The sequence below is a fragment of the Anomaloglossus baeobatrachus genome, chromosome 1, assembly GCF_048569485.1.
Source record: "Anomaloglossus baeobatrachus isolate aAnoBae1 chromosome 1, aAnoBae1.hap1, whole genome shotgun sequence".
Lineage (NCBI taxonomy): Eukaryota > Metazoa > Chordata > Amphibia > Anura > Aromobatidae > Anomaloglossus > Anomaloglossus baeobatrachus.
This window is the reverse complement of record NC_134353.1, coordinates 753,796,485-753,940,663: the sequence shown is the minus strand read 5'-3', so window position 1 is coordinate 753,940,663 and position 144,179 is coordinate 753,796,485.

Sequence of the window (144,179 nt, the reverse complement as noted above, 5' to 3'; positions counted from 1 at the left end):
AAAGCAAAAACACATAAATGGAGTATAGCTGTAAGTGTACTGACCTGAAACATAAAGCCATCTTATCAATTTGACCAAACTGGCATTAAAAAAATTGCTGTTTCTTTGTCGCTCCATTGGGAGACCCAGACAATTGGGTGTATAGCTTCTGCCTCTGGAGGCCACACAAAGTATTACACTTTAAAAAGTGTAACCCCTCCCCTCTGCCTATACACCCTCCCGTGGACCACGGGCTCCTCAGTTTTATGCTTTGTGTGGAAGGAGGCACACATCCACTCATGCATTCTCATACTTAGTTATGTCGGATGGAAGAAAAGAGGACCCCGATGGGGCCCCCGGCATGTTCCCTTCTCACACCACTACGTCGGCGGTGTTGTTAAGGTTGAGGTACCCATTGCGGGTACGGAGGCTGGAGCCACATGCCGTCTCCTTCACCATCCCTTATGCGGCTCTGGGAGAAGTGGGATCCTGAGCGGTCATCCATTTGCTGGGACCGTGCTCCATCCGCAGCCCCTGGTGGAACCTGCCGGACCGGAGCCTCTTCAACCCCAGGGACCGGGCCCTGCAACTTGAAGGTACTCTGTGTCCCCATGGGGGGACTGTACAGGGAGCGCACCTTCTTCCCAGAAGCCGCGGTAGTTGTAAAACTGAGGAGCCCAGCGGACTTCCGCGCCGACCGTGCCTGCTTGTCGGGCGCGGCCTCAAATTTAGTCCCCGGCTTCGCCGCGGCCTAGTCGCGAAAATCCTGCCCCCGGGCCTGCCTGTCAGGGGTAAGGGCGGGATTACCGACATGACGTCGGATGTGAGGGCTGGAGCATCCTGCATGTCTCCCTCCCCCCTCATTGACCACTGTGGGGACCCCAGATTCCCGCTCTTTGCTGGCGCCGCCCTCGGCCCCACTCCTCCCCTGAGAGCTCCGGCGGCCATTTTTTGGCATTCTGCCGGTGGATGCTTCTCAGTGACACAGCTCTGCAGCTCCGGGGGATCCACGACAGGGAATCTGGAGGACACACTCCGCTCGTTAGCGGTCGGTAAGCCACACCGGTCACCCGGTGCTGGTCCCCCTAGGGTGCCGGAATAGATACATATATATATATATATATAATAGATATATATATCTGTTCGGTCAGGCTGCATACCCTTTTCCCATATACCCTCAGTGGTCACTCTCCTAGGAGACAACAGCATGTCGTCCACAAGAAGCAAAGCTACTAAGGCACAGGTTTTTTTTGCGGCCTGTACCTCTTGTGGGGCTATGTTGCCTGCGGGATCCACCTACCCTCACTGTGAGCAATGCTCGACTCCTGCCACGCTTGCTCAGCCGGAGCCTCGGGCACTTGTGGGCCCCTCGGCTCATGTAGATCCCCCTGCTCCCCCTGAGCAGGCTGCAGGGACACAGTCACCGGTGTTGGCCTCTTTCGCTGAGAAACTCTGTCACTTTCTCAATCCATTGCACAGTCTATGGATAAATGGTCATCTAAGCTCCTTGAGGCATTGCAGTCCAGACCGGGCTCTTCACAGGCCCCGGCCCCTGTTAGTTTGTCTCCTCCAGGGCCTTCTCGGTCCGCGCCGCAGCGCGCTCCCAGGTTAGCCCCTAGGTCTCAGGCGGAGGACTCCTGCCCGGACCGCAGTCCCAGACCAGCTAAGCGGCCTCGCTGGGACTCTTCCCCGGCCTCCTCACGCTGCTCGGGATCCCAGCTTGAGGACTCTCAGGAAGACGAGGCGGACGTGGGAGCTCAGGGCTCTGACCCTGACTTCGCCCTTAACCTTGATACACCTGAGGGGGACGCCTTAGTAAATGATCTTATCTCGTCCATCAACCAGGTGTTGGATCTCTCTCCCCCGCCTCCTGTAGAAGTCGGCTTCTCAGCAGGAGAAACACCAATTTCGGTTCCCCAAACGTACGTGCAATACATTTTTTGATCATTCTAACTTCAGGGATGCTGTCCAGAAGCCCAGAGCGGTCCCGGACAAGCGCTTTGCTAAACGGCACACTGACACGCGTTATCCCTTTCCATCTGAAGTCGTTAAGGGCTGGGCACACTCTCCCAAGGTGGATCCTCCAGTCTCCAGATTGGCTGCTAGGTCCGTTGTGTCTGTTGCCGATGGCTCATCCCTGAAGGATGCCACTGACAGACAGATAGAGCTCTTGGTGAAGTCTATCTATGAGGCCACGGGCGTGTCTTTCGCCCCGGCCTTTGCGGCTGTGTGGGCTCTCCAAGCAATCTCGGCTTGTCTGACTGTGATTAATGCTGTCACACGGAATTCTGCTCCGCATGTTTCTTCTTTGACCTCTCAGGCATCAGCCTTTTCGTCCTACGCCATGAACGCCGTCCTGGACTCCACTAGCCGTACGGCTGTAGCATCTGCTAACTCCGTGGCAGTCCGCAGGGCCATGTGGCTGCGCGAATGGAAAGCAGACTCGGCTTCCAAAAGGTTCTTAACTGGTTTGCCTTTTTCTGGCGACCGTTTATTTGGCGAGCGATTGGATGAGATTATTAAGGAATCCTCGGGAAAGGACTCCTCCTTACCCCAGTCCAAACCTAAGAGACCTCAGCAGAGAAAAATCCAATCGAGGTTTCGGTCCTTTCGTCCCTCCGCCAAGCCCCAATCCTCTTCGTCCAACCGGCCGGAGAAAGGCCAGAGGAACTCCTATGCGTGGCGGTCCAAGTCACGCCCCCAAAAGGCCGCAGGAGGCACTGCCTCCAAGACGGCCTCCTCATGACTCTCGGCCTCCCCTAGCCACATCCTCGGTCGGTGGCAGGCTCTCCCGCTTTGGCGACGCCTGGTGGCCACATGTTCAAGACCGATGGGTGAGAGACATTCTGTCTCATGGTTACAGGATAGAGTTCAGCTCCCGACCTACGGCTCGTTTCTTCAGAACCTCTCCGCCCCCCGCACAGGCCGACGCACTTTTTCAGGCAGTGGACGCTCTAAAGATCGAAGGAGTTGTGATTCCAGTTCCCCTTCAGGAACGTGGTCGCGGATTTTACTCCAACTTGTTCGTGGTGCCAAAAAAGGACGGGTCATTCCGTCCCGTTCTGGACCTCAAGCTACTCAACAGACATGTGAGAACCAGACGGTTTCGGATGGAATCTCTCCGCTCGGTCATCGCCTCGATGTCACAAGGAGACTTCCTAGCATCGATCGACATCAAGGATGCTTATCTCCATGTGCCGATCGCACCCGAACATCAACGTTTCCTGCGTTTCGCCATCGGAGACGAACACCTCCAGTTCGTGGCATTGCCTTTCGGCCTGGCGACAGCCCCACGGGTTTTCACCAAAGTCATGGCATCCGTCGTGGCGCTCCTGCACTCTCAGGGCCACTCGGTGATCCCCTACTTAGACGATCTCCTAGTCAGGGCCCCTTCTCGGGTGGCGTGTCAACAAAGCCTTACCGTCGCTCTGGCGACTCTCCAGCAGTTCGGGTGGATCATCAATTTCCCGAAATCCAAGTTGACACCGACCCAATCACTGACTTACCTCGGGATGGAGTTTCATACCCAGCCAGCGTTAGTCAAGCTACCGCGGGACAAACAGCTTTCTCTGCAGGCGGGGGTGCAATCACTTCTTCGGAGTCAGTCACACCCCTTAAGGCGCCTCATGCACTTCCTGGGGAAGATGGTTGCAGCTATGGAGGCAGTGCCGTTCGCACAATTCCATCTACGGCCACTCCAATGGGACATTCTTCGCAAATGGGACAAGAGTGCGGCTTCCCTCGACAAGAACATCTCTCTTTCCCTTGCAACCAAAACATCACTTCAGTGGTGGCTCCTACCCACATCTCTGTCTCGGGGACAATCCTTCCTACCCCCAACCTGTGCCGTGGTCACCACGGACGCGAGCCTGTCAGGTTGGGGAGCGGTTTTTCTCCACCACAGGGCTCAAGGAACCTGGACTCCGATAGAATCGTCCTTTCAGATCAATATCCTGGAGATAAGGGCAGTATATCTAGCCCTATTGGCTTTCCATCGGTGGCTGGAGGGCAGGCAGATCCGAATACAGTCGGACAACGCCACTGCCGTCGCCTACATCAACCACCAAGGCGGCACTCGCAGTCGTCAAGCCTTCCAGGAAGTCCGGCGGATTCTGCAGTGGGTGGAAGCCACAGGCTCCACCATCTCTGCAGTTCACATCCTGGGCGTAGAAAACTGGGAAGCAGATTTTCTCAGTCGTCAGGGCATGGACGCGGGGGAATGGTCTCTGCACCCAGACGTGTTTCGAGAGATCTGTCGCCGCTGGGGAACGCCGGACGTCGATCTCATGGCGTCACGGCACAACAACAAGGTCCCGGCCTTCATGGCACGGTCTCAGGATCACAGAGCTCTGGCAGCGGACGCTTTAGTCCAGGATTGGTCGCAGTTTCGACTGCCTTATGTGTTTCCCCCTCTGGCGATGCTGCCCAGAGTACTACGCAAGATCAGGTCCGACTGCCGTCGCGCCATTCTCGTCGCTCCAGACTGGCCGAGGCGGTCGTGGTATCCGGATCTGTGGCATCTCACGGTGGGTCAACCGTGGGCACTTCCAGACCGCCCAGACTTGCTGTCACAAGGCCCATTTTTCCATCTGAATTCTGTGGCCCTCAACCTGACTGTGTGGCCATTGAGTCCTGGCTCCTATCGTCTTCAGGGTTATCTCAGGATGTCATTGCCACCATGAGACAAGCCAGGAAGCCAACGTCCGCCAAGATCTATTACAGGTCTTGGCAAATCTTCCTATCCTGGTGCGCTGATAACAGTTTTCCGCAATGGCCGTTTGCCTTACCCACTTTTCTTTCATTCCTACAATCTGGAATGGACAAGGGTTTGTCCCTCGGCTCTCTCAAGGGCCAAGTATCGGCGCTCTCCGTGTTTTTTCAAAAGCGTCTAGCCAGGCTTCCGCAGGTCCGCACGTTCCTGCAGGGGGTCTGCCACATGGTCCCACCTTACAAACGTCCGTTGGAACCCTGGGATCTTAACAGGGTCCTGACGGCTCTTCAAAAACCGCCTTTTGAGACGCTGCGGGATGTCTCTCTCTCTCATGTCTTTCGCAGAAGGTGACCTTCCTGGTGGCAGTCACATCACTTCGGAGAGTGTCTGAGCTTGCAGCACTGTCATGCAAAGCCCCCTTCCTGGTCTTTCACCAGGATAAGGTGGTTCTGCGTCCTGTCCCGGAATTTCTCCCTAAGGTGGTATCCCCTTTTCATCTAAATCAGGATATCTCCTTGCCTTCCTTTTGCCCTAATGCAATTCACCAGTGTGAAAAGGATTTGCACTCTTTGGATCTAGTGAGAGCACTCCGGTTCTACGTGTCTCGCACAGCGCCCCTGTGCCGTTCAGATGCGCTCTTTGTCCTTGTCGCTGGCCAGCGTAAGGGCTCTCAGGCCTCCAAGTCAACCTTGGCTCGGTGGATCAAGGAACCGATTCTCGAGGCCTACCGTTCTTCCGGGCTTCCGCTCCCTTCAGGGCTGAAAGCCCATTCGACCAGAGCCGTAGGTGCGTCCTGGGCATTGCGGCACCGGGCGACGGCTCAGCAGGTGTGTCAGGCAGCTATGTGGTCTAGTCTGCACACTTTCACGAAGCACTATCAAGTGCATACCTATGCTTCGGCAGACGCCAGTCTAGGTAGGCGAGTCCTTCAGGCGACGGTTGCCCACCTGTAAGAGGGGGCCGTTTTTCGGCTCTTTTTATTGAGGTATTGCTTTACCCACCCAGGGACTGCTCTTGGACATCCCAATTGTCTGGGTCTCCCAATGGAGCGACAAAGAAAAAGGGAATTTTGTTTACTTACCGTAAATTCCTTTTCTTCTAGCTCCTATTGGGAGACCCAGCACCCACCCCTGTGCCCTTTGGGCTGGTTGTTCTTTTGTATACACATGTTGTTCATGTTGAATTCTTCTTTTGGTTAATGGTCTTCAGTTCTCCGAGCATCCTTCGGATTGAATTTACCCTAGACCAATTTATAAGTTTTCTCCTTCCTGCTTTTGCACCAAAACTGAGGAGCCCGTGGTCCATGGGAGGGTGTATAGGCAGAAGGGAGGGGTTACACTTTTAAAGTGTAATACTTTGTGTGGCCTCCAGAGGCAGAAGCTATACACCCAATTGTCTGGGTCTCCCAATAGGAGCTAGAAGAAAAGGAATTTACGGTAAGTAAACAAAATTCCCTTTTTTCTGTTGATTCTGGTTCCCAAAAATTTGAATAGAAAGCAATAAAAAAAAGTGCCCAAAAATGGTACCCTAAAAAAAACTTCAACTCACCTGTCCCCCCGCCCCCCCAAAAAAAAATGGCAGTGCAAGAAAAATAAGCAAAATATATGTAAATACAGTGATTGTACTGAGCCAAAGAATAGACATTACGTATACCACATGAGGACTGGCATATTGAGAAATGAAAGCAATTATTGACCTGTTGATCTTAATTCTTCCTCCCAAAGATCACAGTAAGGCTCTGTTCACATTTATCCTGCGCTAATCACTTGCATCAGGTTCTCTGTGTAAATCTCTGACATACATGATTAAGACAGAATCCCCATCCCCGCACACACACAAATGTAAAATTCATTATGAGGCAGATGGAATCACCTGAAGCTCAATCTGTTCTCTGATCTGGCAATGTTCATCTTTTTAAGAGCACATAGAAGTGTGATTGACCACAGTTTTGAGCACCTGAAAAGGACGCTACTGAAGAGTGCCTAGACAGAATCCAGAGTAATTATGCTGCCTCATTTTTATAAATGCTCTTTATAGTGCATGGATGCCTTCAGGGGTTCATCTGAGTCACATTATTTAAAGAAGTTGTCCAGTTACCAAAACGGATTTTTTTTTTCCTCATAAATCTTGCTAATATGTGCCTCTCCACACATCTATTATGTTATTTCAGCAATATTTCCTTTTATCATGCTCTAGCAGCACATCCTCATTTCTGGCTCCAGCTCTGATGGGGTTAATCTCTCTCCTGACTTCCTGGGTTCAGTTACTACAACTCCCATAATTCTTTACGGCTCTAGGGCTGTATCCAACACACCCAGTCAGCTCTCCACCCAAAGACTCCTCCCTGCCTCTTCCCAGGGTGGATGCACTGAGAGCAATCACAACAGAGACAGCCGAAGCTCCCAGCTCTGCACAACCAGGGGAAGAAAGTGGCTATCTTCTGCTTGTTCTCATATAGTTCTTAATGTGTGTGTGTACAGAAATTATGATTAGGCTGCTTTCACACCACTTTTTGGCATCAGGCACAATCCGGTGTGAAAACTGATGCAATGGATCAGGCGAAAAATCGGATCAGTTACATTAGTTTTTTTTTTCCATCAGTTCCTTCAGTTTTTGGATCGATCCGTTGTGCTACTGAGCATGCTCAGTAGAGAAAACTGAATCAGTCGCTGTAATGCGTTGTATGCCACTTTATGACGGATCCAGCGCCCATAAGCTTCCACTGTACAGGACGCCGGATCCGGCACTGTCCCGTTTTTTTTTTTTGCCACTGCCAAAAAACATTGCATGCTGCTTCCTTTCTGGCAGCTGGACACACATTTCGCTGGATCCGTGCACAACTGATACAACGCAAGGGCATCAGGCACAATCCGGCGCTAATACAATTCAATGCAGAAAAAAACGGATCCGGCTTTATCAGTCTTTCGCCGGCTTGTGCCTGATGGCAAAAAACTGATGTATGAAAGCAGCCTTACGCCGGTTTCACACATCCGGCTTTTTGCCGTTTTACCGGATCCGGCGCTCTCCCGTACAGATAATACAGTACAATGACAGCGCTGTAACTTCCGGGTCACATGCGCCGGTCACATGACAGCATGTGACCGGCGCTTGTTGCTCTGTCATTGTACTGTATTAACTGTACGGGAGAGCGCCGGATCCGGCAAAACGGCAAAAAGCCGGATGTGTGAAACCGGCCTTAGCCGGTGCAACATGGGGGAAAAAAAAAATTATGGGGTTATGAGATTGCTTTTTTCCCCCTCTTGCCTAGTCTGTGTCGTCCGTATCATCTGTGTGGCATGCATTTTGCCCGTAGGCAAAAAAAACTTAAACCGCATATGACCGGATCCTGTGGATTAAACGTGCAACGCATGCAACCGCAATTATTTTACCTGATCCTTCTGCAGCGGGACACATAATTTATTGGCCGCCACTAGAGTCAGCTGACTCCTGATCTCACAGCTGGCACACTTTGCGATAGATACAGGTTAACAGCAGTCACTGCTTGCTGCCGATCATGTGTAACCGTGTGCGGGCTGTGTGGTCAGGAGTTCAGATCAGCAGACTCCAGTGTCGGCCGATTACTTGTTCTGTGTCCCGCTGCATCCATCGCAGCGTGTGTGGACTGGAGTTCAGCGAAGTTCACATCCCGCTGCGATGGATGCAGAGACGGGGACACAGAACAAGTAATCGGCCGACACTAAAGTCATCTGATTACTTGTTCTGCTGGCTGTGTGGTCAGGAGTAGGGATGAGTGAACAGCAAAATGCTGTGGCGTTTGATGTCGGTTTTTTTTTTTTTAAATTTAAAAAAAAAAAAACAAACACAAAATGCGTGGGCTCCCGCTGCATTTTCAATTGCTAAGGGTAACCCAAGCGGCTACTGGCTGCTAACCCCCACTGCTTGGTGTTACCTTCACTGGCAATGGAAAATCCAGGGAAGACTTTTTTTTTTTTTAAATTTTTGCCAAAAAAAAAAACCATATTTTTTCTATGCCAGCCAGGTACAGCAGGCAGGTACGGGCTGCCCCCAACCCCCATCTGCCTATTTGTACCTGGCTGGGAACAAAAAATATAGGGAAGCTCTTTTTTTAAAAATTATATCATGAATTTCATGAAATAATTAAAAAAAAAAAGACGTGGGCTTCACCCATATTTTGTGTCCAGCCAGGTACAACTAGGCAGCTGGGGATTGGAATCCGCAGCGCAGGGTAGCCCAAGCTTTTAGCACCCCCCCCCCACGCTGCGAATTGCAGTCCACAGTTGCTCCAAAAAATTGCGGTTTCATCGAAGCGCCATCTTTTAGTGCTGTATCCAACTCTTCCAGTGGCCCTGGTGCCAGATGGCACACTGGGTAATAAGGGGTTAATACCAGCTTTGTGTTGCCAGGTGGTATAAAGCCCAAGATTCTTAATGTAAGGCCAAGTTATTACTCCCTCTCACCCCTCCACGATAGAGATTTCTGTACTGACAGAGAAAGACTATATTACTTACCGGTAATGGGATTTTCCTGAGTCCACGACAGCACCCACGAGAAAGGGATTTGCCCCCTTCAGGACAGGAAACCTACAGATAAAAAGGGGCGGTCCCCCTCCCTCATCAGTTGGTTGCAGAGACCGGGAGAGGAACCGCCAAAGAATTAGTAAACAAAACAGACAAATCCCAGGACACCGAAGCGTGAAAAAACAAACAAAGGAAGGGCAGGGGTGTAAAGGGTGCTGTCGTGGACTCAGGAAAATCCCACTACCGGTAAGTAATATAGTCTTTTCCTTTCGTCACGACAGCACCCACGAGAGACTTAGAGAGAATACACACTGAGGGCAGGATAACCATGTGAAGGGCCAAGCTGCCAAATGGAAGGTCAGTGGAAGAACAAAGGGCCAGCCGGCAGAGCCCGGAAAAAGTGGAAGGAGAAGACCAGGTCGCAGCCTTACAAATACCGTCGATGAGACATCCGCCACAGCCACCAAAGAGGAGGGCACCGCCCAGGAGAACGATCCGTCACCGAGGAGGACAGAGGAACAGGCTGCACCACAGATGCGAGGGAAACAGTAGCCCACAGCCATCGGGGCAAGGGACGTCACGTCACCGGAGGACCACAGCCGGAACCCTGAAAGACAAGAAACAAAGACCTATCCAGCCGCCAAGGGGCCGACCGAGCGACCCAGGGGGGAACAGTGCCCCCCCAATCAAGGCCGCGAACCGAAGGAAGGGAGAAAGAGCACTCGACCGCGGGGAACAGGGATGCCACTTGGGGCAAGAAGCCGGGTCCGCCACAAGAAGAACCGATCCGGAAAACCCCAAGGAAGGGTGGACCAACGGACAGGGCCGGACGGTCGTGAACACGCCCGGCAGAAGCAAGGGCGACAAGAGGCGGGGGTCAGGGACAGCAACGTACCGGACGAGGAGGAGAGGGGCTCGAAGAGTGCAAGGGTCAGGGCGCCCAACCCTAGAGCAAGATCCCAGGGAGGAGAGCCGGTGATACGGACCGGCTGGCAGCGGTCACCAGCCGAAAGGAAGCGCACAACCCCCCCAGAACTCGCAAGACGGGATATGAACAGGGCGCCCAGGGCAGAAACAGGCACCCGGAGGGGACCGACCGAGAGACCCATAACCCTTCACGACTGGAGAACGGCAGAACAGAGGACATCGGGAACACAGCAGACGAGGAGACAGGAAGGGAGGCCAGGAAGAGCATCCACAGCCGACCACAAGGTTAGGCGCGGACTGGCGGCCAACTGCGCAGCAAGGACGGGAAGGCAGCAACGCCCTGACAAAAAACACACCGGCAAGGGGAGTCCTGTGATGCGGGGAGGAAGGAAGGGACTCCGTGACAGGAGGGCTGGCCGGGACGGAAGAACCCAGGGGCCCGGGACAGGCACGCCACTCAGGAGGGAGAACCAGGGACGGCAGGGCCCGAAGGGAGCAGTAAGGAACACAAGAGCCAGGTCCTCCCGCTGCCTCGAGAGAGGGAACCGCTCAGTGAGGACAGGAAACCAGGCCGAAACTCAGAAGCGAAGCATGAAGCCCGAGGCGCCAGGCCCTGCGCAAGGCCAGGGAGGCGCAAGGCGTTAGAGGCGGAAGGCGGAAGACCAGAACACAGGCCCCTGCGGCCAAAAGGCCACTGAGGCCCCGAGGCCAAGAGGCACAGAGGCCAAGAGGCCCCGAGACATAGAGGCCCAGAGGAACAGAGGCCCAGAGGCACACAGGCCCAGAGGCCAAGAGGCCCAGAGGCACAGAGGCCCAGAGGCCAAGAGGCACAGAGGCCCAGAGGCACATAAGCCCAGAGGCACATAAGCACAGAGGCACATAAGCCCAGAGGCCAAGAGGTCCAGAGGCCCAGAGGCCAAGAGGCCAAGAGGCCCATAGGCCCAGAGGCACAGAGGCCCAGAGGCACAGAGGCCAAGAGGCACAGAGGCCAAGAGGCACAGAGGGCAGGAGGCACAGAGGGCAGGAGGCCAGGAGACACAGAGGGCAGGAGGCACAGCGGCCCGAGGTCAGGAGGCTCAGAAGCACGAGGCCAGGAGGCACAGAGGCACGGGGCCAGGAGGCACAGAGGCACGGGGCCAGGAGGCCCAAGGTCGGGAGGCCCAGAGGCCAGGAAGCCACAGAGGCCACAGAGGTCAGGAGGCCCAGAGACCAGGAAGGCCAGAGGCCAGGAGGCAAGGAAGCACAGAGGCCAGGAAGCACAGAGGCCAGGAGGCCAGGAAGCACAAGATCTGGAAGCACAGAGGCAGGAGGCACGAGGCCAGGAGGCAACAGAGGCACGCGGCCAGGAAGCACAAGGCACAGAGGCAGGAGACACAGAGGCCCGAGGCCAGGAGGCACCGAGGCCAGGAGGCATAGAAGCCCGAGGCCAGGAGGCACAGAAGCCCGAGGCCAGGAGGCACAGAGGCCCGAGGCCAGGAGACACAGAGGCCCAAGGCCAGGAGGCACAGAGGCCCGAGGCCAGGAGGCACCAAGGCCAGGAGGCACCAAGGCCTGAGGCCAGGGGGCACAGAGGCCCGAGGCCAGGGAGGTACCGAGGCCCGAGGCCAGGAGGCACAGAGGCCCAAGGCCAGGAGGCACAGAGGCCCAAGGCCCAGAGGCACAGAGGGACAGAGGCACGAGGCCAGGAAGCACGAGGCCAGGAAGCACGAGGTCCGGAAGCACGAGGCCAGGAAGCATGAGGTCCGGAAGCACGAGGCCAGGAAGCACGAGGTCCGGAAGCACGAGGTCAGGGGGCACAGAGGACCGAGGCCCGGAGGCACAGAGGCCAAGAGGCACAGAGGCCAACAGGCACAGAGGCCAACAGGCACAGAGGCTAACAGGCACAGAGGCCAACAGGCACAGAGGCCAAGAGGCACAGAGGCCAAGAGGCACAAAGGCCACAGAAGCCAGGAGGCCCAGAGGCCACAGAAGCCAGGAGGCCCAGAGGCCACAGAAGCCAGGAGGCCCGGAGGCCACAGAAGCCAGGAGGCCCGGAGGCCACAGAAGCCAGGAGGCCCGGAGGCCACAGAAGCCAGGAGGCCCGGAGGCCACAGAAGCCAGGAGGCCCAGAGGCCACAGAAGCCAGGAGGCCACAGCAGCCAAGAGGCCCAGAGGCCACAGAAGCCAAGAGGCCCAGAGGCCACAGAAGCCAAGAGGCCCAGAGGCCACAGAAGCCAGGAGGCCCAGAGGCCACAGAAGCCAAGAGGCCCAGAGGCCACAGAAGCCAAGAGGCCCAGAGGCCACAGAAGCCAAGAGGCCCAGAGGCCACAGAAGCCAAGAGGCCCAGAGGCCACAGAAGCCAAGAGGCCCAAAGGCCACAGAAGCCAGGAGGCCCAGAGGCCACAGAAGCCAGAAGGCCCAGAGGCCACAGAAGCCAGGAGGCCCCAAGGCCACAGAAGCCAGGAGGCCCAGAGGCCTCAGAAGCCAAGAGGCCCAGAGGCCACAGAAGCCAAGAGGCCCAGAGGCCACAGAAGCCAAGAGGCCCGGAGGCCACAGAAGCCAAGAGGCCCGGAGGCCACAGAGGCCAAGAGGCCCGGAGGCCACAGAAGTCAAGAGGCCCTGAGGCCACAGAGGCCCGGAGGCCACAGAGGCCATGAGGCCACAGAGGCCAGGAGGCCACAGAGGCCAGGAGGCCACAGAGCCACAGGGGCCAGGAGGACACAGAGGCCAGGAGGACACAGAGGCCAGGAGTCCACAGAGGTCCAGGAGTCCACAGGGGCCAGGAGTCCACAGGGGCCAGGAGTCCACAGGGGCCACCGAGCACAGGCCAGGAGGGCACCCCAGCGCACACACCAGTGCAGACTCCACCCTGACGCCTTCCACTGGGAGCAGAGGCGGTCAGGAATACTACAGCATGTGGGACGCTGATGGCAGAGGGACCGCTACCCAGAGAGGCACCGACCCCGGACAGGAGGGCAGGGGGAAGGGCTGGCAGAGATCCTCATCCGAGCCCCCCGAGCCGCAGGAGCAGTAGCACTGCCGGGCTACCGCCGTGGAGACAGAGCGCGGACGCGGCAGGCTCGCCGTGCAGCCGGAAGTCGCAGGCACGCGACACAGGGAGAGGCACCGGCCCGACCGACAGACAGCAACTCACCATCACCCGCAGCGTCCGGCTCAGGATGGAGGGGTCCGCGGGCTTCACCAGGAACCTCCCCGGCCGCTCCCCCGGAAGGGCTCCTGTGCACTACCGGGTCACTGCAGCAGAGAGCGCGCGCCAACGCGGCAGGGCCCCCCCCCGCCGCGCACACGTGACGAGAAACCCGGAAGAAGCACGCTCTGTTGCAGGCGTCATTTCCCTGGAGGCAAAGCCGGACCAAGAGAAAGAGGACGAGGTGCACCGGAGGACGGAGTCCACGAGGGGAGCTCCACCGACCGTGTTTCCGGATCCTGAGCTCCGCCGTTCCCTCGGAGACCGCACGGACTCAACTGGACCCAGGTACTGTAGGTTCCGATCCCTGCAGGACAGGAAACCAACTGATGAGTGAGGGGGACCGCCCCTTTTTATCTGTAGGTTTCCTGTCCTGAAGGGGGCGGATCCCTCTCTCGTGGGTGCTGTCGTGACGAAAGGAAAAAAAAGAGCGAAAAAAAAGACAGGAGAGAAGAGAGACGGAAGGGAGGGAGAGAGAGAGGGAAGAGAGGTGCTCTGTTACATGCTGTGCTCCATGTCACCACCTTCCTCGACTCTGTGACTTGTAGTGCAGGTAACAGTGTGGAGAAAGTTGGTCCCATGCAGCAAAAGTCACAGTGTGCAGTAACTTGGTCCCATGTAGCATGACAGGTGGCAGAGCAAGCTGGTGACATGAAAAAGGAGGGGAACCAGCACTGCTTATGAATGGCATGCAACAATGAAGAAATAAAAAGTGTAATATTCACAAATTCATTCCTACTGTAACAATTCAATGAGATTTTTTGCAAATGATTGCTCAATGATTTGAGCCCCCCTGCCCAGTCACGGCAAATCTCTATAGGGGGTCCCTAACGCTATATTATAAATTATTATTGTACCATAAGGTCTCATATAATGAGCAGGACCATATGAAAACACCACTTAACCGAGACATGTCTGAACTGCTCCCATGCTGCCAGGACTGACAACTGCGAATAAAGGCAGCCCAGGTGCCAGTGTGTGTGGCAGAACCACACACACCAGCACAATGTCAGGACTGGCCCTCACAGTGCCAGACCAGCAAACATGGATGAGGGTGGAACAAGGTTCAGGCAGGTGGTGTTTAAATAATGATGCCTGTGGAGCAGGAGGCGGTGGCTGTGTGTGAACAAGCACCAAACTGAATTTTGATGGCAACAGAAGGAAAAAAAAAAAAGCGAAAAAAAAGAGAGGAGAGAAGAGAGAGGGGAGGGAGAGGGGGAAAGAGAGAGAGGGAAGAGGCCAGGAAGAGCATCCACAGCCGACCACAAGGTTAGGCGCGGACTGGCGGCCAACTGCGCAGCAAGGACGGGAAGGCAGCAACGCCCTGACAAAAAACACACCGGCAAGGGGAGTCCTGTGATGTGGGGAGGAAGGAAGGGACTCCGTGACAGGAGGGCTGGCCGGGACGGAAGAACCCAGGGGCCCGGGACAGGCAAGCCACTCAGGAGGGAGAACCAGAGACGGCAGGGCCCGAAGGGAGCAGTAAGGAACACCAGAGCCAGGTCCTCCCGCTGCCTCGAGAGAGGGACCCGCCCAGCGAGGACAGGAAACCAGGCCGAAACTCAGAAGCGAAGCATGAAGCCCGAGGCGCCAGGCCCTGCGCAAGGCCAGGGAGGCGCAAGGCGTCAGAGGCGGAAGGCGGAAGACCAGAACACAGGCCCCTGCGGCCAAAAGGCCACTGAGGCCCGGAGGCCCCGAGGCCAAGAGGCACAGAGGCCAAGAGGCCCCGAGACATAGAGGTCCAGAGAAACAGAGGCCCAGAGGCCAAGAGGCCCAGAGGCCAAGAGGCCCAGAGGCACAGAGGCCCAGAGGCCAAGAGGCCCAAAGGCACAGAGGCCCAGAGGCACATAAGCACAGAGGCACATAAGCCCAGAGGCCAAGAGGTCCAGAGGCCCAGAGTCCAAGAGGCCAAGAGGCCCATAGGCCCAGAGGCACAGAGGCCCAGATGCCCGGAGGCCCAGAGGCACAGAGGCCAAGAGGCACAGAGGCCAAGAGGCACAGAGGGCAGGAGGCACAGAGGGCAGGAGGCACAGTGGCCCGAGGTCAGGAGGCACAGAAGCACGAGGCCAGGAGGCACAGAGGCACGAGGCCAGGAGGCACAGAGGCACGGGGCCAGGAGGCCCAAGGTCGGGAGGCCAAGAGGCCAGGAAGCCACAGAGGCCAGGAAGCCACAGATGCCACAGAGGTCAGGAGGCCCAGAGACCAGGAAGGCCGGAGGCCAGGAGGCAAGGAAGCACAGAGGCCAGGAAGCACAGAGGCCAGGAGGCCAGGAAGCACAAGATCTGGAAGCACAGAGGAAGGAGGCACGAGGCCAGGAGGCAACAGAGGCACGCGGCCAGGAAGCACAAGGCACAGAGGCCCGAGGCCAGGAGGCACCGAGGCCAGGAGGCACCAAGGCCAGGAGGCATAGAAGCCCGAGGCCAGGAGGCACAGAAGCTCGAGGCCAGGAGGCACAGAAGCCCGAGGCCAGGAGGCACAGAAGCCCGAGGCCAGGAGGCACAGAGGCCCGAGGCCAGGAGACACAGAGGCCCGAGGCCAGGAGGCACCAAGGCCTGAGGCCAGGGGGCACAGAGGCCCGAGGCCAGGAGGTACCGAGGCCCGAGGCCAGGAGGCACAGAGGTCCGAAGCCAGGAGGCACAGAGGCCCGAGGCCAGGAGGCACAGAGGCCCAAGGCCCGGAGGCACAGAGGGACAGAGGCACGAGGCCAGGAAGCACGAGGCCAGGAAGCACGAGGTCCGGAAGCACGAGGTCAGGGGGCACAGAGGACCGAGGCCCGGAGGCAAAGAAACCCGGAGGCACAGAGGCCAAGAGGCAACAGAGGCCAACAGGCACAGAGGCCAACAGGCACAGAGGCTAACAGGCACAGAGGCCAACAGGCACAGAGGCCAAGAGGCACAGAGGCCAAGAGGCACAAAGGCCACAGAAGCCAGGAGGCCCAGAGGCCACAGAAGCCAGGAGGCCCAGAGGCCACAGAAGCCAGGAGGCCCGGAGGCCACAGAAGCCAGGAGGCGCGGAGGCCACAGAAGCCAGGAGGCCCGGAGGCCACAGAAGCCAGGAGGCCCGGAGGCCACAGAAGCCAGGAGGCCACAGCAGCCAACAGGCCCAGAGGCCACAGAAGCCAAGAGGCCCAGAGGCCACAGAAGCCAAGAGGCCCAGAGGCCACAGAAGCCAAGAGGCCCAGAGGCCACAGAAGCCAGGAGGCCCAGAGGCCACAGAAGCCAAGAGGCCCAGAGGCCACAGAAGCCAAGAGGCCCAGAGGCCACAGAAGCCAAGAGGCCCAGAGGCCACAGAAGCCAAGAGGCCCAGAGGCCACAGAAGCCAAGAGGCCCAAAGGCCACAGAAGCCAGGAGGCCCAGAGGCCACAGAAGCCAGGAGGCCCAGAGGCCACAGAAGCCAGGAGGCCCCAAGGCCACAGAAGCCAGGAGGCCCAGAGGCCTCAGAAGCCAAGAGGCCCAGAGGCCACAGAAGCCAAGAGGCCCAGAGGCCACAGAAGCCAAGAGGCCCGGAGGCCACAGAAGCCAAGAGGCCCGGAGGCCACAGAGGCCAAGAGGCCCGGAGGCCACAGAAGTCAAGAGGCCCTGAGGCCACAGAGGCCCGGAGGCCACAGAGGCCATGAGGCCACAGAGGCCAGGAGGCCACAGAGGCCAGGAGGCCACAGAGCCACAGGGGCCAGGAGGACACAGAGGCCAGGAGGACACAGAGGCCAGGAGTCCACAGAGGTCCAGGAGTCCACAGGGGCCAGGAGTCCACAGGGGCCAGGAGTCCACAGGGGCCACCGAGCACAGGCCAGGAGGGCACCCCAGCGCACACCCCAGTGCAGACTCCACCCTGACGCCTTCCACTGGGAGCAGAGGCGGTCAGGAATACTACAGCATGTGGGACGCTGATGGCAGAGGGACCGCTACCCAGAGAGGCACCGACCCCGGACAGGAGGGCAGGGGGAAGGGCTGGCAGAGATCCTCATCCGAGCCCCCCGAGCCGCAGGAGCAGTAGCACTGCCGGGCTACCGCTGTGGAGACAGAGCGCGGACGCGGCAGGCTCGCCGTGCAGCCGAAAGTCGCAGGCACGCGACACAGGGAGAGGCACCGGCCCGACTGACAGACAGCAACTCACCATCACCCGCAGCGTCCGGCTCAGGATGGAGGGGTCCGCGGGCTTCACCAGGAACCTCCCGGCCGCTCCCCAGGAAGGGCTCCTGTGGCCTACCGGGTCACTGCAGCAGAGAGCGCGCGCCGACGCGGCAGGGCCCCCCCCGCCGCGCACACGTGAAGAGAGACCCGGAAGAAGCACGCTCTGTTGCAGGCGTCATTTCCCTGGAGGCAAAGCCGGACCAAGAGAAAGAGGACGAGGTGCACCGGAGGACGGTAAATCTCTATAGGGGAGTCCCTAACGCTATATTATAAATTATTATTGTACCATAAGGTCTCATATAATGAGCAGGACCATATGAAAACACCACTTAACCGAGACATGTCTGAACTGCTCCCATGCTGCCAGGACTGACAACCGCGAATAAAGGCAGCCCAGGTGCCAGTGTGTGTGGCAGAACCACACACACCAGCACAATGTCAGGACTGGCCCTCACAGTGCCAGACCAGCAAACATGGATGAGGGTGGAACAAGGTTCAGGCAGGTGGTGTTTAAATAATGATGGCTGTGGAGCAGGAGGTGGTGGCTGTGTGTGAACAAGCACCAAACTGAATTTTGATGGCAACAGAAGGAAAAAAAAAAAAGCGAAAAAAAAGAGAGGAGAGAAGAGAGAGGGGAGGGGGAGGGGGAAAGAGAGAGAGGGAAGAGAGGTGCTCTGTTACATGCTGTGCTGCATGTCACCACCTTCCTCCACTCTGTGACTTGTTGTGCAGGTGACAGAGTGGAGAAAGTTGGTCCCATGCAGCAAAAGTCACAGTGTGCAGTAACTTGGTCCCATGCAGCACGACAGGTGGCAGAGCAGAGCAAGCTGGTGACATGCTCTGCTCTGACACATGCGGTGCTGCATGTCACCAGCCTGTCAGTCTCTTGCGTCCTGAAGTGCTGGTGGGAGTATATGATCACACTGCTCGACACCGCCCACTCTCCTGACATCGGAGCAGAGCGGGCGGGTGGATAGTGTGATCAGATACTTAAGTGACAGGGGGGTTTCAGCTTAAGAAACCCCCCTGTACTCCACACTGGCTCCCCGTGCCTCACCAATCTGCCGGACGCTCAGCCCTCTTCACCGCTCCACACTGGTGTCCCGTACCATCCTCCCCTCGATGCTGGGCTGTGACGTGCAGTAGTCAGCGCCCACAGCCCAGTCAATCAATGTGAGTGGCATAAATAGAAAAATCCGCTGTCGTGGAAACACATATGCGGCTATCATGTGGCCGCTCAAGCACGTCCTTGACATATATACTGAAAACCAAGGAGCAAAAGGACTAAGCGTGCATAGAAAAGTCATAATAAATCCAAATCACAACCTTAATTGATGCATATAAAAGACATTTTTATTGTAAGATATATAAAAACAGGTTGGATTTCTATAATGTATAAATATATTAAAGTATACAGTGTTTTAAAGAACACAGGGAAAATGAGGACAGAAAGATGTAGCACATTCACCCAAACATGTAAAGTATGACAGGCTGAAGGTGAAGTAAGGTGAAGTAAGGTGAAGTAACCCATGGAACTAAGGTAAATCATGGAGGTTCAGAAGTGAAAAACAAACACTCTCCAGATCTAAATAGCAGAAATCTCCTTATATCATATCATATATAAGTGGCTACATCAGTGCATGCCAACAGAGAATTTATCCGGAGCATTTCAGAGCTAATACATATTCAGCCAATTGCTGCTTACCCATATGTCAGACTATGCCAGTGAGATCATACAGCGTGTGCCCCTACGCGTCTCATAAGGGGGGAGTGAACAAGAGAGAATGCCAGTGAGGAGTGCCTAGATAGGTGGAGTTTTTGAATCAAGCCATGGGTGCTGATAGGTCAGGTAGACTGTCAGTCTTGTCCAGATCACGGCGCACGTGTCCACAGCCACACCCCCGGTCGCGTCACTTCCGGCTCTCCAGCGGTGACGCAAGGTGTCAGCGTTACGGAGGCCATCGGGAGAGCACACAGGGGGGAGGAGAGTGGAGGCACACGCCCTGAACAACACCATCAGATGTAAGTGACAGGAGCGCGAGTGCACGCATGCGCACTACGCAGCACCCGCAGCTCAAGCCATCAGTGAGGGCGGAAGGAGGGGCAGACGGAGGAAAGAGAGAGAAAAAGGAAAATAAGATAGAGAAGGGGAGAAACATGTAGTTAGTAAAGATTTACGAATATAGATCTCCCACAGCAGATCATTATAGCGTATACATATATATATATATATATATATATATATATAGAGAGAGAGAGAGAGAGAGAGAGAGAGAGAGAGATAGAGAGAGAGAGAGAGGTGCACACATGATAGAGATTCACGTGTTTAGCTCATTAAAATCAATACATACATGTATACACTCCTCCAAATGCATGTGCACAATAAAACCCTGCATCCATAGAAATAGTAAAGAGATCCCTATGTCCCCCAAACACACAAATGAAAAAATGTACATATGTTCACATCAATAAACCCAACATGAAGGTTGGTGTGTCCATACAGTGGAACACATATGTACATCTATACATTCCATTACATATGCACATATGCATATATTTCATAAAGATGGCTAAAAATGTGCCAGTAAAAAATGAGTCACTGTGTCCTAAGGTCAGAATACAGACTATATATTTCTTCCTCCATGCCATAGCGGCAATGGGGAGGCAACCAGTGCCAAACACACTCAGTATTACAAAAAGAATAGACGAAGGGGAGGGGGGAAAAGGAGGGAAGAGGGGGCCGCTGTTCAAGTCATATCCAGAAGGATCAATATTGTGCCATGCCAAAAGGGGAAGAAAGAAACCAAGCAAAATGGGACAAAAAGGAGGGGGAATGAAAATTACATGTATATGCATTGTATAACAAGAAACCACGCATAAAAAGAAAACATGTATGCAGAATATATGTATGCACGCATGTATACCTACATGCACTGATACCAGAGACAGGAAAGAATCATATAATTGTCATCCGGTTAAAGCAAGGTACAATAATTGTATACATGCATAAAACAGATTTACACAAGGAAATCCCACAACTTGTACGCCAATATCAACACTCCTGGCGCTTGATGATGATCGAACACCGTGTATGTTGAGAAAGGGCTTGGCTTGATTCGAAAGATAAACAAATAATGGATCGAGGGACCACTCACATGGCAAACTAAAGTGAAAAGGACCTATAAAAATCCAAAAGAAAAACAATTAAAAACAGTGCACACAGAAGAAGAAAACAAACATGAAGGGAAGAAATGAGATAAAAAACACCGATTACAGATAGGGACAGCGATTATCCGATTAATAGAAATATAAACACATACAGAAAGTTCATCCACCATATAATGGCCTAGGGACAGATGGAAGTGCCCTGATGCAAGGGATGCGAGTGGACAGTGGATCTCTATAAAAATGGTAAAAAGCTGAGCTTCTCGTTTAATCCCTTAGGTGAGACTGTATCCAGTCTCACGATCCACTCGCATTCACGTTTCGCCAGGGCGTTCTTATAATCACCACCTCGTATTCCTAAGTGTATGATGTCAATCCCCATAAACTTTAATTTGTCAGGATTACATCTATGGTGAGTTTTAAAGTGGCGGGGTATGGTCTTTAGAAGATGAATATTTGTTTCTTGACGGGCCGCCACAATGTCCCTGACATGCTCTCTAATACGCTTACGGAACTCACGTGATGTGAGTCCAACGTAAATGAGGTGACATGTGCATCTGGCATAGTATATGATGTTCGAGGTACGGCAAGAAATATAGTGTCTCACCTCGAATGTCTTACCCCCATCCGATGACATGAAGGTGTCAGCCCGTGTCATGTTACGACACGCCAGACATGACCCGCAGGGAAACGAACCCAAGTTAGTCCTTGGTATGTTGAAGAAAGGCTGAGTTTTAAGTGTGTAATGACTATGTACTAGGTGATCCTTTACATTTTTCCTCCTTCTTGCTGTCATTAGGGGTACATTTGAAAGTTTAGAACCCAGTACATTGTCCGTTTTTAGGATGGTCCAGTCTTTCATTAACACCTCTCTGATGTCATCCCATTGGTTATTGAAAGTTGAAATGAACCTAACCAGCCCTTCCTCTTTATCCTTCTTCTTTCCTCCAATTAGCAACTCAGGTCTCCTGGCATTTTTGGCCCGATTATATCCATTTTTTATGGTACGGTGTGAGTATCCTTGCTCCCGGAATCTAGCTCTAAGATCCGTGGCTTGTTCTTCAAAATATTGCTCTGTCGAGCAGATCCTTCGGGTGCGAAGATACTGTCCTACAGGTATTGCTCGTATCGTGGAGGCCTGGTGATTGGAGGTAGCGTGGAGCAATGCATTGGTCGAGGACTCCTTTATGAACATGTCAGCTTGTAGCGAACGGTCTGGATGCACAATCAATTTCACGTCCAGGAAAACAATCTCCGGAGCATGGCATTTATGAGTAAGTTTGATGCCGTACTGATTCTTATTGAGGGAGCAGATGTAATTCTCCAACTCAATTGAGGTACCCCCCCACAGAATCAGCACGTCATCGATATATCTTATCCATTGTTGGACGGGGGCATCGGTCTGCGCGTCACCTCCAAACACCTCCCTCTCCCAGTACCCCAGGAAGAGGTTAGTGTAGGAGGGCGCACAGGCCGCCCCCATCGCGGTACCCCGCCTCTGCAAGAAGAATTTATCCCTGAACGTGAATAAATTGTGTCAGAATAAATTCTAACAAATCATTAATCAACTGACACAACTGTGCATCCAGACTGCTCATGCTCAGAAAGTAATTAACTGCCCTCAAACCATGTTGATGGTTGATGCATGTGTATAAAGACTCCACGTCGATGGTAGTGAGAAGGGTCCCATCGCCCACAAAGAGACCATCAACCCGCCTCAGGACGTCAAGAGTGTCTCGGGCATAGGAGGGCAGCGTTTCCACCAGTGGATGCAAATAATGTTCGATAAACTTACAAACTGGGTCGCACATCCCTCCAATGCCCGAGACAATCAGACGCCCCGGGGGGCAGACAGGGTCCTTGTGGACTTTGGGAAGAAGATAGAAGGTCTGTACTACAGGGCATTTAATGGTAAGGCCATCCAGTACCTTCTTACTAATAATGCCCTGTCTGAAGGCCTTGTCAAGGATGTCATACAATTCTATCATAAAACCACCAAGTGGATTATGCGTCAGGGGAACATATGTATGACGGTCACGAAGTTGGACCTGATGATGTTGTTCAGGGCGCGCGCCTCCACTCTCCTCCCCCCTGTGTGCGCTCCCGATGGTCTCCATAACGCTGACACCTTGCGTCACCGCTGGAGAGCCGGAAGTGACGCGACCGGGGGTGTGGCTGTGGACACGTGCGCCATGATCTGGACAAGACTGACACTCTTCCTGACCTATCAGCACCCATGGCTTGATTCAAAAACTCTACCTATCTAGGCACTCCTCACTGGCATTCTCTCTTGTTCACTCCCCCCTTATGAAGCTTGAGGCGAGACGCGTAAGGGCACACGCTGTGTGATCTCACTGGCATAGTCTGACATATGGGTAAGCAGCAATTGGCTGAATATGTATTAGCTCTGAAATGCTCCGGATAAATTCTCTGTTGGCATGCACTGATGTAGCCACTTATATATGATATGATATAAGGAGATTTCTGCTATTTAGATCTGGAGAGTGTTTGTTTTTCACTTCTGAACCTCCATCTATCCAGCCAAACTGGCTTACCCTGCTATCCCCATGGCATGTCACTTTGATATATGATTTACCTTAGTTCCATGGGTTACTTCATCTTCAGCCTGTCATACTTTACATGTTTGAGGACAGAAAGATGTAGCACATTCACCCATTTTCCCTGTGTTCTTTAAAACACTGTATACTTTAATATATTTATACATTATGGAAATCCAACCTGTTTTTATATATCTTACCATAAAAATGTCTTTTATATGCATCAATTAAGGTTGTGATTTGGATTTATTATGACTTTTCTATGCACGCTTAGTCCTTTTGATCCTTGGTTTTCAGTATCAATGTGAATGGCGCCAGCATTGCCTGACGTAACGTCCAGTCTCAGAGCCCGGAACTTGAAGTGACATCAGAGGATACTAGCGGCCGTTGCACCAGGGGGTCATGTGACCGCCACTGAGCGTGCAGGATTGCGCCGCTCAGTTCCAGAACTGCAAATAGAGGCCAATGAAGAAAACACCTAAAATGGTAAGTTACACTCATAGAGAAAATAAAAAAAGGGTGAACAACCCCTTTAAAGATTTATAAACATTGTAAAATTCTGATTTTACAATGTATGCAAAATGTTGTTATTAAAATCTTAAACTCAATCCATAAAAAAAATAACCCAATCAGATCTGTCCTCTGTCAGTGGGAATATGTGGGGTTTTCACATCACTGCTGACACAAAGGCTTTGGAAAAGCGAAACACACACAAAATTCTAGCGAATTACAAGTGCATTTCAATAAATTAGAATATCCTCAAAAAGTTAATTTATTTCAGTAATTCAATACAAAAAGGAAACGCATACGAGGAGATGCTGATAAGTCTTTGGCTTTACCCAGAAAGAAACGAGCTAGGCTGATGAAATGTTACATTTATTTCACATACTCTCCACTGATGGCAACACACTTCCTACATCAGTATTCCAAGTTCAGTTAGCCTATCAAAAAGGATTTCGGTTGTGCCTCAAACCAGACATCCGTAGCAGCCATGGCATCAGAAATGGTGTGAAATTTGGCACCCTTGAGGTTTGGAAACTGATAGTTGTAGGGAGCTAGATCTGGTGAATAAGGTTCGTGGTCAACCAGCTGAAAGCCCAGCTCTGCCAGTTTTGCCGTGGTTGCTTGTGCAGAGTGAGCGGAGGCGTTGTCTTGCAGGAACAAGATTCCTGCAATTGTGTTACATTCAGCGTTGCTCCCACCTGACGGTCAGTCAGTAAACGACTGATCCGTCATGCGGTGGATGCAACGCAGGGCCATCAGTCGCAATCCGTTGCTAATAGAAGTCTATGGGGAAAAAACGGATTCCTGTTAAATATATTGCAGGATACCGTAATTCCTCAAGGCGATGGATTGTGACTGATGCAAAACAACGCAAGTGTGAAAGCAGCCTTAGTGGCTGATTTTTGCACCCTGAACTTCTTTGGATGAGGAGAACCACTGTGCCTCAACTCTTTTGACTGCTCCTTGTTTTCAGGGTCAAACAAATAAATCCAGGTCTCATCCATAGTGATGAGTCGATCCAGGAAGTTCTTATCATTCCGGAAACGCTGACAGCTGGAATGGGAAGTTTTCACTTGCATGCTTCTCTGATCTGTTGTCAAACATTTGGGGACTCACTTTGCAGATGGCTTCCTCATGTCCAAATGTTCATGCATGTTATGGCTTACAGACAATGAAAACCCAAAAGTCATTATCTCAAAAAATTAGAATATTATATAAGACCAACTGAAATTATTTTAATTGGCAATTGTGCAATTTTTTACCCATATATAAAAAATGTATATTTTTCTTTACCGCCCAATGGTATAAAGTTTTATGACTCACCTGTGGTGTCAATATGCTCACTGCACTCTTAGATTAATTCATTGAGGGGTGCAGTTTGAAAAATCAGGTGACCTATAGTAGGGTTCTGCTGTTTCATAACATCAGGGTTTCTGACAATGTGACATGACATCTGCAAACCATGACAGCATAATTTTCACTATAAGTAATGCTCCTTCCCTTCTGAGCTTTATACTGTGCCTCAAAAATAGTTTTTGACTCCATTGTGGGGTATTGGTGTATACAGGAGATATTGTGAAACAACTTGTACTGTTCGTTTTCTCCTAGTAGCCCTTTTGAAAATTAAAAAGTTGGGGCCAAAATAACATTTTAGAGAAAAGAAGTAGTGGATTTTTTTTTAATTTACTCGGCACAATGTTATACAAGTCTGTGAATCACCTCAGGGTAAAAATGCATACTATACCCCTCGATAAATTCCTTGAGAGATATTGTTTAAAAAATGGGTCCCTTGTGGGTTCTTCAGCAGTATTTGCATGTAACTGCACTGCCTCATTGAATTACATGGGTCCGAGTGCAATCCTTTTTTTACATTACACATTACACTTTTCCGAGTTATACTATAGTGTGAGTCCATAAGGCATAAAAGTAGAAAGTTTGAAAATTGCAAAAATTTTAATATAGTTTATCAAAGTTTAGATATTTTCATAAATCATATGTATCAAAATTTACCACTAACAAACTGCAATGTGTCACGATAAAACAGTCTCAGAATCACTGGGATGTACTGAAGCGTTCAAGTTACCACATAAAGTGAAGCTCAAAAATATAGGTCAGTATGTTGAAAATAGTCTTTGAGGTGAAAAGGTTAAAATTCAAAATATGTAAAAAAAAAAAATTAGAAAACAATTTTTTTTACAGCGTCTTAGTCCCTTTATGGTATGTGCACATATTGAGTACTTGGATGCAGTACTTTCTGCAACATTTTTGTTTCTCTTGCTAGGAAAAATGCAGGAGCAAAAACACTTTTTTTATGCTTTTTGTATACATTTTTCTACCATTTTTGGACAGCAATGAATGCTATAGAGATAGATAATAGATATAGATAGACAGACATATAGTCATATAATTGCACCCTGTACAGCTTATTGGCCAGCTTTTAATTACTAAATAAATGAAAAATATGACGTGAGGTCTCCCATAAATGAACTGCAGTCTGCTGTGAGCTGATATCAGGCTGGAAAGGCCTATGGTTATTGGGCCTTTCCCAGTCTAGAAATATCAGTCTTCATTCTCCTCATAAGTGGTGCATCAAATTATATGCGCCAATTCTGGCGCTTCGCTCGACCTTTCTGATTGCTCTGATGCACTGGCAATCAGGATAATGGTAGTTGGGGTTGATGTCAGCTGTCTATTGCTATCTTACATCTTTGCAGCCCGACATAGTCCAGCGCTTCCAACGACATTCTTCCATTACATAGTTCAAAGGCTATGGAGCCTCAGAATTACATTGTCTTATTATTTATCTCTTGTTATGTCTTTCAGGTTTCCAGCTGTGGTCAGTCACAGGTGGAGGGCTGTGGGAACCTCCAGCTGTGATCATAAAGAACCTGAGTGATGTTACCGCTGATTGCTGAGTCTCAGTCTCTGCCTGAAGTCCACAGCAGGCGGTCATGTTCCATGATTGCACGCTCTAACATCAGACACTGCAGACCTGGATTCGTCGTGGGACCTTGTGTGGAGTACGTCGGATCTGCAGATGTGTTTTTGGAGTTAATAAATGGATGAAAGAGGGAGGTGTTTGGTATTTTATTTTAAATGAAGGATTTTTTTGGTGTTTGTGTTTATTTACTTTAACTTACAGATTAGAAATGGAGGGTCTCATAGACCCTCCCCTTTATTAAACTAGAGCTTAGAGGCAGCTGTGAGCTGCAATTAACCCCTTATTACCCCAATTGCCACCGCACCAAGGCAAAAATTCTGGGCAGCTGCAGGCTGCTATTTTTAGCCCCCAGCTGTTAGGCTTTATCTTGGCTGTATATCAAAATTGGGGGGGCCGCACGCCGTTTTCTTAAATTATTTATTTAAATAATTGGGAGAAAAAGACGTATGCGGTCCCTCTTATTTTGATACACAGCCAAGATAAGCACATGGCTGGGGGCTGTAGCCATATACTTTATCTGTGCTGGGTATCATAATACGGGGGGACCTTACACTATTTTTTTAAATTTATTTTTACTGTACAATACAGAGTTGCAGACCGGGTCTGTGATTGGAACTATCAGACACACTGTCACTCAGCGTTGGAGCACATATGACTGCAACCAAGCACAGATGTCAATGGCCGGGGAAAGCAGTGTGTGATGGTGGAATATTGTGGATTGTGTACCATTTTGTGTGGGTTAATGTTTGGGCGTGGTTCACTGTCCATTCTGTGTCCCTTGTGTGTACATTGTGCCATTTGCAAGTTTAATTCCTCCCCTTCCAGGCTTTTGTTCCTAAGTAGGCTGAGGGGGCGTGAGATCCACCTAATCTCTCTGCTTACCTGAAGAATTGGGCAGTCTGTTTGAAGAACTTCAAGAGTGAAGCAGGAAGATTAAACCTCTGGGAGAAACTGGCTTCTGAGAGAGACCTGGATATTTATCGCTTACCGGACTATATTTGTGTTACTGGACTAATTTTACCCTCTGTTTTCTGGATTATTTTATGGACCATTTGATTTGCTTTGAATAAATGCTCTTTGGAATGTATAGCCATCTCTCGCTCTGTTGATTTTGTGATATGGGAGAAAGACCCCGTGACACAGTGCATATGCAATGAGTGGCCCCGGAAGTGAATGAGTGGCCAGAAAGCAGTTACAGCCGCACCGGGCACACGTGCTTTTATTATTCTTTTTCATTCTTTTTCCTTTTTTTTTTGTATTTCTCGAGTGCCAGATCATTAGCCCGAATTTCCTAGGAATTCCGGGCCCGGCACTCGGGTACATTCAAAACCGCACGCAGGATCCGGACTTTTACAATCCGGGTCCGCTCATCACTAGTCCTGTGTTGTGGAAGGAGCAGCTGCAACTCGTGCGTCACCCCCAGTGGCCTCATCTGAACCCATGCAGCTCAGCAGGATGTCTCACGCAAGGAGAGAGTTTCCTGCTCCTAAAGGGAGAGATGTATGTTTCTTTCTGTGGCAAAAAGGGACATTTTATCAGAGCTTGTCCCTTGGTGTCGAAAAAAGATCGTCTGTAGGAAAACTGTTAGACCCAGTGGGATTGGGGGATTCCCACCGGAGACTACAAATCTCCTCTATCATCGTATCCCAGTGCTTTTTACCTGCCAAGGTAAAAATAAGGGAGCAAGAGGTTTCTATTAAGGTATTTCTTGATAGTGGTTCTGGGGCAAATATAATCGGTAGACAGTTTGCTCGCTCCTCTGGGTGAAGGGTTGACGAGTTATCCAGTTCTATACGACTTTTTGCCATCGTCTCGTCACCCCTCTCCCAAGGGGTCTTCATGGAGTATGTACAGGGATTGGAACTCCGCATTGGGGTATTCCATTCTAAGTGTATTACTTGACATGTGCTCAAGGACCTACCTGCGCAAATAGTGTTAGGATTCCCATGGTTCACTTTACTTAACCAGGTAGTGTACTGGAAGATTCAGGACATTGATCAGTGAAGCTCTTAAGGTACTTTCACACTTGTGCGGCATCCGTTGCAATCCGCCGCCTTGAGGAATTACAGTAACCATTGCAGGAATCCATTTATTCCTCATAGGCTTCTATTAAGGGCGGATTGCAACGGATGGTCTTGCGTTGAATCCGCCCTGTGGCGCATCAGTTGTTTTATCAGTGACCGTCAGTGACCGTCGGGCGGAACGAACGCTGAATGTAGCGTTTTTTGTTGCTGTAGAAAAACGCACTCTCCAGGATTCCGTCGGGATCCGTTGAGGCATAATGAATGTCTATGATGCTGGATTTCGTCGCCATGCATTTGGCGACGGATTCCAGTGCAGGATTCCGTCACGTTCTAGTGAGCATGCTGAGCACGTCCAGCAGAACGTTCTAAATCATTTAACACTAGAAGTCCCAGAGAGGGGGTCATTTAACATTTCTACCTTTGGAGCCCAGAGACGGGTCGAATGACCTGAAGGATTTTAGCTAACATCCTATAATCACCATCTTTTGTTCTGTAATTAAGGCCATTACTGTCTCACCACAGGAGGTTGTTGTTTTCCATTGAGTTTAGCCATTTAGTTTCTAGTTAGTTCTATTCAGTTTGGACTAAGGGTCATTTGACCCTCTTTCGGGACTTCAGGGGGGAGCTCGAAATTTCTGGGTCTTCTAGTGTTAAAATCACTTCTCTCACTCTCTGTCGGTCTCTCTCTGTCTGTCGTCTCTCTCTCTGTCGGTCGGTCTGTTGGTTGGTCTCTCTCTCTGGGTCTCTATCTCTCTCTGTCTGTCTCTCCCTCTCCCCCCCTCTCTCATACTCACTGATCACTGACTGATCATGAGTGCGGCGCTGCACTGCTGTCACACTGCTCTGGCAGCTTCTCCTCTTTTGAAAATGCCGGCCGCTCATTATTCTATCTCGTATTCCCTGCTTCCCCCGCCCACCAGTGCCTATGATTGGTTGCAGTCAGGCATGCCCCCACGCTGAGTGACAGCTGTCGTACTGCAACCAATCACAGCTGCCGGTGGGCGGGTGTATATCGTGCAGTACAATAAATAAATAAATATTTTAAAAAAATGGCGTGCGGTTTCCCCCAATTTTGATACCAGCCAAGGTAAAGTCACAAGGCTGAAGGCTGGTATTCTCAGGATGGGGAGCCCCACATTATGGGGAGCCCCCCAGCCTAAAAATATCAGCCAGCAGCTGCCCGGAATTGCCGCATCTATTAGATGCGACAGTCCCCGGACTCTACCCGGCTCATCCTGACTTGCCCTGGTGTGGTGGCAATCGGGGTAATAAGGAGTTAATGGTAGCCCACAGCTGCCACTAAGTCCTAGGTTAATCATGGCAGGCATCTATGAGACACCCCCAATGATTAACCTGTAAGTGAAGGTAAATAAACACATACACCCGAAAAAATACTTTATTTGGAATAAAAGACAAAAAGTGGTGGGAGTGGAACAGTTGCGATCGATACACATATGGCTGCAGGTAAAAGTTCACTACTAAGGTGTCTGGGATGTATTGCTGGCATGTTATAGTTTAGATTATTTAGGCTTAACAGCTGCTCGGGTGTATGCTGCCAATGTAGATTATAAGGCGTATATACATGCTTAACTGTTGGCACTGTCCGGTATTTGGCTGTCAGCTCTAGCAGCATATGACCCTTTCAGGGCTATTAGTCCATATGCTCTACGTACAGGATGCCTGTGTACCCTACACATAACTATATCAGCCCTTATATATGTGGTTGTGGATCGCACTGATTTTCAGACGGCTACTCTGAGTAGTGCGACTTTTTTTCCCTATTCCTTACAGTTGTTGCCTATATATAAAGTATTTTTACTATATGTATGTGTTTTTGTGTGATAATAAATTTTCTATGATCAACTCAATATCTGTTTAGTGGACCTGAATTGTTTTATGTAGGATTTCAAAGTCACACGGCTGAAGGCTGGTATTCTCAGGATGGGGAGCCCCACATTATAGGGAGCCCCCCAGCCTAAAAATATCAGCCAGCAGCCGCCCGGCATTGCCGCATCCATTACATGCGACAGTCCCGGGACTCTACCCGGCTCATTCCGAATTGCCCTGGTGTGATGGCAATCGGGGTAATAAGGAGTTAATGGCAGCCCACAGCTGCCACTAAGTCCTAGATTAATCATGGCAGACATCTATGAGACACCCCCAATGATTAACCTGTAAGTGAAGGTAAATAAACACATACACCGGAAAAAATACGTTATTTGGAACAAAAGACAAAAATACACCCTCTTTCACCACTTTATTAAAATACCCAAATACCCCTTCAGGTCCGACGTAATCCACACGAAGACCCGCAACGCCTTCAGCTCTGCTATATGAAGCTGACAGGAGAGGCTGTAGAACACCATCGCTCCTGTCAGTTCCATGCAGCAACTGAAGTGAATCACGCTGTCAGCAGGGACATCACTGAGGTAGTGCTGGTGTGTGTGCGGTGTTGAGTGCGGTAGTGCCTGGATGTGTGCGGTGATGATGAGTGCGGTAGTGCCTGCATGTGTGAGGTGATGAGGGGTAAGGTAGTGCTGGTGTGTGTTCGGTGATGAAGGGGGCGGTAGTGCCAGGGTGTGTGCGGTGATGATGGGGGCGGTAGTGCTGGGGTGCATGCGGTGATGCTGGGTGCGGTAGTGCCGGGGTGTGTGCGGTGATGATGGGGGTGGTAGTGCCGTGGTGTGTGGGGTGATGATGGGGGCGGTAGTGCCGAGGAGTGTGCGGTGATGATGGGTGTTGTAGTAGCGGGAGTGTGTGCGGTGATGATGGGGGCGGTAGTGTCGGGGTGTGTGGGGTGATGATGGGGGCGGTAGTGCCGGGCTGTGTGGAGTGATGATGGGGGCGGTAGTGTCGGGGTGTGTGCGGTGATGATGTGTGCGGTAGTGCTAGAGAGTGTGCGGTGATGATGGGGGCTCTCTTTCTCTCGGCTAAAGGGGGCTTTACACGCTACGACATCGCTAATGCGAACTCGTTGGGGTCACGGAATTGGTGACGCACATCCGGCCGCATTAGCGATGCCGTTGCGTGTGACACCTATGAGCAATTTTGCATCGTTGCAAAAACGTGCAAAATCGCTCATCGGTTACATGGGGGTCCATTCTCAAAAATCGTTACTGCAGCAGTAACGAGGTTGTTCCTCGTTCCTGCGGCAGCACACATCACTCTGTGTGACACCGCAGGAACGAGGAACCTCTCCTTACCTGCCTCCCAGCCGCTATGCGGAAGGAAGGAGGTGGGCGGGATGTTACGTCCCGCTCATCTCCGCCCCTCCGCTTCTATTGGGCGGCGGTTCAGTGATGCAGCTGTGACGTCGCTGTTAGCCGGTCACAGCGACGTCGCCGGGCAGGTAAGTAGGGTGACGGGTCTTGGCGATGTTGTGCGGCACGGGCAGCGATTTGCCCGTATCGCACAACAGATGGGGGCGGGTACCCACGCTAGTGATATCGGTACCGATATCGCAGCATGTAAAGCGGCCTGTAGAAAACTAACGCAAAGCGTTATTTCACAGGAATCCATTGCTGTTATTTTCACACTATCTACAACACATCCGTCACATGCGTCACACAACGCATTGTGACGGATGCCAAACGATGCAAGTGTGAAAGTAGCCTTACTGTGAGAAACACTGAGCACCTGTGTCTCCACCATAACCTTTGTTTTACCTGAGCCCTTGTCAGAGTTTAAGTGATGTGTTCTCTAAAAAAGGGTAGTGAGGAACTGCTGCCTCACTGACTTTATGAATGCACCATAAGGTTGAAGCCTGGGACCAAGCTGCCTAAGTGAAGAATGTATAATCTGTCTGGTCCAGAGAGACAAGCTCTCAAGGATTATATAACTGAGAATTTGGCCAATGGTTACTGTTACGAGGGGGACCCGGGGAAGCGTGCCAAGATGGGAAATGGACTGCTTCCGCCGGTCAAGGTCCACTGTGCGGTGTAAGGGACTGCCGCTATGGTGGGTGAAGAGTGAGCGGGTTGCTGCTAGCGATCGTCTGGAATGTCACAGACGATCTATGTACACCGATCTGCCCTAACCCGTGAGGGTTGTATGGCACAGATCTCACGGCTCGGTGTACCTGTTGCACGGGGAAGCACAGAGGTGCCCACGCACGTGTGCCAGTGGAAGTCACGAGAATATGGCACGAGGGTAGCACAGAGGTGCCCACGCACGTGTGCTTTCAATAACCAGGTGAGTCCAATGGAGACTTGAGGAGCTCACCTGGGACAGGAACACGGCCTGTTGACGGGGGTACTGCCGGAGCAGCAAGGCAGGAACACGGCCTGCAAACGAGGTACTGCCGGAGCAGCAAGGGCCAAGCCCACAAGAGACAGTAATGCCTGAGCAGTGGCGTGGTAGCACGCTGCCAGACATCCAAACATAGAAGGACGGTCGCGCGCCGCCATGATGGCAGGGGGAGCTTTTAAGGAGGTGCAGCTCCACCCGAGGGCGGGCGCGAGGCGGAGATGACGGACTTGACCCAATCAGGGTCCACGACGTCCCAGCCTGGCCAGTCAGGATTCACCACGTCACCAGCATTGTCATCAAGCCGTGTGACGTCAGTGAGCGAATCAGGACCCACCACGCATTGCACATGCTCACCCTCCTGCCTCTGGGAAATAGAGGCGGGATCCTCGGTCTCACAATGTGCAGAGATAACGGGAATCTCACTGCTTCCCTGAGCAGTAAACCTCTGCACATTGCGCAGCCTCGCAGACCTTCGGGGCCGCTGAGCAGGAGAGTCTGCGGCAGGCCAGGAATGGGAGACCGCTTCACTCCTTGTAACAGGAGAACCACTAGGTGTCACCCTTCTGCTGCCTCTCTGAGAAGGTATCTCCTGCACACTGCGCAGTCTGGCAGACCTTCGGCGCTGCTGAGCAGGAGTGCTCGTGGCAGGCAAGGAATGGGAGACTGCCTCAGTCCTTGCCTCAGGAGAGCCACGAGATGTAACAGGTTACATTAGGCCATCTTCGTCCCCGGTAGCGGCAGTATTTTCCTTTGTAAAAAAAAAGATAATGGACTACATCCATGTCTGGATTACCAGGAGCTTAACCAGATTATGGTTCAGGATCCGTATCCTATGCTTCTGTTACCGGACCTATTTAATCAGATTTCAGATGCAAAGGGGTTCTTCAAACTCGCCCTAAGGGGTCATATAATTTTATCAGTGTCCGTCAGGGGGATGAGTGAAAAATGGCATTTAAACACCTGAGGGTCACTTTGAAAATCTGGTAATGCTGGTTGGTTTAACCAATGCGCCAGCGGTTTCTCAAAATTTCATAAATTATGTACTTGCTCACCTGTTGGGGAAGTTTGCTACATATCTGGATGACATTATCTTTTATTCTCTAGACCGCAGTTCACACATGGAACATGTTAAACAGGTGTTGGAGATACTCAGGCCAAACACGCTAGACTAGAAAAATGTGTATTCACTGTTCAGGAATTGCCATTTTTGGGTTATCTTATTTTTGCCTCTGGGTTTAGGATGGATCCCTCCAAGCTGCAGGCTATTCTTAAATGGGACCGGCCTGAAAATCCTAAGGCTCAACAACTATTTTGGGGTTTTGCTAATTATTACAGACAGTTTGTTAAGATTTTTTTATGCTATAGCGAGACCTTTGACCGACATGACGAAGAAAGGTACGGACTTTTCTGACTGGTCTGAGAGGGCTTTACACATATTTGACTATCTGAAAAAATTGTGTCCGCTTCGGTACTTATACAGCCCGATGTGTTACTTTTATTAACTGTGGAGGTTGATGAGTCTCAGGTAGGGGAGCGGGCGCGGTTTTGTCTTAGGTTCCGTCACTTGATAAACTTCGAAATTTGGTGTGAATATTTCGGTACCAAATGTGCACCTTTTTGCAGAAAACCGCACCGAAACAGCGTCAAAATCGTTTTTTGTGCATTTTTTGCAAAGAGATGCAGATTTGGTGCTGACATTTATACACCATATTCTTGCACTCAATCCACAACTCCTGGCAAATGATCGCATCACTATTGCATCAAAAATGCATCGTGTTTTGATGCGTCTTTTGCCAGAAGATGCAGATTCAGTGCAGGAATATGGTGTATGAATTATACCACCAAGTCTGCATCTCTTGGCAAAAAAACCCTCGGTTTTCTGCCAAGATATGCAGGTCTGTGAACTCAGTGACCTCACCTGAGGTGGAGTCACTGAGTTTAATGAGGTCACCTGAGATCAGGTTACCTGCTGTTGCAGGTGGAGGACTGTGGAAACCTCCAGCTGTGACTGCAAATAATTTGAGTGACGTTACCACTCACTGCTGCAGCTCACACATTCTCTGCCTGAATCCCACAGCATGCAGTCATGTTCTGTGTCCGCATGCTATCACTTCAGATGTAGCAGAGCTGGAATCATTGTGGGACCTCATGTGGATTATGCCAGAGATAGGTGTTTTAGAAATTAGTACAGGGGTGAAAGAGGGTGTGTTTTTTATTTTAAGTCAAATAAAGGATTTTTACAGTGTTTGTGTTTATGTCTTTTCACTTACAAATTAGTAATGGGAGGTCTTATAGACCCTCCCCATTACTAATCTAGGGTTTAGTGGCAGCTGTGAACTGTCATTAACCCCATATTACCCCAATTGCCACCATCCCAGGGCAATCTGGATGAGTCATCCCTTTAAGGATTTGAAGACAAATATTAGTGAACTAGAATCCATTGCCTATGAGGAAAGGGCAAAGATTCCTCAGGATTGCTGCCAGAAGCTGGAAATAATTCTGAGACTACAGTAGTCAGTAAAAGTGCCATTTGATGATGAATGTGGAGAAACCACTTTTTATATTAGTTGTGTTGAGCTATTAAAATTGTTCTTGTTTGATTAGTTTATTGCAAACAACAGAAAGTTTTACATTTTGATTATAAACTTAATCAGCAATGCAGGTTGAATGATTTTGATTGCAATTGTATATATAATAATGACTGAATAAAAGCATATAGATTTATTTTGTAAATATATTCTGATCAAGATGACGAAGATGAACATTTTTCAGACAAAAATGCTAATCAAATTGTTTAACCTCTTCACAACCATCAAACGCCTTTAAAATGTAAAGTATTAATCTTTTAAAAAAATACAAATATTTAGGATTTTTTATGAAACAATGTGGCATAGATGATTTTGTTACTGACAACTGTGTAGTTCAGACTGGAGCGCACCTTATTCCAAATCCACATATTTCAATGTATATCTACTCAAGTAGGAAATGTATCACTGCTCATGTAGAAATGTCTGCTGTGTACATCTAATATATCCACTGCTACTGCGATATACATCACATAGGATACACTGAGACTGCTTTATATATTACATAACATAAACTGAAACTGCTGTACATGCATCATCAGATATGAGACACTGAGACTCTGCTGTTACATATGATACACTGAGACTGCTGTGTATATCACAAAGGATACACTGAGACTGCTGTTTACACATCACACCGGATACGAGATTGCTGTATATATATGTTACCAGCAATGTGTAAAAACAGGCATTCTATAGAATACCTAGGCAATGTATACAATGCCGGAAATGGGTCGTCAAAGTATGAAATACATCAGATGTTCATACATTTCCTAGTCATTCTATAGAATACCTAAATGACAAACAGGCGGAGTGTAGAATACAAAAGTAGGTGGACAGACAGGCAGCGGCAGATCTGTGAAACTGGCTCAGTTGCCCTTAGCATTAGCAACCAATCAGATTCCACCTTTCATTTTCCAAAGAGTCTGTGAGGAATGAAAAGTGGAATCTGATTGGTTGCTAAGGGCTGAAAAGTGGACTCTGATTGGTTGCTAAGGGCAACTGAACCAGTTTCACACATCTTGCTGCCTGTCCAACACCTACTACTTTTGGACGGACCACCCTGTATGCTTTCTGGAATGAAGTAATGTGCTTGCTGTGCCATAGCAGCAGACTTCCATTTACTGTTTTGGGTGAATTGCTGTGCTGTAGCAGCAGACTTCCATTTACTGTTTTGGATGAACTAATAGTCAGGAATGACACTTCTGTTTCTTTGTGTTTTTCCCAATAAAGTTATCCTGTTGTTCATTTAGGATTTTTTCTTTCATTAGTTTTTTGGACTATTTGTTACTAAAGACTTTTCCAATCTGGGCATTATATCAGACTTTGCCTGAGCAGTTCTTGTCATTCTTTATAATACCTAGACATTTTATGTAATGGCTAACTTTTCCAATCTGGGCATTACATCAGACTTTGCCTGAGCACTTCTTCTTATTCTTTATAATACCTAGACATTTTATGTAATGCCTAGGAAAAGTATAGAACGCAGATATTTCATACCTTGCCTGAAAACGACAGGGATTGTATACATTGCCTAGGTATTCTACAGAATGCCGGGTTTTCATACATTGCCTGTAACATATACATCACATAGAATACATTGAGATAGCTGTATACATTAAATAGTATACATTGAGGATTTCATCAACCATATCAGTGGTCACAGGCACAAAAAGGCCACCTCAGACAGACTTGGTGCAAACCACTCCATCTGGCAGATTCCAAAGGAACCCCAGCCTTCACCCTTAAACCCCTTTAAAAGGATCTGGTCTTTCAAGGGGTCCATGGGATTGCTTCCACAGAAAAGATGCTGTCTGGAGACCTGAGGGTAAGGAATGGTCTGGTATTCTGGTCAGAACCAGGAGGTCAGTGTAGGGACAAAATCGTAAACAAGGAGAGTAGTCAAAAAAACGAACCAAGGTAAAAATCAGGAATGTCCATTGGAATATTATGCAAGGAACACAAGTTCACAGAAGCAAGCCAGATTATAACTGGCACGATTTGATGAGCTTATATAACTTGCAGCCCCTCCCATACCACACAGCAAAGAGCAAACTCTGACAGAAATTAATTCTATATCTCTCAGCCTGGACAGAAAGAGAAGTCACAGAGGACACAGAACTAGAATTGTCGTCCGCAACAAGATTGCGGTGCCGCCTCGCAACAGAAGCAGAGTCTGTAAGGACAAGCACTGATGCAGATGTCACATTGAGAGCGCAGTATACATCAGATAAGGGTCATAGCGACTTTAGTATACATCACAAAGTAAATGAAGAAAAGGAAGTCCAGATGCATGGATAAAAGAATTAATCTTTAATAGTCAAAAAAGCATGGTCATTAATAAGGGTGGGTGACACCCAAAATGAGTAGATCTGCCTCATTATTATCATGTAATAATCCCACTATGGATTTTATTGCATTTGTAAGTGAATTTTAACTTTTTCACTGGATTGTTATTTGGACCATTTTATCCTGAAAGCCGGACTTCCTATTCATCATTTGCATCATCTATGCACAGACAGCTTTCCGTGCTCCGGGTGATAAGGATTATTTACGAAGGTGAGCTGGGTTTATACATCACAAAGGTAGCTATGGGACAGGAGAGCACACAAAGAATGTCCTCACAATGGCCAGTGTTGGACTTAATCCAACATGGATTGGGGCTCTACAGTACTGAACATGTGTGCATGCTTTGCAGAAAAATAGAGGGGTGGAAAAAATGGGTTCAGCACTTGAACTCCACTCCACTTCACTGTCAAAACTAATCTAATCTGTTTTTCCTGCTTCAGGGCCTGTGAACTCCTCGGTGGGCGTGGCCAACTGCCTGGCTCTGCCCCCTGGTGTGAACATCAAACTCTGAGGGAGGTGACAAGATTTTGTAGGTTGGCTGCTGTCACCTTATTAAGGGGGGGCGGTGTTTATGTAAGGGCCTACCTGTGACTACCTGGCTAGTCTAGGGCGTCACACATATACCATGTTTCTGCACCAAATCTGCATCTCCTGTACTAGGTATCATAGTATAGGGGGACCCTGTGTAATTTTTAAAATGTATTTATTTATTTTTACCCCACGCAAGGGACACACACAGCACCTGTGACTGTAAGCGATCAGACATGCTGTCACACATTGTAGGGACGCTGTCAGACTGCAACCAATCAGAAACTGTTGGTGGGCAGGGAGCAGGGAAAGCAGTGTGGGTTCAATGTGTCTTGGTCTGCCACGGTCTAATACCAGGTGTCTGGGTTGGAGCCCAGTCACCTCTGGCAAGGAGGCAGACGGTGGTGGCCGCCTGCAGGAGCTGGGATTACAGCCGGTGGAACCGTAAGGGACCGGGATCGGGTAGTGGCCCACCGGTACTGAACCGGGGAACCGATTGGAAACCGGAGCACCAGGAGGGGTACTCAGACCCAGTACGAGGCTCAGAAACAACTGGACCGAGTCAAATCAACTGATTGAGGACTGGACTTTAGGCCCTTTCCCACCTAAAACCCGACTGAAGACAACAGCCCAACGATAGGGGTAGAAAGCCACTACCCAGGTATCGAGACCCCATGGGCCAGCGTCTGTGGGTACATGGGCTCTACTGGCATTCATCAGGCCGGGGAGCGGACTACCGTTGCTCAGGCATAGGAGTCATCATTTTCTACAAAAGTGAGGTGCAGGAGAAAGGCGGAAACCACCAACCTGAAAAGGGGAAAAGCGCAGCCGGATGCGGGCACCGTCCACCATCTTGTTTGGTTTACCAGAGACTCCAGCATGTTTGTAATATTGAGTACAACAGTGCCTTCGGACCGCGCCGCTCCGCACCGACACGCCAGCAACATCATCCCGCCTCAGCACCTCCCTCGGGCCCCTGGGACCATCATTCCCCCTACCCACGGAGGGAGTCAACACCAAGCTGCGCAACACCGTCCCCGGGAGCCTAGTCAACGGCAGCGGTGGTGTCCATCCATTCACCACAACCCGTGAGTGGCATCACAAACTTAATCCCCAAACAACCACGGCCCCGGCCGTGGACCTCTCCACCGAACACCACCCCTCACGTAGCGCCAACAAATCCCTTTCAGAGCGATGTGACCCCCGGGTCCGTGACAAGCTCAAGCCATCCACCGACGAGCACGATTCCGAGTGGCTCGGCAGCCGGCCGAGCCCCGGGCGGTACATATGCGTTTTAGCACCAAATCTGCATCTCTTGGCAAAAAAACGTGCTTTTCTGCCAGAAAAAGCAGGTGAGGTCACTGGGTTTAATGAAGTCACCTAAGGTCAGGTTACGTGCTGTCAAAGCTTGGGCGCTGTGGGAACCTGCAGCTGTGACCGCAAATAAACTGAGACAACGTGGGTGAGACAACAATGGAGGTCCGAGCAAGAATCGGTAAACATAAAAGTACAATCAGGATGGGATTGGTGGAATTACCCATACCAAGACATTTTAGACACAGGGGACTTTCGGTTAATCAATTGCGGTTTTGTGTGATTGTCAGTGTCCCCTGCTCTTGGAGGGGAGGTGATAGGATAAAATGCTTAAAAATGAAAGAATTATGCTGTATTTTCAAATGGAAAGCCTGTTTCCGAAAGGCCTTAATGTTGATTGTGATCAGGGTTTGTGCCTATACGATTAGGGATTTTAGTAGTACATCTGTGTTTGTTGATGTTCGTTTTTCAATGTCTTTTTATAACAAATCTTAATATTTTGTCCTGTCTCTCTATTTACACGTGGGAATTGGGATGGTTGACAGTGACACAAAGGATTTGCTGTGTCCCCCTCCTCCCACCCTCTATTGTGCACCCATTTACACTTTTGAGGGAATTTGTGATATGTATTCTGTCTGGCATCCTGCTATATGTGTTGTTTACTGTTGGTAGATGACTATTGCTATATTTGCTATATTTTTGTGATATGCTATTGTCTGCATCATTAACCACTGTCATTGTGATAATCCCAGTTGTGATGTATTGAATGTCCTTTCAAATATGGTGGAGGAGGGAGCATACGCGATTGATGTGTGGGGATTTCCCAATTATTATTTCATTATATTCTGCTGCTAAAATAACATCATTGTTGTATTTTTTAATGTAACCCCTATTTACATTAAAACTTGCCATTGTGATAATATTGGTTGCGATGTATTAAAACATTCTTTAAAATATGGTGGAAGAAGAACACGAGTGGTAACAGGAGGACTTTGTCTTCGGGAAAATGGAGAATTGAGGTCTGGATGACCCATGTGACTACTGACGTCAGAACGCCTGCGCAGTGGAACTCCTTTATTATTGGTCCGCTATACGCATGTGACCGCTTCTATCATCTGCTTGAAGATTAATGAAGAGGCCGGCGCAAGCAAAGTAGACCTGAACTGCGATTGGACTTTGGAGATCATGTGCAGTATCACCCTATGAACTTTGAGCTTTTTGTCACCACGACAACATGGATATGGAGATGAACAGCGCGGTTTCTGTATGTAGGTAATGCTAGACAGTTTCGTATAATGTGATTCATGTAAGTTTGGATGGATTATGATAAGTGTAACCCCCTTGGGGAATGTGATCTATAGTAATATGTACTGATCTTTGCTGAGAAGCATGTTTTGTATGTTTACTATGTAAATGAGGGTCAGCTTTGTTTTAATTGGTGGTTGATTAATTGACTTCTGTATAAAAAACGGGTATTTAGTATTATACATTATGCTTGAAAAAGACCACATCGGTCGAAACGTTGCTATTTGTTCATCCAATGGAACAAGAATAAATATGGATTGAATTTCCCCCAGTGGGTCGCTGTCATCACTTTTTTCTCATCGTAAATAAACTGAGTGACGTCACTTATCACTAAGGCTCAGTCATTCTCTGCATGAAGCCCATAGCATACGGACATGTTCTGTTTTTTGTGTTTTATTCCTTTTTACTTACAGATTAGTAATGGGGGTGTATCATAGATGCCTCCCATTACTAATTTTAGGGCTTACTGGCAGCTGTGAACTGTTATTAACCCCTTATTACCCCGATTACCACCACACCAGGGCAATCAGAATAAGCAGGGTAAAGTTCTGGGATTGTCGCTTCTAATGGATGCAACAACCCTGGGCGGGTGCAGGGTATTATTTTTAGACTGGGGGGCCCATTAACCATGGGTCTCTCCTGCCTGAGAATACCAGCCCCCAGCTGTCGGCTTTATCATGGCAGGGTATCAAAATTGGGGGGAACAGCACAACGATTTTTTTAAATAATTTATTTAAATAATAAAAATAAGCCGCATACAGCCAATCTTATTTTGAGACACAGCCAAGATATGTACACGGCTGGGGGATGCAGCCTGTAGCCGAATGCTTCATCTGTGCTGGATATCATATTATAGGGGGAACCTATGCCAAATTTTGTATTTATTGTTTATTTTTACTCTATAGGGACACACAGAGCCTGAAATTGCAAGCAATTAGACACGTTGTCACACAGGGTGAGGGCGCAGTCTGACTCCAACCAATCAGAGACTCTGGGACTGTCTGTGGATGGGGGCAGCAGTGAATATGCATGAGGTTAAGGAGCGGTCCCAGAAGTAGCGTTACTGATACGGTTGCAGCGAGCACTGGAGACTAAGTCCAGATTTCTTACTACTGCACATGTGCGAGCACTGGAGACTAAGTCCAGATTTCTTACTACTGCACATGTGCGAGCGCTGGAGACTAAGTCCTGATTTCTTGCTACTGCACATGTGCGAGCGCCGGAGACTAAGTCCTATCTTGGAGCCATTGCACATGTGCGGGTGACATCATCGCTGACACGAGGTCACATGTCTCTGACACCTTCTATGCCGATTGGTCGCTGGTCATGTGCTTGTGATGCCTTGCTCGGTGATAGGCCAGCAGGACGTCACTCCTGTCGTTCTGGCAGCGGATTGGCTCTGGTGTTCTCCATCTTGGATGAGGCACAGAGTCTATATAAGACCCTGACACACGCCGCATGGCGCTCAGTCCTCTTGGTTCATGCATAAGAGTAGACGCTCTGTGCGCGTTCCTCTAGGCATTCCTCTGTCTATGCTAGGTGAGCGCTACCGGCAGGGTAGCGTTCTTATACCTTACAGCTTCGGCTGCTGTCCGTATCCTTACCTCTTAGGGGAGCGGACATAGGCAGGTGCCTGAGGCACATGGTCTGGCTGGGCCTTGTGGTTCGACTCGTAGGTGGACGTTGCCGCTAGGGTAACGTTCCTTATACTGCGTCTGGCAGTTGTTTGTATCCTCGCACACTAGGGGAGCGAACAGAGGTAGGAGCTTTGTGCGGCTTACGCTGCTGTTCGTCTCTTTTGCACCACTAGAAGAGCGGACCTAGGCAGGTGCCATATCTAGTGGTTCGTGTCCTCGCACACTAGTGGAGCGAACGCAGGTAGGAGCTTTGTGCGGCTTACGCTGCTGTTCGTCTCTTTTGCACCACTAGAAGAGCGGACCTGGGTAGGTGCCATTTCGCACACATTGCCTTTGTCTCTGTGATTATTAACAGAGATCATTCCACACACCCTCCAAGTAAGGGAGGAATTGCTTTACTTACTTATTATATCCTTCTGTGAGTTAACAGAGGTATTGCACTCTGCCATAGTCTGCAGCAGAGTCTTTGCACGGTGGACCCTGACTGTCTGATACTCCTTTAGGTTATCAGACAGCCCCCCGTAACATTAGGACTGAGCCAAGGGTCTGGCAGTTATGGCAGAATATCAGCAGTTACACCGTTACATACAAGTACTCTAGTCACGGCTCAAGAGTATAGAGGATAAACCTCAGACCATGGTGACATCTGCACATGATCCTCGACTTGCTCTGCCAAACAGATATTCTGGCGATGCCAGATCATGTCGTAGTTTCATTAGTCAGTGTCAGATACACCTAGAGGTCAACTCTTCTCGCTTCTCTACGGAGAGGTCCAGAGTAGGCTTTATCATCTCCTTACTTCAGGACAAAGCCTTAGAATGGGCGACTCCCCTATGGGAGCGCTCAGATGTGGTTACTCTGAGACATCAAGACTTTCTTGATGCTCTTAAGGCGGTATTCATGGGTCCGCAGGTTACCCATGATGCGGCCCTGAGACTGTTAGGTCTATCTCAGGGTTCGTTATCCACTAGTTCTTATGCCATTGCTTTTAGAACTCTGGTGGCAGAACTAGATTGGCCAGAGAAGGTGTTGATTCCTATCTTCTGGAGAGGGTTGGCAGGCTATGTCAAGGATGCTCTTGCTACTCGTGAGGTCCCTGCTTCTCTGGAGGACTTGATCACAGTAGCAACGAGGATCGATGTACGCCATAAGGAACGTAGACTCGAGGTCTCTTCCTCACACCCTAAGCATCGGGCTATTCCAGTTGTTGAGGGTCCACTACCATCTTCCTCAGCATCTGAAACATCTCCCACTCCTATGGAGTTAAGTCATACGTCTTCCAGACTACGCAAGTCTGGTCCTCCTATATGTTACGTATGTCGTCAGGCTGGGCACTATGCCAACAAGTGTCCTAGTCATCAGGGAAACTCCCTGGCCTAGTAACCATTAGAGGGGGGTTACTAGAGACGTCTTCTGCACCCTCTAAGTGTTGTATCCCAGGTCAGCTCTCGTTATCTGAGAATACATGGCTTATTATGGCTTTTGTGGATTCCGGAGCTGACGGGACTTTTGTGTCCTCAGGATTTGTAAAGGGACACAATATTCCCTCTATCATGTTAGAGGCGCCTATTCCTGTCCGTGTTGTTAATGGAACTATGTTGTCTGACTCCATTACATTGAGGACAGTTCCCTTGCGCCTTTCCCTGTCTCAGGGTCACATAGAGGAGATTTCTTTTCTTGTTTTGCCTGAGGGTATAGACGACATCCTTCTGGGTCTCCCATGGCTTCGGACTCATGCTCCTCACATTGACTGGGAGTCTGACAGCATTATTAGTTGGGGTTCGAAATGTCAGTCCCGATGTCTTCCCTTACCACCTAAGGTCATTGCGGTTGCATCTACTGATCTCTCTCCCATACCTACACCCTATCTGGATTTCGCTGACGTGTTCTCCAAACAGGGTGCTGAGGTTCTTCCACCCCATAGGCCGTATGACTGTGCCATAGACCTTATCCCAGGTTCGGTTCCACCTAAAGGCAGGGTTTACCCCCTGTCGATACCTGAGTCGGAGGCCATGTCGACCTATATAAGAGAGAGTTTAGAGAAGGGGTTCATTCGTAAGTCTGTCTCTCCCGCGGGAGCTGGGTTTTTCTTTGTTCGGAAGAAAGAGGGTGATTTGCGTCCCTGCATAGATTACAGGGGTCTCAACGCAATCACAATAAAGAACAAATACCCATTACCTTTAATTTCGGAGCTCTTTGACAGATTGAGAGGAGCTCAAGTTTTTACAAAGTTGGATCTGCGGGGTGCGTATAACTTGGTACGAATTCGAAAGGGTGACGAATGGAAGACCGCTTTTAACACCCGAGACGGTCACTATGAATACCTCGTCATGCCTTTTGGGTTATGTAATGCACCCGCAGTATTTCAGGACTTCGTAAACGATGTGTTCAGGGATTTACTGTTATCCTCAGTAGTGGTGTATCTGGACGACATCCTGATTTTTTCTCCTGATCTGGAGACTCATCGTCAGGATGTCGTTCGTGTCCTTTCCCGTTTAAGGGAGCACTCATTGTTTGCTAAACTCGAGAAATGTGTATTCGAGCAGTCCTCATTGCCTTTTTTGGGTTACATTATCTCACAAGAGGGCCTGGCTATGGATCCTGCGAAGCTCTCTGCTGTCCTGCAATGGTCCGAACCTCATTCCTTGAAGGCGGTGCAACGCTTCTTAGGATTCATAAATTATTACAGGCAGTTCATACCCCATTTTTCTACTTTGGTGGCCCCTTTGGTGGCCTTGACTAAGAAAGGTGCTAATCCCAAAGCCTGGTCTACTGAGACATCTCAGGCTTTTGAGGCAGTAAAAAGACACTTTTCAACTGCTCCCGTTCTTCAAAGACCCGATGAGAGTAAGCCCTTCCTCTTAGAGGTTGATGCCTCTTCAGTGGGTGCTGGTGCGGTCTTGTATCAAAAGAACGGTGCAGGTAGAAAAAGGCCGTGTTTCTTCTTTGCGAAAACCTTTTCACCAGCAGAGAGAAACTATACCATTGGGGATAGGGAACTGCTCACCTTGAGATTAGCCTTGGAGGAGTGGCGTCACTTGCTGAAAGGAGCGAAACATCCTTTCCAGGTCTATACAGACCATAAGAATCTGACGTACTTACAAACCGCTCAGCGTCTGAATCCTCGCCAAGCCCGCTGGTCCTTGTTTTTCTCCCGCTTTCACTTCTCCATCAACTATCTGTCTGGGAGTAAGAATAACAAGGCAGACGCCCTGTCTCGCTCTATGCTTTCTACCCAGGAGGAGATTGACGAACCTCGTCTTATCCTTCCCTCCAGGGTTTTTCATACGCTCTCCCCTGTGACGTTAGACCAAATCCCACCGGGCAAGACCTTTGTTCCGCCTGATCGACAGAATGATATACTGTCATGGGCCCACACCTCAAAGGTGGGTGGGCATTTTGGTATTAGGCGGACACGAGAGTTACTGGAGAGGTGGTATTGGTGGCCACACTTAGCCAGCCACGTCAAGAGATATGTCGGTTCCTGCTACTCGTGTGCTCGCAACCGTCCATTACGGCAGAGACCGGCTGGACTCTTGCATCCTTTACCAGTGCCAGATAGACCATGGGAGGTGGTAGGCATGGACTTTGTGGGTGATCTTCCATGTTCACAGGGACATAGATTTGTGTGGGTCATTACGGACCATTTCTCCCGGATGGTTCATCTCGTACCGTTATCGAGAATCCCATCTTCCAGGGTACTAGCCAAACTATTCCTCAAGCATGTCTTTAGGCTTCACGGGATGCCAGATCGTATCATTTGTGATAGAGGCCCGCAATTTACTTCCCGTTTCTGGCGAGATCTTTGTAGCCTTCTGCAAATTGAGTTGAATCTCTCTTCGGCATACCATCCGGAGACCAATGGTTTGGTTGAGCGTACCAATCAATCTATGATTATATACCTTCGACACTTTGTTGCTGAGAACCACGATAACTGGTCCTCCCTCCTACCCTGGGCAGAATTTGCCCTTAACAATTTGCTGGCTGAGGCCACTGGGCAGACACCGTTCGTACTCAATAATGGGCAACACCCTAGGGTACCGGTACCGTTTCCCACTGCTGCACCTCCTCCTCTTGTGGCCGACTGGGCAACTAATGCCAGAGAGGTTTGGGATCGGACTCAAGAGTCGATCCAAGCAGCTAAGGACCGTATGAAGACGGTGTCCGATCGGTTTCGTCGCCCGGCTCCTGTCTTTTCTCCAGGGGACTTTGTGTGGCTCTCTGCAAAACACGTGAGACTTAGAGTGAGCTCTGTCAAATTTGCTCCTCGCTTCCTGGGCCCTTATGAGGTTCTTCGACAGGTAAATCCTGTAGTCTACCAATTGAAGTTACCCGTCCATCTTAAGATTCATGACAAATTCCATGTCTCACTGCTAAAGCCGGCTATTTTACCTCACGCTCGTGAAGTGCACTCTCCTGCCTCTGATTCCTCTCGCTCTAGCTATGAGGTACGAGCCATAGTTGGTTCTAAGATGGTTAGAGGGCGCAGGTTCTTCTTGATAGATTGGGAGGGTTACGGCCCGGAACATCGCTCTTGGGAGCCTGAGGAGGCTGTCCATGCTCCCGACTTAGTTGCCGATTACCTGCGTCGCCGGGAGGGGGGCCCTTGAGGGGGAGGTACTGTTACGGTTGCTGCGAGCACTGGAGACTAAGTCCAGATTTCTTACTACTGCACATGTGCGAGCACTGGAGACTAAGTCCAGATTTCTTACTACTGCACATGTGCGAGCACTGGAGACTAAGTCCAGATTTCTTACTACTGCACATGTGCGAGCGCTGGAGACTAAGTCCTGATTTCTTGCTACTGCACATGTGCGAGCGCCGGAGACTAAGTCCTATCTTGGAGCCATTGCACATGTGCGGGTGACATCATCGCTGACACGAGGTCACATGTCTCTGACACCTTCTATGCCGATTGGTCGCTGGTCATGTGCTTGTGATGCCTTGCTCGGTGATAGGCCAGCAGGACGTCACTCCTGTCGTTCTGGCAGCGGATTGGCTCTGGTGTTCTCCATCTTGGATGAGGCACAGAGTCTATATAAGACCCTGACACACGCCGCATGGCGCTCAGTCCTCTTGGTTCATGCATAAGAGTAGACGCTCTGTGCGCGTTCCTCTAGGCATTCCTCTGTCTATGCTAGGTGAGCGCTACCGGCAGGGTAGCGTTCTTATACCTTACAGCTTCGGCTGCTGTCCGTATCCTTACCTCTTAGGGGAGCGGACATAGGCAGGTGCCTGAGGCACATGGTCTGGCTGGGCCTTGTGGTTCAACTCGTAGGTGGACGTTGCCGCTAGGGTAACGTTCCTTATACTGCGTCTGGCAGTTGTTCGTATCCTCGCACACTAGGGGAGCGAACAAAGGTAGGAGCTTTGTGCGGCTTACGCTGCTGTTCGTCTCTTTTGCACCACTAGAAGAGCGGACCTAGGCAGGTGCCATATCTAGTGGTTCGTGTCCTCGCACACTAGTGGAGCGAACGCAGGTAGGAGCTTTGTGCGGCTTACGCTGCTGTTCGTCTCTTTTGCACCACTAGAAGAGCGGACCTAGGTAGGTGCCATTTCGCACACATTGCCTTTGTCTCTGTGATTATTAACAGAGATCATTCCACACACCCTCCAAGTAAGGGAGGAATTGCTTTACTTACTTATTATATCCTTCTGTGAGTTAACAGAGGTATTGCACTCTGCCATAGTCTGCAGCAGAGTCTTTGCACGGTGGACCCTGACTGTCTGATACTCCTTTAGGTTATCAGACAGCCCCCCGTAACAGTTACAGTCACACGGGAGACTAGTAAGTATAACTCACTTGCTCTAATCCCCCTATCCCTTCTACCACTATTTCAAAGAGTCAAATTCTGGCTCCCATAGACTTATATGGGGACCGGCGTCCGAGCTTATATCCAGGATCAATTCCGTGCCGGAACCAGGTTTTATTTTTATAAAGCCGATTGCACCCGCGGATCCCGGATATCTGCGGGTCCACCCATCACTACTTGTGAAAACTCTAACCTGTGACTTAAGGAAGCAGTCAGGGAGGGCTGGAAAGGCTGACCTTACTGACTGCAGAGTATAAGAAGCACATACATGTTAGGAAGACGTTATCTTGATAAAACATGAATCTTCTAGTCAGAAAAAAATGGTAGTCCATCCAGCAGTATGGGCTCACCCATTTAAATAATATTCTGCAGGGGGGGCGTGGTCTGGACCTCATGTAGAGAGGAAGTAGCACGGGTGAGCTCCTGCCTGGATCCGCAAATATCCTGCACACCAGCCTTGCTAGAAGACGATACCGACCCTGGAGGGCTGCAATATTACTTACAACACCCGGGGGAGCGAAAACTGCCGAGATGTGCCAGCCCACAGCACTAAAAAAGACAGAGACACGCAGGAGCGCGTCTCTGCAGAATCCAACATGGCGCCACCGGCATCCACGCCGTCCCGCGGTGGGGCAGCGGTAGTAGCGGGCAGGCTGGAACGGTTTGCCAGAGTGGCCCCTGGCACAGAGCTTACCTCCAACGAGACATCCGATGGTGGTGCTGATTAGGCCCTGGAGCAGGGAGACGATATACCCGACGAGGGGACCGTGAGTACCCTGGGCCCTGTGTGTTCAGTAACACAGGATCTGCAGACACTGAGGCCTATGCTGGCAGATGGAGGAAGGGAAGATATGGAGCAGCCAGGATATGTTTCCACTGAACCCACACTAAGGGACATTCTGACAGCAATTAACTCTTGCAATACCACATTGGCCACTCTAAGCAGCCAGATGGGAACTATCACTTCGGATATAGCCTGTATTAAACGTGAGCTGCAAGGGGTAACGGTCAGAGTGGGGGAGCTGGAGGAGCGTATGAGTGTAACAGAGGATAAATTACCACTAATGTCATGAGAGCTGTCAAAGGCCCCGCAAAATATTTCCACACTGCTAAACAAGGTGGACGACTTAGAGAACCACTCCAGCAGAAGTAATTTGCGACTGGGGGGGTCCCAGAGAGAATGGAGGGTAATGACCGACTGAATTTCTTTGAAAAATGGCTCAAAGATACCATGAGAAAGGATATACTATCCCCTTTCTTCACTATTGAGAGGGCGCACAGGGTTCCTATGCGTGTCCCTCAGCCGGGAACACCCCCACGTCCTATTCTGATTAAACTACTGCACTTTAAAGATAGAGAAACTATTCTATGCAGAGCCAAAGATATTAAAGAACTTGCAATTAATGGGAGGAAAATCTCAATATTTCCTGATTTTTCCATAGAGGTACAACGTAAAAGGGCGCAATTTATAGAGATCAAAAAACGTCTGCGTAATATACAAGTGCCATACTCCATGATGTACCCTGCTAAGCTGCAGCTTGCTGCAAATTTAGAGACTCATTTTTTTGATACAGCGGGGGAGGCACTATCTTGGCTGGATATCAACGAGAGGTCCCTGAGGAGGAAGAATACTTGAGGTTTCCCCTTTTTGCCGCCAGGTGTTGGTTTTGTCTAAGACGCTATGCTGGTGTACTTATTACTGCCCAATACATTTAGGATCCAGGACGGGAGATGGCCGGTTCATTGTGGACACTCGCTGCAGTAGCGAGCGGTGGAAACCCCTCCCTGCATGGACTTGGGGCATGTTTTTAGCCCTGATTCTCTCTATTTGGGAGAAATGTGCAAGTTACACTTGTTTTTAAGGGCAGAGGCATTGTACACTGGTGTGCAGGGCCTTATCTCCCTCCTTGTTTTTTTTGTTTCCTATTATATGATGCAATTTGTCTGTAGAGTGTGGTATGCCTCAGTCGTGTCGCTCAACCTAAAGCTCTTGAGAATTGGTGGAGATTGCCTCTCTCCTCCAGTTTTGAAATACCCGCCCGGCTCATATCTTAGTCTACACTTATCGCGACATTCTTAAATATTATAGAGTGGAATGTTAGAGGGCTCAGGGATGCGAATAAGAGATGTGCTATATTTACTCACCTACAGAAATTTTTCCCGGATATTTTATGTCTATCCGAGACCCATATGGTTAGGGATAACGTTTATTGGCTGAGGAAGGGATGGATTGCATACAAATATCATTCCACATATTCGACTCATGCACGAGGTGTGAGTGTGTTGGTGCCAAATCCATCCCATTCTCATGTACCAAATGAGTGATTGACCCTGGGGGCAGATTTGTCTGTCTACTCTGCACGCTGTATGGTATACAATTTATTCTGGTTGCGATATATATCCCACCACCGTATTCAGTTGAACCGGTAAAAAGGATATTGTCTATTTTAGATTCCCTTCATCCTGCGCCGACTCTTCTGATAGGAGATTTTAATAACTATTTACATCCCTACCTAGATAAAGTACACTCGAGGAACATATCGGAGAATGCCGCCCCAACTTCATTTGCTAGAATGCTGACAGAGCTGGGTATGGTAGACCTTCGGGGCGTCCAAAACCCCACATCCAAACAATTTTCCTGCTACTCTAGCTCCCACTACACTATGTCACAGATAGACCTGGCTATTGGGAACACACTTATGACCTCATATACACTAAAGGTGGCCTACCTACCTAGAAGCGTATCTGATCACTCACCACTACATGTTACGCTTTCATGGGGGAACCCCTTTACCCTGTCCAGACCTATTTGGAAACTTAACCCCTTCTGGATCCAGCTCATAGGGGGATCTTTACATGATAATATTATGGAATACATTCAACTTAATGAGTGCTCTGCGCCATCACATATAGTCTGGGACTTTATGAAAGCCGTAGTGAGGGGCATCTATATTAAAGAAATATGCATACGTAAAAAACAAAACAGACACTACACCCAAAATCTGATTCAGGAGGTATCTGTTGCAGAGGCTGCAGTGGTGCTCAACCCGACAGAGGAAACTAAAAACACTCTAGAGAAGGCACAAATGTCACTCAAAGAAAACCTCATGTCGATGGCAGCAAATAAACGATACTTCCTCAAACAGAAATATTTCATAGAGGGAGAGAGAGTAGGGCACTTACTGGCCACGGTCATTAGGGCGCAGGAAGGATCTTCTTATATAACTAGGCTGAGGACGGAATCGGGTGACCTTGTAATGGAAAGTGAGGATATAGTGAGGGAAATAAAGAGGTATTATATGTGACTGTAGCGTGAGAGTAGAAAGAGACCGCACTCAATCCGCTGTGAAGGATTTCTTTATTCAAACACGTGCAGAGTGGAGGGCTGGAGACACACTGTGAGCTGGCTCCTCAAGAATGGACGACAGCTGTTTCGCCCAAATTGGGCTTCCACAGGTCCACATGTGGAGCTACGGCTACACCCCTTTTAAAGGAGTGCTCACAGATTGCCCCAGACCACATAAAAACAAATAGGAGATTTGTGTATGCATATAAAATACATGTATCCATTTCCATGCATGAATTTACAACAAATTTTAAACATGTGAAAGAACACACTTGAATAAAATGAAGCAACGGATGATAGACAGGCAGAACTATCATAGGAACACAGATATTAAACATGTAAAAAGACACACTTGAATAAAATGAAGCAATGGGTGGTAGACAGGCAGAACTATCATAGGAACACAGATAGATCCACACGATCGTTTAAACCTTGGGGGCCCTGTGCCCCATAATTAATAATTAACCTAGCCTCCTCTTGTAGCAACAATTTGTGCAGGTCGCCTCCCTTCAAAGGGAGAGAGACCTTTTTAAGGCCGGCAAAACGCAAAACGTCGGGGTCACCATCATGATAATCCTGGATATGGGAAATTAATCTGGGAGAACCTTTCCCTGATGTTATTGAACTGTAATGTTCCCTGAATCGCACATATAAGCATCTTATAGTCTTGCCTATGTAGAACCTGCCACAAGGGCAGAGCACCACATAGACTACAAACTTGGTTTTGCATGAGATGAATTGATGGACAGTGTGCAAGTGCGGGCCGACTTGTACGGAGCGACCTTTTAAATGCTGGCTGCAAAAACGACACTGACCACACCGGTAATTCCCTGGTGGGCAGCATTTGTCTAGCCAGGTTGTCAAATTGGTAAGTCTGTTCCTCACAAGTCTGTCCCGCAAATTGCCGCATCGTCTGAACGATACAAAGGATTGGACATTGTCCTGTCAGATAAAGCCGGATCATTCTTCAAAATATGCCAATTTCTGCAAAGAGCAGTTCTAATGGCATGCTCCAGAGGTCCAAATTTAAAATTAAAGACAAACCTACCCAAATTGTCAACACATTTTCCGGTGCGGTTTTTACGGACAGACGTGGCGCCGTCTGACCTAGCTCTCTCACAGGCTGAATCAATCAGTTTTTTTGGGTAACCTCTTTGATGCAATCTAATCTTCAACTCCTGAGATTGTTGAAGAAAAGATTCCTCTGAACTGTTTGCTCTACGTACTCTCAGGAATTGACTGTAGGGCAAACCCGTCTTAATGTGGAGGGGGGTGGGCACTTTGATAATGAAGAAGGGAGTTTGATGCCGTCGGCTTTCTGAACAACCTTGTACAAATATCGCCCTCCTTGATAGAAACCTCAATATCTAAAAAATTGAGAGTATCGCCACCATATGAGGAAGTAAAGGACATATTCATGGTGTTACAGGTGTTGAGATAGGACACGAAATCTGCAAAGAGGACCTCAGTGCCAGCCCACACTATGAATATGTCGTCCACATACCTCAAAAAATGGCGAATGTATTTCAAAAAAGGGTTGGTGTCAGAAAAAACATATTTGCTTTCAAAGGAGCCCAAAAAAATATTGGCCATGGCACAAGAGACAGGGGTACCCATAGCGGTACCCCTGCACTGCAAGTACCAACGGTCCAAAAACATAAAGGCGTTTTTAGATAAAACGAAATCAAGGGCTTCCTCAATGAAACCGCAAAACAACGCATCTTTTCCAGTCTGCGCCACCAAATCCCTAACAGTCTGTACACCCAAATTCTGAGGAATGCGGGTATACAGACTCTCCACATCAATCGAGGTTAAAGCAAAGCCCTCCTGCCATGTCATACCCTTTAGCAGTGTTAAAAAATCACTGCTATCCTTGACATAAGAGGGGATATGACTCATAATTGGTCTTAACAGCCAGTCCAAATAGTGCGACAAAGGCTCTGTTAAAGAGCCGATGCCAGCCACTATTGGGCGACCAGGTGGATTATCCCTGCTCTTATGTATCTTTGGTATGCAATACCAGTGGGGCTTTGTAGGAAAAGGAGGAATTAGTTTATCAGCCTGTGAGCGAGACAGAAAACCCAGCCCCACGTATTTGTCCAGCAACCGCACCAAAGATTTCTTAAAATTTTGAATAGGATTTGCAGAAAGAGGACAATAGGTAGATCTGTCCATTAATTGTCTATTGCATTCCTGGATGTAATCATGTTTAGGAAGGAGGACAACGTTGCCCCCCTTGTCAGCCTCGCGGAACACCGTGTCCTCCCAACCCTGCATGATACATATCGCAGCCTGTTCTTTTTGACTTAGATTCTGGATCGGCCTGGCGTACACCAATGACTCGACATCCTTCAAGACAGCTTCCTGATATAAATCAATCAAATTTCCAGGTACAGTAGGGGGACAAAAATCCGATTTTATCCCCTTAGTAAACCTTTCCAAACCTGGACTACTGCTGGAACCTACAATATCAGTTGAAACATTTGGCTCATTCAAGCTGAGCAACAACTCAGCGTCTTGAAGGATCCCAGAATCAAAGGCCCCTATCAGACCGGTCCGAGAATCAGCTATACTGCACGGAACATGTCCAGCAGGCGCTGTATGAGCTGTATTAGGCGCCATTTGGAAATGTTTGTGCAGATGGATCTTTCTAATGGCCTTAAAAAGATCAATCTTGAACTCAGCAAAATCGAACTTTTCCGGAATGCAATATTTAAAACCTTTAATTAATACAGAGACCATATCTGGAGTAAGAGTATGAGATGTTAAATTGATGATCGCATCGGAAGGGGGACAAGAAGTAGATTGGAAACTTAATTCCTCCAAGTTACAGACTTCCTCTTGCGACCTCTGCCCCGTGTGCCTTTTCCTGCCCCCCCCCGTCGGATCCGTTTCCCTAAAGGGGTGGTGGGTGCAGCACCATGGGGATTAATACTAGAGGGGCCCGAGATCACGTCCTCAGATCCACTGGATTCCGAGTCCGTGGTCCAGTACCCCCCTGTTAGAGCCAGCACTACCTCGTTTTTTTATGTGCGCTCTCTGTCTATAATTATGTGGCCCATCTTTTGTCCAACAAAAAATCTGTTTCTTTTCATAATCCTTCTTGTCCCTCAGGAACTTTTCCCTTTTTCTATGTTTTATTTCCGTCTGTACGGTCACCAAGCTCCTTTAAAAGGGGTGTAGCCGTAGCTCCACATGTGGACCTGTGGAAGCCCAATTTGGGCGAAACAGCTGTCGTCCATTCTTGAGGAGCCAGCTCACAGTGTGTCTCCAGCCCTCCACTCTGCACGTGTTTGAATAAAGAAATCCTTCACAGCGGATTGAGTGCGGTCTCTTTCTACTCTCACGCTACATCAATGGACTTTGCTTTATGACCTAGGAAACGGATCCGACGGGGGGGGCAGGAAAAGGCACACGGGGCAGAGGTCGCAAGAGGAAGTCTGTAACTTGGAGGAATTAAGTTTCCAATCTACTTCTTGTCCCCCTTCCGATGCGATCATCAATTTAACATCTCATACTCTTACTCCAGATATGGTCTCTGTATTAATTAAAGGTTTTAAATATTGCATTCTGGAAAAGTTCGATTTTGCTGAGTTCAAGATTGATCTTTTTAAGGCCATTAGAAAGATCCATCTGCACAAACATTTCCAAATGGCGCCTAATACAGCTCATACAGCGCCTGCTGGACATGTTCCGTGCAGTATAGCTGATTCTCGGACCGGTCTGATAGGGGCCTTTGATTCTGGGATCCTTCAAGACGCTGAGTTGTTGCTCAGCTTGAATGAGCCAAATGTTTCAACTGATATTGTAGGTTCCAGCAGTAGTCCAGGTTTGGAAAGGTTTACTAAGGGGATAAAATCGGATTTTTGTCCCCCTACTGTACCTGGAAATTTGATTGATTTATATCAGGAAGCTGTCTTGAAGGATGTCGAGTCATTGGTGTACGCCAGGCCGATCCAGAATCTAAGTCAAAAAGAACAGGCTGCGATATGTATCATGCAGGGTTGGGAGGACACGGTGTTCCGCGAGGCTGACAAGGGGGGCAACGTTGTCCTCCTTCCTAAACATGATTACATCCAGGAATGCAATAGACAATTAATGGACAGATCTACCTATTGTCCTCTTTCTGCAAATCCTATTCAAAATTTTAAGAAATCTTTGGTGCGGTTGCTGGACAAATACGTGGGGCTGGGTTTTCTGTCTCGCTCACAGGCTGATAAACTAATTCCTCCTTTTCCTACAAAGCCCCACTGGTATTGCATACCAAAGATACATAAGAGCAGGGATAATCCACCTGGTCGCCCAATAGTGGCTGGCATCGGCTCTTTAACAGAGCCTTTGTCGCACTATTTGGACTGGCTGTTAAGACCAATTATGAGTCATATCCCCTCTTATGTCAAGGATAGCAGTGATTTTTTAACACTGCTAAAGGGTATGACATGGCAGGAGGGCTTTGCTTTAACCTCGATTGATGTGGAGAGTCTGTATACCCGCATTCCTCAGAATTTGGGTGTACAGACTGTTAGGGATTTGGTGGCGCAGACTGGAAAAGATGCGTTGTTTTGCGGTTTCATTGAGGAAGCCCTTGATTTCGTTTTATCTAAAAACGCCTTTATGTTTTTGGACCGTTGGTACTTGCAGTGCAGGGGTACCGCTATGGGTACCCCTGTCTCTTGTGCCATGGCCAATATTTTTTTGGGCTCCTTTGAAAGCAAATATGTTTTTTCTGACACCAACCCTTTTTTGAAATACATTCGCCATTTTTTGAGGTATGTGGACGACATATTCATAGTGTGGGCTGGCACTGAGGTCCTCTTTGCAGATTTCGTGTCCTATCTCAACACCTGTAACACCATGAATATGTCCTTTACTTCCTCATATGGTGGCGATACTCTCAATTTTTTAGATATTGAGGTTTCTATCAAGGAGGGCGATATTTGTACAAGGTTGTTCAGAAAGCCGACGGCATCAAACTCCCTTCTTCATTATCAAAGTGCCCACCCCCTCCACATTAAGACGGGTTTGCCCTACAGTCAATTCCTGAGAGTACGTAGAGCAAACAGTTCAGAGGAATCTTTTCTTCAACAATCTCAGGAGTTGAAGATTAGATTGCATCAAAGAGGTTACCCAAAAAAACTGATTGATTCAGCCTGTGAGAGAGCTAGGTCAGACGGCGCCACGTCTGTCCGTAAAAACCGCACCGGAAAATGTGTTGACAATTTGGGTAGGTTTGTCTTTAATTTTAAATTTGGACCTCTGGAGCATGCCATTAGAACTGCTCTTTGCAGAAATTGGCATATTTTGAAGAATGATCCGGCTTTATCTGACAGGACAATGTCCAATCCTTTGGTATCGTTCAGACGATGCGGCAATTTGCGGGACAGACTTGTGAGGAACAGACTTACCAATTCGACAACCTGGCTAGACAAATGCTGCCCACCAGGGAATTACCGGTGTGGTCAGTGTCGTTTTTGCAGCCAGCATTTAAAAGGTCGCTCCGTACAAGTCGGCCCGCACTTGCACACTGTCCATCAATTCATCTCATGCAAAACCAAGTTTGTAGTCTATGTGGTGCTCTGCCCTTGTGGCAGGTTCTACATAGGCAAGACTATAAGATGCTTATATGTGCGATTCAGGGAACATTACAGTTCAATAACATCAGGGAAAGGTTCTCCCAGATTAATTTCCCATATCCAGGATTATCATGATGGTGACCCCGACGTTTTGCGTTTTGCCGGCCTTAAAAAGGTCTCTCTCCCTTTGAAGGGAGGCGACCTGCACAAATTGTTGCTACAAGAGGAGGCTAGGTTAATTATTAATTATGGGGCACAGGGCCCCCAAGGTTTAAACGATCGTGTGGATCTATCTGTGTTCCTATGATAGTTCTGCCTGTCTACCACCCATTGCTTCATTTTATTCAAGTGTGTCTTTTTACATGTTTAATATCTGTGTTCCTATGATAGTTCTGCCTGTCTATCATCCGTTGCTTCATTTTATTCAAGTGTGTTCTTTCACATGTTTAAAATTTGTTGTAAATTCATGCATGGAAATGGATACATGTATTTTATATGCATACACAAATCTCCTATTTGTTTTTATGTGGTCTGGGGCAATCTGTGAGCACTCCTTTAAAAGGGGTGTAGCCGTAGCTCCACATGTGGACCTGTGGAAGCCCAATTTGGGCGAAACAGCTGTCGTCCATTCTTGAGGAGCCAGCTCACAGTGTGTCTCCAGCCCTCCACTCTGCACGTGGTTGAATAAAGAAATCCTTCACAGCGGATTGAGTGCGGTCTCTTTCTACTCTCACGCTACATCAATGGACTTTGCTTTATGACCAGCACCCCGCTCTTGGATTGTCGGACCCTCCAGGCTCTCCACCCGAGCACAGGCACAGGCGGGTACCGCAAGCGATATTGCAGGTAATCTGCGGTGGTGCAGGACTTTGCTTCTCTCCTGCTTTATTATTTTATTATATGTGACTGTACACATCAGACTGTGACCTTACGGAAACCGCTGTGGAACAGTACTTGGAGGATCTCTCTATCCCCACACTGACTGACGAAGATAGGGATTTGTTGGATCGGGACATCCTGTTGGAAGAGTTGGAGGAAGCACTTGGCCAGACACAAAATGAAAAAGCTCCGGGAATGGATGGCCTGCCTGGTGAGTTTTATAAAACTTATGCACACTTACTGCTACCTAAACTACTTAAAGTATTTGAAGAATCTGAAAGGCAGGGGGTCCTCCCGCCCTCTATGAGGGAAGCTTTATTAGTCTTAATATTAAAACCTGGAAAAGATCCAGAGATACCGTATTCATATCGCCCAATCTCTCTCTTACAAAGAAATGTTAAATTACTGGCCAAGGTGCTTGCCAATAGGATGTCCAGAGTTATCTCATCTATTGTACAGAATGATCAAACAGGATTTATTCCATGTAGAGCCACATCTATGAACCTCAGAAAATTATATTTGGGGATTCAACATAGTTCTGAGAAGCCAGGGGAAAGGGCAATTTTGTCCTTGGACGCCGCTAAGGCGTTCGATAGCCTAGAATGGGGGTATTAATGGGGGTATTTGTGGGCTGTACTTCGGAAAATGGGTTTTGGACATAGATTTATAACTTGGGTGAAGCTACTATACGACTCACCGGTGGCAAAGGTTAGGGTTAATGGCAGAGTCTCCGAGTCTTTTCCTCTTGGAAGAGGTTCTAGACAGGGGTGCCCGCTTTCGCCCTTGCTATTTGCTACTGCAGTGGAGCCGTTGGCAGTGGCAATACGACAGTCCAGGGAGGTAGTGGGATTTAAGTGTGGAGCAGTGGAGCAGAAGATATCATTATACGCAGATGACCTACTCTTATATCTAGACAGAGTACATTCCTCGATTTTGCCGACAATGGATATCATTCGGGAATTTGGGCGGAGGTTTGGCGTTCGATTTAACTGGTCCAAGTCGGCTTTAATGCCGTTAGACCCCCTCCCGATGGATTTCTCGGACTTGCAGATCCCAGTTCCTGTGGTCCGAGAATTTAAATATTTGGGAGTAACTGTTAGCCCAATTCCAAAGGATTTCCGGGCTCTGAATCTGGAACCCCTGTTGCAGCGGTTTAGAGAAAAAGGTACATACCTGGTGCCACTTGCCGTTATCAAATATTGGTAGATCTAACTTAATAAAAATGGTAATGATGCCACAACTATTATACCTTATACATAACTCTCCAGTGTGGATATGTAGGGAATTTTTTGCCAAAATTAAACACTATTCCGGGAACTCATCTGGAAGAAAAAACAGGCTAGGATTCGATTGGAAGTGCTACAGCGGGGAAAGGAGGAAGGAGGATTGGCGGTACCAAACCCATATATATATTATATAGCCTCCCAGATGCAACATCTTAGGGGTTGGGGCAAAGAAGGAGCATATGATACCAGTGGTGATATAGTAAGAGATGGGTCGGTATGGAAATTTCCAAGCTGCCGGTTGGATATGGGACAAAGACAGATAAATGGGGCACGATATCCCACGTTAGCCATGATATTCAGGGTATGGGACAGGGGTAAGTCTCTTTTGGGATAAATGAGCCTACGGAGTTCTGGCCGCTGTGGCGGAATCCGGACTTGCCAGAAATTAAAAAATTAGTGGGGTTCAGAGGATGGGAAGACAAAGGAATCCATTTAGTGTCACAAATACTACAAAATAGTATTCTTAAGAGCTTTGAACAATTGAGAACGGAGTTTCACCTTCCGCATGTCTTCTTTTATCAATACCTACAGCTGAGACATGCACTGAACAGACAGAGGAGGACAGAGGAGGACAAACCTGGTGACAGTGACACATAATCAAACATTACATATGTTACTTACATCTGAATCCTCTAAAGGTATTATCTTGGAATTATACAAAAAATTACTACCTGCCCATTTGGAAGTGCACCCATTGATTGTTAAAAGCAAATGGGAACGGGTCCCTAAGCTGGCGGTCTCTGAGTGCCAAAGGCTGTCTCACATATATCTTATCCACAGGGTATATAAAACTCTCAGTCTACTATTTAGGATGGGACTTAGATCAAATGCACAATGTGTTAGGTGTGGACAGGATGATGCCCATTTGATGCATGTTATGTGGGAGTGTGGACACATTGGTGATTTCTGGAAACAAACCCTGGGACTCATAGACCAAATATATCATATCACAATACAACCGTCGCCTCGTCTATGTTTGTTGAGTCTGTGGGAGGGAGGAGTGGACCCGGACTCCCCAACAGCCCTGGGAATAGCCCATATCCTGTACCAAGCAAGAAAGCTATTAGCATATCACTGGTTAGATCCTCTCCCACCAACATTACTGGAGCTTAAAAACAAATTAAATAATGTCTTAAGATTAGAAAGGGGAGTTTATTTAAAAAGAAAAACATTGAGAAAGTTTTACAAAATTTGGCAGCCATGGATGGAGTTGCCGGGCCTACCCTGAGTGCACTGGTTCAGGATGCAATGCTGGACCAGTTACTGTTGTGCTTGCAATGAATGAAATGTGTGGGGAATATAACTAAAACTAGTGTTTTCCGTGGCTCAGTGGACTTTAAGTGACATTGTGGGAGGGGCTGGAAGGGTTTGATTGATGACTGCATGGAGAGAGAGAGGTAGGAGGGTATGGAACTATGATGTGGAGCGACACGGCTGATGGAGGAGGCTTTTCTGTCAGACTTTCTGAAAGCAGCAATACCAAATATGTGTCTTTTTTGTATTATTATTGGTTTATTTTCAATGGGGCAAAACGGAGGTGTTTTGAATTTCTTTTTTTCATATTTTTTTTTAAAAAAATTAACTTTTTTTATTGATTTTAGTAGTCCCCTTTAGAGACTTTATTCCTGCACTGTCTAATCTCTTCTGCTGATCAAAGCAGTGCTTCAGCATCGCTCTGAAAAGCAGAAATGCTAATCTCCTGTGAGTGTCGGTGCCCTACCAGCGTTCACAGGATGTGAGGCATGACAGCGACATGGGTCATCAGCTGACCCCACATTGTCATGAAACCCATTGGCACCCCGTTATCGCTTCACGGGGACACCAATGGTGGTGGGGAACAGCGCAATCCCCACTGGAGAGCGTTCGATCACGCAGTCAGAGTTTAAAGGGACAGACAAGACCAAGGATGTATACATACAGTACATCCTTGGTAGTGAAGGGGTTAATGGCTTTCTATTCCTATCTTTATTGCAAAGCAGCAAACTTTTACATCTTCTCACTGTCCTAAATTGCCTTAAAATGAATGTTACATTAAATGTCTCTAATTTTATATAGGCAATACAGTTCTTTCTGAGTAGTTGCACTATACCATGTGAAGTGATAGGTGCAAAACATTATGAGGAAGCTTGCACGGTAGACCCCTGAAGTCATGCAAGTCTTCTGTGGCTTATCTGCAATGTGTACAATGGTGGCAGTCATTGTTTGGTGGATTGAATCGCAAATTGTTCGAGTTTGCTGGTGTGCCACCCCCGTGCCAGCAGCCGAGCTGCTCGGATCCGGATCCGTGGTGGCTCGAGGGTCTCCGGACCCGGGGGTCGTGCGGCCACTGAAACGTAGGGAGTATTTACAGGGGAATGTATTAGAGTTCGTAATGCCACTCGTGGTATGTGATAATTAGGAGTACCACCGCTGCAGTTTGGAGTACCCGCAGATGATGGAATGGGGTAGCAAGGTGTTGTGACCCTCCACGGGTATGGGGGAATACCCCGGGGCTCGGTGATGGTGGGAGAGTGCCATTGGGTGCGAAGGGGTCACTTGTGTACTCACTCAGTCCATTAAGCTGACACCGACAACTGGATAAACGAAAGTTCTGGATACCGCTGCCGCTGAGGGAAGCTAGTTCGGGTCCCGTCCCCAATGGTGCTGCCTGGTGATCCGTGACCTGCCTCCTGGCACTAAGTTTACTTCTCTGTTGGTCTCGGTAGTATGGAACTTACCGGGTCCCGCTCCCCACTATGGCTAAGTGTGGGAGCTTGCTCTCAGGGTTCACACTTGGGATTTCCTGGACCATTTTTAGTGGAAAGTCCTATCCCCCTCGTTGCGCTAGTACCTTGATTTTGGAGCAGGTGGAGAGCGGATCTTGAAGGCTCCGTTCTCTTCGGGTAAATTGTCACGTTGCCTAAAGCTACTCCCTGACCTAGGGTCCACGTACCCCGTCGTGCCCTGGTCTCAGCCCGGTGATGGTGCAAGGCCACCAGCTGTCCTCCTCGACAGATCCGTGCCCCTTTGCCACGATCCCCTATGACCGGGGGTCCAGCTCCTCTAGGCCAAGACCACCGTCCGCCACCTAGATAGCCTCCTAGGAGCCCTACTCCTGACCTCCTCTCTCTTTCACTTCCAAACTCTCTCTCTACTCCTAACAATCCTGACCTCCCCTCTCCAACCCCCCAGGTGGGCGACTCTATTCCACTCAAGCCATCCACTGGTGTGTTTTGTGGGTGTGGTGCAGAGTGTACCTAGGGTTTTGATTAGCTGATGCAGGCAACACCATATAGTTGGGGACCCATGACCAAGAAGGAGGTGGATACTGCACGGGAGTGCAGATTGTGCAATACCCTGTGACGACCTGATAGTCCAGGGGCATCCCACTGGGAGTTGCAAATTTCATAAAATTCAACACAAATTCAATATACATCAAATTGATTTGATCATCTCTAATACATTTAGTACACTACACTATATCTGACATAGACTGATAGTGTATCTGTGCCACTCGAAACACTAGTCTCTTCCCTCATAGCAATAAATATTTTATAAATCCTACAATAGTAGCATCAAGTCTGCACTATAATAAACATTCAATAGATGGCAGTGTTGATGCATACTACGTAATAAGCAGTTGTACGTAGGGAGGCTGCCACACAAAGGGTAAAAAATAAATATGCTCTATCTGCGTACAGTTATGGCATTATACAACATCTATCATCTTAGCCTATAGAGAAATCCAAATGAATACTCAGTAATCACACGCTACTTGAAGACATGTTGAACAATGTAGCCTGGTACTCTTACAACAAATCACCTTGACTTGTGTTTCTGGTCATAGAAAGGAGGAAAATTCAGATAGATGCTTTAAAGAGAACCTGTCACTAGACTTACATGATTGCTGCATTTTATGCAGCAGTATTTCAGAGAAAATATAGTTTGAAAAGCTGGATGTAACCATAGGAAGAGAATTGACTAGTCAAATGTGGCCTCTGGCCAGCCTTTCCCCAACCAGCTCAAATAATGTATACATAGGGAAAGACCTAGAGCAGCGTGGGGAGCAGGGCTACCAGAAATTCCTGGAAAGTGTGTAAAAATTGGACACTTTCTTTCACCTGACCGTAAAAAAATTAGATCTGTATGTGATTATTTTTGAAGATGGAGAAACTTGTACAGATTACTAGAATTATCATTATTTTAGAGTTCACAAAGAATTCAGCTAATATTTTCAAATTGATATTACCCTGTAACAACTGTAGGCAGGGCGGCCATCAGGGCATTACAACCCTTACTGGTGTATGGGGCCAGGTGAAAAGAGGGGCCCGGCCCAGGGTAATTACTGGACGCAGCGCGGCGTGGGAGCTGAGGAGGGTAGGTAAAATTATTTTTTTGTTTTTGCGTTAGAGACAGAACGGAGACATATTTACCAGGATCTGGACTTGGCCATATATACCAGGAAGAGCCCAGGAGAGGGACATATATACCAGGAAGAGCCCAGGAGAGGGACATACAGGTGTATCTCAATAAATTAGAACATCATCAAAAAGTTAATTAATTTCAGTAATTCAATACAAAAAGGGAGATGGGTACACACGTGGTCAAAATATTTGGTACCCCTTGTTTAATGAAGGAAAAACCCACAATGGTCACAGAAATAACTTGAATCTAACAAAAGTAATAATCAATAAAAAAAATCTATGAAAATGAAGAAATGAAAGTCAGACATTGCTTTTCAACCATGCTTCCACATACATTTTTTAAAAATAAAACTCATGAAATACGCCTGGAAAGAAATAATGGTACCCTTAACTTTTTTTATTATTCTTATTAATATTATTATATTATTATTGCGCCATTAATTCCATGGCGATTTACACATGAAAAGGGGTATACATAGTAGGGACAAGTGCAATAATTATAAACAAAGCAAGGCACAGACTGATACAGGAAGAGAGAGAGAGAGGATCCTGCTCATGAGGGCTCACGGTCTACAAGGGATGGGTGAGGATACAGTAGGTAACTTAACCCCTTAAATGACCGCAGTCAGTAATATTACGTCCTAGCGGTCATAATGTTAATCCCCGTGGGCTGCTGCAAGCAGCCAGCGGCGATCAGCGCACATCTCAGATGATTTCTACAGGTGACATGTGTGCCTGCCAGACATGAGCGGAATAGCTATCCGCCCATGCCTTTTAAACCCGTAAATGGCGCTGTCAAGATGTGACAGCGCCATATTAACGGCGATAGCAGTAAATCCGTACTCACAGGCCGATACCAGAAGTCGCGTGACGTGATTACGTGGATCCGGTGGTTGTCATGGTAGCACAGGGTCATGTTATGACTCCTGTGCTCACATGACTCAGGTCCTGTAAGAAATAGCCGAATGCTGCTTGTTACAAGAGATGATCATTTCTCTCGGTCTGAGCGGTGCTGCTCTGATCGGGAGAAATGAATCAGCGATCAGACTGCTGAACATAATAGTTCCCTAGGGGACCTAGTAAAATAAAGAAAAAGTTTTAAAAAAGTTTTAAAAAATAATAAATAAAAAAACCTACAAGTTCAAATCACCCCCTTTCACCACATTGAAAATTAAAAGGTTAAAAAAATAAAATATACACACCCATTTAGTATCGCCGCATTCAGAAATACCCAATCTATGAAAATCTAAAATCAATTAACCTGATCGATAAATGGCGTAGCGACAAAAGAATTCTAAACGCCAAAATTATGTTTTTTGGTTGTTGCAAATTTTCCGCAAAATGCAATAAAAGGCGATCAAAATGTAGAATGTGTGCAAAAAAAGTATTATTAAAAACGTCAGCTTGAGATGCAAAAAAATAAGCCATCACTGACTCAGATCCCGAAAAATAAGAACGCTACGGGTCACGGAAAATGGCAAAAAAAAGTGTGCTACTTTTTTTGGACATACTTCTGAATTTTTTTAACCCCTTAGATAAAAGTAAACCTAAACATGTTTGGTGTCTACGAACTTGCACCAACCTGAGGCATCACACCCACACATCAGTTTTACAATATAGTGAGCACAGTGAATAAAACATTTAAAAAACCATTGTGCAATCGCATTTTTTTTTTGCAATTTTTCCGCATTTCAATTTTTATGCCACTTTCCAGTACTTTATATGGTAAAACTCTTGGTTTCATTTAAAAGTACAACTCTTTCCGCAAAAAACAAGCCCTCACATGGCAAGATTGACTGAAAAATGAAAACGTTACGGCTGTCGGAAGAAGGGGAGCGGAAAAAAAACGGAAAACAGAAAATCGGCCGGGGGTGAAGGGGTTAATCGCTAATTAGTGATCGATATTACTGTATAGTGCTTTAATATCTAAAGTCATAAGCTTTGTGTCTTTGGATACTGTGATATCACGTAGTTTCAAAACTAAATCTTTAGTGTCCCTAGTATAGTGTCACGCTCCCCGGGTCCTTGGCTCCCCTCCCCGGGTCCTCTGCTCCGCTCCCCGGGTCCTCAGCCCCGCTCCCCGGCTCACCTGCCACGCTCCCCGGGTCCTTGGCTCCGGTGCCCGTCCTTCCCAGGCCCCCTGGTCTCCGATCGCGGCGCCCGACGGCTTCCCAGGTTCTGGCCGGCTCCCCTGCGTCCTCTTCTCAGCCTCCTTCCCTGGCTTCTGGCACCCGGGCTGCGCGCATGCGCATTAGGGCGCGCGCGCGGTCACTGACCCTTTCTTAAAGGGCCAGCGTCCATTAACAGGAAATGAGGCTAAACAGGTACAGGGTATAAAGGGGTGTATTGTCCAAGAGGGCGGGGCCTGATCTTCGTGTTTTCCAAGCTAGGAGTCAGGTCTCCTTGTGTCGTCTTGCCATACTCACGTATCTCTCTTCTAGAGCTGATCCTGCCTCGCCAGCCGGTCCTGCTGAATCCCGAACCCCGCACGCTGTCCGTCTGCCATCTGACAGTCCGTACCATCTTGGATCCCTGCTGTGACCCGTCATCTCGCTCCAAAAGGTTCCGGACCCCGCCTGACATCATCTCGGCTTCCGAACCTGAGCTACGTCACCCGGACTACCATCCGTGACTCCGTGGTCCCAGGGACTTCTTCGGTACCTTCACTTGCACGGACTGTTCTACTGCCCATACTGCTGCAGCTACCGGACTCCTTACCACCATCTTAGAGTTCGGCCCAGTGGATCCACCTCCTGGGTCTGCCCGACCGCCTGGCCCTGACAGTAAGATCAGGCCATGGATCCCGCTGCAGCACTAGCGGCCTTGCAAGAGGAACTCCAACGCCAGCGTGAAGTCCAGACCCGCATGCTGAACTTTATGACTTCCGTGGATACCCGCCTGTACACGTTACAAGCGGCAGTTACGCCTTCAACGTTCCGGGCCTACACTAGTCAATCCACGGCTCCCGCACCCGTGGCAGCCTCTTCGAATGCTTCCCAACTCCGTTTGGCTTCACCACCTCGTTATGCCGGAGATCCCAAGACCTGCAGGGGCTTCATAAACCAATGTTCCCTTCATTTCACGCAGCTACCACATCTGTTTGCCTCCGACCAAGCCAAGGTCGCCTTCATCATGTCTCACCTGGAGGGCGAGGCACTGGCGTGGATGAACCCGTTGTGGGAGAAGGAAGACCCTATGACCAAGGATCTTCAAGAGTTCCTGCAGGCCTTTCGTAGCACCTTTGACGAGCCGGGACGCGCCTCTGCGTCTGCTTCATCCCTCCTCCGCTTACGTCAAGGAACATTGACGGTGGGCCAATACGCCATCCGTTTCCGCACTCTGGCTTCAGAACTCGGGTGGAATAATGAGGCCCTAACAGCCGCCTTCTGGGAAGGACTCTCGAGTCGCATCAAAGATGAGTTGGCGGGTCGTGACGTGCCCTCCACCCTAGATGCCCTGATTGCCCTAGCAACTCGAGTGGACATTCGTTTTCAGGAGCGCTCCAAAGAGCTGTCTCGGGAGAGACGTCCGGTACGGCATTCCTCTCCTCCACAGAAGCCCTCCGTATCTCAGTCATCAACAGCTGGGATTCCCGTCCACGAGCCCATGCAGATCGACCGAGTACGACAGTCTGAACAACGTCGAGCAGAGCGGCTCGCCAAGGGCCTCTGCTTTTACTGCGGAGAGGACACACACCTCCTACGCTCCTGTCCGGAAAGGCCGGGAAACTCCAAAGCCTAGGGTTGGTAGGAGAGGCCACCCTAGGTGCTGGGACTCTCTCAGACCCGGTTATGTGGACTGTGCAAGTGTCAACGGGAGAGACGCGCTTCACGGCTGAGGCATACCTCGACTCTGGAGCAGCAGGCAATTTCATCCAGCAGGCCACGGTGGACAAGTACCAGCTGCCTGTTACTCCACTCGAGAAGCCCCTAGTGATTGCCTCTGTGGATGGGAGACCCCTCTCTGATACCATCTCCTGGGTCACCAGTCCGGTCGTACTGCGTATCGGTGCCCTGCACACCGAGAACATCGCTCTCTACGTCCTTCCACACATGTCCCATCAAATCCTGCTGGGACTTCCCTGGTTGCGGACACACGAACCATCAGTCAGCTGGGGTACTGGCGAAATCACCCGATGGGGTCCTGCTTGTCATGAGAAGTGTCTGAAGTCCATACAACCCATCCGACGACCTCCGGTTCCAGAGAACCTGCCGGAACTGCCTTCGGCCTATTGGTCCTTCGCAGACGTTTTTGACAAGAAGGAGTCTGAGGTACTTCCGCCACACCGTCCCTACGATTGTGCCATCGACCTACTCCCAGGAACAACACCGCCTCGAGGACGGATATATCCGTTGTCCCCAGCCGAAACCAGGGCCATGTCCACCTACGTCACAGAAAGCCTGGCAAAAGGATTCATCCGGAGATCCTCCTCTCCTGCGGGAGCAGGCTTCTTCTTCGTTAAGAAGAAAGAGGGTGACCTACGCCCATGCATCGACTACCGGGGTCTGAATCAGATCACCGTAAAAAATAAGTACCCTCTGCCGCTCATCCCCGAATTGTTCGACCGGCTCCGAGGAGCCCGTGTGTTCACCAAGCTGGATCTTCGGGGTGCCTACAACCTAGTTCGTATCCGCTCTGGGGACGAATGGAAGACCGCGTTTAATACTCGCGATGGGCATTATGAATACTGCGTGATGCCCTTCGGCCTGTGTAACGCACCAGCAGTCTTCCAAGAATTGGTGAACGACATATTCCGGGACCTCCTCTACATCTGTGTAGTAGTTTATCTGGACGACATCCTTATCTTCTCTCCGGACCTCCAGACCCACCGAGAGAACGTACAGCTGGTTTTACAAAGACTGAGAGAGAACCGTCTCTACGCCAAATATGAGAAGTGTGTCTTTGAGCAGTCTTCTCTCCCTTTCCTGGGATACATCATCTCGGGCACTGGACTGCAGATGGATCCAAAGAAGGTCTCCTCCATACTCAACTGGCCTCCCCCTTCTGGACTGAAGGCAATCCAACGGTTCCTGGGATTCGCCAACTACTACCGCCAGTTTATCCCTCACTTCTCTGCCCTGACTGCTCCTCTCTCCGCTTTGACCAAAAAAGAGGCTAATCCAAAGGACTGGTCACCTGCGGCCGACGCCGCGTTTTGCTCGCTGAAGCGAGCATTTGCCTCCGCTCCTGTACTCCACCGTCCGGAGTTAAACCGCCAGTTCACCTTGGAGGTGGATGCCTCCTCCTCGGGAGCCGGAGCAGTGCTCATGCAGAAGTCCTCCTCCGGCAAGATGGTGATGTGCGGTTTCTTCTCCAAGAGCTTCTCAGCGCCTGAACGTAATTACACCATCGGTGACCGAGAACTATTGGCGGTCAAACTGGCTCTGGAGGAGTGGCGCTACCTCCTGGAAGGAGCAGTGTACCCCGTGATTATCTACACGGACCACAAGAACCTGGAATACCTGCGGTCAGCTCAGCGACTGAACCCACGCCAAGCCAGGTGGTCCCTATTCTTTGCCAGGTTCGACTTCCAGCTCCATTTCCGACCCGCGGACAAGAACGTACGCGCTGATGCTTTGTCTAGGTCTTTCATGCCCATGGAGCAGGAGGAAGAGACTACCCAACCCATCATCTCTCCTAGCAAGATCATTTCGGTGGCTCCTGTCACCCTGGCCCAGATACCGCCCGGAAAGACCTATGTCTCTGAGACTGACAGGCAAAAAGTGTTGCACTGGGGTCATGCCTCAAAAACAGCCGGTCATGCAGGCCAGAAGAGAACATGGGGTGCGATTGTACGCCATTACTGGTGGCCATCTCTTCGCACGGACGTCGCTGCTTTTGTCTCTGCCTGCTCTTCTTGTGCCAGAAACAAGACGCCCAAACACCTGCCCTATGGCCGTCTTCTGCCTCTGCCTATACCCTCAGTTCCGTGGCAACACATAGCGATGGATTTCATTACGGACTTGCCATTATCCTCTGGACACACAGTCATATGGGTCGTGGTGGACCGGTTCTCCAAAATGGCTCACTTCATCCCCATGGCTGGACTGCCCTCTGCTCAGGAACTCGCGGAAGCCTATATCCATCACATCTTCCGCTTGCATGGCTTTCCATCCCACATCGTGTCCGACAGAGGAACTCAGTTCACCTCCCGCTTCTGGAGGGCGCTCTGCAAACATCTGGGAGTGACTCTGGACTTTTCTTCCGCATACCATCCTCAGTCTAATGGCCAAGTGGAGAGGGTCAATCAAATCTTGACATCCTTCTTACGTCACTATGTCAACGCCCATCACGACGACTGGTCCACGCTTCTGCCTTGGGCTGAATTCTCACATAACCACCACATCAGTGAGCCATCCTCCAAATCTCCCTTCCATGTCGTTTACGGACTTCAGCCCTCCGTTCCATTGCCTATATCCCCTTCTTCGGATGTCCCTGCGGCTGATACTGTAGCCCGTGACTTCGCTACCATTTGGGACTCTGTCAAGGCGTCCCTTGGACGCGCTTCCCAGCGGATGAAGAAACACGCTGACAAGAGGCGTCTGGACCCTCCGTGTTTCTCTCCTGGTGACCTGGTCTGGCTTGCTTCCCAATACATCCGATTGAAGATTCCTTCCTACAAGCTGGGTCCTCGCTACATCGGGCCGTTTAAGGTCCTCTGCAAGATCAACGAGGTCTCCTACAAGCTACAGCTCCCGGCCACGATGAGGATACCCAACTCATTCCACGTCTCCCTGCTCAAGCCGGTTGTCCTTGGTCCCTTCTCCGCTGCTGCCAGTCCGGCTCCTCCACCTATTGCCGATGACGACATCTATGCGGTAAGGGATATCGTGGCCATGAAGACTGTTCGAGGCCGACAGTTCTTTCTGGTGGACTGGGAGGGGTATGGTCCTGAGGATAGGTCCTGGGAGCCCAGGGAGAACGTGGGCACTCCTCTGATCCGTGCCTTCATGTCCCGGTTGCGGGGAGGGGGGCGTGGGGGGGGGGTACTGTCACGCTCCCCGGGTCCTTGGCTCCCCTCCCCGGGTCCTCTGCTCCGCTCCCCGGGTCCTCAGCCCCGCTCCCCGGCTCACCTGCCACGCTCCCCGGGTCCTTGGCTCCGGTGCCCGTCCTTCCCAGGCCCCCTGGTCTCCGATCGCGGCGCCCGACGGCTTCCCAGGTTCTGGCCGGCTCCCCTGCGTCCTCTTCTCAGCCTCCTTCCCTGGCTTCTGGCACCCGGGCTGCGCGCATGCGCATTAGGGCGCGCGCGCGGTCACTGACCCTTTCTTAAAGGGCCAGCGTCCATTAACAGGAAATGAGGCTAAACAGGTACAGGGTATAAAGGGGTGTATTGTCCAAGAGGGCGGGGCCTGATCTTCGTGTTTTCCAAGCTAGGAGTCAGGTCTCCTTGTGTCGTCTTGCCATACTCACGTATCTCTCTTCTAGAGCTGATCCTGCCTCGCCAGCCGGTCCTGCTGAATCCCGAACCCCGCACGCTGTCCGTCTGCCATCTGACAGTCCGTACCATCTTGGATCCCTGCTGTGACCCGTCATCTCGCTCCAAAAGGTTCCGGACCCCGCCTGACATCATCTCGGCTTCCGAACCTGAGCTACGTCACCCGGACTACCATCCGTGACTCCGTGGTCCCAGGGACTTCTTCGGTACCTTCACTTGCACGGACTGTTCTACTGCCCATACTGCTGCAGCTACCGGACTCCTTACCACCATCTTAGAGTTCGGCCCAGTGGATCCACCTCCTGGGTCTGCCCGACCGCCTGGCCCTGACATATAGGAGGGCAATGTCATGACGAAGGGAGACAGGAGTTGATCCATGTATCTACTGGCCCCTTCAGTGATAGAATCATTTCCAGAGACTATTGGTCTAACTGGAATAGGTGTTACATTTTTGTGCACTTTAAGGTGTGCGTAGAAGATAGCCAGAGTTGGGTGTAGATTAATAATAACCTTTAATTCATCTTCAGTGATGAATCCATTTAATGTAGCAGATTTTGTAACTCCATCATGTTTTCCGTAGTGGGGCTATAATGTAATATCTCCTATGTTCCTCTGTCATCCAACAAATCTATCACCATTCTCACATAATCAACAGTGTCCATCCCATTAGCACTATATTCCCCCCCCCCTTATCTGAGGGTTTCACTGTGACTTGATCATTGTCTCTTAGATCTCTAGGGGCCGCAAATTCCTCCGTGCTTAGATTTTTGGGGGGGTTTATATTTTTATATTTTAAAGTTGCAACCTTTTGGAAATAATTTTGCACCATTGTTATGAAGGCATCTATGTTATGATACTGTAAGAAAGTTGGAGTATTTTTACTTTTTGTTTTGAGTGATGACAGAGGAAGTGAGATACCAGCAGTAGAAGCCTCCTCCTCTCCCCTCTCGAATGATTCCAGGATTTATATAGCCTCTTGTTCCCTTTCTTTCATAACTTTGTCGGATCTCTTTCTTTTAAAGCATGGTATTTAATTTCCTTGATCCATCCAAATGTGTCATATTTTGGGATAGGGGTAAAGGACAATCCCCTCTTCAAAAGGGAGATATGAGTATCATTCAATTCAAATGAAGACAGATTACAAATCTGCAAATTTCTCTCAATTGGGATTTACTGTTCCCTAATAAAACACTCGTGTTGGTCAAAGGCATGGGAGTCCCTGGGGTAGTTGTGTTGTCTGCAAGGTATACATAGTATTTATGGATCATAGTAGCAAGTCTCTGTACTGAGCCTATTGTTTCCTGTCCCATGTATGTTATAGTTTGTGCAGGAATTGTAGCTGATCTTACTATTCTGGTCATTAAATAAGGTAATATTGACATTTGATTCATATTTTGAGACGTGCAATTGTTTAGTTGTCAATTGAGGCTGCGTCGACAAATGCCATATTTTGAGACATATTTTGAGGCGTATTAATTTGTACTGGAGTCTCCAATTGAGATTACCCTATTACTAGAGATGGTGGTCCCCCAAACATTATTGGTATTGGGATCTGTGAGGGCCCTGTCCTTAAATTTTGTGAGAATGAGGAAAGAAATAAGGAGGATGTACCAGAATGAACATTTCTGTTTGATTCTTGCTTCTCGTTTTCTGTGCTACATGTTTTAGAGTATGGTCCTGTCCTCTGATTGAAATTTCTATTAGGGCCACTCTTTCAACTCTTCAAGTTCTCTCGCATGCGCAATGGACGTTCAACCTCAAATAAACTGAGTGCAGTGACATATGCAGTAGGGTGAGACCCTAGGATCAGACAATCGAGTCTGGTAGATGACGATTCTGGTAGAAATTGTTAGTGGTTGCGGACATGCATAGTAGCGCGTGTCACAGGACTTTTTCAGACAGCGAATAAGCATGCATGTGTGAAAGGAGGACCTGCATTGATAGGCAGTAAAAGTATGAGGATAAGACATGGATTCACTGATTGGACTTAAATATATATTTATTGGTCAGTAATTGTGAGGACTGACCATTGATCCGTGACTGATGTTAAAACTGACCAGTCATAGGCTATGAATGAAGGACAGACTGATAGATCTGCCTGTCAATGATTTTATCCTCTGCAGTCTGAAACCTTTTTGATTGGCACATATTAAAAAACTCCCTCATTAGTTGTATGACATCACAAACAGAGGGCTCAAAAAGGGATTTTTTTTTGTCTCTTTGACTCATTTGAGCCTCATTCCCCCTGATGATGCTGGTGAAACATGTTGGGGAGTCTTGACTCTTAGTTTCTTAAATAGCTAGTATAGAGACTACAGTAACTGATCGCTATGGTGAATGATATTGACATACGACCAGTGTCTTATTCACAGGAAATTAATAAAATAGGGAATGAATCTGACTTGCCAGCATTACTAGTCCCATACTATGCGCTTTTAATCTAATTTAGTGCATCACTATTTAATATATGAATTAAAAGTTAAGTTTTATTTCTTATTAGTTTTTATTATAGGGGTTTAGTTGCCTTTGGCAAGTAGTAAATTTGATTATCCCGACACTGACTTATGAACTAATCTATTAAGTTTGGTGGCTCTTGAAGCACTTACTCCAGCAGCAGTCCACTTCTTGTGAATCTCCCCCAAATTTTTGAAAGGCCTTTTCTTAACAATCCTATCAAGGCTATATAGCAGGATGGGGGTATATAGCAGGATGAGGGCATATACCAGGATGGGGGTATATAGCTGGATGGGGGTATATAGCAGGATGAGGGCATATTCCAGGATGGCAGTATATAGCAGAATGAGGGCATATACCAGGATGGTGGTATATAGCAGGAGGAGGGCATATACCAGGACGGTGGTATATAGCAGGATGGTGGTATATAGCAGGATGGCAGTATATAGCAGGATGGCAGTATATAGCAGGATGGGGGTATATAGCAGGATTGGGGCTATACCAGGATGGTGGTATATAGCAGGATGGGGGATATACCAGGGTGAGGGACATATGTATGCAAGGATGGGGATCATATACAAGGCAGGAGGATCATTACTAGGATGGGGACCTTAGTAGAGAATTTGGGGACATTTCCCCCATAAGTGTCAGCAGCAGATCCTCTCTCCACAACAGTGTGTCATGACCACAATTTTTGCTTAAAAGTTTATTTTCCTATTTTCCTCCTTTAAAACCAGGGTGCGTCTTATAGTCTTAAAAAGCAAAGCAACCCAGTGTGTGAGGAGGGCGATAAGAGTTTGTTTATTGACACTTGTGTGTGACAAGACATTGAATGGTAATGAGATAATGAGATGTTTACTTTGGGGGAAGCCGGCAGCACAGCACAGAGGGGAAAAAAAAACTATAGCCAGCTTACCTGAATCAGAGTACTTCATATGGGGCTCAGAAACTGTCCAAATATGCAAAAGTCATAATGACATTTTCTGCACCTTCTGGCAGAAAAATGCACTAATAAATTCATGTAGCTTTGGTGTGTTTTTTTTCCCCATGTATTTTTTTTTAGTGAAGTCAATGGCTAGGAGGGCCAAAAATGCACCAACATGCTGCAGATTTTCTTCAGATTTTCAATAGATAGAGGGATAGATAGATAGATAGATAGATAGATAGAGGGATAGATAGAGGGATAGATAGAGGGATAGATAGATAGATAGATAAATAGATAGATAGAGGGATAGATAGATAGATAGATAGATAGAGGATAGAGGTATAGATAGATAGAGGTATAGATAGAGGGATAGATAGATAGATAGATAGATAGAGGAATAGCGCGATAGATCGAGGGATAGATCGAGGGACAGATAGAGGGATAGATAGAGGGATAGATAGAGGAATAGATAGATAGTTAGATAGATAGATAGATAGATAGATAGATAGAGGGATAGAAGAATAGAGGGATAGATAGAGGGATAGATAGATAGAGGGATAGATAGAGGGATAGATAGAGGGATAGATAGAGGGATAGATAGAGGGATAGATGGATAGATGGATAATGGATGGATGGATGGATAGAGATAGTGACAGGGATAGATAGATGGATAGATAGATGATACATGATAGATAGATAGAGGAATAGATAGATAAATAGATAGATGGATGGATAGATAGGATGAGAATGGGACCGTTATTTCTTACGTTCGTGTGAGTCCAGCCTTAAGGACATAATTTGGTTTACAAAATCAGATTGTTGTTATTATTGTTTGAATTTACTACACCTAACATAGGTCTGAATAACATTCAGGCCTATGTGAAGGCCATATTGCATGTAATGTATCTTTAAATATAAAATGATATATTAAGTGCTGTTACATTGTAAAATGTACCAGTCTTATTTACTTTTCCATTCTATGTCCTGTTGTATATAAATATGTGACTCTTCAGATTTTGTGTTATGCCTGCCTGATGAAGAGACCTGAGGAGTCTCGAAAGCTTGCCATTACCATGTTTTCAGTTAGCCATTAAAAGGCATCAACTACTGAGGACTCAGATTCTTAATTTAACCATCTCTTATATGAATTGTAAGCAGAAGACTTCATTAAAACAGGGACTTATAACTTCAGCTGCCTGCAGACACATTGACACCTTAGTGGCACCATTATTCACACCATATTTGACACAAACATTACATATGAAAGGAGTCATTATCTAAGCCCCATCAACATTGTCTTCGTTACATTCACCTTTAGGCTATGTGCGCACTTTGCTTTTTTTCATGCGTTTCCGCAGCATTTAGAACTGCAGCATTTTAATGCAAAATTGCATGCATTTTGATTTTCAAGCATAGCCTATAGGAAATATTGATTCCTTGTGCGCACAATGCTGTTAAAACGTTTAAAGAAGCAACATGTCAATTGTTTTTGCCATTTTGACAGCGTTTTGCTAACATTATAGTCAATGAAAAGTTTCAAAACGCATTTAAAATCAAAATCCCAGCATTTTACATGCTTTTTTGATGCTGAATGCATGCTTTTTTGCCAAAATAAAAGCATGCGTTTTTGACAAATATATTAAGGGCATGATATGTCCCTTTACACACACACACACACACACACACACACAGTCTGACAATTAAATTACAGAAAATCAATAAATTGACAAAATATTATACATAAATATTAGAACACAGTTATCATTTTAATAAAATTAGCTATTTTGTGCATGATTTTAATCATGATATTTGTAATCATTTTTTTCTTTTTTCATACTGTTTGAATGTTAAAACTTTATTTAGTAGTGTATTTGTATTCAAAACGCATCTGACTTTAAGCAATGAAAAAGCATGTAAATTGCAGTAAAAACGTGACCAAAACGCGGTAAAAACGCAAGCGTATTTTTAGCATTTTTGTGGTCAAAACCAAATTTGACAAAGACTATTTCTGCCAGAGGATGCGGTTACAACTGCAAGTAACTCAACGCAAAGTGCGCACACAGCCTTAATCCTAGTTCCTAGACTTCCTTTTTAACCATAGCATATTCATGTCTTAATAAAAAAACAACAACAAAAAACCTGACATTAAATTTATATTGCCATCTATATTTTGATATGTTACTTTTATATATTTTCTTATGTTACGATACTATATTGTAATAAAAAATCACATGCTTTCCCCTCATTTTAGGTACTCAGCATTGAGAGCTTCATTAAAAGTACCACAGGAAAGCTGAAGGCTCTTTATTATGGCTAAGCCATTATTTTTGAAATGCCTATGTGCTGTTCAAAAGAAAAGCATGAAAAAATATGCAGAAATAATAGAAATTTATTATCTTGAGACTCTTATTGAAATTTGGACTGCCTAGTGTCCTCCAATGCGTATCGCCACATAGAAAAGAGTCTTCATAAGGGAGGGGTATCCTATGTATCTACAACTTTCATAGGGCATCAGCCCTGGCAAAGAAAACTATGGGGGAAGGTACCCAAACTCTTTATGACCCGCAACACACATCCGTTTAATTTGTACATGTGCGGTACGTATTTGCACGCACCGGAGACACGTACACACGGAGACCCATGTTATTCAATGGTAGATGGCACACAAACGTAAAATCACACGGAACGTGTGACCGTGTGGTAAGTACGTGTGTGCGCTTTTCTACACGGACGACATGCCCGTTTTTGGCCAGCAGCACGCAGGCACGGAACCGCTTTAGTCTATGGGTCCGTGCCTGCACATACCGCACACGGAGTATGTCCGTGTTCAACATGTTTCGTGCGTGTGCGTTTTTACACTAGCGATCTTATTTTTTGTTTTTTTTTAAATTAAAGTCAGTATACTTACCTTTTTTTCTGCTGTTCTCAGTCATATTTACATTGGCGCTTGTTTTTTTTTCTTCCCCCGGCTCATACCGCTCCCCGATCACCAGCGCGGCGAGGAACAGCTGTGCAGAGAATATGTGACAACAATTACTTTGAATATGCCGGCCGCTCATTAATCAATCTCATATTCCCCACCCTAACAATATCAGTCAGCAGCCGCCCAGAATTGCCGCATACATTATATGCGACAGTTCTGGGACTGTACCCGGCTCTTCCCAATTTGCCCTGGTGCGTTGGCAAATCGGGGGTAATAAGGAGTTATTGGAAGCCCATAGCTGCCAATAAGTCCTAGATTAATCATGTCAGGCGTCTCCCCGAGATACCTTCCATGATTAATCTGTAAATTACAGTAAATAAACACACACACCTGAACAATCCTTTATTAGAAAAAAAAACACTAACAAATTGCCTTCTTTACAAATTTAATAAGCCCGAAAAAGCCCTCCATGTCCGGCGTACTCCAGGATGGTCCAGCATCGCTTCCAGCTCTGCTGCATGCAGGTGACCGGAGCTGCAGAATACAGAATTTCAATGCACAGTATAGACAAGCCCTATGGCTGCTGTGATTGGGTGCAGTGAGACACCTGTCACTCAGCGTGGGGGCGTATCTCACTGCAATCAATCATAGGCGCGGGTGGGCGGGGAAAGCAGGGAATACGAGATTGATTAATGAGCGGCCGGCTTTTTCAAAATAGTAAAAGCCGCCGGAGCAGTGTGAATGCTGTGCAGCGCAGCGCCGGTGATCAGGGATCGGTGAGTATGAGAGAGGGGGGGAAACTTCAGGGACCGCACGCCGTTTTTTTAAATTATTTATTTATTTATTTCAATAGTCCTGAGAAGGACTTCTGGTCACACTGTTTGCAGCCCTGCTCCAGAACTAACTATAAAGGGCCGCAAACCTTTCCCTGAAGCAGCAACACTCTCCCTGCACTGACTGTCTGGATGGCTGTGTGCAGAGCACAGCGCGCCCGCCGGTATAAAGGCTCGGTCACGCTGTGCGGGCCGGCCAATCACTGCAATTCCACAACTAACAGGGCTGTGGCATTGCAGTGGTCTGCCAGCCAATCCCTGCATGAGGGCTGGCTCTCAAAAGAGCGCCAACATGCAGGGATGAAGACCACGAGTACAGCACGAGTATCGCGAGATTACTCGGTACCCGCCGAGGAGCCCGAGTACAGTGATACTCGTGCGAGTACCGAGTAGTGACAAGCGTACTCGCTCATCACTAATTATAATCCAAAATAATGTCAGGCTTTCTGTCTTCTCTATCACTTCCGGCATTTTCATGGTGCATTGTGCTCATTAGAATTACCTGTTTGATTTTTTTTGGAACATAAGAAACAACAGTTGTATTTCCAGAAAAATAAAAAGTAGAACTGTACACCTCTCTCTTGCTAGGGATACCTTGTGGTAGTTCAGGTTTGTTTTTTCTCATAGTACCCAGCATGGTAAGTTGTTTTTTCTTCAACATCTGGCCTAGTTGATAGGATGTAAAAAAGTTGTCACATGTGACATTTTGTCCTTTTAGTCCATGAGTCAAATCTAGAACAACACGCATACCCTGATTTTTTTCAGGTCTTTCATCAGGGGTTTTTCCTGTATACACTTGAACATTTAGAGCATATGAACTTTTTCTGTCGCAAAGTGTCTAGATCTTGATGTCATATATTTGCTGGCTTACTTGGTATATATTGTCTGAATGGGCACCTACCTCGGAATGCCACCAGTTGCTCATCAACAGTTACATTTTCACCACTGTTATACAATTTTGGTAGAATCTCTACCCATTGATTCCAAACATTTCTAATAGGGGCTAGTTTATCTTTAGCTCTTCTTTCCATTCTATCTGTTTTAGAATCAAACCGCAGTACTCTAGAAATAATCAGAGACCTGTAGAACAGTATAAAATGCTATCGGGTCATACTGACCCAAACAGTACAAGTGTAACAATCAGCGTGTAGCAAAAAGTAAACCAAAAAAAAAAAATGTAGAGCTCCACAAATGAGAAGAAGTCAAGGAACCACCAGTTTCAAATCCTCATTAAAAAAAATTTGCAGGGTCTCAAAAATCATTTCGGGTCATATTGACCCGAACAGTACAGCAGGGTTAAACTGCATAAAGCATGCCATTAGTATAGGAGATAAATGGCATTTCAGTACAGGAAAAAAACAAGCATTTTTACCATGGCACTTTAGTGTAAGTCCAGTCTGTCCCAAGATCAAGGCTTCTTGCAGGAAGACCAAATTCAATATATCCAACCCCCCTCACAACAGCTCCACATACAGACTATGTGCCAAACAAACTGACACAATTTTAAAAGCCTGAGACACACCCATGGGTGGAGGTATGTGGCTAGACAGACCCACTCATATATCTGGCTATCCATAAAACCTGTCCCTGGAATGTCCTAATAAGACTTGTGGTGCTACAAGTCTTATAGCAGATATTCAGGCTTACACCACTTTCAGAATACATACCCTCTGCCATGTTACATAGCACATAATGTGCTCTTCAACTATATGAACTATCCTTCTTTTGGACTGGGTGTCATTAATAGTACTTATGTGCTCACAATCACCTAGTTATGTCTTGATGTTACTTTTAAAAAATATAGTCATGCACATAAAGTTTAAAGATACATTTCCTGGCTTCCCAAGGGATCTCTCCAGTATCAGTCTGCAGAGATCCTCGATGCACCAAGTATCTCCCTAGGCAATCCATTGCTCCACTGGGCCCACAAGGGATTGCACTGAAGCAGTTTCAATTGCCTTCGCTCCCTCTCCTGAGAACTCGCCTGCCGATCTTCTATAGCTCCTCACCAACCTGTTCCAGCTGGCTCCTCAGCTCCTTGATGTCGTCTACCTGCGCTGTCTTTGCCATAAGATACATCACTTCTTCCCAGGCCGTCTGCTGATGCCGCTCCGCTCACACAGCTCCGCACCACTCCAGGTGTATTCATTTACCCACCGATCCACAAGCAAAAGATGCACACAGCGTGCAACGAATATTTGTGGAGCCGCCGATCCACCGCATCCAACATTGTGCAACCGCAAAACGTGCCTTCTGGAACGCTGCTTGGACTCAAACACCATATGTGATAGAGATTCTCACTTTGCTTGCTCCCCAGTGTCATTGAGGTAGGCACAGGAGGCACTTTGAATACAAAGTATAGGCTGCTTTATTTAAACTGCATAAAGCATGCCATTAGTATATGAGAAAAATGGCATTTCAGTACAGGAAAAAACATGCATTTTTACCATGGCACTTTAGTGTCTGTATCAAGATCAAGGCTTCTCGCAGGAAGACCAAATTCAGTATATCCAACCCCCCTCACAACAGCTCCACATACAGACTATGTGCCAAACAAACTGACACAATTTTAAAAGCCTGAGACACACCCATGGGTGGAGGTATGTGGCTAGACAGACCCACTCATCTATCTGGCTATCCTTAAAACCTGTCCCTGGAATGTCCTAATAAGACTTGTGACAGTACAAGTCTTATAGCAGATATTCAGGCTTACACCACTTTCAGAATACATTCCCTCTGCCATGTTACATAGCACATAATGTGCTCTTCAACTATATGAACTTTCCTTCTTTTGGACTGAGTGTCATTATTAGGACTTATATGCTCACAATCACCTAATTATGCCTTGATGTTACTTTTAAAAAATATAGTCATGCATATAAGGTTTTTTGAATGAATGTTAAAAGTCTGGCCAAGTCTGAAGTCAGGAAACTCATCCGTGCTAAAGGACATGTAGAAGAATGTAGCCTGGTCAAATGTGACCCATGACCACACGGTTTCAAAATATGCATCAGAATCAAATGCACTAATTATCTACTTTCCATAAATTATAAGCAAATTGGTGAAATTACACCTATCAAAAAAATGTAACAGCCTCCTCCATAACCCCTCTAGCTGTCCTATCCATCGCCAGGATAGGTGTTTTCTACTATTGTAAGTAGAATTCATCTTCAATCAATTTGCTCCTAATTTAGACAAAATAGCTGGAACGTTTATCCCGCAAAATGTACATGTGATGTCTGCCTATTTTACAACAGGTGTAATATGTACTGATGGGCGAGTACCAAAAAGCTCGGGTGCTCGAGGCTCGGGCCGAGCATCCCAAGATACTCGTGTACTCGGCCTGAGCACCGAGCCCAATGTTATCCTATGGGTGACCTGAGTATTTTTATGAAATGACCCCCGGCCGCATGTAGAAACCCTAAAAATGTCACAAAAGTCTCAGAAGAGTGCTCAAATGACATGGCAACAGCATGGGGAAGACCCCTTGAAGCATTTATCACTCAAAAGTCACAGCTGTGAACAATTTTGTCCGAATTTTACGCCATTTTTACGGACTCACCAGAAAACCTTCCAAAATGACACCAAAATGAATTTTCATGGCGGAAATGTTAAGGGCACATACCCAATAGTGAGATAAAGCTGGTGTATGTTACTTTTGGAGATTACATGAAAGATTTTACGTGAAAACATTGTGTGGCACTCCGATGTCCCTGAGAAGAGATGTACATGAAGGACTCTTGAGTCTAATGTGCCCATTTTGAGGAAGTGAGTCTTTGTAGTAGTTTCCTTTTCCAGGGCAGTCAAAAATTGTGAGGTTCACGAATGCCCCTGCATACAGACGTGCATGAGGGCCTGAAAACCTGAAGTGCCCATTGGAAGTGGGTCTATTGTAGTATAGCCCTTTGGCAGGGCAGCCAAAAATTGGGAGGCTCCACATTGTCCATGGATAGAGACGTGCATGATGGCCTGTAAACCTGAAGTGCCCATTGTAAGGAAGTGGGTCTATTGTAGTATAGCCCTTAGGCAGGGCAGCCAAAAATTGGGAGGCTCCACATTGTCCCTGGATAGAGACGTGCATGATGGCCTCTAAACCTGAAGTGCCCATTGTAAGGAAGTGGGTCTATTGTAGTATAGCCCTTAGGCAGGGCAGCAAAAAATTGGGAGGCTCCACATTGTCTCAGGATAGAGACGTGCATGAGGGCCTGTAAACCTGAAGTGCCCATTGTAAGGAAGTTGGTCTATTGTAGTATAGCCCTTAGGCAGAACAGCCAAAAATTGGGAGGCTCCACATTGTCCCTGGATAGAGACGTGCATGATGGCCTGTAAACCTGAAGTGCTCATTGTAGGGAAGTGGGTCTATTGTAGTATAGCCCTTAGGCAGGACAGCCAAAAATTGGGAAGCTCCACATTGTCCCTGGATAGAGACGTGCATAATGGCCTGTAAACCTGAAGTACCCATTGTAAGGAAGTGGGTCTATTGTAGTATAGTCCTAACTCAGGCCAGCCAAAAATTGGGAGGCTCCACATTGTCCCTGGATAGAGACCTGTTAGGTTCTTAGTGCGTCCGTGCTTGCATTTAAAAACCGCACGTGTGTGCCTGTTGGTGGCAGCGTTCAGGTGCACTTGTGTGCGTTTTGCACAAACTTGGATATAACGCACAAGTCTAGTGAATACACGTCAGCACAGCATTGCAAAATGCGCAAGGGCGTTGGCAACGAAAAACGAAGTGGACGTGATGGTGGTGCAGGCAAAGGCCGAGGTCGTGGGCAAGCTCTAATTTCGCCACAACAAAGGGTCACATCTACTCGCTTGCACGTCCTGTCCCAAATTCTTGGGGACCGCAGCAGTACACCACTCTTGAACCAAGACCAGTGTCAACAGGTTCTTAGTTGGATAGCGGATAATGCTTCCAGTCAGATTGGCACCACCACAAACACTCTGTCTTCCACACGGTCAAGTGTCAGTAGCCGTGATACTGCACCGCACATTTCAGAACCTGATCCTCCTTCCTACCACCAGGCCGAGTACACATCCATGGACATTACTGATCCCACACTTGGACACTTGGAAGAGCTGTTCACGTTTCCATTCGCACATTCTGGCCTCTCGCCAGCTCCTGTTGAAGTGGGTCATGACGAGATCGTATGTACAGATGCCCAAATATTTGAGCAGCCACGTTCTCACGAAGTTGGCACATGTCTCAACAAGGGGTGGACGATGATGAGACACAATTGTCAGGAAGTCAGGAGGAGGAGAAGGGTGCGGAAGAGGAAGACGACGTGGTGGATGATCCAGTAACTGACCCAACCTGGCAGGGGGATATGCAGAGCGAGGACAGCAGTGCACAGGGGGAGGGAGGCGTAGCGTCCCCACAGGCAGTAAGAAGCAGGGTGGTGGCCCCAGGCAGAAGTCAGGCAACCATTCCCCGGAACAACAACACGACACAAGGTGCCTGTACAAATGTTAGGTCTTCCCGAGTCTGGCAGTTTTAAGTTGGCTCCAGATGATTCTAAAAAGGCCATTTGCAACACCTGCCATGCCAGCATCAGCAGGGGTACCAAAACTAGCAGCCTGACCACCACCAGCATGATCAGGCACATGTCAGCCAAGCACCCGACTTTGTGGGATGTACAACAGAGTCGAGGAGCAGTGCTTGCTGATGTCACTGCTACGGCTTCGCTTGTTGTGCATGCGAGCCAATCCCCTGTCCATGCTGCCCGCGAACAAGCCTCCTCCGGCCCTGCACCTGCAGTTGCCCACGCAGAAATAACACCATCATCAAGCATGTCCTTGTCAAAGCGCAGCGTTCAGTTATCCATTCAGCAAACCTTTGAACGCAGGCGCAAATACACTGCCAACGCCCCACATGCCACAGTTCTAAATGCTAACATTTCGCGACTGCTTGCGCTGGAAATGTTGCCTTTTAGGCTGGTGGAGACAGAAGCATTCCGCGACCTGATGGCGGCAGCTGTCCCACGTTACTCAGTCCCCAACCGCCACTATTTCTCCCGGTGTGCCGTCCCCGCATTGCATAACCACGTGTCACAAAACATCACACGTACCCTGAACAACGCTGTTTCAGCCAAATTCCACCTAACCACAGACACGTGGACAAGTGCTTGTGGGCAAGGCAGCTACATCTCGTTGACGGCACACTGGGTTAATATTGTGGAAGCTGGGACCCAGTCTGAGCGAGGGACGGAACACATCCTTCCCACACCAAGGTTTGCAGGCCCTACCTCAGTCAGGGTTTCACCCACACTCTACAGCTCCGGAATGTCATGCTCCTCAGCCTCCTCCTCCTCCTGCGCATCCTCATCCACTTTACCCTCCACACCAGTCCCAAGCTGGAAGCACTGCAGCACTGCCTCGGTGAAGCGGCAACAGGCTGTGCTGAAGCTAATCTGCATAGGTGACAAACCCCACAATGCAGAGGAGGTGTGGACAGCTCTGAAACAGCAGGCAGATCACTGGCTCACACCTCTGAATCTAAAGCCAGGAAAGGTCGTGTGTGACAATGGCCGGAACCTGGTGGCGGCTTTGAGGCGAGGCCAGCTGACACATGTTCCATGTGTGGCCCATGTGCTCAACCTCGTGGTTCAGCGATTTCTAAATTCATACCCAGAGCTGTCTGATCTCCTGGTAAAAGTTCGCCGCCTGTCTGCACATTTTTGAAAGTCACCTACTGCTTCAGCCGGCCTTGCCGGCTTTCAGCGCCGTTTGCATCTTCCGGCTCACAGACTGGTGTGTGATGTCCCCACGCGTTGGAATTCAACTCTGCATATGTTGGTCAGGATATGTGAGCAGAAGAGGGCAATTGTTGAGTACCTGCATCACCTAAGCCGTCGGGAAATGGGTCAAACTCCATACATAACACCTGAGGAGTGGAGATGGATGTCTGACCTATGTACCATCCTCCAAAACTTTGAGGACTCCACCAAGATGGTGAGCGGCGATGACGCCATTATTAGTGTCACCATACCGCTTCTCTGCCTTCTAAAACGGTCTCTGCTCAAAAACAAAACATGATGCATTGCAGGCGGAGCGCGATGAGTTGGAGCAAGAAACAGTAGTGGGTGTGGGTGATAACACACAGCCCAGCCTCGTCTCATCACAACGTGCAGTGGAGGACTATGACGAGGAGGAGGATGAAGACATGGAGCAACTCTCCGGCCAAATTGAGGATATGACATGCACACCAGTCATATCCTCGGTTCAGCGTGGCTGGCCAAAGGACAGGGTAGATGAGGTGGAGGAGGACAGCATGTTCAGTCATCGTGTTGGTCAGGATACTGAAGTGATGGCTGTTAAGAGTCTGGTGCACATGGCTGACTTTATGGTAAGCTGCCTGTCTCGTGACCGTCATGTTAAGAATATCTTGGCCGACAATCATTACAGGTTGGTAACACTGTTAGACCCACGCTACAAGGAGAACTTTATGTCTCTTATTCCCGAGGCGGAGAGGTCAGCCAAAATGCAGCAGTTCCGGAAAGCCATAGTCACGGAAGTAGGCAAAACATTCCCCTCACAAAACGCTAGCGGCATAGGTCAGGAATCAGTGGACAACCAAGGCGTACAGCCGAGAGGGGCACAAGTCCAATCTGCCAGAGGTAGGGGAACAGTCTTTAAGATGTGGGACAGTTTTCTCAGCCCCTCACGTACCACAGCCCCTGAGGTGCGGGGTAGTGCCACAAGAAATCCTAAGTTTGCCCAGATGCTCAAGGAGTACCTTGCAGATCGAACAACTGTACTCTGACATTCCTCTGTGCCTTACAATTATTGGGTATCCAAGCTGGATACGTGGCATGAATTGGCTCTCTACGCCTTGGAAGTCCTGGCCTGCCCTGCCGCTAGCGTTTTGTCAGAGCGTGTTTTTAGTGCCGCAGGTGGAATCATTACAGATAAACGCACCTGCCTGTCAACTGAAAATGCTGACAGGCTGACTCTGATCAAGATGAACAAGGGTTGGATTGGGCCAGATTTCACCACACCACCAGCAAATGAGAGCAGAATTTAAATTTTGTAACGGGAATTTGCCATGTACCTCCACTCACCCATGGGTACACAATTCTGGAGTTTGGCTAATCGCTGGACTGCTCCTCCTTCTCCTCATGCGCCACCATGATGACCGTTACAATAGTTAGGCCGTTGTTTCAGGTATACCCCCAGTGGTAAATTTTTTCGCCCATTCTTTCAGAATGGGCATTACAACGACAGGAGACCCGCTCCTTTGCAATGGGAACAATGTTTTGAGGCCCTCATGCACATCTCTATCCAGGGACAATGTGGAGCCTCCCAATTTTTGGCTGCCCTGCCAAAGGGCTATACTACAATAGACCCACTTCCTTGCAATGGGCACTTCAGGTTTACAGGCCCTTATGCACGTCTCTATCCAGGGACAATGTGGAGCCTCCCAATTTTTGGCTGCCCTGCCTAAGGGCTATACTACAATAGACCCACTTCCTTACAATGGGCACTTCAGGTTTACAGGCCATCATGCACGTCTCTATCGAGGGACAATGTGGAGCCTGACGCTGCCACCGACAGGCACCCACGTGCGGTTTATAAATGCAAGCACGGACGCACTAAGAACCTAACAGGTTTTTAGGAGCGACAATTACTGAGAAGTTTGACACTATCAGACACTGCTGACGTGTATTATTCACTAGACTTGTGCGTTATATACTAGTTTGTGCAAAACGCACACAAGTGCACCTGTACGCTGCCACCGACTGCCACACACGTGCGGTTTTTAAATGCAAGTACAGACGCACTAAGAACCTAACAGGTTTTTAGGAGCGACAATTACTGAGAAGTTTGACACTATCAGACACTGCTGACGTGTATTTTTCACTAGACTTGTGCGTTACATACTAGTTTTTGAAAAACGCACACAAGTGCACGTGAACGCTGCCACCAACAGGCACACACGTGCGGTTTTTAAATGCAAGCACGGACGCAATAGGAACCTAACAGGTTTTTAGGAGTGACAATTACTGAGAAGTCTGACATTATCAGACACTGCTGACGTGTATTATTCACTAGACTTGTGCGTTATATCCTAGTTTGTGCAAAACGCACACAAGTGCACCTGTACGCTACCACCGACTGCCACACATGTGCGGTTTTTAAATGCACGCACGGACGCATTAAGAACCTAACAGGTTTTTAGGAGCGACAATTACTGAGAAGTTTGACATTATCAGACACTGCTGACGTGTATTATTCACTAGACTTGTGCGTTATATACTAGTTTGTGAAAAACGCACACAAGTGCACCTGTATGCTGCCACCGAGTGCCACACACGTGCGGTTTTTAAATGCAAGCACGGACGCAATAAGAACCTAACAGGTTTTTAGGAGCAACAATTACTGAGAAGTTTGACACTATCAGACACTGCTGACGTGTATTATTCACTAGACTTGTGCGTTATATACTAGTTTGTGAAAAACGCACACAAGTGCACCTGTACGCTGCCACCGACTGCCACACACGTGCGGTTTTTAAATGCAAGCACGGACGCACTAAGAACCTAACAGGTTTTTAGGAGCGACAATTACTGAGATGTCTGACACTATCAGGACTGCTTTAGACTGAGTACACCAGCCACAGATATGATGAAGGATAGTATACGGTCACCACTAGGAATGGCTATATACCCTGCCTGCCTGCCTGTATACAGTAACAATAGTCCTGAGAAGGACTCTTCTGGTCACTAGCCTCTATTCCGACCTGGCTATACCCTGCCTGCCCTGCCTGTATACAGCAACAATAGTCCTGAGAAGGTCTCTGCTCCTGTACTTCGACCTGGCTATACCCTGCCTGCCTGTATACAACTACAATAGTCCTGAGAAGGACCTCTGGTCACACTGTTTGCAGCCCTGCTACGGAAATAACTATAAAGGGCCGCAAACCTTTCCCTGAAGCAGCAACACTCTCCCTGCACTGACTGTCTGGATGGCTGTGTGCAGAGCACAGCGCGCCCGCCGGTATAAAGGCTAGGTCACGCTGTGCGGGCCGGCCAATCACTGCAATTCCACAACTAACAGGGCTGTGGCATTGCAGTGGTCTGCCAGCCAATCCCTGCATGAGGGCTGGCTCTCAAAAGAGCGCCAACCTGCAGGGATGAAGACCACTGTTACGAACCGGCGCCGGCATTGCCGCAAGCAGCCTGCTGCGGTTCCTGTTGCGCCCAGGCACCGGCTGCCGTTCTTGGCCGTGCCTCGGGTCGTCCAGTTGGCTGTTCCTTCCACCACGTCTAAGTGTGGAGAGGCGGCTAGTGCGCATGCGTGCGCCGATTTACCCCAGCCAGAGTTTAAGCCCGGTGTTTTGCCTAGTGAGCATGCTCAGCCTGATTGTGTTATGTCTGAGACTAAGTCCTCAGTTCAGGCTACTGAGCATGCTCCCACAATTAACCCCAACAGCCTCTTTGCACAGGTACTTGGACTTCGTGCTGTGTCTAAGTGCTGGGATGTGCCTACTGAGCATGCTCAAACTGATAGACTGCTGTCTGAGCCTGTTGCTCAGGCTACTGGGCATGCTCAGGCACTTAGTGCACCAGAGGCTAGGTCCGGTAAGGACCTCACTGAGCATGTCCGTGAGGTGGCAGGCCCTGATAGGGCAGAGGGTGTCAGGTGTCCTGATGACGTGGCAACTCCGGACTGGCTCGCAGAGGCCCGCCCCTATGATCTGGCACCTCAGTATTGGTCGTCAGACGATGACTGGTGAAGTGTTTGGGGCGTGGTTGCCATGAGGTCATCAATGACGTGGCGGTTCCGGATAGGTCGCATGTGACGTCACTGATGACATGGCACTCTGCTATTGGACCTTGGTGGTTCCACCCTGAGTTTGGGGCGGACCCAGGTTATAAAAGGGGCTGGAGACAACATGGAGGTGCGCAGTCTTCACTTTTGCTCAGTCAGAGCACACCTCCATGTTAGAGCCTCATTGCGGCATGAGCCTATGTTGGGAAGCGGTAGGTAGGGTTAGGCGAACGGTGCCTGTCACGCCAAGATTCGTGGCTCGGCACATCAGGGTCAGGCGCCGTGCTTCTCTCCTGCCGTTCCAGTCTTGCTATAGCAGCCCAGTGGCGTTAACTGGGCTGCGGCTGCTGTGCTTCCTGTCCGATTGTGCTCCCTACGCACACAGACAACGCACCTGCTGCGCCATCTGTCCGATTGTGCTCCCTACGCACACGGACAACGCACCTGCTGTGCCACCTGTCCAATTGTGCCCCCTACGCACACGGACAACGCACCTGCTGTGCCACCTGTCCAATTGTGCCCCCTACGCACACGGACAACGCACCTGCTGCGTCACCTTTCCGGTTGTGCCCCCTACGCGCACGGACAGTGTACCCCAGGACCCCTGTGGAGTTAACAGGGTGTTCCTTATCCTCCTCGGCTTCCCGGTCAACGCTACTGGTGTACCCATCTGGCCTGACGTGTCCTACACACACGTGGCCAGTCGAGAGGTGGCCAGAAACGCTAATCGGAGGACCGCTTGGCCTGACGTGTCCTACACATGTGGCCGACAGGGCACTTTCGTGGCGGTCTTCCGGTCAACGCTACCTGGTTACCACCCGGCCTGACGTGTTTCCTGCACATGTGGTTGGTGTAGCGCTAGGTAAACCAAAACGCTAATCGGGTTGTCGTCCGGTCTGACGTGTCCCAACACACGTGACCGGTTCCCAGAATTCCTGGGTTATCTCAGAGTCATCCAGCTCTATAGTCTCCGCCTAACCCTCAGGTGCCAGCAGCTCCTTTGTCATCTGGAGCACGGTGGGCCCCGACTGGCGATTAGGATATATACCTCCTGGTCCTAATCTGCCGGTCCCCCCGTAACAGTAAGACTGCGCCAGGGTCTGGCTGGCATGGCGGAGATGGAGCAGCTACATCAGTTCATGCTGCAGCTTGATGCCAGAGTGAGGTCTCTGGAGAAGTCTGCTCTTGCTGCTGATATGGATGATGTGGTGGCTCAAGCAGCTGCAATGGTGTCAGTCACCAAGCCTACTCCAACCCTCCCTCACCTCTCGCTGCCCAACAAGTTTACGGGGAACAGCAAGGCATGTAGGGGATTCGTGAACCAGTGCTCAGTCCATCTAGAGCTGTTGGCTGCACGGTTTCCTACAGAGAGGTCGAAGGTGGGGTTTATCATCTCCTTGCTCTCTGATAGAGCACTGGAGTGGGCTAGACTATTGTGGGAGAGGAATGACCCCGTAGTACAGGACTCTAAGGAGTTTTTGGAGTCCTTGCGACAAGTGTTCCTGGGGCCTCAGGTCACTCACGACTCGGCCCTACAGCTACTGACTTTGGAGCAGGGGCGTACCTCCTCAAGTCAATATGCTGTGAGTTTCAGGACACTTGCTGCAGAACTGGGGTGGTCAGAGAGGACTCTCATTCCACTGTTCTGGAGGGGATTAGCCTCGCACGTGAAGGACGCATTAGCTTCGCGTGAGGTACCAACTACCCTTGAGGGCCTCATGACTCTGGCTACCCGCATTGACCTGCGGACCTCCGAACGTCAGCTGGAGCGCAGGTCAGAGGGTCGTTCAGCCACTGTAGTGGTCTCTCCTACTGCACCTCCCTTAGAGGACATCTCTGTCCCTATGGACATCGCTAGGGTTGGTGTTGCTAGGTCTTTGAGTCGCAAGGGCATTTCCTGTTTCGCTTGTGGGCAGTATGGTCATTATGCCAACCGTTGCCCAAAGCGTCAGGGTAAGCGACTGCGATTGGTGACCATAGCTGAAGGTAGACTGGACTCTGCGTCATCCATTAGGGTGATGTTTCCCGCGTCCATTTCCTTTAAGGGGTCAACATGGTCCACAAGGGCAAGTGTTGACACAGGTGCTGGGGATAGTTTCATCTCCTCCTCTTTTGCCCGGCGGCATGCCATCCCACTGGTGCAAATGCCAAGGCCAGTGAGAGTCCGTGTATTGGATGGGTCCTTGTTGCCCAAGGTAATTCACCAGCGGACAGTGCCCATTACCCTTGCCATGTCATCTGGGCATAGGGAGACCATTTCATTTCTGGTTCTCCCTAAGGGTGCAGATGATATTCTGCTGGGTATTCCTTGGTTAAAGCAACATTCCCCACATATCGACTGGTTGTTTGGGATGATTACGCGGTGGAGCAAGTCTTGTAGCTCCCACTGCATGTCTCCATCTTCCGTCCGTCGCACAGTGGTATCTGTGGCGACTATAGACCATTCGAGTGGGAGGGCCGCTAGAGGGGGGGGTACTGTTACGAACCGGCGCCGCCATAGCCGCAAGCAGCCTGCTGCGGTTCCTGTTGCGCCCAGGCACCGGCTGCCGTTCTTGGCCGTGCCTCGGGTCGTCCAGTTGGCTGTTCCTTCCACCACGTCTAAGTGTGGAGAGGCGGCTAGTGCGCATGCGTGCGCCGATTTACCCCAGCCAGAGTTTAAGCCCGGTGTTTTGCCTAGTGAGCATGCTCAGCCTGATTGTGTTATGTCTGAGACTAAGTCCTCAGTTCAGGCTACTGAGCATGCTCCCACAATTAACCCCAACAGCCTCTTTGCACAGGTACTTGGACTTCGTGCTGTGTCTAAGTGCTGGGATGTGCCTACTGAGCACGCTCAAACTGATAGACTGCTGTCTGAGCCTGTTGCTCAGGCTACTGGGCATGCTCAGGCACTTAGTGCACCAGAGGCTAGGTCCGGTAAGGACCTCACTGAGCATGTCCGTGAGGTGGCAGGCCCTGATAGGGCAGAGGGTGTCAGGTGTCCTGATGACGTGGCAACTCCGGACTGGCTCGCAGAGGCCCGCCCCTATGATCTGGCACCTCAGTATTGGTCGTCAGACGATGACTGGTGAAGTGTTTGGGGCGTGGTTGCCATGAGGTCATCAATGACGTGGCGGTTCCGGATAGGTCGCATGTGACGTCACTGATGACATGGCACTCTGCTATTGGACCTTGGTGGTTCCACCCTGAGTTTGGGGCGGACCCAGGTTATAAAAGGGGCTGGAGACAACATGGAGGTGCGCAGTCTTCACTTTTGCTCAGTCAGAGCACACCTCCATGTTAGAGCCTCATTGCGGCATAAGCCTATGTTGGGAAGCGGTAGGTAGGGTTAGGCGAACGGTGCCTGTCACGCCAAGATTCGTGGCTCGGCACATCAGGGTCAGGCGCCGTGCTTCTCTCCTGCCGTTCCAGTCTTGCTATAGCAGCCCAGTGGCGTTAACTGGGCTGCGGCTGCTGTGCTTCCTGTCCGATTGTACTCCCTACGCACACAGACAACGCACCTGCTGCGCCATCTGTCCGATTGTGCTCCCTACACATCCGGACAACGCACCTGCTGTGCCACCTGTCCAATTGTGCCCCCTATGCACACGGACAACGCACCTGCTGTGCCACCTGTCCAATTGTGCCCCCTACGCACACGGACAACGCACCTGCTGCGTCACCTGTCCGGTTGTGCCCCATACGCGCACGGACAGTGTACCCCAGGACCCCTGTGGAGTTAACAGGGTGTTCCTTATCCTCCTCGGCTTCCCGGTCAACGCTACTGGTGTACCCATCTGGCCTGACGTGTCCTACACACACGTGGCCAGTCGAGAGGTGGCCAGAAACGCTAATCGGAGGACCGCTTGGCCTGACGTGTCCTACACACGTGGCCGACAGGGCGCTTTCGTGGCGGTCTTCCGGTCAACGCTACCTGGTTACCACCCGGCCTGACGTGTTTCCTGCACATGTGGTTGGTGTAGCGCTAGGTGCACCAAAACGCTAATCGGGTTGTCGTCCGGTCTGACGTGTCCCAACACACGTGACCGGTTCCCAGAATTCCTGGGTTATCTCAGAGCCATCCAGCTCTATAGTCTCCGCCTAACCCTCAGGTGCCAGCAGCTCCTTTGTCATCTGGAGCACGGTGGGCCCCGACTGGCGATTAGAATATATACCTCCTGGTCCTAATCTGCCGGTCCCCCCGTAACAACCACTAGTACAGCACGAGTATCGCGAGATTACTCGGTAGCCGCCGAGTAGCCCGAGTACAGAGATACTCGTGCGAGTACCGAGTAGTGACAAGCGTACTCGCTCATCACTAGTAATATGTAGTTAAGAAACCTCCATTTTTTATTTGCCTGAACAACACTACTTTATTTTTGTAGGTATTAATTTGTATATATATATATATATATATATATATATATATATAATAATATAGTCAGTCAGGCATATAAAGTTTAAAGTTACATTTCCTGGCTTCCCAAGGGATCTCTCCAGTATCAGTCTGCAGAGATCCTCGATGCACCAAGTATCTCCCTAGCCACTCCGTGTCTCCACTGGGCCCACAAGGGATTGCACTGCAGCAGTTTCAAATGCCTTCGCTGCCTCTCCTTAGAACTCGTCTGCCGATCCCCTCTAGCTGCTTACCAACCTGCAGCTAGCTTATCAGCTCCTTGATGTCGTCCACCTGTACTGCATTCGCCAGAAGATACATCACTTCTTCCCAGGCTGACTGCTGATGCCGCTCCGCTCACACAGCTCCACACCACTCCAGGAGTCTTCATGTACCCGCCGATCCACAAGCAAAAGCTGCACACAGCGTGCAACGAATATTCGTGGAGCCGCCGATCCACCGCAGCCAACATTGTGCAATCGCAAAACGTGCCTTCTGGAACGGTGCTTGGACTCTAACACCATATGTGATAGAGGTACTCACTTTGCTTGCTTCCCAGTTGCATTGAGGTAGGCACAGGAGGCACATTGATCACAAAGTGTAGGCAGCTTTATTTAAACTGCATAAAGCATGTAATTAGTATAGGAGATAAATGGCATTTCAGTACAGGAAAAAACATGCATTTTTACCATAGCACTTTTAGTGTCAGTCCAGTCTGTCCCAAGATCAAGGCTTCTTGCAGGAAGACCAAATTCAATATATCCAACCCCCCTCACAACAGCTCCACATACAGACTATGTGCCAAATAAAATGACACAATTTTAAAAGCCTGAGACACACTCATGGGTGGAGGTATGTGGCTAGGCAGACCCACTCATCTATCTGACTATCCATAAAACCTGTCCCTGGAATGTCCCAATAAGACTTGTGGCGCTACAAGTCTTATAGCAGATATTCAGGCTTACACCACTTTCAGAATACATACCCTCTGCCATGTTACAAAGCACATAATGTGCTCTTCAACTATATGAACTATCCTTCTTTTGGACTGGGTGTCATTAATAGTACTTATATATTCACAATCACCTAATTATTTCTCTATGTTACGTTTAAAAAATATAGTCATGCATATAAAGTTTTTTGAATGAATGTTAAAAGTCTGGCCAAGTCTGAAGTCAGGAAACACATGCTTGCTAAAGGACATGTAGAAGAATGTAGCCTGGTCAAATGTGACCCATGACCACAGGGTTTCAAAATATGCATCAGAATCAAATGCACTAATTATCTGCTTTCCATAAATTATAAGCAAATTGGTGAAATTACACCTATCAAAAAAATGTAACAGCCTCCTCCATAACCCCTCTAGCTGTCCTATCCATCGCCAGGATAAGTGTTTTCTACTATTGTAAGTAGAATTCCTCTTCAATCAATTTGCTCCTAATTTAGAAAAAATAGCTGGAACGTTTATCCTGCAAAATGTACATGTGATGTCTGCCTATTTTACAACAGGTGTAATATGTAGTTAAGAAACCTCCATTTTTTTATTTTCCTGAACTACACTACTTTTTGTAGGTATTAATTTGTACATAACAATGTGGTCTTCATCTATAGGACCCATCCATCTCTTGGACTGACTGTCATTAATAGTACTTGTTTGGCCACAACTACCTAATCACGTCTCAAAAGTAATTCTAATAATATAGTCAGTCAGGCATATAAAGTTTAAAGTTACATTTCCTGGCTTCCCAAGGGATCTCTCCAGTATCAGTCTGCAGAGATCCTCGATGCACCAAGTATCTCCCTAGGCACTCCGTGTCCCCACTGGGCCCACAAGGGATTGCACTGCAGCAGTTTCAATTGCCTTAGCTGCCTCCTTGAGAACTCGCCTGCCGATCCCCTCTAGCTGCTCACAAACCTGCTCCAGCTGGCTCCTCAGCTCTTGATGTCGTCCACCTGCGCTGCATTCGCCATAACATACATCACTTCTTCTTAGGCCGACTGCTGATGGCGCTCCGCTCACACAGGTCCGCACCACTCCAGGTGTCCACATATACCCGCCGATCCACAAGCAAAAGCTGCACACAGCGTGCAACGAATATTCGTGGAGCCGCCGATCCACCGCAGCCAACATTGTGCAATCGCAAAACGTGCCTTCTGGAATGGTGCTTGGACTCTAACACCATATGTGATAGAGGTACTCACTTTGCTTGCTTCCCAGTTGCATTGAGGTAGGCACAGGAGGCACATTGATCACAAAGTGTAAGCAGCTTTATTTAAACTGCATAAAGCATGTAATTAGTATAGGAGATAAATGGCATTTCAGTGCAGGAAAAAACATGCATTTTTACCATAGCACTTTTAGTGTCAGTCCAGTCTGTCCCAAGATCAAGTCTTCTTGCAGGAAGACCAAATTCAATATATCCAACCCCCCTCACAACAGCTCCACATACAGACTATATGCCAAATAAAATGACACAATTTTAAAAGCCTGAGACACACTCATGGGTGGAGGTATGTGGCTAGGCAGACCCACTCATCTATCTGACTATCCATAAAACCTGTCCCTGGAATGTCCTAATAAGACTTGTGGCGCTACAAGTCTTATAGCAGATATTCAGGCTTACACCACTTTCAGAATACATACCCTCTGCCATGTTACAAAGCACATAATGTGCTCTTCAACTATATGAACTATCCTTCTTTTGGACTGGGTGTCATTAATAGTACTTATATATTCACAATCACCTAATTATTTCTCTATGTTACGTTTAAAAAATATAGTCATGCATATAAAGTTTTTTGAATGAATGTTAAAAGTCTGGCCAAGTCTGAAGTCAGGAAACTCATGCTTGCTAAAGGACATGTAGAAGAATGTAGCCTGGTCAAATGTGACCCATGACCACAGGGTTTCAAAATATGCATCAGAATCAAATGCACTAATTATCTGCTTTCCATAAATTATAAGCAAATTGGTGAAATTACACCTATCAAAAAAATGTAACAGCCTCCTCCATAACCCCTCTAGCTGTCCTATCCATCACCAGGATAAGTGTTTTCTACTATTGTAAGTAGAATTCCTCTTCAATCAATTTGCTCCTAATTTAGACAAAATAGCTGGAACGTTTATCCTGCAAAATGTACATGTGATGTCTGCCTATTTTACAACAGGTGTAATATGTAGTTAAGAAATCTCCATTTTTTTATTTGCCTGAACTACACTACTTTTTGTAGGTATTAATTTTTACATAACAATGTGGTCTTCATCTATAGAACCCATCCATCTCTTGGACTGACTGTCATTAATAGTACTTGTTTGGCCACAACTACCTAATCACGTCTCAAAAGTAATTCTAATAATATAGTCAGTCAAGCATATAAAGTTTAAAGTTACATTTCCTGGCTTCCCAAGGGATCTCTCCAGTATCAGTCTGCAGAGATCCTCGATGCACCAAGTATCTCCCTAAGCACTCTGTGTCCCCACTGGGCCCACAAGGGATTGCACTGCAGCAGTTTCAATTGCCTTAGCTGCCTCACTGAGAACTCGCCTGCCGATCCCCTCTAGCTGCTCACAAACCTGCTCCAGCTGGCTCCTCAGCTCTTGATGTCGTCCACCTGCGCTGCATTCGCCATAACATACATCACTTCTTCTTAGGCCGACTGCTGATGCCGCTCCGCTCACACAGCTCCGCACCACTCCAGGTGTCCACATATACCCGCCGATCCACAAGCAAAAGCTGCACACAGCGTGCAACGAATATTCGTGGAGCCGCCAATCCACCGCAGCCAACATTGTGCAATCGCAAATCGTGCCTTCTGGAACGCTGCTTGGGCTCAAACACCATATGTGATAGAGGTACTTACTTTGCTTATTTCACAATGTCATTGCGGTTGGCACAGGAGGAACTTAGAATACAAAGTGTATGCTGCTTTATTTAAACTGCATAAAGCATGCCATTAGTATAGGAGATAAATGGCATTTCAGTGCAGGAATAAACATGCATTTTTATCATGGCACTTTAGTGTCAGTCCAGTCTGTCCCAAGATCAAGGCTTCTCGCAGGAAGACCAAATTCAGTATATCCAACCCCCCTCAAAACACCTCCACATACAGACTATGTGCCAAACAAACTGACACAATTTTAAAAGCCTGAGACACACCCATGGGTGGAGGTATGTGGCTAGAAAGACCCACTCATCTATCTGGCTATCCATAAAACCTGTCCCTGGAATGTCCTAATAAGACTTGTGGCGCTACAAGTCTTATAGCAGATATTCAGGCTTACACCAATTTTAGAATACATACCCTCTTCCATGTTACAAAGCACATAATGTGCTCTTCAACTATATGAACTATCCTTCTTTTGGACTGGGTGTCATTAATAGTACTTATATGCTCACAATCACCTAATTATGTCTTGATGTCACTTTTAAAAAAGATAGTCATTCATATAAAGTTTTTTGAATGGATGCTAAAAGTCTGGCCAAGTCTGAAGTCAGGAAACTCATCCGTGCTAAGGGACATTTAGAAGAATGTAGGATGGTCAAATGTGACCCATGACCACACGGTTTCAAAATATGCATCAGAATCAAATGCACTAATTATCTACTCTTCAGAAATTATAAGCAAATTCGTGAAATTACACCTAACAGCCTCCTTCGTAACCCCTCTAGCTGCCGTATCCATCGCCAGGATAGGTGTTTTCTACTATTGTATGTAGAATTCATCTTCAATCAATTTGCTCCTAATTTAGACAAAATAGCTGGAACGTTTATCACGCAAAATGTACATGATGATGATGATGATGTCTGCCTATTTTACAACAGGTGTAATATGTAGTTAAGAAACGTCCATTTTTTATTTGCCTGAACTACACTACTTCTTTATTTTTGTAGGTATTAATTAGTACATAATGATGTGGTCTTCATCTATAGGACCCATCCATATCTTGGACTGACTGTCATTAACAGTACTTCTTTGGCCACAACTATCTAATCACGTCTCCAAAGTAATTCTAATAATATAGTCAGTCAGGCATATAAAGTTTAAAGTTACATTTCCTGGCTTCCCAAGGGATCTCTCCAGTATCAATCTGCAGAGATCCTCGTTGCATCAAGTATCTCCCTAGCCACCCGTGTATCCACTGGGCCCACAAGGGATTGCACTGCAGCAGTTTAAATTGCCTTCGCTGCCTCTCCTGAGAACTCACCTGCCGATCCCCTCTAGCTGCTCACCAACCTGCACTAGCTGGCTCCTCAGCTCCTTGATGTCGTCCATCTGCGCTGCCTTCGCCATAAGATACATTACTTCTTCCCAGGCCGACTGCTCATGCCGCTCCGCTCACACAGCTCCACACAACACCAGGAGTCTTCATGTACCCCCGATCCACAAGCAAAAGTTGCACACAGCGTGCAATGAATATTCGTGGAGCCGCCGATCCACCGCAGCCAACATTGTGCATTCGCAAAACGTGCCTTCTGAAACGCTGCTTGGACTCTAACACCATATGTGATAGAGGTACTCACTTTGCTTGCTTCCCTGTTAGGTTCTTAGTGCGTCCGTGCTTGCATTTAAAAACCTCACGTGTGTGCCTGTCGGTGGCAGCGTACAGGTGCACTTGTGTTAGTTTTGCACAAACTTGGATATAACGCACAAGTCTAGTGAATAATACACGTCAGCAGTGTCTGATAGTGTCAAACTTCTCAGTAATTGTCGCTCCTAAAAACCTGTTAGGTTCTTAGTGCGTCCATGCTTGCATTTAAAAACCGCACGTGTGTGCCTGTCGGTGGCAGCGTACATGTGAACTTGTGTGCATTTTGCACAAACTTGGATATAACGCACAAGTCTAGTGAATAATAAACGTCAGTCAGCAGTGTCTGATAGTGTCAAACTTCTCAGTAATTGTCGCTCCTAAAAACCTGTTAGGTTCTTAGTGCGTCCGTGCTTGCATTTAAAAACCGCACGTGTGTGCCTGTTGGTGGCAGCGTTCAGGTGCACTTGTGTGCATTTTGCACAAACTTGGATATAACGCACAAGTCTAGTGAATACACGTCAGCACAGCATTGCAAAATGCGCAAAGGCGTTGGCAACGAAAAAGGAAGTGGACGTGATGGTGGTGCAGGCAGAGGCCGAGGTCGTAGGCAAGCTCTAATTTCACCACAACAAAGGGCCACATCTACTCGCTCGCACGTCCTGTCCCAAATTCTTGGGGACCGCAGCAGTACACCGCTCTTCAACCAAGACCAGTGTCAACAGGTTGTTAGTTGGATAGCGGATAATGCTTCCAGTCAGATTGGCACCACCAAAACACTCTGTCTTCCACACGGTCAAGTGTCAGTAGCCGTGATAGTGCACCGCACATTTCAGAACCTGATCCTCCTTCCTACCACCAGGCCGAGTACACGTCCACGGACATTACTGATCCCACACTTGGACACTCGGAAGAGCTGTTCACGTTTCCATTCGCACATTCTGGCCTCTCGCCAGCTCCTGTTGAAGTGGGTCATGACGAGATCGTATGTACAGATGCCCAAATATTTGAGCAGCCACGTTCTCACGAAGTTGGCAACGTGTCTCAACAAGGGGTGGACGATGATAAGACAAAATTGTCAGGAAGTCAGGAGTAGGAGCAGGGTGCGGAAGAGGAAGACGACGTGGTGGATGATCCAGTAACTGACCCAACCTGGCAGGAGGATATGCAGAGCGAGGACAGCAGTGCACAGGGGGAGGGAGGCATAGCATCCCAACAGGCAGTAAGAAGCAGGGTGGTGGCCCCAGGCAGAAGTCAGGAAACCGTTCCCCAGAGCAACAACACGACACAAGGTGCCTATACAAAAGTTAGGTCTTCCCGAGTCTGACAGTTTTTTATGTTGGCTCCAAATGATTCTAAAAAGGCCATTTGCAACACCTGCCATGCCAGCATCAGCAGGGGTACCAAAACTAGCAGCCTGACCACCACTAGCTTGATCAGGCACATGTCAGCCAAGCACCCGACTTTGTGGGATGTACAACAGAGTCGAGGAGCAGTGCTTGCTGATGTCACTGCTACATCTTTGCTTCTTGTGCATGCGAGCCAATCCCCTGTCCATGCTGCCCGCGAACAAGCCTCCTCCGGCCCTGCACCTGCAGTTGCCCACGCAGAAATAACACCATCATCAAGCACGTCCTTGTCCCAGCGCAGCGTTCAGTTATCCACTCAGCAAACCTTTGAACGCAGGCGCAAATACACTGCCAACGCCCCACATGCCACAGTTCTAAATGCTAACATTTCGCGACTGCTTGCGCTGGAAATGTTGCCTTTTAGGCTGGTCGAGAGAGAAGCATTTCGCGACCTGATGGCGGTACCTGTCCCACATTACTCGGTCCCCAGCCGCCACTATTTCTCCCGGTGTGCCGTCCCCGCATTGCATAACCATGTGTCACAAAACTTCACACGTGCCCTGAACAACGCTGTTTCAGCCAAATTCCACCTAACCACAGACACGTGGACAAGTGCTTGTGGGCAAGGCAGCTACATCTCGTTGACGGCACACTGGGTTAACATTGTGGAAGCTGGGACCCAGTCTGAGCGAGGGACGGAACACATCCTTCCCACACCAAGGTTTGCAAGCCCTACCTCAATCAGGGTTTCACCCACACTCTACAGCTCCGGAATGTCATGCTCCTTAGCCTCCTCCTCCCGCACATCCTCATCCACTTTACCCTCCACACCAGTCCCAAGATGGAAGCACTGCAGCACTGCCTCGCTGAAGCGGCAACAGGCTGTGCTGAAGCTAATCTGCATAGGTGACAAACCTTACAATGCAGAAGAAGCAAAAATAGGTAATATCAGCTCACCAAGCCTGCTGCAGTCCCATAATCATCCTGTGGTGGATGATCAGTGCACGGATGGTCAGAAGTCACCAAATAGATATAAAATATAAATCCAGCGCAATCACATGGAATATTAAAAAGTTGTCTTCTTTATTGATAGTTTTTCATAAAATCCAAAAGGTACATGCAGCATAAAAATAAAGGATGCCCAGGTCAGAGCGACGCGTTTCAACAAACTGTCTTAATCATGGTCTGAACCAAGACTGACCAAATCCTTCCTTAAGAAGGCAGTCCACCCAAAAGTAATTGCTCACCTGTGAGGTTAGTTACTAGGGGGTTAACACATAGAAATATACATACATAGTTAAAAACACATATACAAGTATACAAATAGAGATTGTGAATATTAATAGAGATTGTGAATAATATTAGAAATCATAATAGTTTTGTCTCAAAAGGGAGATGAAAAATATTAATTTTATAAATATTAACATTATAATTATAATTCATTTTTTATTTTTCAATTTTATAATTATTTAATTTTGTCACTTAGGATTCCATAATAAAGAGTGAGATAAAGATTAATATTACAGACAAGTTTTTTTCATATCCTGAAACAGGAAAAGGAGGGGAGAGAAAAAAGAAATTGTGAATTAATAGACAGATCAGTAATGCAAGATTAAATCTTGTCTGCTATTTAGGCCATGGGGATATCTACTTTCCAGGGTGAAGATCCAGAAGGTTTCTCGGTTGAGAAGTTTCCTTCTGTGATCTCCACCCCGTAATGGTCTTATTACCTTCTCAATCCCCATGACTTCCATGCTGTTTAAATTACCTCCGTGCATATCGCTGAAGTGCTTTGAAACCGCAGAGTTGGCTAGTGCATTAGGATTCCCAGCATCTAAAATATGTCTCCTGATTCTCACTTTTAAAGGGCCACTTGTACATCCTATGTATTGAGTATCACACAGAGTACAAACTATTGAATATACTACATACTCAGTGTTACAATTGATATAGTTTTTAATCAAATATTCTTTTTTATTGTGGCTCGAGGTGAAGTTTTTATTACTTTTAACATATCTACAAGTTTTGCATCGGCTCGCACCGCATTTATAAAAACCATCTGCATTCAACCAAGTTTTTCTTAACCTGTTAGTACCCTCTCCTAAATACAGGCTTGGTGAAAGCAGATTGGCCAATGTAGGCGCTTTTTTTGCAATGCAGTGTGCACCGTTGCTTAAGATTCTTTTCAATTTCAGGTCCTCATTTAAAACTGGTAAGTATTTCTTTATTATTTCAGCGATTTTATTGTATTGCAAGCTATAATTGGTAGTAAAAACTAGATTTCTGTTGTTGATATTCTTATTCTTACTTTTATTTTTATCAGCAAATAGGAGTTTATTACGATCAGTTTCCCTCATTATAGATTTCGCTCTATTTAAAGACCAAGCAGGATAACCCTTATATAGCAATCGTTCACATGTCATTTTCTCATGTTTTTTGTACTCTTCAATGTCTGTACAATTGCGTTTAATACGGGTAAGTTCACCTACTGGGATGTTTTTTATGGTATGTGGCATATGGCAGGAGGAGGCTTTTAGAATGGAGTTTGTCGCAGTGGGTTTCCTAAAGGGTGTAATATTAACTTTATCATTTTTTATTGTCAAAGATACATCCAAAAAATTAATATCTCTAGGATTTGAGTATGATGTAAATTTGAGGTTGAAATCATTATTGTTAATATAACATATAAAGTCTGCAATCTCAGCATCAGAGCCTACCCAGACGATCAAAAGATCGTCCAGGTATCTCCCGTACCATAATAGATTTTTGCAGAAAGGATTCTCTTCATTATAAAGCATATCCTCCTCCAACCTGGCCATCACAAAATTTGCCAGAGACGGGGAGAAGCGAGCCCCCATACTCACTCTGCGTCTCTGCAAGAAAAATCAGACAGTCAATGGACTGCCTTCTTAAGGAAGGATTTGGTCAGTCTTGGTTCAGACCATGATTAAGACAGTTTGTTGAAACGCGTCGCTCTGACCTGGGCATCCTTTATTTTAATGCTGCATGTACCTTTTGGATTTTATGAAAAACTATCAATAAAGAAGACAACTTTTTAACAATGCAGAAGAGGTGTGGACAGCTCTGAAACAGCAGGCAGATCACTGGCTCACACCTCTGAACCTAAAGCCAGGAAAGGTCGTGTGTGACAATGGCCGAAACCTGGTGGCAGCTTTGAGGTGAGGCCAGCTGACACATGTTCCATGCATGGCCCATGTGCTCAACCTCGTGGTTCAGCAGTTTCTAAAGTCATACCCAGAGCTGTCTGATCTGCTGGTAAAAGTTCGCCGCCTGCCTGCACATTTTCGAAAGTCACCTACTGCTTCAGCCGGCCTTGCCGGCTTTCAGCGCTGTTTGCATCTTCCAGCTCACAGGCTGGTGTGTGATGTCCCCACGCGTTGGAATTCAACTCTGCACATGTTGGTCAGGATATGTGAGCAGAAGAGGGCAGTTGTTGAGTACCTGCATCACCTAAGCCGTCGGGAAATGGGTCAAACTCCATACATAACACCTGAGGAGTGGAGATGGATGTCTGACCTATGTACCATCCTCCAAAACTTTGAGGACTCCACCAAGATGGTGAGCGGCGATGACGCCATTATTAGTGTCACCATACTGCTTCTCTGCCTTCTAAAACGGTCTCTGCTCAAAAACAAAACATGATGCATTGCAGGCGGAACGCGATGAGTTGGAGCAAGAAACAGTAGTGGGTGTGGGTGATAACACACAGCCCAGCCTCGTCTCATCACAACGTGCAGTGGAGGACTATGACGAGGAGGAGGATGAAGACATGGAGCAACTCTCCGGCCAAATTGAGGATATGACATGCACACCAGTCATTTCCTCGGTTCAGCGTGGCTGGCCAGAGGACAGGGTAGATGAGGAGGTGGAGGACAGCATGTTCAGTCATCGTGTTGGTCAGGATACTGAAGTGATGGCTGTTAAGAGTCTGGTGCACATGGCTGACTTTATGGTAAGCTGCCTGTCTCGTGACCGTCACGTTAAGAACATCTTGGCCGACAATCATTACAGGTTGGTAACACTGTTAGACCCACGCTACAAGGAGAACTTTATGTCTCTTATTCCCGAGGCGGAGAGGTCAGCCAAAATGCAGCAGTTCCGGAAGGCCATAGTCACAGAAGTAGGCAAAGCATTCCCCTCACAAAACGCTAGCGGCATAGGTCAGTAATCAGTGGACAACCAAGGCGTACAGCCGAGAAGGGCACAAGTCCAATCCGCCAGAGGTAGGGGAACAGTCTTTGAGATGTGGGACAGTTTTCTCAGCCCCTCACGTACCACAGCCCCTGAGGTGCGGGGTAGTGCCACAAGAAATCCTACGTTTTCCCAGATGCTCAAGGAGTACCTTGCAGATCGAACAACTGTACTCCGACATTCTTCAGTGCCTTACAATTATTGGGTATCCAAGCTGGACACGTGGCATGAATTGGCTCTCTACGCCTTGGAAGTCCTGGCCTGCCCTGCCGCTAGCATTTTGTCAGAGCGTATTTTTAGTGCCGCAGGTGGAATCATTACAGATAAACGCACCCACCTGTCAACTGAAAATGCTGACTCTGATCAAGATGAACAAGGGTTGGATTGGGCCAGACTTCACCACACCACCAGCAAATGAGAGCGGAATTTAAAGTTTGTAACGAGAATTTGCCAGGTACCTCCACTCACCCATGGGTACACACTTCTGGAGTTTGGCTAATCGCTGGACTGCTCCTCCTTCTCCTCATGTGCCACCATGATGACCGTTACAATAGTTAGGCCGTTGTTTCAGGTATACCCCCAGAGTATAATGGGCAATACCCGCCGATACACAAGCAAAAGCTGCACACAGCGTGCAACGAATATTCGTGGAGCCGCCGATCCACTGCAGCCAACATTGTGCAATCGCAAAACGTGCCTTCTGGAACGCTGCTTGGACTCAAACACCATATGTGATAGAGGCACTTACTTTGCTTGTTTCCCAATGTCATTGAGGTTGGCACAGGAGTAACTTTGAATACAAAGTGTAGGCTGCTTTACTTAAACTGCATAAAGCATGCCATTAGTATAGGAGATAAATGGCATTTCAGTACAGGAAAAAATATGAATTTTTACCATGGCACTTTAGTGTTGGTCCAATCTGTCCCAAGATCAAGGCTTCTTGCAGGAAGACCAAATTCAATATATTCAACTTCCCTCACAACAGCTCCACATACAGACTATATGCCAAACAAACTGACACAATTTTAAAAGCCTGAGACACACCCATGGGTGGAGGTATGTGGCTAGGTAGACCCACTCATCTATCTGGCTATCCATAAAACCTGTCCCTGGAATGTCCTAATAAGACTTGTGGCGCTACAAGTCTTATAGCAGATATTCAGGCTTACACAACTTTCAGAATGCATACCCTCTGCCATGTTACATAGCACATAATGTGCTCTTCAACTATATGAACTATCCTTCTTTTGGACTGGGTGTCATCAATAGTACTTATGTGCTCACAATCACCTAATTATGTCTTGATGTTACTTTTAAAAAATATAGTCATGCATATAAAGTTTTTTGAATGAATGTTAAAATTCTGGCCAAGTCTGAAGTCAGGAAACTCATGCTTGTTAAAGGACATGTAGAAGAATGTAGCATGGTCAAATGTGACCCATGACCACACAGTTTCAAAATATGCATCAGAATCAAATGCACTAATTATCTACTTTCCATAAATTATAATGAAAGCTAGAAAAGAGAAGCGCTGATAGGGTTTTACCAGATTAAACACATGGTTAGCATATAGTAAATGCACTCACCGATATAGGTTGTGAGAGGTCACAACCACCACAGATAGCATGAGATAATGGCGGCTGCTGCGGCCCCACATGTTTCAGACTTCAAAGTGAAGAGGGAGAAGGGATTGAACCAGCGCAATCCGGCAGTAATCCAGAGGAAATGTTAATAAATAAAACAATCTTTTATTCCATGGGTCTACGCATTTCAAGGTCTATGACCTCTTCTTCAGGACCAGTAAATCAACACTCAACACCACTTTCAGAATACATACCCTCTGCATTGTTACATAGCACATAATGTGCTTTTCAACTATTTGAACTATCCTTCTTTTGGACTGGGTGTCATTAATAGTACTTATCTGCTCACAATCACCTAATTATGTCTTGATGTTACTTTTAAAAAAGATAGTCATTCATATAAAGTTTTTTGAATGAATGTTAAAAGTCTGGCGAAGTCTGAAGTCAGGAAACTCAGCCGTGCTAAAGGACATTTAGAAGAATGTAGCATGGTCAAATGCGACCCATGACCACACGGTTTCAAAATATGCATCAGAATCAAATGCACTAATTATCTACTTTCCATAAATTATAAGCAAATTAGTGAAATTACACCTATCAAAAAAAATGTAACAGCCTCCTCCGTAACCGCTCTAGCTGTCCTATCCATTGCCAGGATAGGTGTTTTCTAGTATTGTAAGTAGAATTCATCAATTTGCTTCTAATTTAGACAAAATAGCTGGAACGTTTATCACGCAAAATGTACATGTGATGTCTGCCTATTTTTCAACAGGTGTATTATGCAGTTAAGAAACGTCCATTTTTTTATTTGCCTGAACTACACTACTTCTTTATCTTTGTAGGTATTAATTAGTATATAATGATGTGATCTTCATCTATAGGACCCATCCATCTCTTGGACTGACTGTCATTAACAGTACTTGTTTGGCCACAACTACCTAATCACGTCTCAAAAGTAATTCTAATAATATAGTCAGTCAGGCATATAAAGTTTAAAGTTACATTTGCTGGCTTCCCAAGAGATCTCTCCAGTATCAGTCTGCAGAGATCCTCGATGCATAAGTATCTCCCGGCCACTCCGTGCCTCCACTGGGCCCACAAGGGATTGCACTGCAGCAATTTCAATTGCCTTCGCTGCCTCTCCTGAGAACTCGCCTGCCGATCCCCTATAGCTCCTTACCAACCTGTACGAACTGGTTCCTCTGCTCCTTGATGTCGATGTCTTCCACCTGCACTGCCTTCACCATAAGATACATCACTTCTTTCCAGGCCGACTGCTGATGCCGCTCCGCTCACACAGCTCCACAAAACTCCAGGAGTCTTCATGTACCCGCCGATCCACAAGCAAAAGCTGCACGCAGCATGCAACGAATATTTGTGGAGCCGCCGATCCACCGCAGCCAACATTGTGCAATCGCAAAACGTGCCTTCTGGAACGCTGCTTGGACTCTAACACCATATGTGATAGAGGTACTCACTTTGCTTGCTTCCCAGTTGCATTGAGGCAGGCACAAAAGGCACTTTGAATACAAAGTGTAGGCTGCTTTATTTAAACTGCATAAAGCATGCCATTAGTATAGGAGATAAATGGCATTTCAGTGCAGGAAAAAACATGCATTTTTGCCATGGCACTTTAGTGTAAGTCCAGTCTGTCCCAAGATCAAGGCTTCTCGCAGGAAGACCAAATTCAGTATATCGAACCCGCCTCACAACAGCTCCACATACAGACTATGTGCCAAACAAACTGACACAATTTTAAACGCCTGAGACACACCCATGGGTGGAGGTATGTGGCTAAACAGACCCACTCATCTATCTGGCTATCCATAAAACCTGTCCATGGAATGTCCTAATAAGACTTGTGGCGCTACAAGTCTTATAGCAGATATTCAGGCTTACACCACTTTCAGAATACATATTCTCTGCCATGTTACATAGCACATAATGTGCTCTTCAACTATATGAACTATCCTTCTTTTGGACTGGGTGTCATTAATAGTACTTATATGCTCACAATCACCTAATAATGTCTTGATGTTTCTTTTAAAAAAGATAGTCATGCATATAAAGTTTTTTGAATGAATATTAAAAGTCTGGCCAAGTCTGAAGTCAGGAAACTCATGCTTGTTAAAGGACATTTAGAATAATGTAGCATGGTCAAATGTGACCCATGACCACACGGTTTCAAAATGTGCAACAAAATCAAATGCACTAATTATATACTTTCCATAAATTATAAGCAAATTGGTGAAATTACACCTATCAAAAAAAATGTAACAGCCTCCTCCGTAACCCCTCTAGCTGTCCTATCCATCGCCAGGATAGGTGTTTTCTAGTATTGTAAGTAGAATTCATCTTCAATCAATTTGCTTCTAATTTAGACAAAATAGCTGGAATGTTTATCACGCAAAATGTACATGTGATGTCTGCCTATTTTACAACAGGTGTAATATGTAGTTAAGAAAAGTCCATTTTTTATTTGCCTGAACTACACTACTTCTTTATTTTTGTAGGTATTAATTAGTACATAATGATCTTCATCTATAGGACCCATCCATCTCTTAGACTGACTGTCATTAACAGTACTTGTTTGGCCACAACTACCTAATCACGTCTCCAAAGTAATTCTAATAATATAGTCAGTCAGGCATATAAAGTTTAAAGTTACATTTCCTGGCTTCCCAAGGGATCTCTCCAGTATCAGTCTGCAGAGATCCTCGATGCACCAAGTATCTCCCTAGGCACTCCGTGTCTCCACTGGGCCCACAAGGGTTTGCACTGCAGCAGTTTCAAATACCTTCGCTGCATCTCCTGAGAACTCGCCTGCCGATCTCCTATAGCTCCTCCTCAACCTGTACCAACTGGCTACTCTGCTCCTTGATGTCGTCTACCTGCGCTGCCTTCGCCATAAGATACATCACTTCTTTCCAGGCTGTCTGCTGATGCAGCTCCGCACCACTCCAGGTATCCTCATATACCCGCCGATCCACAAGCAAAAGCTGCACACAGCGTGCAACGAATATTTGTGGAGCCGCCGATCCACCGCAGCCAACATTGTGCAATCGCAAAACGTGCCTTCTGGAACGCTGCTTGGACTCTAACACCATATGTGATAGAGGTACTCACTTTGCTTGCTTCCCAGTTGCATTGAGGTAGGCACAGGAGGCACTTTGAATACAAAGTGTAGGCTGCTTTATTTAAACTGCATAAAGCATGCCATTAGTATAGGAGATAAATGGCATTTCAGTGCAGGAAAAAACATGCATTTTTACCATGGCACTTTAGTGTAAGTCCAGTCTGTCCCAAGATCAAGGCTTCTCGCACGAAGACCAAATTCAGTATATCCAACCCGCCTCACAACAGCTCCACATACAGACTATGTGCCAAACAAACTGACACAATTTTAAACGCCTGAGACACACCCATGGGTGGAGGTATGTGGCTAAACAGACCCACTCATCTATCTGGCTATCCATAAAACCTGTCCATGGAATGTCCTAATAAGACTTGTGGCGCTACAAGTCTTATAGCAGATATTCAGGCTTACACCACTTTCAGAATACATATTCTCTGCCATGTTACATAGCACATAATGTGCTCTTCAACTATATGAACTATCCTTCTTTTGGACTGGGTGTCATTAATAGTACTTATATGCTCACAATCACCTATATATGTCTTGATGTTTCTTTTAAAAAATATAGTCATGCATATAAAGTTTTTTGAATGAATATTAAAAGTCTGGCCAAGTCTGAAGTCAGGAAACTCATGTTTGTTAAAGGACATTTAGAATAATGTAGCATGGTCAAATGTGACCCATGACCACACGCATTCAAAATATGCATCAGAATCAAATGCACTAATTATATACTTTCCATAAATTATAAGCAAATTGGTGAAATTACACCTATCAAAAAAAATGTAACAGCCTCCTCCGTAACCCCTCTAGCTGTCCTATCCATCGCCAGGATAGGTGTTTTCTAGTATTGTAAGTAGAATTCATCTTCAATCAATTTGCTTCTAATTTAGATAAAATAGCTGGAACGTTTATCACGCAAAATGTACATGTGATGTCTGCCTATTTTACAACAGGTGTAATATGTAGTTAAGAAAAGTCCATTTTTTATTTGCCTGAACTACACTACTTCTTTATTTTTGTAGGTATTAATTAGTACATAATGATCTTCATCTATAGGACCCATCCATCTCTTAGACTGACTGTCATTAACAGTACTTGTTTGGCCACAACTACCTAATCACGTCTCCAAAGTAATTCTAATAATATAGTCAGTCAGGCATATAAAGTTTAAAGTTACATTTCCTGGCTTCCCAAGGGATCTCTCCAGTATCAGTCTGCAGAGATCCTCGATGCACCAAGTATCTCCCTAGGCACTCCGTGTCTCCACTGGGCCCACAAGGTTTTGCACTGCAGCAGTTTCAATTGCCTTCGCTGCATCTCCTGAGAACTCGCCTGCCGATCCCCTATAGCTCCTCACCAACCTGTACCAACTGGTTCCTCTGCTCCTTGATGTCGTCCACCTGCGCTGCCTTCGCCATAAGATACATCACTTCTTTCCAGGCTGTCTGCTGATGCAGCTCCGCTCACACAGCTCCGCACCACTCCAGGTGTCCTCATATACCCGCCGATCCACAAGCAAAAGTTGCACACAGCGTGCAACGAATATTTGTGGAGCCGCCGATCCAACGCAGCCAACATTGTGCAATCGCAAAACGTGCCTTCTGGAACGCTGTTTGGACTCTAACACCATATGTGATAGAGGTACTCACTTTGCTTGCTTCCCAGTTGCATTGAGGTAGGCACAGGAGGCACTTTGAATACAAAGTGTAGGCTGCTTTATTTAAACTGCATAAAGCATGCCATTAGTATAGGAGATAAATGGCATTTCAGCGCAGGAAAAAACATGCATTTTTACCATGGCACTTTAGTGTAAGTCCAGTCTGTCCCAAGATCAAGGCTTCTCGCAGGAAGACCAAATTCAGTATATCCAACCCCCCTCACAACAGCTCCACATACAGACTATGTGCCAAACAAACTGACACAATTCTAAAAGCCTGAGACACACCCATGGGTGGAGGTATGTGGCTAGGCAGACCCACTCATCTATCTGGCTATCCATAAAAAATGTCCCTGAAATGTCCTAATAAGACTTGTGGCACTACAAGTCTTATAGCAGATATTCAGGCTTACACCACTTTCAGAATACATACCTCTGCCATGTTACATAGCACATAATGTGCTCTTCAACTATATGAACTATCATTCTTTTGGAATGTGTGTCATTAATAGTACTTATATGCTCACAATCACCTAATTATGTCTTGATGTTTCTTTTAAAAAAGATAGTCATGCATATAAAGTTTTTTGAATGAATGTTAAAAGTCTGGCCAAGTCTGAAGTCAGGAAACTCATCCGTGCTAAAGGACATTTAGAAGAATGTAGCATGGTCAATTGTGACCCATGACCACACGGTTTCAAAATATGCATCAGAATCAAATGCACTAATTATATACTTTCCATAAATTATAAGCAAATTGGTGAAATTACACCTATCAAAAAAAATGTAACAGCCTCCTCCGTAACCCCTCTAGCTGTCCTATCCATCGCCAGGATAGGTGTTTTCTAGTATTGTAAGTAGAATTCATCTTCAATCAATTTGCTTCTAATTTAGACAAAATAGCTGGAACGTTTATCACGCAAAATGTACATGTGATGTCTGCCTATTTTACAACAGGTGTAATATGTAGTTAAGAAAAGTCCATTTTTTATTTGCCTGAACTACACTACTTCTTTGTTTTTGTAGGTATTAATTAGTACATAATGATCTTAATCTATAGGACCCATCCATCTCTTGGACTGACTGTCATTAACAGTACTTGTTTTGCCACAACTACCTAATCACGTCTCCAAAGTAATTCTAATAATATAGTCAGTCAGGCATATAAAGTTTAAAGTTACATTTCCTGGCTTCCCAAGGGATCTCTCCAGTATCAGTCTGCAGAGATCCTCGATTCAGCAAGTATCTCCCTAGGCACTCTGTGTCTCCACTGGGCCCACAAGGTTTTGCACTGCAGCAGTTTCAATTGCCTTCGCTGCCTCTCCTGAGAACTCGCCTGCCGATCCCCTATAGCTCGCCACCAACCTGTACCAACTGGTTCCTCTGCTTCTTGATGTCGTCCACCTGCGCTGCCTTCACCATAAGATACATCACTTCTTTCCAGGCTGTCTGCTGATGCCGCTCCGCTCACACAGCTCCGCACCACTCCAGGTGTCCTCATATACCCGCCGATCCACAAGCAAAAGCTGCACACAGCGTGCAACGAATATTCGTGGAGCCGCCGATCCACCGCAGCCAACATTGTGCAATCGCAAAACGTGCCATCTGGAACGCTGCTTGGACTCTAACACCATATGTGATAGAGGTACTCACTTTGCTTGCTTCCCAGTTGCATTGAGGCAGGCACAGGAGGCACTTTGAATACAAAGTGTAGTCTGCTTTATTTAAACTGCATAAAGTATGCCATTAATATAGGAGATAAATGGCATTTCAGTGCAGGAAAAAACATGCATTTTTACCATGGCACTTTAGTGTAAGTCCAGTCTGTCCCAAGATCAAGGCTTCTCGCAGGAAGACCAAATTCAGTATATCGAACCTGCCTCACAACAGCTCCACATACAGACTATGTGCCAAACAAACTGACACAATTTTAAAAGCCTGAGACACACCCATGGGTGGAGGTATGTGGCTAAACAGACCCACTCATCTATCTGGCTATCCATAAAACCTGTCTATGGAATGTCCTAATAAGACTTGTGGCGCTACAAGTCTTATAGCAGATATTCAGGCTTACACCACTTTCAGAATACATATTCTCTGCCATGTTACATAACACATAATGTGCTCTTCAACTATATGAACTATACTTCTTTTGGACTGGGTGTCATTAATAGTACTTATATGCTCACAATCACCTAATTATGTCTTGATGTTTCTTTTAAAAAAGATAGTCATGCATATAAAGTTTTTTGAATGAATTTTAAAAGTCTGGCCAAGTGTGAAGTCAGGAAACTCATGCTTGTTAAAGGACATTTAGAAGAATGTAGCATGGTCAAATGTGACCCATGACCACACGGTTTCAAAATATGCATCAGAATCAAATGCACTAATTATATACTTTCCATAAATTATAAGCAAATTGGTGAAATTACACCTATCAAAAAAAATGTAACAGCCTCCTCCGTAACCCCTCTAGCTGTCCTATCCATCGCCAGGATAGGTGTTTTCTAGTATTGTAAGCAGAATTCATCTTCAATCAATTTGCTTCTAATTTAGACAAAATAGCTGGAATGTTTATCACGCAAAATGTACATGTGATGTCTGCCTATTTTACAACAGGTGTAATATGTAGTTAAGAAAAGTCCATTTTTACTTGCCTGAACTACACTACTTCTTTATTTTTGTAGGTATTAATTAGTACATAATGATCTTCATCTATAGGACCCATCCATCTCTTAGACTGACTGTCATTAACAGTACTTGTTTGGCCACAACTACCTAATCACGTCTCCAAAGTAATTCTAATAATATAGTCAGTCAGGCATATAAAGTTTAAAGTTACATTTCCTGGCTTCCCAAGGGATCTCTCCAGTATCAGTCTGCAGAGATCCTCGATGCACCAAGTATCTCCCTAGGCACTCCGTGTCTCCACTGGGCCCACAAGGGTTTGCACTGCAGCAGTTTCAATTGCCTTCGCTGCCTCTCCTGAGAACTCGCCTGCCGATCCCCTATAGCTCCTCACTAACCTGTACCAACTGGTTCCTCTGCTTCTTGATGTCGTCCACCTGCGCTGCCTTCACCATAAGATACATCACTTTTTTCCAGGCTGTCTGCTGATGCCGCTCCGCTCACACAGCTCCGCACCACTCCAGGTGTCCTCATATACCCGCCGATCCAAAAGCAAAAGCTGCACACAGCGTGCAACGAATATTCGTGGAGCCGCCGATCCACCGCAGCCAACATTGTGCAATCGCAAAACGTGCCTTCTTGAATGCTGCTTGGACTCTAACACCATATGTGATAGAGGTACTCACTTTGCTTGCTTCCCAGTTGCATTGAGGCAGGCACAGGAGGCACTTTGAATACAAAGTGTAGTCTGCTTTATTTAAACTGCATAAAGCATGCCATTAGTATAGGAGATAAATGGCATTTCAGTGCAGGAAAAAACATGCATTTTTACCATGGCACTTTAGTGTAAGTCCAGTCTGTCCCAAGATCAAGGCTTCTCGCAGGAAGACCAAATTCAGTATATCCAACCCCCCTCACAACAGCTCCACATACAGACTATGTGCCAAACAAACTGACACAATTTTAAAAGCCTGAGACACACACATGGGTGGAGGTATGTCGCTAGGCAGACCCACTCATCTATCTGGCTATCCATTAAAAATGTCCCTGAAATGTCCTAATAAGACTTGTGGCGCTACAAGTCTTATAGCAGATATTCAGGCTTACACCACTTTCATAATACATACCCTCTGCCATGCTACATAGCACATAATGTGCTCTTCAACTATATGAACTATCATTCTTTTGGACTGGGTGTCATTAATAGTACTTATATACTCACAATCACCTAATTATGTCTTGATGTTTCTTTTAAAAAAGATAGTCATGCATATAAAGTTTTTTGAATGAATGTTAAAAGTCTGGCCAAGTCTGAAGTCAGGAAACTCATCCGTGCTAAAGGACATTTAGAAGAATGTAGCATGGTCAAATGTGACCCATGACCACACGGTTTCAAAATATGCATCAGAATCAAATGCACTAATTATATACTTTCCATAAATTATAAGCAAATTGGTGAAATTACACCTATCAAAAAAATTGTAACAGCCTCCTCCGTAACCCCTCTAGCTGTCCTATCCATCGCCAGGATAGGTGTTTTCTAGTATTGTAAGTAGAATTCATCTTCAATCAATTTGCTTCTAATTTAGACAAAATAGCTGGAACCTTTATCACGCAAAATGTACATGTGATGTCTGCCTATTTTACAACAGGTGTAATATGTAGTTAAGAAAAGTCCATTTTATTTTTTGCCTGAACTACACTACTTCTTTATTTTTGTAGGTATTAATTAGTACATAATGATCTTCATCTATAGGACCCATCCATCTCTTGGACTGACTGTCATTAACAGTACTTGTTTGGCCACAACTACCTAATCATGTCTCCAAAGTAATTCTAATAATATAGTCAGTCAGGCATATAAAGTTTAAAGTTACATTTCCTGGCTTCCCAAGGGATCTCTCCAGTATCAGTCTGCAGAGATCCTCGATTCAGCAAGTATCTCCCTAGGCACTCCGTGTCTCCACTGGGCCCACAAGGTTTTGCACTGCAGCAGTTTCAATTGCCTTCGCTGCCTCTCCTGAGAACTCGCCTGCCGATCCCCTATAGCTCCTCACCAACCTGTACCAACTGGTTCCTCTGCTTCTTGATGTCGTCCACCTGCGCTGCCTTCACCATAAGATATATCACTTCTTTCCAGGCTGTCTGCTGATGCCGCTCGCTCACACAGCTCCGCACCACTCCAGGTGTCCTCATATACCCGCCGATCCACAAGCAAAAGCTGCACACAGCGTGCAACGAATATTCGTGGAGCCGCCGATCCACCGCAGCCAACATTGTGCAATCGCAAAACGTGCCTTCTGGAACGCTGCTTGGACTCTAACACCATATGTGATAGAGGTACTCACTTTGCTTGTTTCCCAGTTGCATTGAGGCAGGCACAGGAGGCACTTTGAATACAAAGTGTAGTCTGCTTTATTTAAACTGCATAAAGCATGCCATTAGTATAGGAGATAAATGGCATTTCAGTGCAGGAAAAAACATGCATTTTTACCATGGCACTTTAGTGTAAGTCCAGTCTGTCCCAAGATCAAGGCTTCTCGCAGGAAGACCAAATTCAGTATATCGAACCCGCCTCACAACAGCTCCACATACAGACTATGTGCCAAACAAACTGACACAATTTTAAAAGTCTGAGACACACCCATGGGTGGAGGTATGTGGCTAAACAGACCCACTCATCTATCTGGCTATCCATAAAACCTGTCCATGGAATGTCCTAATAAGACTTGTGGCGCTACAAGTCTTATAGCAGATATTCAGGCTTACACCACTTTCAGAATACATACCCTCTGCCATGTTACATAGCACATAATGTGCTCTTCAACTATGTGAACTATCCTTCTTTTGAACTGGGTGTCATTAATAGTACTTATATGCTCACAATCACCTAATTATGTCTTGATGTTTCTTTTAAAAAAGATAGTCATGCATATAAAGTTTTTTGAATGAATGTTAAAAGTCTGGCCAAGTCTGAAGTCAGGAAACTCATGCTTGGTAAAGGTCATGTAGAAGAATGTAGCATGGTCAAATGTGACCCATGACCACACGGTTTCAAAATATGCATCAGAATCAAATGCACTAATTATATACTTTCCATAAATTAGAAGCTAATTGGTGAAATTACACCTATCAAAAAAAATGTAACAGCCTCCTCCGTAACCCCTCTAGCTGTCCTATCAATCACCAGGATAGGTGTTTTCTAGTATTGTAAGTAGAATTCATCTTCAATCAATTTGCTTCTAATTTAGACAAAATAGCTAGAATGTTTATCACGCAAAATGTACATGTGATGTCTGCCTATTTTACAACAGGTGTAATATTTAGTTAAGAAAAGTCCATTTTTTATTTGCCTGAACTACACTACTTCTTTATTTTTGTAGGTATTAATTAGTACATAATGATCTTCATCTATAGGACCCATCCATCTCTTAGACTGACTGTCATTAACAGTACTTGTTTGTCCACAACTACCTAATCACGTCTCCAAAGTAATTCTAATAATATAGTCAGTCAGGCATATAAAGTTTAAAGTTACATTTCCTGGCTTCCCAAGGAATCTCTCCAGTATCAGTCTGCAGAGATCCTCGATGCACCAAGTATCTCCCTAGGCACTCCGTGTCTCCACTGGGCCCACAAGGGTTTGCACTGCAGCAGTTTCAATTGCCTTCGCTGCATCTCCTGAGAACTCGCCTGCCGATCCCCTATAGCTCCTCACCAACCTGTACCAACTGGCTCCTCTGCTCCTTGATGTCGTCCACCTGCGCTGCCTTCGCCATAAGATACATCACTTCTTTCCAGGCTGTCTGCGGATGCAGCTCCACTCACACAGCTCCGCACCACTCCAAGTGTCCTCATATACCCGCCGATCCACAAGCAAAAGCTGCACACAGCGTGCAACGAATATTTGTGGAGTCGCCGATCCACCGCAGCCAACATTGTGCAATCGCAAAACGTGTCTTCTGGAACGCTGCTTGGACTCTAACACCATATGTGATAGAGGTACTCACTTTGCTTGCTTCCCAGTTGCATTGAGGTAGGCACAGGAGGCACTTTGAATACAAAGTGTAGGCTGCTTTATTTAAACTGCATAAAGCATGCCATTAGTATAGGAGATAAATGGCATTTCAGTGCAGGAAAAAACATGCATTTTTACCATGGCACTTTAGTGTAAGTCCAGTCTGTCCCAAGATCAAGGCTTCTCACAGGAAGACCAAATTCAGTATATCCAACCCCCCTCACAACAGCTCCACATACAGGCTATGTGCCAAACAAACTGACACAATTTTAAAAGCCTGAGACACACCCATGGGTGGAGGTATGTGGCTTGGCAGACCCACTCATCTATCTGGCTATCCATAAAAAATGTCCCTGAAATGTCCTAATAAGACTTGTGGCGCTACAAGTCTTATAGCAGATATTCAGGCTTACACCACTTTCAGAATACATACCCTCTGCCATGTTACATAGCACATAATGTGCTCTTCAACTATATGAACTATCATTCTTTTGGACTGGGTGTCATTAATAGTACTTATATGCTCACAATCACCTAATTATGTCTTGATGTTTCTTTTAAAAAAGATAGTCATGCATATAAAGTTTTTTGAATGAATGTTAAAAGTCTGGCCAAGTCTGAAGTCAGGAAACTCATCCGTGCTAAAGGACATTTAGAAGAATGTACCTTGGTCAAATGTGACCCATGACCACACGGTTTCAAAATATGCATCAGAATCAAATGCACTAATTATATACTTTCCATAAATTAGAAGCAAATTGGTGAAATTACACCTATCAAAAAAATGTAACAGCCTCCTCCGTAACCCCTCTAGCTGTCCTATCCATCGCCAGGATAGGTGTTTTCTAGTATTGTAAGTAGAATTCATCTTCAATCAATTTGCTTCTAATTTAGACAAAATAGCTAGAATGTTTATCACGCAAAATGTACATGTGATGTCTGCCTATTTTACAACAGGTGTAATATGTAGTTAAGAAAAGTCCATTTTTTATTTGCCTGAACTACACTACTTCTTTATTTTTGTAGGTATTAATTAGTACATAATGATCTTCATCTATAGGACCCATCCATCTCTTAGACTGACTGTCATTAACAGTACTTGTTTGGCCACAACTATCTAATCACGTCTCCAAAGTAATTCTAACAATATAGTCAGTCAGGCATATAAAGTTTAAAGTTACATTTCCTGGCTTCCCAAGGGATCTCTCCAGTATCAGTCTGCAGAGATCCTCGATGCACCAAGTATCTCCCTAGGCACTCCGTGTCTCCACTGGGCCCACACTGCAGCAGTTTCAATTGCCTTCGCTGCATCTCCTGAGAACTCGCCTGCCGATCCCCTATAGCTCCTCACCAACCTGTACCAACTGGCTCCTCTGCTCCTTGATGTCGTCCACCTGCTCTGCCTTCGCCATAAGATACATCACTTCTTTCCAGGCTGTCTGCGGATGCAGCTCCGCTCACACAGCTCCGCACCACTCCAAGTGTCCTCATATACCCGCCGATCCACAAGCAAAAGCTGCACACAGCGTGCAACGAATATTTGTGGAGTCGCCGATCCACCGCAGCCAACATTGTGCAATCGCAAAACGTGTCTTCTGGAACGCTGCTTGGACTCTAACACCATATGTGATAGAGGTACTCACTTTGCTTGCTTCCCAGTTGCATTGAGGTAGGCACAGGAGGCACTTTGAATACAAAGTGTAGGCTGCTTTATTTAAACTGCATAAAGCATGCCATTAGTATAGGAGATAAATGGCATTTCAGTGCAGGAAAAAATATGCATTTTTACCATGGCACTTTAGTGTAAGTCCAGTCTGTCCCAAGATCAAGGCTTCTCGCAGGAAGACCAAATTCAGTATATCGAACCCGCCTCACAACAGCTCCACATACAGACTATGTGCCAAACAAACTGACACAATTTTAAAAGTCTGAGACACACCCATGGGTGGAGGTATGTGGCTAAACAGACCCACTCATCTATCTGGCTATCCATAAAACCTGTCCCTGAAATGTCCTAATAAGACTTGTGGCGCTACAAGTCTTATAGCAGATATTCAGGCTTACACCACTTTCAGAATACATACCCTCTGCCATGTTACATAGCACATAATGTGCTCTTCAACTATGTGAACTATCCTTCTTTTGAACTGGGTAACATTAATAGTACTTATATGCTCACAATCACCTAATTATGTCTAGATGTTACTTTTAAAAAAGATAGTCATGCATATAAAGTTTTTTGAATGAATGTTAAAAGTCTGGCCAAGTCTGAAGTCAGGAAACTCATGCTTGGTAAAGGACATGTAGAAGAATGTAGCATGGTCAAATGTGACCCATGACCACACGGTTTCAAAATATGCATCAGAATCAAATGCACTAATTATATACTTTCCATAAATTAGAAGCTAATTGGTGAAATTACACCTATCAAAAAAAATGTAACAGCCTCCTCCGTAACCCCTCTAGCTGTCCTATCCATCGCCAGGATAGGTGTTTTCTAGTATTGTAAGTAGAATTCATCTTCAATCAATTTGCTTCTAATTTAGACAAAATAGCTAGAATGTTTATCACGCAAAATGTACATGTGATGTCTGCCTATTTTACAACAGGTGTAATATGTAGTTAAGAAAAGTCCATTTTTTATTTGCCTGAACTACACTACTTCTTTATTTTTGTAGGTATTAATTAGTACATAATGATCTTCATCTATAGGACCCATCCATCTCTTAGACTGACTGTCATTAACAGTACTTGTTTGTCCACAACTACCAAATCACGTCTCCAAAGTAATTCTAATAATATAGTCAGTCAGGCATATAAAGTTTAAAGTTACATTTCCTGGCTTCCCAAGGGATTTTATTTATTTATTATTATTTATTTATAGAGCACCATTAATTCCATGGTGCTGTACATGAGAAGGGGGTTACATACAAAATACGTATACAAGTTACAGTAGACAGACTAGTACAGAGGGAAGAGGGCCCTACCCTTGCGGGCTTACATTCTATAGGATTATGGGGAGGAGACAATAGGTGGGGTGTAGGTCAGGCGGCGGCTCCGCACGGTGGTCGGGCGGCAGCTCCGCACGGTGGTCGGGCGGCAGCTCCGCACGGTGGTCGGGCGGCAGCTCCGCACGGTGGTCGGGCGGCAGCTCCGCACGGTGGTCGGGCGGCAGCTCCGCATGGTGGTCGGGCGGCAGCGAGTTCATTGTAGATTGTAGGCATTTCTGAACAGATGAGTTTTCAGGTTCCGTTTGAAGTTTGCAAGGGTAGGGGATAGTCTGACGTGTTGAGGCAGCGAGTTCCAGGAGACTGGGGATGCTCGGGAGAAGTCTTGGAGTCGGTTGCGTGAGGAGCGAATGAGAGAGGAGGAGAGGAGGAGATCTTGGGAGGACCGGAGGTGACGTGTTGGAGTGTAGTGGGAGAGTAGTTCGGAGATGTACGGAGGGGAAAGATTATGCACAGCTTTGTAGGTCAGTGTTAGAAGTTTGAATTGGATACGGTGGAAGATGGGAAGCCAGTGGAGGGACATGCAGAGGGGAGAAGCGGGGTGGTATTGAGGAGAGAGGTGGATAAGTCGGGCAGCAGAGTTAAGGATGGACTGGAGAGGGGCGAGCGTGTTGGCAGGGAGGCCACAGAGGAGGATGTTACAGTAGTCGAGGCGGGAGATTATGAGGGCATGCACTAACATTTTAGTAGATTGCAAATTGAGGAAAGGGCGGATTCTGGAAATATTTTTGAGTTGAAGACGGCAGGAGGTGGTGAGGGACTGGATGTGTGGTATGAAGGATAAGGCAGAGTCAAAGGTCACTCCGAGGCAGCGAACTTTGGGTACTGGCGAGAGCGTGGTGTTATTTATTGTAATAGATAGATCAGGTGGAGAGTGTAGGTGAGACGGAGGAAAGATGATTAGTTCAGTTTTGGCCACATTGAGCTTTAGGAAGCGAGAGGAGAAGAAGGAGGATATAGCAGATAGACATTTCGGGATTTTGGACAGCAGAGATGTGGCATCTGGGCCAGAGAGGTAGATCTGGGTGTCGTCGGCATATAGGTGGTATTGGAAGCCATGGGACTTTATGAGTTGTCCTAGGCCAAATGTGTAGATAGAGAAAAGTAGGGGTCCTAGGACAGAGCCTTGAGGGACGCCAACAGAGAGATGGTGGGATGAAGAGGTTGTGTGAGAGTGGGAGACACTGAAAGTGCGATTTGAGAGGTATGAAGAGATCCAAGAGAGGGCAAGATCTCTGACACCAAGGGAAGAGAGGGTCTGTAATAGGAGGGAGTGGTCAACGGTATCGAAGGCTGAGGACAGGTCTAGGAGTAGGAGTATAGAGAAGTGTTTGTTCGCTTTGGCAGTAAGCAAGTCATTTGTGATTTTAGTCAGGGCAGTTTCGGTAGAGTGATGTGGACGGAAGCCGGACTGTAGGTTGTCAAAGAGAGTGTTAGAGGAGAGGTGGGAGGAAAGTTCAGCATGGACATGCTGTTCCAGGAGTTTTGAGGCAAGTGGGAGTAGTGATATGGGGCGATAGCTGGTAGTAGAGGTTGGATCGAGGGAAGGTTTCTTTAGGATAGGTGTGACTGTTGCATGTTTAAAGGCAGAGGGGAAGGTTCCAGTCGTTAAAGATAGGTTGAAGAGGTGGGTTAAGGCTGGAGTAAGGATGGTGGTGAGGTTGGGAAGGAGGTGGGATGGCATGGGGTCAAGTGCGCAGGTGGTGAGGTGCGCTTTTGAGAGAAGACGTGCAAGCTCTCCTTCGGTGATGGTGGGGAGGAAGTTTATGGGAGAGGGGCAGTGGTCAGCTACATGAAGGGGTTGTGGTGGCTGAGCAGAGAAGACTTGCCTTATTAGGTCGATTTTTTCTTGGAAATAGGTGGCAAAGTCTTCTGCAGAAATGAGGGAGGTTGGAGGGGGCAGTGGTGGGCGAAGGAGGGAGTTGAAAGTGTTGAATAACTGTTTGGGGTTGTGTGTTAGAGAGGATATGAGGTTTCTGAAGTAATCGTGTTTAGCGGAGGTGAGGACTGAGCGAAATGTGTGAATTGCATTTTTGAATGTGGTGAAGTCTTCCTGGGAGTGCGTTTTCTTCCACCGCCGCTCTGCAGCCCTAGACCTTTGCCGAAGTTTTTTAGTGAGGCTGTTGTGCCAGGGCTGTCTATTGATTCGTCTCACTCTGCCATGCACAAGGGGAGCGACTGAATCAATAGCTGATGTGAGGGTGGTGTTGTAGAAAGTGGTGGCGCTGTCTGTGTCGTGGAGGGACGATATGGAGGACAGTGGGAGGATAGAGTCGGCGAGGGTGTGCATGTTGAGGTGTGCAAGGTTTCTGCGGGGATGTGCTAGGTGCTGGACAGGGGGGGTAGGTGAGGAGGACAGGGCTGAAAAGGTCAGAAGATGGTGGTCAGATAGGGGGAGGGGGGAAGTTGTGAAGTCAGAAAGGGGACAGAGGCGGGTGAAGATAAGGTCTAGTGTGTGTCCATCTTTGTGGGTGGCAGAGGTGGACCACTGAGTTAAGCCAAACGACGAAGCAAGGGAGAGGAGTTTGGAAGCAGCTTGTTGGCGAGTGTCAGTGGGGATGTTGAAGTCACCCATGATGATGGTGGGAATGTCAGCAGAGAGAAAGTGTAGAAGCCAGGCAGAAAAGTGGTCGAGGAAGGCAGTGGTGGCGCCCGGGGGTCTGTATATGACAGCCACTTGGAGGTTGGAGGGAGAATAGATTCGGACAGAGTGCACTTCAAAGGAAGGCAGGTCGAGGGAGGGTAGAGGTGGGATTGGATTAAAGCTGCAGTTGTTAGAAAGAAGGAGGCCCACTCCTCCACCTTGTCTATTGCCAGGGCGAGGAGTGTGGGAGAAGTGCAGGCCACCGTAGCATAGTGCAGCTGGGGAGGCAGAGTTGGATGGTGTCAGCCATGTTTCGGTGATGCCCAGAAAGGATAGATTGCTGGAGGTAAAGAGATCATGAATGATGTGCAGTTTATTACACACTGAACGGGCATTCCAGAGCGCTCCTGAGAGAGGGGGCGGCGGAGTCGGTGAGAGGGGAATAGTTTTTATGTTGGATAGATTGCGGTAGTTACTATTATGTGGAGAGTGGTGGGTGGGTGATAAAGAGGGGTGTACCATCCATGGGGGGCCAGGATTGGGGGCTATGTCACCAGCAGTGAGAAGGAGTAGAGAAAGGGAGAGCAGGTGGGAGAAGGAGAGTGGACGGCATGGTCTGCGCGATATTAGGAGCGATCTGAGGTTCAGGAATAGGTCAGCAGATGAGGACAGATGAGAAGGCAGGAGGGACGGGGAGATGAATATTTGCTTAGAGGGTGCTGGGGTGTGGGGATAGCAAAGGAGAGTGAGGAGGAGAGGGGCAAAGACTGTGAGGGCATAGGTGAACATGGTGGGAGTAGTGTGGTAAGTATATGATTTAACAAGTAAGTTGTGTCAGTGGGAAGCTTGGTTAGAAAGAGCTGAAGTTTACCTTCTGGTCATGTCTGGTTCATTTCTGGTATATTTCTGACACTTATGAGGCACTTATCCAGAGGCACGCACACAGACCACGGTCATAGACCTAGTGCAGTACTTATATACATGTCTCATTGACCCAGATGAACATCAGCTGACCAGCAGGGGTGAGGCACATGAAAGAATTACAAACAGGTAGGAAGCACTCAAAGAAGAGAAAAAAAAAAATACAGACAGGATTTAACTAATTATACAACATGAAAACAGCAGGTTAGCATACCAAAAGCAAAGGGACTTTAAATGTATATGCAGGTGAGGAGATTAAAGTCAAAGCAGGAAATTCAGATGCATAGAACAACTGGACGGTCATACCAAAAGCAAAGGGACTTTAAATGTATATGCAGGTGAGGAGATTAAAGTCAAAGCAGGAAATTCAGATGCATAGAACAACTGGACGGTCATACCAAAAGCAAAGGGACTTTAAATGTATATGCAGGTGAGGAGATTAAAGTCAAAGCAGGAAATTCAGATGCATAGAACAACTCTCCAGTATCAGGGATCTCTCCAGTATCAGTCTGCACAGATCCTCGATGCACCAAGTATCTCCCTAGGCACTCCGTGTCTCCACTGGGCCCACAAGGGTTTGCACTGCAGCAGTTTCAATTACCTTCGCTGCATCTCCTGAGAACTCGCCTGCCGATCCCCTATAGCTCCTCACCAACCTGTACCAACTGGCTCCTCTGCTCCTTGATGTCGTCCACCTGCGCTGCCTTCGCCATAAGATACATCACTTCTTTCCAGGCTGTCTGCGGATGCAGCTCCGCTCACACAGCTCCGCACCACTCCAAGTGTCCTCATATACCCGCCGATCCACAAGCAAAAGCTGCACACAGCGTGCAACGAATATTTGTGGAGTCGCCGATCCACCGCAGCCAACATTGTGCAATCGCAAAACGTGTCTTCTGGAACGCTGCTTGGACTCTAACACCATATGTGATAGAGGTACTCACTTTGCTTGCTTCCCAGTTGCATTGAGGTAGGCACAGGAGGCACTTTGAATACAAAGTGTAGGCTGCTTTATTTAAACTGCATAAAGCATGCCATTAGTATAGGAGATAAATGGCATTTCAGTGCAGGAAAAAACATGCATTTTTACCATGGCACTTTAGTGTAAGTCCAGTCTGTCCCAAGATCAAGGCTTCTCACAGGAAGACCAAATTCAGTATATCCAACCCCCCTCAAAACAGCTCCACATACAGGCTATGTGCCAAACAAACTGACACAATTTTAAAAGCTTGAGACACACCCATGGGTGGAGGTATGTGGCTTGGCAGACCCACTCATCTATCTGGCTATCCATAAAAAATGTCCCTGAAATGTCCTAATAAGACTTGTGGCGCTACAAGTCTTATAGCAGATATTCAGGCTTACACCACTTTCAGAATACATACCCTCTGCCATGTTACATAGCACATAATGTGCTCTTCAACTATATGAACTATCATTCTTTTGGACTGGGTGTCATTAATAGTACTTATATGCTCACAATCACCTAATTATGTCTTGATGTTTCTTTTAAAAAAGATAGTCATGCATATAAAGTTTTTTGAATGAATGTTAAAAGTCTGGCCAAGTCTGAAGTCAGGAAACTCATCCGTGCTAAAGGACATTTAGAAGAATGTACCATGGTCAAATGTGACCCATGACCACACGGTTTCAAAATATGCATCAGAATTAAATGCACTAATTATATACTTTCCATAAATTAGAAGCAAATTGGTGAAATTACACCTATCAAAAAAAATGTAACAGCCTCCTCCGTAACCCCTCTAGCTGTCCTATCCATCGCCAGGATAGGTGTTTTCTAGTATTGTAAGTAGAATTCATCTTCAATCAATTTGCTTCTAATTTAGACAAAATAGCTGGAACGTTTATCACGCAAAATGTACATGTGATGTCTGCCTATTTTACAACAGGTGTAATATGTAGTTAAGAAAAGTCCATTTTTTATTTGCCTGAACTACACTACTTCTTTATTTTTGTAGGTATTAATTAGTACATAATGATCTTCATCTATAGGACCCATCCATCTCTTAGACTGACTGTCATTAACAGTACTTGTTTGGCCACAACTACCTAATCACGTCTCCAAAGTAATTCTAATAATATAGTCAGTCAGGCATATAAAGTTTAAAGTTACATTTCCTGGCTTCCCAAGGGATCTCTCCAGTATCAGTCTGCAGAGATCCTCGATGCACCAAGTATCTCCCTAGGCACTCCGTGTCTCCACTGGGCCCACAAGGGTTTGCACTGCAGCAGTTTCAATTGCCTTCGCTGCATCTCCTGAGAACTCGCCTGCCGATCCCCTATAGCTCCTCACCAACCTGTACCAACTGGTTCCTCTGCTCCTTGATGTCGTCCACCTGCGCTGCCTTCGCCATAAGATACATCACTTCTTTCCAGGCTGTCTGCTGATGCAGCTCCACCCACACAGCTCCGCACCACTCCAGGTGTCCTCATATACCCGCCGATCCACAAGCAAAAGCTGCACACAGCGTGCAACGAATATTCGTGGAGCCGCCGATCCACCGCAGCCAACATTGTGCAATTGCAAAACTTGCCTTCTGGCACGCTGCTTGGACTCTAACACCATATGTGATAGAGGTACTCACTTTGCTTGCTTCCCAGTTGCATTGAGGCAGGCACAGGAGGCACTTTGAATACAAAGTGTAGTCTGCTTTATTTAAACTGCATAAAGCATGCCATTAGTATAGGAGATAAATGGCATTTCAGTGCAGGAAAAAACATGCATTTTTACCATGGCACTTTAGTGTAAGTCCAGTCTGTCCCAAGATCAAGGCTTCTCGCAGGAAGACCAAATTCAGTATATCCAACCCCCCTCACAACAGCTCCACATACAGACTATGTGCCAAACAAACTGACACAATTTTAAAAGCCTGAGACACACCCATGGGTGGAGGTATGTGGCTAGGCAGACCCACTCATCTATCTGGCTATCCATAAAAAATGTCCCTGAAATGTCCTAATAAGACTTGTGGCGCTACAAGTCTTATAGCAGATATTCAGGCTTACACCACTTTCAGAATACATACCCTCTGCCATGTTACATAGCACATAATGTGCTCTTCAACTATATGAACTATCATTCTCTTGGACTGGGTGTCATTAATAGTACTTATATGCTCACAATCACCTAATTATGTCTTGATGTTTCTTTTAAAAAAGATAGTCATGCATATAAAGTTTTTTGAATGAATATTAAAAGTCTGGCCAAGTCTGAAGTCAGGAAACTCATGCTTGTTAAAGGACATTTAGACGAATGTAGCATGGTCAAATGTGACCCATGACCACACGGTTTCAAAATATGCATCAGAATCAAATGCACTAATTATATACTTTCCATAAATTAGAAGCAAATTGGTGAAATTACACCTATCAAAAAAAATGTAACAGCCTCCTCCGTAACCCCTCTAGCTGTCCCATCCATCGCCAGGATAGGTGTTTTCTAGTATTGTAAGTAGAATTCATCTTCAATCAATTTGCTTCTAATTTAGAAAAAATAGCTGGAACGTTTATCACGCAAAATGTACATGTGATGTCTGCCTATTTTACAACAGGTGTAATATGTAGTTAAGAAAAGTCCATTTTTTATTTGCCTGAACTACACTACTTCTTTATTTTTGTAGGTATTAATTAGTACATAATGATCTTCATCTATAGGACCCATCCATCTCTTGGACTGACTGTCATTAACAGTACTTGTTGGGCCACAACTACCTAATCACGTCTCCAAAGTAATTCTAATAATATAGTCAGTCAGTCATATAAAGTTTAAAGTTACATTTCCTGGCTTCCCAAGGGATCTCTCCAGTATCAGTCTGCAGAGATCCTCGATGCACCAAGTATCTCCCTAGGCACTCCGTGTCTCCACTGGGCCCACAAGGGTTTGCACTGCAGCAGTTTCAATTGCCTTCGCTGCATCTCCTGAGAACTCGCCTGCCGATCCCCTATAGCTCCTCACCAACCTGTACCAACTGGCTCCTCTGCTCCTTGATGTCGTCCACCTGCGCTGCCTTCGCCATAAGATACATCACTTCTTTCCAGGCTGTCTGCTGATGCAGCTCCGCTCACACAGCTCCGCACCACTCCAGGTGTCCTCATATACCCGCCGATCCACAAGCAAAAGCAGCACACAGCGTGCAACGAATATTTGTGGAGCCGCCGATCCACCGCAGCCAACATTGTGCAATCGCAAAATGTGCCTTCTGGAACGCTGCTTGGACTCTAACACCATATGTGATAGAGGTACTCACTTTGCTTGCTTCCCAGTTGCATTGAGGCAGGCACAGGAGGCACTTTGAATACAAAGTGTAGTCTGCTTTATTTAAACTGCATAAAGCATGCCATTAGTATAGGAGATAAATGGCATTTCAGTGCAGGAAAAAACATGCATTTTTACCATGGCACTTTAGTGTAAGTCCAGTCTGTCCCAAGATCAAGGCTTCTCGCAGGAAGACCAAATTCAGTATATCGAACCCGCCTCACAACAGCTCCACATACAGACTATGTGCCAAACAAACTGACACAATTTTAAAAGTTTGAGACACACCCATGGGTGAAGGTATGTGGCTAGGCAGACCCACTCATCTATCTGGCTATCCATAAAAAATGTCCCTGAAATGTCCTAATAAGACTTGTGGCGCTACAAGTCTTATAGCAGATATTCAGGCTTACACCACTTTCAGAATACATACCCTCTGCCATGTTACATAGCACATAATGTGCTCTTCAACTATATGAACTATCATTCTTTTGGACTGGGTGTCATTAATATTACCTATATGCTCACAATCACCTAATTATGTCTTGATGTTTCTTTTAAAAATGATAGTCATGCATATAAAGTTTTTTGAATGAATGTTAAAAGTCTAGCCAAATCTGAAGTCAGGAAACTCATCCGTGCTAAAGGACATTTAGAAGAATGTAGCATGGTCAAATGTGACCCATGACCACACGGTTTCAAAATATGCATCAGAATCAAATGCACTAATTATATACTTTCCATAAATTAGAAGCAAATTGGTGAAATTACACCTATCAAAAAAAATGTAACAGCCTCCTCCGTAACCCCTCTAGCTGTCCTATCCATCGCCAGGATAGGTGTTTTCTAGTTTTGTAAGTAGAATTCATCTTCAATCAATTTGCTTCTAATTTAGACAAAATAGCTGGAATGTTTATCACGCAAAATGTACATGTGATGTCTGCCTATTTTACAACAGGTGTAATATGTAGTTAAGAAAAGTCCATTTTTTATTTGCCTGAACTACACTACTTCTTTATTTTTGTAGGTATTAATTAGTACATAATGATCTTCATCTATAGGACCCATCCATCTCTTAGACTGACTGTCATTAACAGTACTTGTTTGTCCACAACTACCTAATCACGTCTCCAAAGTAATTCTAATAATATAGTCAGTCAGGCATATAAAGTTTAAAGTTACATTTCCTGGCTTCCCAAGGGATCTCTCCAGTATCAGTCTGCAGAGATCCTCGATGCACCAAGTATCTCCCTAGGCACTCCGTGTCTCCACTGGGCCCACAAGGGTTTGCACTGCAGCAGTTTCAATTGCCTTCGCTGCATCTCCTGAGAACTCGCCTGCCGATCCCCTATAGCTCCTCATCAACCTGTACCAACTGGCTCCTCTGCTCCTTGATGTCGTCCACCTGCGCTGCCTTCGCCATAAGATGCATCACTTCTTTCCAGGCTGTCTGCTGATGCAGCTCCGCTCACACAGCTCCGCACCACTCCAGGTGTCCTCATATACCCGCCGATCCACAAGCAAAAGCTGCACACAGCGTGCAACGAATATTTGTGGAGCCGCCGATCCACCGCAGCCAACATTGTGCAATCGCAAAACGTGCCTTCTGGAACGCTGCTTGGACTCTAACACCATATGTGATAGAGGTACTCACTTTGCTTGCTTCCCAGTTGCATTGAGGTAGGCACAGGAGGCACTTTGAATACAAAGTGTAGGCTGCTTTATTTAAACTGCATAAAGCATGCCATTAGTATAGGAGATAAATGGCATTTCAGTGCAGGAAAAAACATGCATTTTTACCATGGCACTTTAGTGTAAGTCCAGTCTGTCCCAAGATCAAGGCTTCTCGCAGGAAGACCAAATTCAGTATATCCAACCCCCCTCACAACAGCTCCACATACAGACTATGTGCCAAACAACCTGACACAATTTTAAAAGCCTGAGACACACCCATGGGTGGAGGTATGTGGCTAGGCAGACCCACTCATCTATCTGGCTATCCATAAAACCAGTCCCTGAAATGTCCTAATAAGATTTGTAGTGCTACAAGTCTTATAGCAGATATCCAGGCTTACACCACTTTCAGAATACATACCCTCTGCCATGTTACATAGCACATAATGTGCTCTTCAACTATATGAACTATCCTTCTTTTCGACTGGGTGTCATTAATAGTACTTATATGCTCACAATCACCTAATTATGTCTTGATGTTTCTTTTAAAAAATATAGTCATGCATATAAAGTTTTTTGAATGAATATTAAAATTCTGGCCGAGTGTGAAGTCAGGAAACTCATGCATGTTAAAGGACATTTAGAAGAATGTAGCATGGTCAAATGTGACCCATGACCACACGGTTTCAAAATATGCATCAGAATCAAATGCACTAATTATATACTTTCCATAAATTAGAAGCAAATTGGTGAAATTACACCTATCAAAAAAAATGTAACAGCCTCCTCCTTAACCCCTCTAGCTGTCCTATCCATCGCCAGGATAGGTGTTTTCTAGTATTGTAAGTAGAGTTCATCTTCAATCAATTTGCTTCTAATTTGGACAAAATAGCTGGAACGTTTATCACGCAAAATGTACATGTGATGTCTGCCTATTTTACAACAGGTGTAATATGTAGTTAGGAAAAGTCCATTTTTTATTTGCCTGAACTACACTACTTCTTTATTTTTGTAGGTATTAATTCGTACATAATGATCTTCATCTATAGGACCCATCCATCTCTTAGACTGACTGTCATTAACAGTACTTGTTTGGCCACAACTACCTAATCACGTCTCCAAAGTTATTCTAATATTATAGTCAGTCAGGCATATAAAGTTTAAAGTTACATTTCCTGGCTTCCCAAGGGATCTCTCCAGTATCAGTCTGCAGAGATCCTCGATTCACCAAGTATCTCCCTAGGCACTCCGTGTCTCCACTGGGCCCACAAGGTTTTGCACTGCAGCAGTTTCAATTGCCTTCGCTGCCTCTCCTGAGAACTCGCCTGCCGATCCCCTATAGCTCCTCACCACCTGTACCAACTGGTTCCTCTGCTTCTTGATGTCGTCCACCTGCGCTGCCTTCACCATAAGATACATCACTTCTTTCCAGGCTGTCTGCTGATGCAGCTCCGCTCACACAGCTCCGCACCACTTCAGGTGTCCTCATATACCCGCCGATCCACAAGCAAAAGCTGCACACAGCGTGCAACGAATATTCGTGGAGCCGCCGATCCACCGCAGCCAACATTGTGCAATCGCAAAACGTGCCTTCTGGAACGCTGCTTGGACTCTAACACCATATGTGATAGAGGTACTCACTTTGCTTGCTTCCCAGTTGCATTGAGGCAGGCACAGGAGGCACTTTGAATACAAAGTGTAATCTGCTTTATTTAAACTGCATAAAGCATGCCATTAGTATAGGAGATAAATGGCATTTCAGTGCAGGAAAAAACATGCATTTTTACCATGGCACTTTAGTGTAAGTCCAGTCTGTCCCAAGATCAAGGCTTCTCGCAGGAAGACCAAATTCAGTATATCGAACCCGCCTCACAACAGCTCCACATACAGACTATGTGCCAAACAAACTGACACAATTTTAAAAGTTTGAGACACACCCATGGGTGAAGGTATGTGGCTAGGCAGACCCACTCATCTATCTGGCTATCCATAAAAAATGTCCCTGAAATGTCCTAATAAGACTTGTGGCGCTACAAGTCTTATAGCAGATATCCAGGCTTACACCACTTTCAGAATACATACCCTCTGCCATGTTACATAGCACATAATGTGCTCTTCAACTATATGAACTATCCTTCTTTTCGACTGGGTGTCATTAATAGTACTTATATGCTCACAATCACCTAATTATGTCTTGATGTTTCTTTTAAAAAATATAGTCATGCATATAAAGTTTTTTGAATGAATATTAAAATTCTGGCCGAGTGTGAAGTCAGGAAACTCATGCATGTTAAAGGACATTTAGAAGAATGTAGCATGGTCAAATGTGACCCATGACCACACGGTTTCAAAATATGCATCAGAATCAAATGCACTAATTATATACTTTCCATAAATTAGAAGCAAATTGGTGAAATTACACCTATCAAAAAAAATGTAACAGCCTCCTCCGTAACCCCTCTAGCTGTCCTATCCATCGCCAGGATAGGTGTTTTCTAGTATTGTAAGTAGAGTTCATCTTCAATCAATTTGCTTCTAATTTGGACAAAATAGCTGGAACGTTTATCACGCAAAATGTACATGTGATGTCTGCCTATTTTACAACAGGTGTAATATGTAGTTAAGAAAAGTCCATTTTTTATTTGCCTGAACTACACTACTTCTTTATTTTTGTAGGTATTAATTAGTACATAATGATCTTCATCTATAGGACCCATCCATCTCTTAGACTGACTGTCATTAACAGTACTTGTTGGGCCACAACTACCTAATCACGTCTCCAAAGTAATTCTAATAATATAGTCAGTCAGGCATATAAAGTTTAAAGTTACATTTCCTGGCTTCCCAAGGGATCTCTCCAGTATCAGTCTGCAGAGATCCTCGATTCACCAAGTATCTCCCTAGGCACTCCGTGTCTCCACTGGGCCCACAAGGTTTTGCACTGCAGCAGTTTCAATTGCCTTCGCTGCCTCTCCTGAGAACTCGCCTGCCGATCCCCTATAGCTCCTCACCAACCTGTACCAACTGGTTCCTCTGCTTCTTGATGTCGTCCACCTGCGCTGCCTTCACCATAAGATACATCACTTCTTTCCAGGCTGTCTGATGATGCCGCTCCACTCACACAGCTCCGCACCACTCCAGGTGTCCTCATATACCCGTCGATCCACAAGCAAAAGCTGCACACAGCGTGCAACGAATATTTGTGGAGCCGCCGATCCACCGCAGCCAACATTGTGCAATCGCAAAACGTGCCTTCTGGAACGCTGCTTGGACTCTAACACCATATGTGATAGAAGTACTCACTTTGCTTGCTTCCCAGTTGCATTGAGGCAGGCACAGGAGGCACTTTGAATACAAAGTGTAGTCTGCTTTATTTAAACTGCATAAAGCATGCCATTAGTATAGGAGATAAATGGCATTTCAGTGCAGGAAAAAACATGCATTTTTACCATGGCACTTTAGTGTAAGTCCAGTCTGTCCCAAGATCAAGGCTTCTCGCAGGAAGACCAAATTCAGTATATCGAACCCGCCCCACAACAGCTCCACATACAGACTATGTGCCAAACAAACTGACACAATTTTAAAAGCCTGAGACACACCCATGGGTGGAGGTATGTGGCTAAACAGACTCACTCATCTATCTGGCTATCCATAAAACCTGTCCATGGAATGTCCTAATAAGACTTGTGGCGCTACAAGTCTTATAGCAGATATTCAGGCTTACACCACTTTCAGAATACATACCCTCTGCCATGTTACATAGCACATAATGTGCTCTTCAACTATATGAACTATCCTTCTTTTGGACTGGGTGTCATTAATAGTACTTATATGCTCACAATCACCTAATTATGTCTTGATGTTTCTTTTAAAAAAGATAGTCATGCATATAAAGTTTTTTGAATGAATGTTAAAAGTCTGGCCAAGTGTGAAGTCAGGAAACTCATGCTTGTTAAAGGACATTTAGAAGAATGTAGCATGGTCAAATGTGACCCATGACCACACGGTTTCAAAATATGCATCAGAATCAAATGCACTAATTATATACTTTCCATAAATTATAAGCAAATTGGTGAAATTACACCTATCAAAAAAAATGTAACAGCCTCCTCCGTAACCCCTCTAGCTGTCCTATCCATCGCCAGGATAGGTGTTTTCTAGTATTGTAAGTAGAATTCATCTTCAATCAATTTGCTTCTAATTTAGACAAAATAGCTGGAATGTTTATCACGCAAAATGTACATGTGATGTCTGCCTATTTTGCAACAGGTGTAATATGTAGTTAAGAAAAGTCCATTTTTTATTTGCCTGAACTACACTACTTCTTTATTTTTGTAGGTATTAATTAGTACATAATGATCTTCATCTATAGGACCCATCCATCTCTTGGACTGACTGTCATTAACAGTACTTGTTTGGCCACAACTACCTAATCACGTCTCCAAAGTAATTCTAATAATATAGTCAGTCAGGCATATAAAGTTTAAAGTTACATTTCCGGGCTTACCAAGGGATCTCTCCAGTATCAGTCTGCAGAGATCCTCGATTCACCAAGTATCTCCCTAGGCACTCCGTGTCTCCACTGGGCCCACAATGTTTTGCACTGCAGCAGTTTCAATTGCCTTCGCTGCCTCTCCTGAGAACTCGCATGCCGATCCCCTATAGCTCCTCACCACCTGTACCAACTGGTTCCTCTGCTTCTTGATGTCGTCCACCTGCGCTGCCTTCACCATAAGATACATCACTTCTTTCCAGGCTGTCTGCTGATGCCGCTCCGCTCACACAGCTCCGCACCACTCCAGGTGTCCTCATATACCCGCCGATCCACAAGCAAAAGCTGCACACAGCGTGCAACGAATATTCGTGGAGCCGCCGATCCACCGCAGCCAACATTGTGCAATCGCAAAATGTGCCTTCTGGAACGCTGCTTGGACTCTAACACCATATGTGATAGAGGTACTCACTTTGCTTGCGTCCCAGTTGCATTGAGGTAGGCACAGGAGGCACTTTGAATACAAAGTGTAGTCTGCTTTATTTAAACTGCATAAAGCATGCCATTAGTATAGGAGATAAATGGCATTTCAGTGCAGGAAAAAACATGCATTTTTACCATGGCACTTTAGTGTAAGTCCAGTCTGTCCCAAGATCAAGGCTTCTCGCAGGAAGACCAAATTCAGTATATCCAACCCCCCTCACAACAGCTCCACATACAGACTATGTGCCAAACAACCTGACACAATTTTAAAAGCCTGAGACACACCCATGGGTGGAGGTATGTGGCTAGGCAGACCCACTCATCTATCTGGCTATCCATAAAACCTGTCCATGGAATGTCCTAATAAGACTTGTGGCGCTACAAGTCTTATAGCAGATATTCAGGCTTACACCACTTTCAGAATACATACCCTCTGCCATGTTACATAGCACATAATGTGCTCTTCAACTATGTGAACTATCCTTCTTTTGAACTGGGTGTCATTAATAGTACTTATATGCTCACAATCACCTAATTATGTCTAGATGTTACTTTTAAAAAAGATAGTCATGCATATAAAGCTTTTTGAATGAATGTTAAAAGTCTGGCCAAGTCTGAAGTCAGGAAACTCATGCTTGGTAAAGGACATGTAGAAGAATGTAGCATGGTCAAATGTGACCCATGACCACACGGTTTCAAAATATGCATCAGAATCAAATGCACTAATTATATACTTTCCATAAATTAGAAGCAAATTGGTGAAATTACACCTATCAAAAAAAATGTAACAGCCTCCTCCGTAACCCCTCTAGCTGTCCTATCCATCGCCAGGATAGGTGTTTTCTAGTATTGTAAGTAGAATTCATCTTCAATCAATTTGCTTCTAGTTTAGACAAAATAGCTGGAATGTTTATCACGCAAAATGTACATGTGATGTCTGCCTATTTTACAACAGGTGTAATATGTAGTTAAGAAAAGTCCATTTTTTATTTGCCTGAACTACACTACTTCTTTATTTTTGTAGGTATTAATTAGTACATAATGATCTTCATCTATAGGACCCATCCATCTCTTAGACTGACTGTCATTAACAGTACTTGTTTGGCCACAACTACCTAATCACGTCTCCAAAGTAATTCTAATAATATAGTCAGTCAGGCATATAAAGTTTAAAGTTACATTTCCTGGCTTCCCAAGGGATCTCTCCAGTATCAGTCTGAAGAGATCCTCGATGCACCAAGTATCTCCCTAGGCACTCCGGGTCTCCACTGGGCCCACAAGGGTTTGCACTGCAGCAGTTTCAATTGCCTTCGCTGCATCTCCTGAGAACTCGTCTGCCGATCCCCTATAGCTCCTCACCAACCTGTACCAACTGGCTCCTCTGCTCCTTGATGTCGTCCACCTGCGCTGCCTTCGCCATAAGATACATCACTTCTTTCCAGGCTGTCTGCTGATGCAGCTCCGCTCACACCGCTCCGCACCACTCCAGGTGTCCTCATATACCCGCCGATCCACAAGCAAAAGCTGCACACAGCGTGCAACGAATATTTGTGGAGCCGCCGATCCACCGCAGCCAACATTGTGCAATCGCAAAATGTGCCTTCTGGAACGCTGCTTGGACTCTAACACCATATGTGATAGAGGTACTCACTTTGCTTGCTTCCCAGTTGCATTGAGGCAGGCACAGGAGGCACTTTGAATACAAAGTGTAGGCTGCTTTATTTAAACTGCATAAAGCATGCCATTAGTATAGGAGATAAATGGCATTTCAGTGCAGGAAAAAACATGCATTTTTACCATGGCACTTTAGTGTAAAACCAGTCTGTCCCAAGATTAAGGCTTCTCGCAGGAAGACCAAATTCAGTATATCGAACCCGCCTCACAACAGCTCCACATACAGACTATGTGCCAAACAAACTGACACAATTTTAAAAGCCTAGACACACCCATGGGTGGAGGTATGTGGCTAAACAGACCCACTCATCTATCTGGCTATCCATAAAACCTGTCCATGGAATGTCCTAATAAGACTTGTGGCGCTACAAGTCTTATAGCAGATATTCAGGCTTACACCACTTTCAGAATACATATTCTCTGCCATGTTACATAGCACATAATGTGCTCTTCAACTATATGAACTATCATTCTTTTGGACTGGGTGTGATTAATAGTACTTATATGCTCACAATCACCTAATTATGTCTTGATGTTTCTTTTAAAAAAGATAGTCATGCATATAAAGTGTTTTCAATGAATATTAAAAGTCTGGCCAAGTCTTAAGTCAGGAAACTCATGCTTGTTAAAGGACATTTAGAAGAATGTAGCATGGTCAAATGTGACCCATGACCACACGGTTTCAAAATATGCATCAGAATCAAATGCACTAATTATATACTTTCCATAAATTAGAAGCAAATTGGTGAAATTACACCTATCAAAAAAAATGTAACAGCCTCCTCCGTAACCCCTCTAGCTGTCCTATCCATCGCCAGGATAGGTGTTTTCTAGTATTGTAAGTAGAATTCATCTTCAATCAATTTGCTTCTAATTTAGACAAAATAGCTGGAACGTTTATTACGCAAAATGTACATGTGATGTCTGCCTATTTTACAACAGGTGTAATATGTAGTTAAGAAAAGTCCATTTTTTATTTGCCTGAACTACACTACTTCTTTATTTTTGTAGGTATTAATTAGTACATAATGATCTTCATCTATAGGACCCATCCATCTCTTAGACTGACTGTCATTAACAGTACTTGTTGGGCCACAACTACCTAATCACGTCTCCAAAGTAATTCTAATAATATAGTCAGTCAGGCATATAAAGTTTAAAGTTACATTTCCTGGCTTCCCAAGGGATCTCTCCAGTATCAGTCTGCAGAGATCCTCGATGCACCAAGTATCTCCCTAGGCACTCCGTGTCTCCACTGGGCCCACAAGGGTTTGCACTGCAGCAGTTTCAATTGCCTTCGCTGCATCTCCTGAGAACTCGCCTGCCGATCCCCTATAGCTCCTCACCAACCTGTACCAACTGGTTCCTCTGCTCCTTGATGTCGTCCACCTGCGCTGCCTTCGCCATAAGATACATCACTTCTTTCCAGGCTGTCTGCTGATGCAGCTCCGCGCACACCGCTCCGCACCACTCCAGGTGTCCTCATATACCCGCCGATCCACAAGCAAAAGCTGCACACAGCGTGCAACGAATATTTGTGGAGCCGCCGATCCACCGCAGCCAACATTGTGCAATCGCAAAACGTGCCTTCTGGAACGCTGCTTGGACTCTAACACCATATGTGATAGAGGTACTCACTTTGCTTGCTTCCCAGTTGCAATGAGGTAGGCACAGGAGGCACTTTGAATACAAAATGTAGGCTGCTTTTTTTAAACTGCATAAAGCATGCCATTAGTATAGGAGATAAATGGCATTTCAGTGCAGGAAAAAACATGCATTTTTACCATGGCACTTTAGTGTAAGTCCAGTCTGTCCCAAGATCAAGGCTTCTCCGAGGAAGACCAAATTCAGTATATCCAACCCCCCTCACAACAGCTCCACATACAGACTATGTGCCAAACAACCTGACACAATTTTAAAAGCCTGAGACACACCCATGGGTGGAGGTATGTGGCTAAACAGACCCACTCATCTATCTGGCTATCCATAAAACCAGTCCCTGAAATGTCCTAATAAGATTTGTAGTGCTACAAGTCTTATAGCAGATATCCAGGCTTACACCACTTTCAGAATACATACCCTCTGCCATGTTACATAGCACATAATGTGCTCTTCAACTATATGAACTATCCTTCTTTTGGACTGGGTGTCATTAATAGCACTTATATGCTCACAATCACCTAATTATGTCTTGATGTTTCTTTTAAAAAAGATAGTCATGCATATAAAGTTTTTTGAATGAATATTAAAAGTATGGCCAAGTCTGAAGTCAGGAAACTCATGCTTGTTAAAGGACATTTAGACGAATGTAGCATGGTCAAATGTGACCCATGACCACACGTTTTCAAAATATGCATCAGAATCAAATGCACTAATTATATACTTTCCATAAATTAGAAGCAAATTGGTGAAATTACACCTATCAAAAAAAATGTAACAGCCTCCTCCGTAACCCCTCTAGCTGTCCTATCCATCGCCAGGATAGGTGTTTTCTAGTATTGTAAGTAGAATTCATCTTCAATCAATTTGCTTCTAATTTAGACAAAATAGCTGGAACGTTTATCACGCAAAATGTACATGTGATGTCTGCCTATTTTGCAACAGGTGTAATATGTAGTTAAGAAAAGTCCATTTTTTATTTGCCTGAACTACACTACTTCTTTATTTTTGTAGGTATTAATTAGTACATAATGATCTTCATCTATAGGACCCATCCATCTCTTAGACTGACTGTCATTAACAGTACTTGTTTGTCCACAACTACCTAATCACGTCTCCAAAGTCATTCTAATAATATAGTCAGTCAGGCATATAAAGTTTAAAGTTACATTTCCTGGCTTCCCAAGGGATCTCTCCAGTATCAGTCTGCAGAGATCCTCGATTCACCAAGTATCTCCCTAGGCACTCCGTGTCTCCACTGGGCCCACAAGGGTTTGCACTGCAGCAGTTTCAATTGCCTTCGCTGCATCTCCTGAGAACTCGCCTGACGATCCCCTATAGCTCCTCACCAACCTGTACCAACTGGCTCCTCTGCTCCTTGATGTCGTCCACCTGCGCTGCCTTCGCCATAAGATAAATCACTTCTTTCCAGGCTGTCTGCTGATGCAGCTCCGCTCACACAGCTCCGCACCACTCCAGGTGTCCTCATATACCCGCCGATCCACAAGCAAAAGCTGCACACAGCGTGCAACGAATATTTGTGGAGCCGCAGATCCACCGCAACCAACATTGTGCAATCGCAAAATGTGCCTTCTGGAACGCTGCTTGGACTCTAACACCATATGTGATAGAGGTACTCACTTTGCTTGCTTCCCAGTTGCATTGAGGTAGGCACAGGAGGCACTTTGAATACAAAGTGTAGGCTGCTTTATTTAAACTGCATAAAGCATGCCATTAGTATAGGAGATAAATGGCATTTCAGTGCAGGAAAAAACATGCATTTTTACCATGGCACTTTAGTGTAAGTCCAGTCTGTCCCAAGATCAAGGCTTCTCGCAGGAAGACCAAATTCAGTATATCGAACCCGCCTCACAACAGCTCCACATACAGACTATGTGCCAAACAAACTGACACAATTTTAAAAGTTTGAGACACACCAATGGGTGAAGGTATGTGGCTAGGCAGACCCACTCATCTATCTGGCTATCCATAAAAAATGTCCCTGAAATGTCCTAATAAGACATGTGGCGCTACAAGTCTTATAGCAGATATTCAGGCTTACACCACTTTCAGAATACATACCCTCTGCCATGTTACATAGCACATAATGTGCTCTTCAACTATATGAACTATCATTCTTTTGGACTGGGTGTCATTAATAGTACTTATATGCTCACAATCACCTAATTATGTCTTGATGTTTCTTTTAAAAAAGATAGTCATGCATATAAAGTTTTTTGAATGAATATTAAAAGTCTGGCCAAGTCTGAAGTCAGGAAACTCATGCTTGTTAAAGGACATTTAGAAGAATGTAGCATGGTCAAATGTGACCCATGACCACACGGTTTCAAAATATGCATCAGAATCAAATGCACTAATTATATACTTTCCATAAATTAGAAGCAAATTGGTGAAATTACACCTATCAAAAAAAATGTAACAGCCTCCTCCGTAACCCCTCTAGCTGTCCTATCCATCGCCAGGATAGGTGTTTTCTAGTATTGTAAGTAGAATTCATCTTCAATCAATTTGCTTCTAATTTAGACAAAATAGCTGCAATGTTTATCACGCAAAATGTACATGTGATGTCTGCCTATTTTACAACAGGTGTAATATGTAGTTAAGAAAAGTCCATTTTTTATTTGCCTGAACTACACTACTTCTTTATTTTTGTAGGTATTAATTAGTACATAATGATCTTCATCTATAGGACCCATCCATCTCTTAGACTGACTGTCATTAACAGTACTTGTTTGTCCACAACTACCTAATCACGTCTCCAAAGTAATTCTAATAATATAGTCAGTCAGGCATATAAAGTTTAAAGTTACATTTCCTGGCTTCCCAAGGGATCTCTCCAGTATCAGTCTGCAGAGATCCTCGATGCACCAAGTATCTCCCTAGGCACTCCGTGTCTCCACTGGGCACACAAGGGTTTGCACTGCAGCAGTTTCAATTGCCTTCGCTGCATCTCCTGAGAACTCGCCTGCCGATCCCCTATAGCTCCTCATCAACCTGTACCAACTGGCTCCTCTGCTCCTTGATGTCGTCCACCTGCGCTGCCTTCGCCATAAGATACATCACTTCTTTCCAGGCTGTCTGCTGATGCAGCTCCGCTCACACAGCTCCGCACCACTCCAGGTGTCCTCATATACCCGCCGATCCACAAGCAAAAGCTGCACACAGCGTGCAACGAATATTTGTGGAGCCGCCGATCCACCGCAGCCAACATTGTGCAATCGCAAAACGTGCCTTCTGGAACGCTGCTTGGACTCTAACACCATATGTGATAGAGGTACTCACTTTGCTTGCTTCCCAGTTGCATTGAGGTAGGCACAGGAGGCACTTTGAATACAAAGTGTAGGCTGCTTTATTTAAACTGCATAAAGCATGCCATTAGTATAGGAGATAAATGGCATTTCAGTGCAGGAAAAAACATGCATTTTTACCATGGCACTTTAGTGTAAGTCCAGTCTGTCCCAAGATCAAGGCTTCTCGCAGGAAGACCAAATTCAGTATATCGAACCCGCCTCACAACAGCTCCACATACAGACTATGTGCCAAACAAACTGACACAATTTTAAAAGTTTGAGACACACCAATGGGTGAAGGTATGTGGCTAGGCAGACCCACTCATCTATCTGGCTATCCATAAAAAATGTCCCTGAAATGTCCTAATAAGACATGTGGCGCTACAAGTCTTATAGCAGATATTCAGGCTTACACCACTTTCAGAATACATACCCTCTGCCATGTTACATAGCACATAATGTGCTCTTCAACTATATGAACTATCATTCTTTTGGACTGGGTGTCATTAATAGTACTTATATGCTCACAATCACCTAATTATGTCTTGATGTTTCTTTTAAAAAAGATAGTCATGCATATAAAGTTTTTTGAATGAATATTAAAAGTCTGGCCAAGTCTGAAGTCAGGAAACTCATGCTTGTTAAAGGACATTTAGAAGAATGTAGCATGGTCAAATGTGACCCATGACCACACGGTTTCAAAATATGCATCAGAATCAAATGCACTAATTATATACTTTCCATAAATTAGAAGCAAATTGGTGAAATTACACCTATCAAAAAAAATGTAACAGCCTCCTCCGTAACCCCTCTAGCTGTCCTATCCATCGCCAGGATAGGTGTTTTCTAGTATTGTAAGTAGAATTCATCTTCAATCAATTTGCTTCTAATTTAGACAAAATAGCTGCAATGTTTATCACGCAAAATGTACATGTGATGTCTGCCTATTTTACAACAGGTGTAATATGTAGTTAAGAAAAGTCCATTTTTTATTTGCCTGAACTACACTACTTCTTTATTTTTGTAGGTATTAATTAGTACATAATGATCTTCATCTATAGGACCCATCCATCTCTTAGACTGACTGTCATTAACAGTACTTGTTTGTCCACAACTACCTAATCACGTCTCCAAAGTAATTCTAATAATATAGTCAGTCAGGCATATAAAGTTTAAAGTTACATTTCCTGGCTTCCCAAGGGATCTCTCCAGTATCAGTCTGCAGAGATCCTCGATGCACCAAGTATCTCCCTAGGCACTCCGTGTCTCCACTGGGCACACAAGGGTTTGCACTGCAGCAGTTTCAATTGCCTTCGCTGCATCTCCTGAGAACTCGCCTGCCGATCCCCTATAGCTCCTCATCAACCTGTACCAACTGGCTCCTCTGCTCCTTGATGTCGTCCACCTGCGCTGCCTTCGCCATAAGATACATCACTTCTTTCCAGGCTGTCTGCTGATGCAGCTCCGCTCACACAGCTCCGCACCACTCCAGGTGTCCTCATATACCCGCCGATCCACAAGCAAAAGCTGCACACAGCGTGCAACGAATATTTGTGGAGCCGCCGATCCACCGCAGCCAACATTGTGCAATCGCAAAACGTGCCTTCTGGAACGCTGCTTGGACTCTAACACCATATGTGATAGAGGTACTCACTTTGCTTGCTTCCCAGTTGCATTGAGGTAGGCACAGGAGGCACTTTGAATACAAAGTGTAGGCTGCTTTATTTAAACTGCATAAAGCATGCCATTAGTATAGGAGATAAATGGCATTTCAGTGCAGGAAAAAACATGCATTTTTACCATGGCACTTTAGTGTAAGTCCAGTCTGTCCCAAGATCAAGGCTTCTCGCAGGAAGACCAAATTCAGTATATCGAACCCGCCTCACAACAGCTCCACATACAGACTATGTGCCAAACAAACTGACACAATTTTAAAAGTTTGAGACACACCAATGGGTGAAGGTATGTGGCTAGGCCGACCCACTCATCTATCTGGCTATCCATAAAAAATGTCCCTGAAATGTCCTAATAAGACATGTGGCGCTACAAGTCTTATAGCAGATATTCAGGCTTACACCACTTTCAGAATACATACCCTCTGCCATGTTACATAGCACATAATGTGCTCTTCAACTATATGAACTATCATTCTTTTGGACTGGGTGTCATTAATAGTACTTATATGCTCACAATCACCTAATTATGTCTTGATGTTTCTTTTAAAAATGATAGTCATGCATATAAAGTTTTTTGAATGAATGTTAAAAGTCTAGCCAAGTCTGAAGTCAGGAAACTCATCCGTGCTAAAGGACATTTAGAAGAATGTAGCATGGTCAAATGTGACCCATGACCACACGGTTTCAAAATATGCATCAGAATCAAAT